At 37.8% G+C, this 133,504-nt stretch overlaps 4 protein-coding genes and 2 long non-coding RNA genes across 9 annotated transcripts; 2 read left to right on the forward strand and 4 right to left on the reverse strand.

The window, feature by feature from the left end:
• The first annotated feature begins 10,371 nt into the window (after positions 1 to 10,371).
• LOC125239760 (protein SAND) lies at positions 10,372 to 28,905 on the forward strand. 2 transcript variants are annotated; one of them, XM_048147441.1, is made up of 10 exons: positions 10,373 to 10,754; positions 12,943 to 13,097; positions 13,512 to 13,712; positions 18,033 to 18,193; positions 19,415 to 19,525; positions 20,110 to 20,257; positions 21,042 to 21,212; positions 22,866 to 22,995; positions 24,957 to 25,133; positions 27,726 to 28,903. In XM_048147441.1, the coding sequence occupies exons 1-10, from the start codon at positions 10,476 to 10,478 to the stop codon at positions 27,864 to 27,866; spliced, it is 1,674 nt and encodes a 557-aa protein (XP_048003398.1). In that variant the 5' UTR covers positions 10,373 to 10,475; the 3' UTR covers positions 27,867 to 28,903. The 2 variants fall into 2 exon arrangements, with proteins under 2 accessions (XP_048003391.1, XP_048003398.1); XM_048147434.1 differs by lacking the exon at positions 20,110 to 20,257 and having other exon boundaries at positions 10,372 to 10,754; positions 19,415 to 19,673; positions 27,726 to 28,905.
• A 7,946-nt stretch (positions 28,906 to 36,851) lies between these two features.
• Positions 36,852 to 46,257, reverse strand: LOC125240624. 2 transcript variants are annotated; one of them, XM_048148601.1, is made up of 3 exons: positions 46,145 to 46,257; positions 41,548 to 41,661; positions 36,852 to 37,984 (listed from the first exon to the last, which is right to left on the reverse strand). In XM_048148601.1, the coding sequence occupies exons 2-3, from the start codon at positions 41,659 to 41,661 to the stop codon at positions 36,965 to 36,967; spliced, it is 1,134 nt and encodes a 377-aa protein (XP_048004558.1). In that variant the 5' UTR covers positions 46,145 to 46,257; the 3' UTR covers positions 36,852 to 36,964. The 2 variants fall into 2 exon arrangements, with proteins under 2 accessions (XP_048004558.1, XP_048004564.1); XM_048148607.1 differs by lacking the exon at positions 41,548 to 41,661 and having other exon boundaries at positions 46,145 to 46,256.
• A 3,458-nt stretch (positions 46,258 to 49,715) lies between these two features.
• Positions 49,716 to 59,394, reverse strand: LOC125240668. The gene is made up of 4 exons (XR_007178650.1): positions 59,079 to 59,394; positions 58,634 to 58,818; positions 58,061 to 58,171; positions 49,716 to 50,006 (listed from the first exon to the last, which is right to left on the reverse strand). It is a non-coding gene; the product is annotated as an uncharacterized LOC125240668 (long non-coding RNA).
• A 3,028-nt stretch (positions 59,395 to 62,422) lies between these two features.
• Positions 62,423 to 64,856, forward strand: LOC125240674. The gene is made up of 3 exons (XR_007178652.1): positions 62,423 to 63,224; positions 63,334 to 63,522; positions 64,300 to 64,856. It is a non-coding gene; the product is annotated as an uncharacterized LOC125240674 (long non-coding RNA).
• Positions 64,857 to 68,504: 3,648 nt separating this feature from the next.
• LOC125242314 lies at positions 68,505 to 74,319 on the reverse strand. 2 transcript variants are annotated; one of them, XM_048151083.1, is made up of 4 exons: positions 74,019 to 74,319; positions 72,360 to 72,480; positions 69,881 to 70,912; positions 68,505 to 69,562 (listed from the first exon to the last, which is right to left on the reverse strand). In XM_048151083.1, exons 2-4 carry the CDS (start codon positions 72,474 to 72,476, stop codon positions 69,446 to 69,448), a joined length of 1,266 nt encoding a protein of 421 aa, XP_048007040.1. In that variant the 5' UTR covers positions 72,477 to 72,480; positions 74,019 to 74,319; the 3' UTR covers positions 68,505 to 69,445. The 2 variants fall into 2 exon arrangements, with proteins under 2 accessions (XP_048007040.1, XP_048007041.1); XM_048151084.1 differs by lacking the exon at positions 72,360 to 72,480.
• Positions 73,258 to 95,013, reverse strand: LOC125239431. The gene is made up of 3 exons (XM_048147007.1): positions 91,945 to 95,013; positions 76,301 to 76,599; positions 73,258 to 73,282 (listed from the first exon to the last, which is right to left on the reverse strand). Exons 1-3 carry the CDS (start codon positions 95,011 to 95,013, stop codon positions 73,258 to 73,260), a joined length of 3,393 nt encoding a protein of 1,130 aa, XP_048002964.1.
• Between the last annotated feature and the right edge of the window lie 38,491 nt (positions 95,014 to 133,504).

The following is a 133,504-nucleotide window of genomic DNA, read 5'->3' on the forward strand; positions in this document are numbered from 1 at the left end:
TTTTACTACTGACAGATCGCTTCCATATCACATTGACATCTGAAAAGCATTCGAGTGCGACTATTTGTCATATCCTATTTAAGAAATACTATACCTACTAGTAAGTATTAGGAGCCCGTGTGGTGCCGGGTTAAGAATTTCACCACCCCTTTCTTCCCGTGGGTGTCGTAGAAGCTGACTGTGGGATATGGGTTAAAATTGTGGCGTAGGCGAGAGGCTGGCAACCTGTCACTGCAATGTCACAATTTTAGTTTTCTTTCAACCTCTTTTTGCCAAGAGTGGCACTGAAACTTGAGTAGTTCATGTGCTCTGCCTACCCCTTTATGGGATACAGGCGTGATTGTATGTATGTAAGTATTAGGATAAACTCGCCTCATTCAGCGCACGCCTAATTTGGTGATACAAGCTTTGAAGCACTATTCCGAAAGACGATTTTTGGTTGTTTGACCGAATTACGCCGTTTTCACATTATCCGATCCGATATCGGATGTCGGAAGGATTTACATAGAAAAAATCCAATATGGCGCCTGTAATGTATGGGATATCGGTCCGACATCCGATATCGGATCGGATAATGTGAAAACGCACTTAGACGTGTCACCGAATGAGGCGAGTTTACCCTAGTATGTGGTAGTCATTAGTATTTAATACCTGTTCCACATCTCGTTGCATAACCAGCTTATTCCGATGTTTGCCCATCGAAACATCATAGGAGGCTCGTATGGATTTAAAAAATCAATTTTCGCTCCAGTTTCCCTGGGATTTGCGGGTCGGACTTAGTAATCAATTTCACGGTTCAAAATGTTTGCATACGCAGGCTTTTAGTAAATCCTGTCAAACTCGATATACTCAAATCAGAATGGAGTCGTCGGATTATTTACAATCATCATAATATTATACTAAGAATCGTACCTTCATTTTTTAGCGCCATCTATTAAATACTATCATAACTACACTGATCACGCCTACAATTTTTTTTAATGTGTATTGACGAGATATCATAATATTAAAATAAAGAATGTCATTTGTTGTTATAAAAAATAAAAGCACTCAAAAATATTTGGGGAAAATATGATTTTGGCCACTTCCAGGCTGCGAAACAGCGCCATCTAGTTTTAAGCCTAAAAGCCCATACATTTCAGGGGTACACTTTTTTGTATGGGCTTGGTCAGTTCCGGTATTATATGGTCCTTGCAGCTATCTACGTAGCTACGTTCACAAAAATTTTAGAAATAAACTTCCAAATAATTTAACTAGGGCATAAATTAAATATTTTTGTATTTAATTTTTATTTTTTTAGCATCCAGAAACGTCCGCCAGCGATACATATTATTATATTAAAGGAAAAATTGAAAAATTCTCACCTCCGACCTCCGACAGTACTCGAACCCGTGACCCACTGCTTTCCCGGATCAGTCGGTATGACCAACTTAGCCACGGAGGCCTGCTGGATGCGTGCGATATATTCCATGCCTTTCCTCAACTCCCAAACGCCTTAGTCCGTTTTCACATTATCTGACCCGATATCGGATGTAGGACCGATATCCCATACATTACAGGCGCCATCTTGGATTTTTTCCATTGAAATCCTTCCGACATTGGATTCGGAACGGATAATGTGAAAACGCACTTAGGGTAGCGTATAGCGTATTCGATACAAATCATGTCTGATCTCCTTTTTTCCTTTATCAGTGTGCGTAGCCGAATGCACAAACGCTTACGATAATATCTCTTTCGTAGCAATTATAGTTATCTATCTTTACCGCTCTTGCGTATTGGCGCGACAGACCCAGACTACATTTCTGCAGCGTTTCGGTGGCGTTTTGCGTCGCAGAAATGCACTTCGGCTACGCCCCCTGTGGTACCAACTTTGGCTAGCAAGCGCTGCGGCATTCCCTCGTATAATGCTCGTAGTTCAAGGAAGTCGCCAGATCTTCGATCGCCAGTTACGTCACACCACAGAATATATACGAGTACAGAAGGCTCACTCCTTTGATCTTCACAAAACGCCGCCATTCTAAATTCTTACCTACAGTAACAAACGGACCGCACGCGTGCAGACGACATTGAATTCTATTGCACCGAGCGAAGGTCGTCCACTAAATAGGCCGCGAACTCGCGGCCGCCGGCAACGGCATGTACTTGTAGCGCGGCGAAAGGATCGCGGAGTGAGTCGCCCCTGGTCACACTTACTAAAACCTTTTCCATTCAAAATAATTCTAAGACACTTAAATTCCTTTCTATTTCGTAAGAAATGTCGTTGGACAGTACGGGGCGACTCAATGTGTCTGGAAATTCGGAGCTACCCGAGTGGAAACAACTGATAACTGCGTACTTCACCGGTACAGACTCGCTGGTTGCCGTATAAAACGGACTTGGTTGGAATTATAAAGACTATCTTGAACTTGCGAGCGTAGTAGGTATATGAGTAGGAATAGGAATGTATATTGCTATTAGAAACTAATATAATACATAGATGAAACCAAAGCGCATCGTCTCCGTTGGCTAATAGGTGAGCATTTCTTTTTTTTGCCACTTTTATGAAATGTGATATTTTTGAAAAAATGTATGCTATTTCTACTCAGAATCACTAGCTTTTTCAATCCTAGTAGTTAAAAAAATTGTCCCATACGATTTTTTCACATTTTGTTACCATTTTCCGTACATGTTGTATGGGGTAACAAAAGAGGAAAGTAACAATAATGTATGGAAATTCTGGGACACTTTTTGTCTCCCAGTGAGATTGAGAGATACAATTGACCTAAAATTGCCTAAAAAAATCAAAATAAAAAAATGGCAAAAAAAAGAAATGCTCAGGCAGGCAATTATGGTCGCGCAATAAATTATAAAATAGCAGGCCGTCCCTATCGCACTATTTGTAAGTGCGATAGGGACGGTCCGATGTTTTATCATCTATCGCGTGACCATGATTTCCCTACAGGTCAGCTTGAAAGGATGAGTGAAGATCGGACAGTCAAAAGAGCCGACTTGGTCACCCAAAATATCGTACGGCGGATAGAATGGAGGTAGACCTCCGTGAGCTCGGCGTCGGCGAAAGCTGGCGCGATACCGCTCAAGACAGAACAAAGTGGCGTCATTTTTGTTTTACGTAAGCCAAGTAAGTATTAGAAAAGAAACCAACGCAGAACCCAGTCTCTCGGAAGTGATGGCAAAATGCTAGGAATGCGAGGTAGAAGAAGAGGTAGAACAATTTGCAGTGTAATTAGATAACAGAAGGCAAATATTATAAGCCATTTTGTTACATTACGTTACGTATTTGAAATGCAAATTGGAGTAGGTATAGGTACGTCATGACGCTCACTAAAATCTTTTCGCGTAAGTATAGGTATGGAGCTTAACCCCCTTTATTCATAAACGTACACTAAAGTTATCAAGCTGGTAGAGTTCGTTTGTCCCTTTCTATCATACCAATACGTTGGAAAAGGACAAATGAACTTTATCGGCTTGATGACTTTTGTGTACTTTTATGAATAAGGGGGTAAAACTATCGTGACTAATAGAGCGAGTAAATAATGTCTATCCACTAAAGATATTGAATCTGGCATAGCGCGTCTTAAACCTCAAAGCGCCTTGGGTCCGGATGCCGTTCCGGCTTATATACTCAAGGGTTGCAAAGATTGGCTAGTACAGCCGCTATCTCATATTTTTAACCTTGCTCTGCGCACTGGGGAGTATCCGAACCAGTGGAAATTAACACGGGTTCGGCCGATCCCTAAATCGGGCGATACGGCCAAGGTTGAAAATTATCGTCCAATAGCGATTCTGTCCTCGATTGCTAAATTATTCGAATCAATCGTAAACAATCTTGTACACTCTCAAATAAAGCCATATCTCTGTGACTCACAACATGGTTTTAGGCCTAGGCGGTCAGTTGAGACAAACCTTTTAACCCTGGTTGACTCTGTGTCTGAGCATTTGGATGGGGGTATACAGGTTGACGTGCTGTATTTCGATTTTAGGAAAGCCTTTGATCGCGTAGATAACGACATACTACTGAGAAAGTTATGTATCATTGGTTTTTCTCCTAAACTACTTAAGTTTTTTGCCAGTTATCTACGCGACAGGCAACAATATGTGCAGCACGAATGCTTCGTTTCTGACCCCTATCTCACTCGCTCCGGAGTGAGCCAGGGTTCAATTCTAGGCCCTCTACTGTTCGGCGTCATGATCAATGACTTGTCCTCAGTCGTTAGAAATGCCCAATGTCTCCTTTACGCTGATGACCTAAAACTTTTTTATGGCCTGCAGCAACTATCTGACTTCGAGTCTCTCCAAGACGATATTAATCTGATCTATGAATGGAGTATCACTAATAGGCTGCTATTTCACCCTGAGAAGTGCTCTGTGATGTCCTTTAGTCGAGCACGTAGCCCCTTATCTTTCACTTACCGGCTTGGAACGGAACTATTGAAACGTGTTGATACTGTAAAGGACCTGGGTGTCACTTTTGACCAAAACCTCAATTTTCATGCTCACATAAAAGCCTTAGCTACCGACTGCTATCGGAGATTGGGTTTTGTCATCCGTAACGCCAGGGAATTTGATAATCCCGTCGTGATTAAACTTATTTACACTGCTCTGGTTAGGAGCAAACTGGAGGCAGCGTCTGTAGTGTGGAAACCCCACGAGGTCACGTACATCTTGCTTCTGGAGAAAATCCAAAAGGCTTTTTTGAGATTTTTATATAAGAAAATTTATGGGCTTTATCCTTTCCTTTACCCGACAAAATTTCTGCTCGGCACTCTAGGTTTTAACTCCCTGGAAGTGAGGCGTAATTATGCTCTTGTGACCGGGGCATGCCGAATAATACGTGGAGATTCAGACTGTCCGCAGCTGGTCTCGCAACTGGTACGTCTTCTGGTACCCCCTCAGTCTAAAACGCTATTCAATTTTAGGCCGCGTACTCGTGACTTGCTAGCAGTTCCCAAATCGCGCACTGTAGCGTACAGGAACTCACCCTTAGTTCGCGTTTTGAAGTACCTTAATGCGCTTCTCAAATCAGCACCTGACTGTGACGTTTTTGCCAGTAGATGGAAGGTCTTATGTGATGAATGTCTGAGGTTTTGCGAAGCGATGGATGATCGGGTGTCTTCAGTTAGTTATTAAGTTTATTATGTTAACGTTATTACACTAAGTATTAACAATATAGTATGATGTTTTATGCATTGCACAGTGCCTTAGTGTCTCACTGTAATACTGTGTAATTTGTTTTGAAATAAAATAAAATAAATAAAAATAAAATGACTATAAGTGCGTTTTCACATTATCCGATCCGATAAGTCATAAGTCATAAGTCATTTAATCATAAAGGTCATTTACACGTTATAAAAGAGACAAAAAAAACACATTAAATTAAACATTAAAATGTGTTGTAGCAGCAAAATAAATAATGAGATCAATTATACATTATTTTTGTGTATATTTAGGAACTCTTCATAATCGTAGATATCGGCTGTCAGAAGGATTTTAAAGGCAAAAACTAAAGTTAGAGGCTTAAATGTATGGGATGTCGGTCCTACATCCGATATCGGATCGGATAATGTGAAAACACACCAAGAACGATGTTTTTTTCCTCATTTTTAGGGTTCCGTACCTCAAAAGGAAAAAACGGAACCCTTATAGGATCACTTTGTTGTCCGTCTGTCCGTCCGTCCGTTCGTCTGTCAAGACCCTTTTTCTCAGGAACGCGTGGAGGTATGAAGCTGAAATTTATATCAATTACTCAGGTCTACTGTCCCTTGAAGCTGTGAAAAAATCAAACTTCTAAGCCAACGCAATCAAAAGATACAGCCGTTTATGCCGCAAATTTTCGACACTTGCAAGGGAATCAAAACCTACAAGGTGCTTCCCGTGAACTCAGAATCTTGAAATTTGGTACGAAGCAACGTCTTATAGCATAGATAAAGGAAAAATTACGAAAACCATAAATTTTTAGTTACATCACATAATATATTTTTTTTAAATAATTTTAACCTTACTACCCATTTCCTCATAAGGTTTGTACGGAACCCTCGGTGCGCGAGTCCGACTCGCACTTGGCCGGTTTTTTTTTTATACTTTTATAGCTCAGAGCTACTAGTAATAAACTTCGTTTTCTTCTTTCCATTTCTTCAGTTATTTACATCAGACTACAGAAACGTGCGAAGACCTGGGGGGTTACCATGACGTGCTAAAGCCGTTCAGTTTAGGTTGAGAGAGAGGGACGGAGCTATGTAACTGCTATAGCTGTGACCCTTTCTCTCAACCTAAACTGAACGTCTTTAGTACGTCATGGTAACCCCCCTGAGCACGGAAACACAGAATGAAGCCACGGGTACTGGCAACCCAACTGACTGCAATGGCGGAGTCGGGTGTCGGGGTGGGGAACGACTGCATCCGGATCCACGACGGTCAAACGAGTTACCGGCGGTATTTATCGTCTAACTTAATTTGGTAAGTTCGTTTGATTTTTAATAACATCGACAAATTAATTGAAAATCCTAAAACATCCTAATTAAGCACTGTCCCAACAATTTGTTGTGACGAGCCATTTGCGAGCACTTAATCACTAAAACGTCGCGCGCAGACATCTTGCCTAAACTTGTCAGGGCTCTTCAAAAGTCACTCTGCGACATACAAGTTGATACAACTCCCTTACAAGGCGTTACTGTTGGTAACTCGCGAGGAAATCGCTGTCGAGTTTTTTTTTATGTATAAGGAAATTTTAAAAGATAAACCCGTAGAATATTTTTGTCTGACTTTAATGGTCCTAATTCGTGTGCTTTCGGGTTTTTGCTTTTCAGGTAGATCTTGGATAAGGTACAGCTGGTCAAATCTCGACTGGGGGGCAAATGTAACTGGTCCATTTTTTCCATGTCTTACAATGTTTGCATTATTAAATAGTCTCCACCGGTATATTTGGTAGGCGTGTTTAGTGGATACATGTAGAACTCAACATCATAATGGGTTACTCTATTGCCCCAGATTTGTAAGAACCTCTTTTTAACCCCCGACGCAAAAACGACGGGGTGTTATAAGTTTGACGTGTCTGTCTGTCTGTCTGTCCGTCTGTCCGTCTGTCTGTCTGTCTGTCTGTCTGTCTGTCTGTTTGTCTGTCTGTGTGTGTGTCTGTCTGTGGCATCGTAGCTCCCGAACGGATGAATTGATTTAGATTTCGTTTTTTTTTGTCTGAAAGCTGAGTTAGTCGGGAGTGTTCTTAGCCATGTTTCATGAAAATCGGTCTACTATGTCGCGGTCGGGGTTTTTTTCAAAATTTTATTGACACAATTTATATCTGTCTGACATTTAAAGTCCCAATTCTTATAGTTTATTTTTTATATACCTACGATAGGAGGCAAACGAGCAGACAGATGCGGCGACATTTCATTTCACAGTTTTCGGAGGATTATCTACTTTTCAAGCAGATTTTAGAAAAATGTTTTTCAAAATAATATTTTAGATTACAAAAGGGAGGAAAATGGCGCTTTTCCTCGAGAGATCAAAGTTACAATTCAATCGGTCCTTCATCGGGTCGGATAATGTGAAAACGGTAACAGAGTACCTATGTAGCCCAATGGCAGAAACGCTCACGAACCGAAACGCTCGTAGATATCTATCTCTATCGCTCTTGCGTATTGACGCGACAGAGCCAGACCTTTCGTGGTGTTTTGTTTCCGTTTCGCGTCGCAGAAATTCCATTCGGCTACGACACCAGGAAGGAAAAATTTCGTTTCCGAATGTGTGATGGGAAAACCACAATTTAGGTGGTACTATTTAATTCATACATTTAAAAAATTGAAAAAACCCCCGACCGCGACATAGTAGACCGATTTCCATGAAACATGGCTAAGAACACTCCCGACTAACTCAGCATTCAGAGACAAAAAAAAACTAAATCTAAATCGGTTCATCCCTTCCGTGAGCTACGATGCCACAGACAGACACACACACAGACAGACAGACAAACAGACAGACACGTTAAACTTATAACACCCCGTCGTTTTGCGTCGGGGGTTAAAAAAAGATTAAGACCAATGGTAACGCCGCAGCTATATACGTGTCTCACGAATTCACAAACTTCGCTCTCAACTCTCAAGTCGCGAACCGCGAGCCCAAACGCCAGTTTTATTACGGACTCTTTTTACGTTAACATCGGAAACTTGAGACAAAGTCAATTTAAATTCCTCATAAATGATGTGAAAAGCAATTACGTGTGTCACATGTTATCAAAATTATATCCAACTAGGGCGATAACACTTGAATCCTGAGCATAGCTGAGCAGAAAAGTGTCTCTTTGATCCCTCTTACCAGAGAAGAAAAATCTCCATTTCGACTGCTCGACGGTGAAAACTACGATTGACTATTTAATATAGATACAATTGTTTTGCTCCCTTATGACCAGAGATCAGATTTTTGTGCGTCATTTCATACTAAAAGTCATTAAAATGACGTAAGTCACTAAGAATGTCGCAAATCCGTCCGATCTCTGCTTATGACTTATATCCTACTATTAAATACTTTTTTTCCTTTAATATAAAATCTTGAAGTAGGTACTTAGATATCTCTAGCGGACATTTCCGCTTATTGAAAAATCCACACTAATTTTATAAATGGGAACGTGTGTGTGTCTGTTTGTTTGTCCGTCTTTCACGGCAAAACGGACCGACGAATTGACGTGATTTTTGAAGTGGAGATTAGTTGAAGGGATGGAGTGACAGGCTACCTTTTGTCCCTTTCTAACGCGAGCGAAGCCGCTTGCAAAAGCTAGCTATTTAATAAACGACTAAGCGACCAATGGTAACGCCACAGCTACGTGTCTCACGAATTCACAAACTTCGCTCTCAACTCTCAAGTCGCGAACCGCGAGCCCAAACGCCAGTTTTATTACGGACTCTTTTTACGTTAACATCGGAAACTTGAGGAGACAAATTTGTTATACGTGATGCGTTTGCCTTATTGTAGGAATAGGAAGCGATTTGTGGGGTATTTTTGATATGTAGTGTGTGTTCAGGACTATGTGACAGAGATTTCGCTAAACTGGTATAGTGTATTTGATATGTGCCAGTCGCTTTTCGAAACATCGTGAGGAAACCGGACTAATTCCAATAAGGTCTATTTTACCCTTCGGGTTGGAAGGTCAGATGGCAGTCGCTTTCGTAAAAACTAGTTCCTACGCCAAATCTTGGGATTAGTTGTCAAAGCGGACCCCAGGGTCCCATGAGCCGTGGCAAATGCCGGGATAACGCAAGGAGGATGATGGATGATGAGACGGTCAACCAAATCGTGGTACTAAAACATGGCGCGGAATTGAAATTTTCTACACCTACAGGAATTAAACCTCCGTTCCGTTAAAAGGATTCCGCGAACATCTAGGTTTAGAAAGGCACGCGTTTTATACAGATAATTGCTTGGTGAAGCCTGAGGTTGACTGAGTCCCACGGTAAGCTCAAGAAGGCTTGTGTTATGGGTACTTAGACAACGATATATATAATATACAAACACTTATAATATACATAGAAAACATCTATGACTCACAGGAACAAATATCTGTGCTCATCACACAAACAAATGCCCTTACCGGGATTCGAACCCGGGACCGCGGCGTAGCAGGCAGGGTCACTGTGCCGACTAGGCCAAACCGGTCGTCAAATAGAAATGTTAAGGGAATGTGGTTCGAAGTATGAAGTCGCCCGTGTGGTGACGGGTTAAGAATTTCACCACCCCCTTTCTTCCCGTGGGTGCCGTAGAAGGCGACTATGGGATATGGGTTAAATTGTGGTGTAGGCGAGAGGCTGGCAACCTGTCACTGCAATGCCACAATTTCGTTTTCTTTTAACCCCTTATTTGCCAAGAGTGGCCCTGAAGCTTTAGTAGTTTCATGTGCTCTGCCTACCCCTTTATGGGATACAGGCGTGATTGTATGTATGTATGTATGGAATAATCTTCATGATAAAGAAACGATGATTGATGTGAATTTTTCTGCGTGCTTAGACAACGGCCCAACAGCTTACAATAATTTCGTTATCGTAGCTTGACTGGCTCTTCCGTATCGACTGACAAGATAATATTTGTTGGCTACTTTAGTTATATAATTACACATTGAACCCCAAGAGGATAAACACTCGTTCACGGTTTTTTTCTATTTAATACAACTTTTTCAACTTAACCGAATTCAACACTGAAACTCGCGTCGCATCATGTTTAAATAATGTGCATACCTTTACCCGTTTATATAAATGGCATTATATTATTTTTGGCATATCCTTGGCATCAGTATAGCATTTTTTCAACATTCAAGCTAGCAACACTGGTTTTGGCAACAATATACGCATTGCAGCAGCAGTAACGAAACGCAACGCAAACGTCAATTTGACATTTCTCTGATCGTCCCCCCAACCATCAAACCAAACTAAATGAAAGATTCAGTATAAAATTCAATTAGAAACTGTTATTCTTGCTAATTAACAAATATAACAATGGCGTCGACATCTAAAGACAGTGCGCCGGCCACAAGTGATGTTCAGGCGAACATAGGCAGTGATTTGGAGCCAGGGGCTTGTCCAGAAAGCATACTAAATCCTACAGATTCTTTTGAAGAATTTGCATCAGAGATGAGCTCGAGTCTTCAAGAAAGGAATGATTCCTTGACTGTAAAGAGTAGTACTATATGTGAGATTCAGAGTGAGATTGGAGAGAGTTCGAAAGAAGCGCAAATGAAGAGTACCAAGTCTAGTGATGATTTGCAGAGTAAAGATGTAAGTGTTTTGTTTGTTTTTGTGTTAATCTTATCTCGAGTTAGTAATAGTTCAACCCGTGCCTTCAATGTTTACTGGTTATTCAAGTTTTAGTCAAAACATGAATGTTTAAATCCATTACCTCTTTCAAGCACAATCTTAAACAGTATCTACTTGAATCTCAACTGAATTATTAACACTAAGCGGCCACATTTGCATCTGTTTACATTTATAAATAATATGTTCTGTCTGTAAACACACACTTTCTATATCACATCCAAACATAGTTTCTGTATAAGTGCTCTTACATTCTGTTTAGTTGTAAGACTTAGTTATTAATTTTCTGGGTGCCCTGAAAACCAGACCAGTGCCGCGTCTATTAGACACGGTATTCGCTGAGTGGCATCCTATTTGGTGTACTAGTTATTGAGTATTGCTTGTTTTTATTATGTATCTATATGCCAAATAAATATTTTCTATTCTATTCTATTTTAATAACCTAACCACAAAATTAAAATTTTGAAAAAACCCCCGACCGCGACCTAGTGGACCGATTTTCATAAAACATGGCTAAGAACACTCCCGACTAACTCAGCTTTCAGATAAAAAAAACGAAATCAAAATCGGTTCATCCGTTCGAGCGCTACGATGCCACAGACAGACACACACACAAACAGACAGACAAACAGACAGACAGACAGACATACACACAGACAGACACGTCAAACTTATAACACCCCTTCGTTTTTGCGTCGGGGGTTAAAAATGGTAGGTGTGGTCAACACTCAATTAAGCCAAGCAAAAATATAAGAGAAGATTGGACATTCCAAGAAGCTAGAGTCAAGAGTAAGCCCATTTATAATAATATAAAAAAAAGTCTATATACAAAAACCTATTATGCTGCCCTGCTAAGCCGAGTGGCGCTATCTCAAAATCAAATGATTTTGAAAATGGAACTGTCAGTTATAGATACTTAAGTATAAGTTAGCAAAGGATTTTCGTTTGAAATAGCGCTTTTCGGCTTAAGAGGGCAGTATGTTTGTATGCATTTATCAAAAACTACAATTTTTAAAAGTATTTGGTAGGTACCTATTTATGTGCATGAAAATGTATTTTGGCTGCATTAGGCGTTACTTAGAAATGTATATGTACATTCTTTACTTTTGATTACCTTATTTATTTGTTTAATCAAAAAGTAACACAGTATTACAGTTTACACCAAGCAGCTGTGAAACTACAAAATACAAAACAACAAAAAAAATACGAAAGAAATACAAAAAATAAACAAATTAAACATTAGATTTGGGCGACGACTTATGTTACCTTACCTTATCAGCAGCCTGATAGTTACAGGGGACAAATTAAATGAAAAATAAAGAAGAAAGAAAAAATGTGGAAAGAAGGCTAAATGAAATGAAATGAAATGATAGTTACAGGTAGTGCCGAATTTTTTGTCTATTTGTTGCCAAGCATATTAGTAATCAAGTACACCATTGCAAGCACTGACTTCTGGCCGAAAGGTGTGGTTTTTCAGTGGTCCAAATCCAACACCGGGGCAAATGACCCAACGGAGCCCAAATGAATTGTTTCATTTTGTTTTTTATTATTGTTCTCTTTTTTGTCTCTCTTTGTTTTTATTAACCCCCGACGCAAAAACGAAGGGGTGTTATAAGTTTGACGTGTCTGTCTGTGAGTATGTCTGTCTGTCTGTTTGTCTGTCTGTCTGTGTGTGTCTGTCTGTGGCATCGTAGCTCTCGAACGGATGAACCGATTTTGATTTAGTTTTTTTTGTCTGAAAGCTGAGTTAATCGGAAGTGTTCTTAGCCATGTTTCATGAAAATCGGTCCACTAGGTCGCGGTCGGGGGTTTTTTCAAAATTTTAATTTTGTGGTTAGGTTAGGTTATTAGACTTATATTGACCGGGATATAGACCGTGATTACCTTTTTGATTTTTGTCGAGCTCCCGATATTTCGACGCAGTTGCATGCATCATGATCACGGAAAACTCAAAAAGGTAATCACGGTCTATATCCCGGTCAATATAAGTCTAATGAAAATAACCGTGAATCATTCAAAACTCTCTTTGTTTTTGTTATAAATCTAAGTTGCGTGACACATTGGTTATACTGTAAGGTCATGTAAATATGTTTTTAATAAGTAATAATAAATATTCCATCATGAAATAAACAACTTTGTATCACATTTCCAGGAATCCATATCATCGTCAGCTAGCAACCCGAACTTGGTGGAAGAGAACGGCGATGTGGAAAATGAGCAAGATGATTATTTGAAGTCTCCGGAGCTGGTTAATAAAGAGAAACATGTGTTTATATTGAGTTCTGCCGGCAAACCTATATACTCTAGGTGAGTTGTATTTTGATATTTAGCCTATAAACTAGTGATGTAGGGAACAAATCAAATTATTTTATTAAATATTTTTTTGATTTGTTTTTTAAGTAGTAACACTCTATTTCAGTTTTTAAACTAGTGTTCTCAAAACTGTAAGTTACAAGTTACAAGCAGAAGTCTCTTTCCAACTTGTCATATTAGACATTGACAACCACTTGTAACTTGTAGCTTCGAGAAAGGGGCCCCTTGTATTACAAGTGCGCGAACTGTCAAATCGTATGGGTTGTCATGGAAACACACTTGTAATACAAGGAGAGAAACTTTCGAGAAACGGGCCAATGTGCACTGGTCTATTATAGGAGTTTCAGTTCAAAGAAGTTGAAAGTTTCAAATACAAATTTTTTCTTTGAGTTTTCTAACCATTTTCAGATACGGAAATGAGGACAAACTAGCCGGTCTCTGCGGAGTGATCCAAGCTCTAGTCAGTGTGGTAGAAGACCACAACCAAGATATCCTGCGATCCATCAACACTAAGGACTGCAAAGCTGTGTTCCTAGTCAAGGGACCTTTGATTCTGGTTGCGGTGTCGAAGAGTAATGAGAGCGAAACACAACTAGTTTTACAGTTGACGTAAGTATATATCCCCTTATTCATAAATATACGCTAAATTTATACGATAAAGTTTGTTTGTCCCTTTCCGACGTATTGGTGTGATAGAAAAGGACAAACTTTATCGGCTTGATAACTTTCTTCTTCCTCGGTTCCTCATGGCTGAGGGTCGCGACCACATGAGGTTGCATTTTGCGCACCAAAGCTCTCCATTGATCACGGTCTTGGTGGATGGCCACTCCCCTGTCCTCCATCATCATTAATACGCTCTGTCATTTGGAATTTCTTTCAAAAAGAAATTTGGACTTTATGAACAGCTGTTATAAATAAATAAATAAATATAACACAATCACAATTTGGATTTCTTTCAACCCCTTTTTGCCAAGAGTGGTACTGAAAGTTATAGTAGTTCATGTGCTCTGCTTACCCCTTTATGGGATACAAGCATGATTATATGTATGTAAATAAATATAAATATTATAGGACATTCTTCACATCTTCACAGATCGACGGAATCCCACGGTAAGCTCAAGAAGCATTGTGGGTACTCAGACAACGATATAATATACAAGGTGCTCGCGAGGAACCCATATAACTTTAACGGCATATTCTTGGTCACATTTTAAGACTAAAATGTCATATAAACTTTTCTAGATTTCGTCTAGTTTCAGAGTTATTGCCAATTAAAAAAAAACATTTCCGTATTGTTACTCAGTAGAAAAGGTTTCTTAACGGCGTTGATGCGCAATTGTGGAGCATAGTCTCACAGTAGTCATTGATAGATGTCAAAATGTGACAAGAAAAACTTCCAAAAATTATTTGGAAAAAAAAATGAAGGAACTCATTTTAATTGCCAACTTTATGGATAAAAAAATTTTTTTTTGTGAAAATACGTCCAAAAAAGTAAAAAAAAAAAAAAAAAAAATTTTTTTTTTTGGCGAAAAATTTTAAAATTCATATAACATTTTTTCTTTCTTTTTGCCTCAGAAACGCGTGGTTCATGTTATGCGGGTTCCTCGCGAGCACCTTGTATAATATACAAATACTTATATACATAGAAAACGTACATGAGTCAGGAACAAATATCTGTGCTCATTACACAAATAATTGCCCTTACCAGGGATTCGAACCCAGGACCGCTGTTTTGGGTTTAATTGTAGTGTTTCTCACGCCACAATTGCTCAGGCAGGCAACCTGTCACTGCTATCATAGAGTATGTTGAATAGTATGGTATAGAGTTATCAGTCAAGATTTTCGAGTGCAGCGCCATCTATTATTAAGTTAAGACAACTTTTGATGTGACTTTCCATGCCTAAAGGTTCTTTATAGAACCAAAGACCTATATAACTTCGTATAGACCGATGAAGTCTAAGAAAAAAACGTACCTCAATACCATACAGAAAAAGGTAAGGTGAACTAGATGGCGATACACCTTTGGGGTACGCTCGGCTAGATAAATATAAATAAATATTGGGGACACCTTACACAGATCAACTTAGCCCCAAACTAAGCAAAGCTTGTACTATGGGTGCTAAGCGACGATATACATACTTAAATAGATAAATACATACTTATATACATAGAAAACATCCATGACTCAGGAACAAATATCTGTGCTCATCACACAAATAAATGCCCTTACCGGGATTCGAACCCAGGACCGCGGCTTAGCAGGCAGGGTCACTACCGACTGAGCCAGACCGGTCGTCCAGACCAGATGGCGCTAATATTAAAATTTGACATTTTAAAACATATCAAGCTAAGAATATGGGCCAAATTGTCAAAACTGAGGTTCAAATGTTTTAAGCCTCTGTCGAGAGATGGCAGTCTATGCACTGTGGTTACACATTTTACTTTGATAGTAACTCTTTTAATACTCGATCCTCTTTGATAGAACATAAAGCATGTGGACCTTTTAAACATGGAACGCCACATATTTATGGCGGGATTTCTAAATAGGTCATTCATCAACCAGTCAAATCAATAAATATTTCGACGCTATTTGCCATACAAGATAATAATAATATTTAGGTTGAGTTTTGACGAGCAAGATATTGCTGCAAGTTTTGAGACGAGCATATGCAAGAATGAGATACAGATACTTGCCACTCACTCTTACAGTTGCGTCTCAAAATTTGCAGCAGTAACTTGCTGGTCTAAACTCAACTTTACAATTTAAATAAATGTAATTAATCATAGAATGCCGTTCGCTAGTTTGCAGGTGGTACAGCGACATCTAGCGAAAAATGTAGACACCAAAATACATTTTACGAAAACAAGTCATTTCCCAGTTTACGGGGGTAACAGTGACATCCAGCGAACAACTTGCACTAGGGCGTATAATTGTTTTTCACGCCCTCTATCGTTAATTTTCCTAAACATATCTACATCGGATTTACTGTTTCCTTTGACTGAAAACTCCGTGACTGCTATATCACAATTTCGTATTACTTTCAACCTGAAATTGCTAATATTGGCTAAGCTTTTTTATTAGGGTTCCGTAGTCAACTAGGAACCCTTATAGTTTCGCCATGTCTGTCTGTCCGTCCGTCCGTCCGTCCGTCCGTCCGCGGAAAATCTCAGTAACCGTTAGCACTAGAAAGCTGAAATTTGGTACCAATACCAATATGTATACTAATCACGCCCACAAAGTACAAAAACAAAAGATGGAAAAAAATGTTTTATTAGGGTACCCCCCCTACATGTAAAGTGGGGGCTGATATTTTTTTCATTCCAACCCCAATGTGTGATATATTGTTGTATATGTATTTAAAAATGAATAAGAGTTTACTAAGATCGTTTTTTGATAATATTAATATATATTGAAAGTCACATACAGGTCGAACGCGATTAATTAACATTATTTTTACCTTTTTTCCCAACGTTTATGTGACTTTAAATATGTGTACAAAGCGCGAGAACTTAAAGTGTTATAATATTGATATATTCGGAAATAATCGCTCCTAAAGGAAAAAAAAAAGCGCGTCCCCCTCCCTCTAACTTTTGAACCATATGTTTAAAAAATATGAAAAAATCACAAAAGTAGAACTTTATCAAGACTTTCTAGGAAAATTGTTTTGAACTTGATAGGTTTAGTAGTTTTGAGAAAAATACGGAAAACTACGGAACCCTACACTGAGCGTGGCCCGACACGCTCTTGGCCGGTTTTTTTTATCACATGGTCAATTTGTATGGCCCACCTAGGCTCCATGGATCCCCTGAATCCACACTTGTGCAACGTCAAATGCTTGTGAGAGAGGAGTTCACACATTCTATTTTTTTTGGAGCCTTGGTCCATGGGACTATATCGGCTCCGTTAGCCCACTTCATACACTTTCTATTTAAATTGCTGTTATGTTTCATATAATATTTATTTATCCCAAAATAATCCCGGTTGTTTACTTACGGAAAATGCCCAATACAATAATTAACTATCCATACTTCCATACTAATATTATAAATGGGAAAGTGTGTGTGTCTGTTTGTTTGTCCGTTTTTCACGTCAAAAAGGAACGACGTATTGACGTGATTTTTTTAGGGGAAGATAGTTAAAGGGATGGAGAGTGACATAGGCTACTTTTTGTCCCTCTCTAACCCTCCACTTTGCTATAATTGGGGGTTGGGGGTGGGGGGTTGGGGGTGGAAGTTTGTATGGAGAATTCAGCAATTTTCGAATTTAAACGCGAGTGAAGCCGCGGGCAAAAGCTAGTGTTTCGTATTTGAATGGATTATAATACCTTCTTGCATTTTCAAACGGCTCAGTAAATATTACAATGTAAAAAGTTAATATTCGTAAAAGATGATCGTTCGAAGTTGATATTCACTAATCATTTTCACAAACTAACCAAAACCTCACCAGCGCGCCTTTATATACCCTTGATGTGATAGCTTCGAGAACCTTCTACAATATTTTTACGTATCCCAGATCAATGCTAAATATTCCGGAAAGTTCTAGTTATTTACAATTTCTTGTGCAATATTTTTACGCCGACCCAAAGAGGATCAATTATTATAGAGAGTTACTGTCAAAGTAAAATATGTAATCGCAGAGCATAGACTGCCATCTCTCGACACAAGCTTAAAACTTTTAAACCTCAGTTTTGACATTTTGGCCCATATTCTTAGCTTGATATGTGTTACAATGTCAAATATTAATATTAGGGCCATCTAATCGAGCGTCCCCCAAAGGTGTAACGCCATCTAGGCCACCGTACCTTTTTCTATATGGTTGTTCTGAGGTACGTTTTTTTCTTAGACTGTAGCTATACAGAGTTACATATGTCTTTGATAGATACTTACTTCTACTCTATTTAATGAGTGTATTATTTATTATATTTTCAGATATGCCTTCAACCAAATAGTGTCGGTTCTAACGCTCACCCAACTGAACAAAATCTTCGAGCAGCGGCGCAACTATGATCTGAGGAGGTTGCTGTCAGGCGCGGAGAGGCTTATAGACCACCTTCTTATATTCATGGAAAAGGATCCAGCGTTTTTACTAGGTATTTATTAGAATAAGCATCTAATCCAGTATCACACAAGTACGTCTAGACATAAATTAAATATAACAAGATCATACCATCCCATACATTAAAATGCGACCGCCTACGAACGCGCTTACACTCCACCACACATATATGGCGCCACAAAAAATGCCTTGTTGCCACCGATTATTTGTAGATCGGCATTATGTGTCAATTGCGAGCCGTAAATCTATGTCAAAAGTGACACTTAACGCCATCTACAAGTATAATCGAAAGCTACAAGACATTTTTTTGTGGCGCCATCTATGTGTGGTGGAGTGTAAACGCGGTCTTAGGCGGTCGCATTTTAATGTATGGGATGGTATGATCTTGTTATATTTAATTTATGGTCTAGATGAGACCAATCCATACAGTTCTGATAGGCAGGAGACGCCTAAAGTCGTCACGAAATTGCGAATATTTAGAAAAATATCAGGGAATGCTAGTTCGAGCCCTCGATACTGGACGGATACAGGTTTTGTTGATTTTAATTGTTTCTTTTGGTTACAGTTTAGTACGGTGTCTTTTTTATCCCATTATTTAGGTTTAAATCTTTATTTATCTCAAAAGAATACAGAACATATTTACTTACATGAAAATTTGTACTATTTTATCATGCAACTATAAAAATATTCGATGAGCGCACATTATATTTAAGGCCCTGATATATAGGCAGCGCTAGCTAAGCGGTTTGAACCCCGGCTCGCACCAATGAGTTTTTCGGAATTTATGTGCGAAATATCATTTGATATTTGCCAGTCGCTTTTCGGTGAAAAAAACTGTGAGGAAACCGGACTAATTCTAATAAGGTATTGAGAAGGCGTTGATCGTCGGACCAGTGGAGGGCCATCGTAAAAGAGCCGGATTACCCACGCGCTGGTTCAGCACAATAAAGAAGGTCACATGCGTTGGGCTCCAGGGATCCTTTAGGAAGGCAAAAGATCGCCCTGAGTGGTGAGCACTGCAACGTACAGCAACTTATGGTAGTCACGACCCTCAGTCATGAGGTTTCGAAGAAGAAGAATAAGGTCTAGTTTACCCTTCGGGTTGGAAGGTCAGATGGCAGTCGCTTTCGTAAAAACTATTGCTTAGCTAAAAATGCTTGCATAATTTCAGTAGGTAGCATAATTTTGCGTAACCATGGCAACAGGCAAGAAAAAGTTGATTCCCCCATTTATCATATTCCCTTATCCGTTTCAGGTGCCGTCCGCTGCCTGCCGCTTCCAGAAAAATCCAGAGAATCCATAACAAACGCTATAATATCAGCATGCCACAAAATAAGGGACCTAGTGTTCGCAATACTCATCGCAGGCAACCAGCTGATAACTTTAGTGAGAATGAAGAAATACACATTACACCCGTCGGATATACACTTGTTGTTTAATCTGGTCAGGAGTTCCGAGTCGTTTAAAACTGCGGAGAGTTGGACGCCGATCTGTTTACCCAAGTTTGATGCTACGTAAGTATTTTTATGCAGTTGAATACTTTAATATAAGGTGTGGTTCTGCGTCTTTTTAACCCCCAACTCAAATATGACGGGGTGTTATAAGTTTGACGTGTCTGTCTGTCTGTGGCATCGTAGCTTCCGAACGGATGGACCGATTTAGATATCGTTTTTTTTTTGTTTGAAAGCTGAGTTAGTCGGGAGTGTTCTTAACCATGTTTCATGAAAATCGGTCCACTATGACGAGGGTTTTTTCAAAATTTTAATTTTATGGTTAGGTTATTCATTATAGTAAACATCGCATGTCTCGACGGGTTCTCATGAAATTCTGTGAGAAAATTCGATATATCTGTTTTTGTGGTTTTTCAAAATAGTGGAAACATAATTATACTTATTAAATGTAAAGACAGGCTTAAAATAAGGTACTTAGTGTTCGCCATACTCATAGCAGGCAACCAGCTGATAACTTTAGTGAGAATGAAGAAATACACATTACACCCGTCGGATATACACCTGTTGTTTAATCTGGTCAGGAGTTCCGAGTCGTTTAAAACTGCGGAGAGTTGGACGCCGATCTGTTTACCCAAGTTTGATGCTACGTAAGTATTTTTATGCATTTGAATACTTTAATAGTTTAGATAAGCTGATAAGCTGTGGTTCTGCGTCTTTTTAATCCCCGACGCAAAAACGACGGTGTGTTATAAGTTTGACGTCTGTCTGTCTGTGTGTGTCTGTCTTTGGCACCGTAGCTTCCGAACGGATGAACCCATTTAGATTTTTTTTGTTTGAAAGCTGAGTTAGTCGTTAGTGTTCTTAGCCATGTTTCATGAAAATATTTTTTTTTTGCATATTATGCAAAAAAGTATCTATAAGACAAAACAGTTTTTTTGGCGGGTTTTTCATGTATGTTAACCCACCCGTCTGGTGACGGGTTAAGAATTTAATCACCCCCTTTCTTCCCGTGGGTGTCTTAGAAGTCGACTGGGATATGGGTTAAATTGTGGCATAGGCTGGCAACCTGTCACTGCAATGTCACAATTTGGTGTTCTTTCAACCCCTTAATTGCCAATAGTGGCACTGAAACTTGAGTAGATTTGTGTGTTCTGCCTACTCCTTATGGGATACGGGCGTGTATATATATGTGTGTAAGTAATTCGCATTTCTCAACCGATTATAATAAAAAAGTTGTACAGAACATATCGTCACTACTTTTAAAAAAACTTGTATCTTCGTCTGTCAATGAAAAGAAAATTGTAGTAAGTATGTATGGAATGCATATAGACTTACTGCGTTTTAACTTTGAGGAACAGCGTGAGATACGAGATTTTTTCAAAGTAGTGACGATATGTCTCAACTCAGTTTTTTTTTTTTTTATTATTTCAGTGGTTTCCTCCACGGTCACGTTTCCTACATCTCCGAAGACTGTCAAGCATGCCTTCTCCTTCTAACAGTACAGCGAGACGCGTTCTACCCTCTCTCTCAGGCAAAACATACTATATCGGAGAAATTACGGCAGAATAAGTGTTTGTCCGCTATCAATGACGCTTTGAACAGGTAATTTTTTTCGCTATAAGAACGGAAGGTAGCCAAGAGTATAATCGTTGGTAGCGTTTCATTCATTGTTGTTAATGAACAAAATTTTATAGGGTTTTATGTTAATTTGAATGTTTATTTTATTTTGTACTGTTTCTTTATTATTTTTTTTTATGTGTGGTTAGTGTTTTAGTTATAAAAAGGACTTGTAGTCTCATGTAAACGTTTTGGTGTTAAACTGTAAGTTTATATTGAAATTAAATAAATGAAATGAAAATGAAATGAAATAGCAAAGAGGATCGAGTATTATAGCGAGAGTTACTCTCGAAGTAAAATGTGTAATCACAGTGCATAGACTGCCATCAGACACAGGCTTAAAACTTTTAAACCTCAGTTTTGACAATTTGCTCCATATTCTTAGCTTGATATGTATTAAAATGTCAAATATTAATATTAGCGCCATCTAGCTGAGCGTACCCTAAAGGTGTAATGCCATCTAGGCCACCGTACCTTTTTCTGTATGGTACTGAGGTACGTTTTTTTCTTAGCCTTTATCTGTCTATACGGAGTTATATATGTCTTTGATTCATAGTAATCTCTATCCATGGCTCTTCCATATTGGAGCGAAAGAACCATCGTAGCTTTAGGTTGCGTATTCGCTACAGTTCAACGTTTTTACTGTAGGCTATAGGCTATAACCAATGAATTTTAAGATCTCTCAGATTTAATATCATATAAGAGAAACTGCGAAAAATCATATGCCCATGGGCGAAAAACGAGTGTTACATTTCTTTCTTACTTTAATAGTAAAGAGAGAGAAAAAAATGATTATCTTTCTGTCTCTTTCTCAAGAAACACATAAGATTTCGGCGACACAACACAATATGTTTTTTGGTTATCAATTATCCAAAACCAAAGACATATATAACTCCGTACAGACAGATAAAGTCTAATAAAAAAACCTATGTACCTCGGTACCATACGGAAAAAGGTACGGTGGCCTAGATGGCATTACAGCTTTGGGGTACGCTCAGCTAGATGGCGCTAATATTAATATTTGTCATTTTAACACATATCAAGCTAAGAATATGGGCCAAGTTGTCAAAACTGAGGTTCAAAAGTTTTAAGCCTGTGTCAAGAGATGGCAATCTATGCACTGTGATTACACATTTTACTTCGACAGTAACTCTCTATAATACTCCATCCTCTTTGTATCAAGCTAAGAATATGGGCCAAATTGTCAAAACTGAGGTTCAAATTTTTAAGCCTGTGTCAAGAGATGGCAGTCTATGCACTGTGATTACACATTTTACTTCGACAGTAACTCTATAATACTCGATCCTCTTTGTCCAAAACAGAGGATGCTACATACATAAATGCTCCATAAAGACTTTACAGTAGTTTAAGGAACGTGGTTTTGTAGTATTTTATTTTATAATGATTATTTATTTATTAAATAAAAAATAAAAATTAAAATTAAATGGGTTAAATTGTGGCGTAGGCGAGAGGCTGGCAACCTGTCACTGCAATGTCACAGTTTCGTTTTCTTTCAACCCCTTATTTGCCAAGAGTGGCACTGAAGCTTTAGTAGTTTCATGTGTTCTGCCTACCCCTTTATGGGATACAGGCGTGATTATATGTATGTATGTATGTATGTATTTATTTATGTTACAGGCACCCAGACTTACCAACCACAGATCCGTTGAAACACATAGGGATACCAGAGATCAGGCATTTCATGTACAAGTGTAAGTCTACGGCGCAGCTGTTCACTTCGGACCCTATATCTATAGACCGGTTGCAGGTATGTATATATTACAGCTGTCGGCTTCGCTCGCGTTAGAAAGAGACAAAAAGTAGCCTATGTCACTCTCCATCCCTTCAACTATCTCCACTTAAAAAATCACGTCAATTCGTCGCTCCGTTTTGCCGTGAAAGACGTACAAAGAAACAGGCACGCACAGTTTCCCATTATAATATTAGTATGGATTTAGAACACAGAGAACCTCCTATAGAGTGGCAATCTTGTATATTTTGTTCGCGATACGAGTCACCAGTGTTTGGGGTGCGAGGAGCGGGCGGGGAATGTGTTAAGCGCGCTGTGATTGGCCGTTTCAAGGACGGCGGGCAGTCGCGCCAGATGAAAAGGGACAGAAGTATGACTGTCCCTCTACTGACGCGTAAGTGGCCAATGTAAGTTGACCTATGCCGGCTCTGAATAAATTATAAATATGACTTATTTGTGGAATGTAATGCCGTCTGTTTTTAAATTTGAGCTTCTTGTTACCTTTCCACACCATTTCACACTACAGGTGGACATCTTTAAGGCATCAAAATACCCTTTTCCAATTTTTTAGTGCGAAAAACACGCGCTGCTTTCGGGTCTGTTACTTGGTCGATACTGATCGGGCACGGCGAGCGCCCGCGCTTATATCAGTGCAAATACTAGGAAGGCTGGCGACCGCGAGTCGTCTTGTAATGGATGTCTATAGGGGTTGGTCTGTGATTTAGAACGACAGATCCGTTGAAACACATAGGCATACCAGAGATTAGGCATTTCATGCCAGCATGGCATTTTAAATCTACAGCGCAGCTGTTCACCTCGGACCCTATATCTATACAGGTTGCAGGTATGTAATATAGTATGTCACTGCATAAACCCGAAGTACGATAAACCCAGGTTTTACCGGTAAATCCAAGACTTTACCGATGTCGATTGGTAAAATCCCGAAGTCAGAAATGTGTTAACTTCGGTCTTTTACCGACATTGATTTGGTAAAACCTGAAAACTTGTGCCACATATTAAAGTAATACATGTAATGTAATAATAAGTAAATACGTAACAGAAATCACACGTCCAGTTATGTAGGTGCGACGACGAGCGAAGCGAGGAGGAGAGTGTTAGGTTGACCGTGAGCAAACCAGAAACGACTTTTTAATGTAAATTATATTATGTTACTGTAAAAGCCCGAAGCGCGCTTCATATAAGGCACAAGTTTTAGCGGTACGAGCCAGGTTTCGAACCCGCGACCTGATCCAGCTTCGTACCCAGGAGGGGGACACGTGGTCAATGTGTATGGCGAACCTAGGATCCAGAGGGGGGGAGGTCATGACCCCCATGACCCCTCGCGGTTTAGCACAACTTGCGTTGTCACGCGCGAGTCAATACATCAAACGCGACTTCAAGTATGGATTCGCGGGCAAGAGCGCAAGTTGTGCTGAACCGCCTGCAGGGTTAGCACAAGATTGTCGCGAGAGTATGTCGCCGCGAGATATACTACTAGTCCTTATGTCATTAATACAGTTAGAAGAAGATAGATAGATAGATAGATAGAATACTCTTTATTGGCACACCTCAGCAAAAGATACAGTGGAGACAAAACAAATGATTATAAAAAGAGGCAGACAACAGGCGGTCTTATCGCTAAAGAGCGATCTCTACCAGACAACCTTTGGGTAGCGGAAATAAAAAAACATAATCAAAAAGAGTAGGTGCTTCGAAATAAAAAATCATAATTATTCTAATTTCCAACACACAAAACGACGAAGACAAGAAGACGTGTCATCTATCTCGCGGCGACATACTCGCGGCCATCATGTGCTAGGTAAGTGCGATAGGGACGGCCCGATGTTTTATCATTTATCGCGTGACCATGATTGCACTGCTGGTGGTGATGAAAGTCGCACGCTCTTACCGCTGGGCCAATTTTTTTTATAATTTTATACCATGATATGATAATCGTATTTGTAACCTTATTTTTACAGGACTACCGACTGCGGCACAAAGAAGGCGGTGACGTAGTAAAAGAGAGGAGATTAACCAAAATGTCAGAAATAGACTACGTGAGGAACTACAGGAAATTCTGCAGTCATATACATTGCACTTCTACACCTGCCAAGCTGATCTTTAGGTCCAATTCGCAAGATACTATACTTGCTTGGGTAAGAATTATTTACTTATTAATTTCAATTTTGACGTCCATGTGCGAGCGTTACCACAAAAAAAAATATTGGGGACACCTTACACAGATCAACTTAGCCCCAAACTAAGCAAAGCTTGTACTATGAGTGCTAAGCGACGATATACATACTTAAATAGATAAATACATACTTATATACATAGAAAACATCCATGACTCAGGAACAAATATCTGTGCTCATCACACAAATAAATGCCCTTACCGGGATTCGAACCCAGGACCGCGGCTTAGCAGGCAGGGTCACTACCGACTGATCCAGACCAGTCGTCAAAAAATCTAAATAATTTATTCAGCAAATAGGCCACAGGGGCACTTTTACACGTCATATACACCGTGTTTCACTTAACACTAAAAACCTGAAAACCGTTTGTTCAGAATCGAGAGTAGAATCGATTGAGCTATATCTTGATGGGGGTAATATTTTTTGTTTTAATTTGTATTATTAGTTATTTTTTACGTGCCCATTCTACTAATTCGTAATACAACATTGTGCATATCACATTGCTAGAGGTTGTATACCTTTTTCAGTATTTAGGGGTATTAATAATGGCTGGTTACGTGGACGATTATTTTTTCCGCTACGAATTTGACGTTGTGTGTCAGTTTACTTTTAATGTTTATCATAAGTCATAACAAATTGATCTCCAACCAAATTACAACCTTGTCATTTTGAATGTTAGGTTTAAATTTGCTTACTGCGATTACCTGTCCAATTTGAAGTTTACTGTGACAAAGCTTAAGTGCTTTACAGTGACATAGCTGTCTATTGTTAAACCTTATGTCGTTGCAGTAACGTACACAAATAAATAGTTTGAAGGTTTATGATGGTAGCTAGCAATTATTTTATTGAGTGTAGAGTTAAAAGTCGAGTAGAGCTGTACATAAAATGAAAAATTCAATTTAAAAAAATAATAATCATCAGATTAAAAGATGAACACTCTAGACACGTTTGAAAAAATAAAAATCAGTTGGGGTGTCTGAGGTTTTGAGTGATACCGGAAACACGGTGTACATGTGTACATATTCAGAAAATATTTAAAATAGTTCTTAGAACAAATTAAATTATCCTCATAGAAAATAATTTAATTTGTATTTTTAGTAGACACACTACTATTTTAACTATAAACTGAAATAAATGTCATATACAAAGAAAAAATGACCAAGGCCTCCAAGTGTCCAAAGCTGGTGGCGGGGGGCGCCTTAGCCTTCGATAATTGTGTCATATACTTGAAAATTTCGACCCTTGCCACCGTGACCGAATGGCCGAGTGGTTTGAGGCATCCGTCGCGATAACGGAGGACGCTGGTTCGGATCCAGCTTTGGACACTTGGAGGCCTTGGTCATTTTTTCTTTGTATATGACATTTATTTCAGTTTAATATTTAAAATAGAATTGAAATTACAAATGATAATACTTATTTTAAGTTCTAACTAAAGTATAACTCTAATACAATAGGGAACGTGACTAGTTAAAATAAAATATTTTATACCATGCACGAAATAAAGCATCAGATAATTATAAGAAAAGCATGGACAGAAGATATTTTTAAATCCAATTTCTATTTAATAAGTCAGGTAGAAATATATAAAGTAACTGAGTTGACCGTGACGTTATTCAATTCGATTTCATATAAATTCCTTAATAGCAAATCGTTCAAATTCGTTTTGACAGTTCTTAAAAAAAGAAGCTGATTTGACTAGGAGGCAAGTAGCCACAGAACTAAATTCTGACTTCACCAGTTCTTTACACAAGATAACCGTGAATCATTCAAAACTTTTATTTCACGACTCTTTCCGCACTCTATAAAATACCTATTTTTATCCCCCGACGCAAAACAACAACGGGATGTTGTAAGTTTGACGTGACTTTCTGATTGATGTGACATCGTAGCTTTCGAATGGATGAACCGATTTAGATTTTTTTTTTAACCTGAATTGAGTAGTCGGGAAAGTTCTTAGCCGTGTTTGATGCAAATCGGTCCACTTTGTCGGGATTTTTTCCAAATTAAAATTTTGCGTTTTGCCACATCTCGGACACTGGCGATCAAATATAAAATTGCGCGTTCCTAGCACACATTCTAAGCTCGTGTAGGTGAACGCGTAACATGATTGTGTAAGTGAGATATGACAGGTTGACTGTTCGCGTTTTGAGGTAACCGAGAGGGGGTGGGCGGCACTTTCAGCGGCGAGCGGAAGTGGCCATACTATACGCTAGTACTCTTTATTAAATTGTGGCAAAGAGGATGGAGTATTATAGATAATTACTGTCGAAGTAAAATGTGTAATCACAGTGCTTAAACAGCCATCTCTCGACACAAGCTTAAAACTTTGAACCTCAGTTTTGATAATTCCGTCCATATTCTTAGCTTGATATGTGTTAAAATGTCAAATATTAATATTAGCGCCATCTAGCCGAGCGTCCCTCAAAGTCACCGTACCTTTTTCTGTATGGTTTTGAGGTACATTTTTTTTAGACTTTATCTGTCTATACGGAGTTACATTATGTCTTTGACTGTGGTTTTGCTATCAATCACATTCATTTTCTGGCATTTCAGATAACAAACGGCTTCGAGCTATACGTAACCTTTGACCCATTAATGGACAAAGACCAAGCTATAAAGGCAGTGGACCGCCTCCTCCGCTGGATCAAGCGGGAGGAACAGAGGATCTTCATCATGAACGCGCCGACCTTTTAGCCCGCTCCCTTCAGGGTCAGGAACCCTTTCGTGAGGTACAGTGTGGAAGAGAGGAGTGATGTTATAGAGACTCTTTAAAGGTGGTCCTGGAGGAAAATGTCTTGTGTATATAAAGACTCGGATTGTTATACTGGTGTCTCTTATAAAACAGTGTTTTTTTGTTATTATCAGATGTTTCATAACATTGAAGTGGAAAGGCAAGAACCAAAAACTAGGTTTTAGGCATTGTCAAAAACCAAGAACTAGGTTTTTGGCATTGTCAAAAACCAAGAACTAGGTTTTTGGCATTGTCAGATTTCGTATGAATCTAGAAGAATTCTAGAATGTTCCATTAGTGTCTTTTATAAAATAGTGTTTTTAAATACTACAGAAACTGTTAAATCAGAGATATTTCATGGGTTACCTTAAAATTTGAGGGGGAAAATCAAAAACTATATTTATAGCAATGTTAGTCATTTGATCTTCTGAGCATATTCAATGAATTTTGGTTGTTTTAGAAAACGTCACTCCATAGCGTAAACATTACAGAAAAATTCTGTATTTTTTTTATTTTTGTGACTGTTGGGAGCTGTTAATTTCTCCATACAGTGAACATTATTTCTCGTAACGTGTTCTAAAACACCAAATCTCATGGTTTAGGCACTGGAAGCCACGAAGGCAGTAGACCGCCTCCTTCGCTGGATCAAGCGGGAGGAACAGAGGATCTTCATCATGAACGCGCCGACCTTTTAACCCGCTCCCTTCAGGGTCAGGAACCCTTTCGTGAGGTACAGTGTTGAAAAGAAGACTAATGAAGTATTGGAGACTTTATAAAATTGTGTTTTTCCTGGCCATTTCATAGCCACAGACTAGCCGAAGCGAAAACGTTGCATACGACGGAGTTCGCCGAGAAGGTCCGTTCAACCTTGATTTGAAGGGTTGTACGAGATATGAAATATAGACGCCGCCGGCAAGGAATTTCACTCCTTGATTATAAACTCGTAAATACTAAAATTCGTGTGTGTATAAGAAAGTCTAGGATTGTTCCAGTAGTGTTTCTTACAATTGTTATTTTACAGTGTTATTATTTGAGCGTTTGTGCGTTGCTGCTACGCACACTGATGATGTCAAGTTTCTAGAGTATTTACTCGAAACGGCTTAGGTCTCTATCTATCTCCATCGCTCTTGCGTAATGGCGCGACAGAGCCAGACCACATTTCTGCGGCGTTTCGGTGGCGTTTCGCGTCGCAGAAATGCCATTCGGCAACGCGGCCATATTTGAATTGCCATGAATGTCTGACAATATGAAATACTTTTAGATAAAACAGAACCCGCGCAGCGAGTTGCTAGTAAGAAAACCAGCATTCATTTCGATTTCCTAATTAAACAAAGTACTTTACCTATTGATAAAAAAGGCACTAACCTATATAACTCTATTTAATGTTTCTTAAATGTCTTCAACAGACCCTGTATAATTATTTAACTATTTATAAAATACCTATGTAGTTTTACTAAACGATGCTCGATAGCTGTACCTTATTAGATATTTATATTATAAATATTGTAAATAAAGTGTAGTTATAAAAAATATATAATTTCAATAGATTTGCTCTATTTATGCACTTTTAGGTAGCACTTTTACTATTCAAAACACCTGGTATGAAATAAGGCTCCTGAAAAGAATGTTTTTAATATAGTTATGTCTCCAAAAACCTATTTTTTTTTTGAAATATGAATATGTATATTTGTACATATTACATACATATTTATGTAGGTATCAAGATCTTATGTAATTGATAACAAAATCTCAATGGATTTAGCACTTTCTGTCACGGCCGATAGTCTAGTAAATTAGTATTATAAGTGCCAAATTGGTGTATTTTACTATACATATAACATTTTTCCTGTATATGTTTTTCTTGCATTGTCATCGGGTATTAATATTGCACAGTAGCCTTAACATGAGTTTGAACCTGACATGTTAGCTGTGTTTGCGTCTCACATTTTGTTTTGAGCAAACACATATGTAACTCCGTATAGACGGATAAGATCTAAGAAAAAAACGTACCTCAAAGCCATAGAGAAAAAGGTACGGTGGCCTAGATGGCTTTACACCTTTGGGGAACGCTCGGCTAGATGGCGCTAATATTAATATTTGACATTTTAATACATATCAACAGCTAACAATATGGGCCAAATTGTCAAAATGAGGTTCAAAAGTTTTAAGCTTGTGTCGAAAGATGGCAGTCTATGCACTGTGATTAGTTGATTACACATTTTACTTTAGTAGTATTAACTAGCAACTCTCTATAATACTCGATCCTCTTTGGTTTGGATCCTATCCTTACGATAGTATTTTGGATAGCTGGTATACCAATTAACTTATTACTTTCTATGCATGTTCAGTATCGTACCTTTAAGAGGGGGTAGAGCAGGGAGAATTTTCAGAATCTGTCAAATTACCCCATTACACACACAAACACCCTTCACTCACACTACCTCAATTTACTGTGAAAGGTCAGTGACCCTTAATTTTTTTCAAGAGTGTTATTTTGAGTTTGTAGTCAACTACTGACCTCCTTTGAGAAATTAAAACTGTAAAAAAGGTAGCATACAAGAAGACAGAGAAAAAATACGCATCATCTAGCTTTCCTTCTCTGTTCATGTCTCATGTGAATTTAATTTACCTAAATATGTAGATAACGTTCCTTATTCAATTGATTGTTTATCTAGGTGTATTTCAAATTACTTTGCACTACATTTTGCGTTACTTTTCTATACTTAGATTAAAAATCGTCAGCCTGCCTATCCCCGCAAACATTATTCAAAGACGTGTGTGAAGGGCTAAAGGCCGATACCTCCAGGCAGACAATTATTATGGTCGCGTGATAAATGATAAAACATCAGCCCTATCACACTATTTGTAAGTGCGATAGGGACGGCCCTATGTTATACCATTTATCGCGCGACCATGATTGCCCTGCCGGTCTTCGGAGGCCTGTGCTGTGCATTACGTATATGCGGGGTGTATTAAAGACTAACAGATAGGTACTTTATTCTTTTTGGTCGTTAGGTTTTTTATCAATTTATCATTTATTTTGATACAAAAATAAAGTATGTGTATAAAATAAAAACCTAATGAATAGAGTACAGCTAGCAGCAGTCATGTCAGAGACACAAAGAAAGACAGGGAATATCGACGCATATCTTATCTTATCCAATACTGCCATCGCCATCTGCATCAGACTCTTGATCTTACCCAATTTCCGAGTCCCTTCTCTTAATTTCAGTTCCTTGAGTTGAAAATGTTGAAACTCATACTTAGTATTAAATAAACCACAAATACATATAAAAATCACAATATAATTTTAAATTATGGCTTGGGCCCTGTACCAGTTGCAGTCGCTACGTCTGTAAAGCCCCTTGTAGTTTCTTTTAAATGGCTAAATACCTAGATGTCATGTCATACACATCTGTGATGTAACTGAAAATTAAAAAACATCGCTCAGAGATAAGGTTCAAATTAGCATGGCAAAAAATACAGTGCAGTCAAAATACCATCAAAATACGAAAAAGCATATGTCAATGTCAATATCACTGCCGTATGCCGTATTTCAGGCCATAAGGGCTGTTTTCTCAAATATGAAAAAATCTCAAAAGCAGAACTTTAAATAGTATTTTATGCAACAGGCGTTTAAAGGAGATCAAAAAAGACGAGTGGCGTGGGTAACAATTTGAGGCGAAGCCGAAAATTGTTATTAAGACGCCACGAGTATTTTTTGACTCAGTTAAACACCGTTGCATACAATACTTTTTTTACGACCATGCACTTAGTTTTTAATAGGTTTCTTGAATAACTTTCGTGAAATTCACACTGTTTCCTGTATTTTGACGCAAAGGTTTGCACTGTCAGCTCAGCTGCCCAAAGCCTTCCGCGCACGCGCGCCGTATCGTTATAAGGCGTTGCCATGGTTACAGAGCCAAACAATGCGTTTTCAATTTTTTCGATACTGCGCGCATGCGCGGAAAGCCGGCGGACACTGGCTTTGGGGAATAGACTTTTATGTAGGGTTTTAAAGATCTATGCACGACCCTGTAAATGACGAATAATATGTAGTTCGGGAGTAGAAAAAAGACTTTCTAGGAAAATTATTTTGAACTTGATAGGTAGAACAATTTTTAAAAGTTGTACAAAAAAAATCTGAACTAAGTTTGTAACTATATGAAAAGTATTTTTTATCTTAGATTGCATATTTTATATGCATATTATCGTAACGAATTTTCTTTCAAATAAAAAGAGAATTATTAGAATAGGTTGACGGTGTCTACCGTAAACTAGGGTTACATTGACCAATTTGGGAATTTAAACTTCTCTAGCTTCTACATTTAATGGGTATTTTTACCCATTAAATGTAGGAGTTAGAGAAGTATAAATTCCAAAATTGGTCAACGTAACGTAACTAAGGAAGAAAAAAATGGGACCATCAACTTTTTTAGTCTTTTCCTGCTAAAAATCTAAAAAGGTAACAAAATAAGTGATATCAGGATTATTGTTTTCTGTCACGATGCCTGCACGTATGAAATGTTTCTTTTTAACCCAGTGGTTGACTGGTAGAGAATGCCTTAAGGTATTATGTCCACCATTTGTACTTATTTTTTTATGTGCAATAAGGAATAAATAAATAAAATAATGTACGCAGAAAAAAACGATGTGATCAAACATAAACTGACATCCAACTTTATTTGCAATTATTTCAATATTTATCACAAGAAGCGATCAAATTATCAGCCTCAACAAGTACCGTGACAAAATCAGACAATAATTAACTATGTGTCATTATGGTCAATGTTACCCCATGCAAGTGATCAAAGACACCCCACAGAGTAAATCATTAGTAGTAAATACCTAGTTTGACTTTATGATACAAAATTCAATACAATGGTATAGCTGAACACATTTCTGGCAACCTAATATTCACTGTGAACCTTTTACTTTAATACCCACTACGTTAGTTTAGAAGTTTATTTAAACATGAAAAATAGCAACAAACTATGCTTATATTTTGACATCCGCACTGCCCACGACCATACTTACTTATTCACCGCGTCAGAGCACCATCTAACTATAAAGGTTGGTTAAGGGTTATCATAATATATGTAGATTTCATTACCGACCACTCATAACATATTAAATCCTTATTTTTTGTTAAAATAAATATAATTTGCTCGTGACAGGTCATATTTTGTTCGCAATCCGAAAGAGTCAACCCTTTTCCCTATTCACCCCCTTCCCGACCCTATTCACTCCAACGTTAGGGTGAGCGAAAATTACTAAATAAAACGACATATTTTCAAAGACAAACCGAAGTTCACACTGCCGGAAGATTTTTTGTGTAAAAAATTAGCATGGCACATATAAAAAAATTGCTATCGACGTTCAAAAGTCGGTTTTGGCCCTATTCACCATAAATTACGTTAGGTATGTATACCCGTTCCGACCCCATGAACCCAAAATCTTCAGAAAACGATGTACTATGTAGCCCAATTTTATTTGGTATTTTGGAGGTAGCTAGTAAAAATAATTTAGTTTAACAATTGTGCGAAAATAGATTCTCATTTGGCCGGTTTTTTTAACCTGGCCTGGTGGCCTAGTGGTAATAACGTTAGCTGCGTAAGCTGAAGACCCGGGTTCGATTCCCGGCTCAGCCACCGTGGGCCTTGTCGTTTTTTCTTTCGTGTATGATATCTATTTCAATATATGTATGTATGTATGTGAACACTTTATTGTACATAAGACAAGTTAGGACATAAAAATACAGTAAAGTTATGATGTACAAAGGCGAACTTATCCCTATAAGGGATCTCTTCCAACCTTTGAGCGAATTGAAAATTTATTATTTATATAAACTTGAAAAAGAACAAATCAAAAATGATTCAATAAAATAATTTTATTTCTTCCCTAGTTGTATAGTTTCATACTTATGATTTTTATTTTAAAGTAATCCGTCTATATTATAGCAACCATGGGTGATTTTTGCGGACTTAAGTAGAAACGTGGAGGTAGACAGAAGTGTGATTAACATTTCTAAGTGTTAATTTCTTGTATCTAGTCTAACTACGAAGCAATACATTGACGTATAAATTGCGTCCATATACAGAGAGGTCATTCATAAAAATACCACTTTAAGTAAGTTATATATATTTTATACAATGTGACAAGCATTGACCACACATCCCAATTCACCCCTCTTCCGACCCTAATCAGCCCCTTCGTAAACCTATTCACCCCTTTGCGACCCGATTCCCCCCATTCCTGATCCCATTCACCCCTCAGGCCGCGGATATTTATTCATCCCGTAAAAATTCCCCAACACAGTTGCATCGCTTTCTTCATGAAAACCATTATAAAAATGAAAATATGTCTTATGATTTTCTGTTATTTATACATAAACTTTAGAAGTGTATACACATTCAAAAGGATAATGAACGATTAAAATGAGTAAAAATCCAATAAATTTGAACGTCAACTTTGACAGACATGAAACTGTAAATAAAAATGTGTGGCTTGCACATTTTCACTGTAATTTTAAATATTCACACATTTTTTTTTAGTAACATATTGTGTATAATACTTTTCACTCAACAGATAACTGTTATTGGCCTAAGACTATGTAAAAATACCTATGTAAGTTGAATATTTACGGCTGTTGTCCTAAATATACAAATAATAATAATAATAAAAAAACATAATATATTATTTTCCTACTTTGATTGCGGAAAATAGAAGGAATATGTCAAGAAATATAATAACATTATATACCCCCGGAACCCTTTTCACCCCAAATTACGGTATTTATTAAATTGTCATTATGTAAAATGTCGGAAACTACGGAACCCTACACTGACGCGCTCTTGGTCGGTTTTTCTTCTAAATGCTATGTAAGAGATAATAAAAAATTACACCTCCCAATTTATAATGTTTTTTTTTGCAAAAAAAATATTTATTGCTCTCCGAGACATTTCTAAAAACCCCTGACTCAATGGGGATACGACGTTTCATAACAGAGTTCCTATGATCACCTTTCTGCTCCATCATCAGATTAGCTCCATGATACCATAATATTGCATTGTCACTTGATTTACATATGTGTGCAAAATTTCAGCTCAATTGGAAACCGGAAAGTGGGTCAAATTTAGCTTCTACGTTTTGACTCAAACTAACATAACTAACAAGGCAAGTTGAATAAGAGCTTGTACCTATAAAGGCTTCTGATACTAGATTTGCAATAAGTTTACTTGTCATAATTTAAGAACAGATGAGACAGACATATCCAATGACACAAGTCTATACCGTTTTTGTGAACTGTCAAATCACCTCATACAATTTACGGCTGTAAGGCAACCAGGTAGGGTTTATTATTGCACTTTAATTACATATTAATGATTTCTAGCCCGTAAGATATATATTTGCTTTAACAATGGATAGATATTTATGCGGGTGAGAGTGTAATTTAGGTTTTTATAAAGAATCAAATATTTTTAAGCGACCCGATCAGATATGTATGCGGATAAGGACCCTCCCACATCTACCGTCTTGCGATCGTAGCGTCGGGCCAACTGTATGGCCGCGCTGACGCGGCGTCTTTTTCCATACAGTTGGCCCGACGCTATACGCTCGCGAGACGCTAGAAAGAGAGACGATGTTTTTGCCGGTCACGGAGCATCACAAATTTTTGCCGGGAACATGTCGTCATATACTTATGGCCCCCTATAGAAAATCAGATATTTTTGCACGGCTGTTCATAGTCATTTATGCTGGTCACCAGCTGGTGTTCCATGAACATTTGGTCTAAGTAGTTGAGTGGAGAAGTGCCATTCAAAACAAGCGCTTTGTAAACAACGATGTATTTAGGTGATTTATAATTATTATTGTTTTCAACTTACGGTTACGTGTTCGCGGTATGCACAAAGTAAATCTTTAATGAAATTGAGTCATTTTTTTATATACACAATTAAATTTGAACCAGAAGCACTATACCTATACCCGCTCGCATTCCCCTTTTTTCTATTCTAAATAAGAATCGATTAATACGTATCTGAATATGTATGAATAAATTAAATTGTAATTGTTTACATACAACCTGTGAAGTTTGGTTGACAAAATTTGACGTAGGTACTGTCATATATATTTTTAAAATGACGTACTGTTAATACCAGCGTAATGAAAATGTATTCCAATGAGTAAAACAAAACATGAAACTTTTTTCAATTTAACCGAACTAGAATGAAATCATTTATACTCATTCGGTTGTGTTCGTTATTTTCTTTAATAATGTGATATATTTTTATTTATTTTTTATGCACAAGCCATGCACCTTTAAATTTTAAATGAGATTGGATCTCCACCTGACATATTTGATTTACCCTATTTATTTTGAGCACAGTTTTACACTGGTATGGTTTTTCGTGTACGTACACCATTTTCTGTCAAAATATTTGTCAAATTTAATTGTCAACGCGGAGCGACCGGCGACACGTCTGCCTCCGATGAGCCGCTCACGGCATCTAATCGAAAGGAGAATTCTGACAGCAATGGCGAATGTATGGAAATTTTACGATAGTTTAAATTTAAGGTAAAATTTCTTTGTTGCCTTTGAGAGGAAAAATATAAAAAACCTCAAAACTTCTAGTCCATTTATCTGGCTTTTAGAATCACTTAATGTTATAACTAAAGTATTGAATTTTTTTAACAAAGTTTACTAAACGGCGACATACGTTTTTCTCATTTTAGGTCAACTTTGCGTGTGTTTATTTATTATACCTTTAATAATTAGAGATTCTGAATAGTCAAAAGTTGTAGACACACTCTTTAAGATAATAACTACATTTATTTTATTTCATTTTATTGAGAAATGTGAGCAGCATTTGTTAAACGCCGAATGCACTTTTCGAGGATTTCGTACGACCCCCTCTTAACTTAGTAATATGAATTATGCATTGATTTGTTAAAGGTAATTGTTAATTCAGTTTGCAAGAATTCCACAGAAGGCGCAATCCACAAAAACTAGCTGTCGTACAAAAAGAAAAAAAAAACATTGCCAAATTAGTTTAGCCCAATTTCATAGTAATTCACTTACATTATCACAAACTACGTCCGTTATATCACGATAAGTCAGTTTAGTGCACGCCGCTTCAAAACTGAATGCCAGCCCAAAAAACGAATAATTCTTCACATCTTCCATAAACATATCAAACGTATATACGTCAGGATCGCACTCAAGTTCTTTAATTCTAATTGCAAAATTTCCATGATAATATTTCAAAAGTCCTTCATAATCTTTTAACAGAGATACATTACTATAAATAACACTACATACATCTAATACTGGACTAGCACATCTGACTTGTTGAAAATCCACCATTTTAACATCAACTGGCACATCATCAATATATTTAAACATATAGTTGCTAGCTCGGCAATCTCCATGTAATATTACTTTATTATCTTTAACTGCTTTTGTCAAATCTTTAAATCGTTTTGGTACAGCGAATTCTCTTATTTTCTTTACGTAGATACTATTTGGATATTCGCTTTCGACAGCATTTATAGCTACAGAGCAGATTTGACTCCATAATTTCTTATACCAACTCCAAAATTTTCCGTCGTAATAAGTTTCAGTGATTTCTTTACATATTTCTTTATATTTATCGGGATTTTCATCTTTTAAAGCAAAAGAGAGAGCATGGAATCTAGCTAACGTTTTTAAAATTAATTTCCCATGTTCCAAGTCTATTATTTCTTTGGTTTTGAATCCTTCTGTTCTAATATCTTGTAGACAAATCATATCATACTCTCCATCACAGTGAGTGAAACAGAGTCTCACATGATTATCGAAACTTCCAGAGAATTCTTTAGAATTCTGGAGTTGTAAAAGTTCCGGTAGAACTTTTTCATAGAAATTGATTTCGTTTTTGAAGAATTCTGCACTTCGGAAACTGAGACTTCTGGTTTTATTTCTAGGATTCCTTTTTAGCATGAGCTCTGCGTATGTCTGTGTTTGTCTGTTTTCTTCGAACCTTGCGTTAACCTTCCATTGTATTACTTCGCTGATGAATGATGTTGAGAGGTCATCGAGGTACTGCAAATTAAAAAAACAATAGTGAATTTAAAAGAAAATAGGAAGCAGGAAATGTTTTTTTTTTTGTTATCCTGTTGTGTCCCACTGCTGGGCAAAGGCCTCCCTCTCTTTATTCCATGCGTGTCGGTCTAAGGCAATGTTGGGCCAATGGAAGGAAATTCAAAGATACCTAACTCAGTAACTTTGATAGACGAAGTATATTCGGTTGTAAGGCGGTCATCATGTGATGAACCATTGGGTGCGATTGCATCCGCTTCGGTGTGCGATCTGTATAAAGCTACACCGTGCAATACGATAAGCATCTAGGGCCAACGCGAAAAATGAAAATCATAATGGAATTATTTAAAGCTTTAAATAAAAAGTAATAAATCTTTGTTGACTTGAAATATATTTGCCTTAGTATAGATTAAATATAAGAAGATCATACCACCCCATACATTAAAATGCGACCGCCTAAGAACGCGCATACACTAGACCGCACATGGGATGGTATGATCTTATATTTAATCTATGGCCTTAGGTACAGTCGCCATCAGAAATATCGGAGCGGTCAAGGTGCTCACAAATATCTGAACACACTTCTATTGTCAAGGCAATAAGGCGTGTTCAGATATTTTTGCACGCCCCGGCCGCTCAGATGTATCTGATGGTGACTGTACATAGGTACGGCCAATTTGGCAATTTGAAATACTTACAGTTGTTCTAACTTATTCGAGTGATAGAGTTGTCAAGCGACGTTGACAGTGATTTTGACTTGGATCGCGGTTGGCCTAGGTAAGTACTAATAGGGAACTTGACTATAGTTAACATTGAGGTATATGTACTACGTACTAGAGGCGACGTTGCGAAGAGAATTTTTAACACACCCCACTGCGGTCCATGGACCGCAACGTTGTCAGTCGTCTCCAGGCCCTTGCAGTGCAGTGACGTGCCGTGATTCATTTACAATCCACGTGAATAATGCGTTCTTGTGTGCTTAAAAATTGTACTAATACTCGAGGAAATCAAATAAAAGCCAAGGTGTGACATTTCATCGGTAAATTAAACAAAAAACTCGTCTATAATATTTTAAGATTGAATATTCTACAAACACGCGAGCGGGAGCGGACTGCCGCCATTTTGGTGACGCAATCATAGACTAGAAAAAGTTAACCGCGCAGATGTGCCATTTACATTGTTCCTACTAATGTGTTTCACCTCTAATATATTTGCGAAATATATATATTTCTATTTGGAAAATTATTAGGTAACTACTTACTACTTCATGAATTATGTTACTATAATATTAAAAAAGTTTATTTGTTTATAAATTGTTAATATTTTTTGAGTGAAATTGTATTTGTAGCACGCTCACTTTTTGCAGTTTTCTTTGGCCTGGTCATGAAAAAAGGGAACAATGGATACGCTTTATCCAAAAATTGTGCTGAGGAAACTTGGTTACCAACTGACCACACACATATTGTTCATTCATTGTATTTTAAAGAAGAAAATAAGTACAGCACAATTATATTATTTTTCCCCTCACTAGCTCGGAAACACGTGTTTTGTCCTTTAATACCAGCGGGTAAAAACGCATTTTATCCACTAGTGGGTAAAGTAATTTGACCTTGAATAAAGACAAAATAACCGCTTTAAAATTGACAAAAGTAGGTGAATCTAGTAATAAAGATGATTTACCACCTGTGGAACTACTGGAAGCAGTGATAAACGCATTTTTTGCGTTGTAGTTTCCTCGCTATAGTGAGGGGAAAAGTTTTGTGTTACACTCGGGTGCAAATGTATTTTACTTCTCGTGTGTTAAAAAACTCGCAAGTTCAGGATTCTATTCTCGAACCACTCGCTTCGCTCGTGGTTCAACTATAGAATCCTTTCACTTGCTCGTTTTTCAATTCCACACTCGGCGTTAAAATACAACTTTGCCCCCTTGTATAACAAATAACTATTGTATTGTTTAAGTTGTAAATAAATAAATCATTTTGACTAGAATAGCCGTATTTTAACTAAATGTAAAATTCCCATTAGGCAGAATATAATAATGTGTCACATCTGATGGTAGACCTACTCTATGCGTAAATGGCCGCTCCCCCCACCCCGCGCATTTGTCAGCATGTGCAGTGTTTTCGCTTGGCAACGTCGCCTCTAGTACGTAGTACATATACCTCAATGATAGTTAAAATAAAATATTTTATACCATGCACGAAATAAAGCATCAGATAATTATAAGAACAACATGGATAGAAGTTATTTTTAAATCCAATTTCTATTTAATAAGTCAGATAGAAATATATAAAGTAACTGAGTTGACCGTGACGTCACACAATTCGATTTCATATAAATTTCATTTCATTTCATTTCATTTATTTACTTGCTTGTGTGTACAGTAGGTGTTATTACTAAATAATGTTTCAACACAACCCTTTAAAGGGCACTGCAATTTACTTACAATTATACCTCTATATACCATTTAACATGCATTTACAAATATATAATAATATGTCACTTATCAACTACTTAATTACTTCATTTCAATATTATAATTCTTGTTTGTCCAATTTACGTCTACTAAATTTAACACGAATAAAAGGAAATTTAGACATTACATTTACAGAGTAGAAAGGAAAGATAGAGAGATGCATGATTTTAATCCTTATTCTTTAAGTATTCGTCGACCGAGTAGTAGGCTTTTTCTGCGAGATATTGCTTTAAGACTTTTAGAAATTTATTTTGATTTTGTTCGTTTTTTATATGGTCTGGCAGTTTATTATAGATCCTTATCGACGAGGGATAAGGTCCGTTTTTGTGTATTGCTAACTTTGATGTTACTTGTATAAGATTATTATTATGACGTGATTCAAAGCGGCGGGGCACGTCTCCGGTTCTGGTGTACAGTTCAGGGTGGTCTTTAATAAATTTACATGATTCTAGGATATATATGCAAGGCAATGTAAGGATACTAAGGTTTCTAAAATGCATTTGGCAACCCTCTGGACATCTGATATTTGACAGTATCCTGACGCAATCCTTCTGCAGGATAAATAGATCCGATGCATCGGTGCTATTGCCCCATAGGATCACACCGTAACTTAGCCACGCGTGTGCGAAGGCGTAATACGCCGATAATGCGGTTTGTAAATTAGTTGTTTTTTTTAAGTTGTCTGAAAGCAAAAATGAATTGGCTAAGTTTTGTTTTGATTTTTTGTACGTGGTCTTTCCAGTTTATGTGGGTGTCAATAGTTATGCCAAGGAGTGGAAAAGATGAAACACATTCTAATTTGATTCCATTGTAAATAATGTTTATGTCAAGTTCTATTTTCTGGTGAGGCCTGAATTGCATTAATTTAGTCTTAGTGAAATTAATTTCTAAATTGTGATCTTTTAACCAATCTATAATTTTTTTGATAATTACGTAAATTTTTTCGTCAAGTTTTGTAACATTAGCAAGTCGTTCAAATTTGTTTTGACAGTTCTGAAAAAGAAGCTGATTTAGTCAAGTAGCCTATATACTTCAGTAGTAGTTTCGCGCTTTCGCCACTGACACGTTGGTGGTGTTTCAGTATACTTACGAAACAATGACCGTGGCGTGTTGGCTCGCCAAACCACTTTGTAAGAGAATCGTAAAGGAACTCATCACTAAGGATTGGTGAGTAATCCGGCTCTTTGCTGGAGAATACGCCCATCTGAAAACCAAGGAAAACACTAAACTATACCGGGTGAAATAAAAAGGACCAGTCATACATAGTGACTTTTGTAATCATAATGAACAACTGTTATGGGACCAATGCTGAAATCGCGAAAAAAAATCTGGCTGTTACTTAAGTACATTACCTAGTACAAAACCGAGGAAAAGGTGGATGTACTGTGTGAGACGATATGAAGCGATATGATATGAAACGAAAGTACAGTCAGCAGCAGAAGTTCCGAAGCGGGCAAGGTGTTCACAATGATCCTAAGTGCGTAGGTACATATTCACATTGTCAGATCCGATATCGGATGTCGGACCGATATCCCATTTAGGTACATTAAACGCGCCGTTTTGGATTTTTTCCATTTCAATGGAAATCCTTCCGACATCCGATATCGGATCGGATGTAGGAAGGATGTAAAATGTAAGATTTATGCGCTTCCAGGTCTTTATTTATGTATTTGATAGATCATTATTACTAAAAAACGATATAAAACGCAAAAATTGCGGATTTAATCCAGATGGCACTATCCTACGACAGTTTTTGTCCGAGGCACCATCGAACTGCCGATATCGGCAGGACGCTTCCGACATTTTTGGCATGCCGGACCCCCCGCCAGCTGTCGGCCGATAATATTTGTATGTGTACGTATATAATGTAGGTATATGTTTGTAGTAGTGTGCGTGACAAAAATGGCGTCTATTAAACAGTTGTTAAATGATGAATTTCTGTTGAAAAAAAAAAGATTGGTATTCATCGGTCCGAATTGCGGATACTATTTTTTTCATCTTTTTGTAGATATAGTTAAATGTAAAATTATTTATTTTAGCTGCCACTCTTGAGTATTTTTATGATCGTTATTTAAATTTTACAATAAAATATTTGAAATGTAGTGCGTATAATTATTAAATATAAATAAATTTAATAGTTATTTGTTATACAAGAGTGCAAAGTTGTATTTTAACGCCGAGTGTGGAATTGATAAACGAGCAAGCGAAAGGATTCTATAGTTGAACCACGAGCGAAGCGAGTGGTTCGAGAATAGAATCCTGAGCTTGCGAGTTTTTCAATACACGAGAAGTAAAATACATTTGCACTCGTGTGTAACACAAAACTTTTCCCCTCACTATGGCGAGTAAACTACAACGCAAAAAATGCGTTTATCACTGCTTCCAGTAGTTCCACAGGTGGTAAATCATCTTTATTACTAGATTCACCTACTTTTATCAATTTTAAAGCAGTTAATTTGACTTTATTCAAGGTCAAATTACTTTACCCACTAGTGGATAAAATGCGTTTTTACCCGCTGGTATTAAACGACAAAACACGTGTTTCCGAGCTAGTGAGGGGAAAAAATATTTTTTTAAACAAAATCATACTTCATTGATTTGGAACAATGCGTTTTATCGGACCGACATCCGACACTATCGGAAGCGTTTATCGGGTGTAGGATGTCGGTCCGACACCCGATATCGGATCGGATAATGTGAAAACGGCCTAAGACTGTCTATTGCCGGCCTAACTACCTAATAGACGATAGAGGGTCGAATATAGGAAGGAACCACTTGCTTAGAACCACTAGGCATACCATCTACATCTGTAGATGGTATGCCTAGTGGTTCTAAGCAACAGTTACAACATATTAAAGCCGCCATCTTTGATTTATCTACCTTTTAATTCCTTCCTATATTCGACCCAAAAGAAGAAAGAGCGGCAAATTTAAAATGTGATAATAGCATAGAGATATTGCAATAAGTAAGGGAAGAGTTGTAACTCCATACATCAGTAAATGCGGGTTATTTGTATAGGCACAGTTAAGTGACATCTAGCGACAATCACGCGTCAAATAGCGTGAATTATCAGTACCACTACAGTACGATACTAAAGTAAAATTCATAATCCTACGGACTAAATTGACAAATGACTGACAGGTAAAATGATACCAGGAACAGCAAAATTAAAATAGGGAAGGGTATATGTCGATAACAATATATCGACAAGTTGTAAAGTACATACAACAGACAAGTTTAAATCAAGAATAAGTATATTAGTTTCAAATAAGAGGTACACATTTTGGTTTGTTCTATGTATCTTCGAGGTAGTGGATGGATGCCACGCATTTTTACCCACTAGTTTTAAAACATAAAAAGGTTTCCGAGCCTGTAGGTAAAAAATAAAATACCATGTCCGACGATAATCAACTATCTGTCACGCTATGGCAAGTATGTCATAAATATCTATATAATTTTCGAATAATATTATTGCTGCTTCGAAATAAAAAAAATATCTCTAATTAGTGGTCTACAGACCTTTTGATCTGTCAAAATCACAGAAAAAGTTGGTATATTGATTAGCCGATTAAATTGCCAATTTCATTGTCCCGTCTAGGTGCACCTTAAATCTACGATGTAATCATAATTTTAATATCGATAAGAACGACACTGGCCAAACTGTGGCAACATTCGTTCACACTTACTTGTCAATTTGGTCCGTAGGTTTATGGATTTTACTTTAGGTGGCAACTGTCGTGTCTCGTCTGCCAAAAATTTAATATTAGAACAGTTTACAACCTAATATCTGGGCGACCGAGCTTCGCTCGGTTCTGTTTTAATATATCACGTCTTTAGATAAAAAATAAAACTCTTATAAATACAAAAACAAAAAAAAGACAAAAAACAAAAACTTAATTTCTGGCCGGGATTCGAAACCCTGACCTCGTACGACTGAGCTAAGCGGAATCGATGCGCGCGCGGCGAAATTAACGACCATATTTTACGTTTACTAACGCGAAAGAAAAACTCATGAAAACTCGAAAATTCGCGTTTTCCGGGATCTAAGGCTACGCTAGATCGATTTTTCACCCCCGAAAACCCCCACATAACAAATTTCAGCGAAATCGTTAGAGCGGTTTCCGAGATCGTCGGTATAAATAAATAAATATGGGTGAATCAACTTTTTCTTGCTTTTTGCAAGAATTACCCTTACCTACTTATTATTAGGTCTACTTTTGTGATTTTTAACCTTACCATCGTGAATAAAGGTCCTTATTTCACGTATACCGATTAGGGAAAAATTTAAAAACGATTCATTTTTAATTAAAACAATATGTGACCCAGTGGAAGAGACACTTTTTTCATACAAAAGTGAGGGACAGCTATGTCCACTGGGTCACTGCTCGAAACAAAGTTATAAAATAGGAAATCCTATAATTACATGTTGTATTGCGTAGCTAGTAATATATTTGTCTTTAATATAATAAGTATACATTAATTACATATTTAAAAATATTTTAAGCGGGTTACTCACGTATTAAGTCGATATAGCGTTCGACATGTTTCGGTTCAATTTCGAGAACCTTTCTCAAGAGTAGCGACACCCCGCCTTTACATGTCGAGAGCGCGACGCATACTGCGGGCGCTTGCTCGGTGCGCGCGGCTGCTGAGGACAGGCGCAGGGGGGGTCGGCGGCGCGGGCGACGTCACCGTGGCGAGATCGGAGCTACCCACTATGTTACTTTTGTCAAAAGCAGGATTGCACACAACACTTATTACGTCACTTGTTACGTCACTTATTACGTCACTTAATACGTGAGTAACCCGCTTAAAATATTTTTAAATATGTATGAGTCTCACGGGAGTTTTATAGTTAATATACATTAATTAGACTAAATCCCAATTAAATTTTCTGACCACATGTAGTCGAAGTATGCGAAATTTTGCTGGCAAAGAAAAGTTGATTCACCCATATACAAGAATTGCTCGTTTAAAAGTATAAGATATAAGATATTACAAACAGAAGGAATTGAAAACAGAATACTGATTAATACTATTGTAATATTAGCTAAAAATTGGTGAGCATTAGACTTTTCGTTCGTCGCGACATCTATTGACAAAGTAGCAGTACTGATAATTTACGCTAGTTGACGCAGCTAAAAAAAACTTTTATAAGAATATTTAACTTTATAGAAAAGTTATCCTGCTATAAGGAAAAACCCTCTTGACTGTCTTGAGTCATTAATATGTAAACCTATTGCAACATAATTTATTATTATTTGTACAACAGTGAATGCTGATACGCAATAATGTGTCATATCCCACATGCATTTTGCAATAAGATGGCAACTCAAAAATGTGACGATTAAAGTTGACATTTTAATGCAGTATGCATGTGGGATAGCACATTAAATATTGCGTATCAGCATCCCTTTTATTTTCACTCATTTTAACTAAAACAATTACCTAAAAATAATCTTTAAATTCAATGAATAACCGAAAAGATAACATAAGAATATCGTCATTTTATAAAATTAAATAATTACATACATACAATACAATCACGCCTGTTTCCCAGAGGGGTAGGCAGAGATCACGGATTCCCCTTTACTACGATCCTGACAAATCACTTTCGCTTCACACACTTTCATAACGTTTCTCATACAGGCTCGTCGGTTTCGAGTAATATTAAATAAATTACCTACCTTTAATACCTATCTCCACTATACATTATTCTAATTCTTTTTTGATATTTGGTTTTCGTAAAAGTTTAGTAATAAAAAGTCACACACGATCTTAGCTTTTCACAACTTCAAAGTTCAAACTAAACTAAATCAAAATAATAGGTTTCACTCTGGATTCTGACAAGATCTTGTATCTCTTTCTATTAACATAAGGTTCGAAGCGTACCGATGACCGGTTTATCAAGGTTGTTAACCTATAAAATAATAACTGCCAATACATTAGGACAGGTTGTTCCACTACACAGTGTTTTTTAATTGGTTGGTTTATATTGCGAAGTCATTCATAATAATCATAATAGGCTAGTTTCCTACTAGTCAAAATCAGCTTCTTTTTAAAAACTTGCAAAACGATTTGCTAATATGGAATTACTATGAAATACTGAGCAGTGACGTCACGGTCAATTCATTTACTTTATATATTTCTCTTTGACTTATTAAATAGAAATTATACTTAAAACATAACTACTGTCCATATTTTTCTTCTAATTATGTGGGTGCTTTATTTCGAGCACTGCATATAATATTTTAAGTATAGGAAACTTAGCCTATTATTTTTGTTTACACATATTACATTTCATACAGGATGAAATCAGAAAAGGGTCGAGTCAGTCGAGAGGAGGGCCAAGAAGATCATCAATGACGACGAGCTGACCAATTCTCGACTACATAGCCTGGAGCATCGTCGGAAGGTTGCCAGTTTATCGGTATTTTACAGGATACATTTCGGAGAGTGCGCTGAGGAACTGTATAACCTTGTTCCTCCGTCCCCATTTCACCATAGGACCACTAGACAATCGGCAATGCGGCATCGCTTCATGGTCAGTATTCCAAAAATACGCACTAAGCGTTTCGCTTCAACATTTCTTTTGCGAACCGCCAAGGAGTGGAATGCCCTGCCTAAGTCTGTGTTTCCGCACGAGTACAATCCAGGTCTCTTTAAAGCAAGAGTAAATAGGTATCTCATAGGTAAGCGTGCTCCACCGTAGACCGCATCATCACTTACCATCAGGTGTGATCGTGGTCAAACGTCTACCTATCTATACTAAAAAAAAAAAAAAAAAAGGGAATAAAATGAAAATGTTATCTGATTGTCATGATTAAATTTAGGAAAAAAGGTAGAGGTATATTCGGGTAATTTTGGAAACTGGGAAAAGTGGTAAATCTGAGAATCATATCATATATAATTATATTTTTATTGTTAGCATAAAATTGGTTTTAGGTAATGAATAAAAATAAATATTGAATAATATGAAAATATAAAAATAAACTTTAAATTAAATCAGTATTGTTTATTATTTTTTCATCACCCTCACACACTAAATGTGCTATTGCAAGCAGGCGGAGCGTGAGTAATAGAAAAATCATTCTCCCAAGGGAGTTATGAAATTTCTAGTACTGTACTTAACTTTTTTACATCTATTTACATATTTTATACATTGCGAGTGTGATGAAAAACATTGTGTGTAACTCGGGGAGTATGAATATTACAAACTCGAATCTTTAAATCGCCCCGGCAAGCCGTCGCGATTTAACTTACTCAATACTCTCGTTAGTAATATTCAACTTCCTCCACTTTTTGCACAATGTACTATAATTGACAGGTTATACCAATTGAATTCAATTCAATTTTCAATACCAAAACATTATACATTACAAATGTTATGACAAAACCATATGAGTAGTAGCATAGTGCATATTCACCGGCTAGATTTTAAGTAAATTAAAAGCATACATGGTATAATGATATATTTTATTTATAAAAATTGCTAACGTTGTTTGAAGAGTTTTCTTCTTATAGCTTAACTTATTAGGTAGCCCAAGTTTTGTCAAATACATACCCCATTAATTTAACTTATATTACAGTACTGCTTAGGTATGTGTTTAAAATTAGGTATTTTAATGTACGAATGAGTAACGGAATGAATATTTGACCGTATATTACATTAACTATGTGGAGTCCGCGTTCGCTATTAGCACAGTATAACAAAGAGTACTATCGTACAGTATGGCCACTCCCGCTCCCCGCTGAAACTGCCGCGCACCCCCTCTCGGTTACCTCACAGTTACCGCCTGTCAAAAATGCGAACAGTCGACCTGTCATATCTCACTCATACAAGCATGGTACGCGTTCACCTACACGAGCTTAGAATGTGTGCTAGGAACGCGCCTCTCTCATATATTTGATCGCCAGTGTCCGAGATGTGCTATTAGGGCCATTTTATTTTCAAAGTTATCCACCCCACTTTTTTTTGGATTTGGAAATTTTTATGTGGTTTCCACTCAGAATCGCGAGCTCTTTCAATTCTAATAGGCGAAAAAAAGTGTCCCAACCCGTTAAGCAAGCAGAACTTGCGGTAACATTGCTCAATGCTACATCTGGGAGCTTGAAACTTACAATTGCAAGCTTGCAACGTTTGAGCAACGTTGGAGCCATATTGATGTTAAACGAATTCGGCCGCGCTGTAGATAAACCCTGTAAGTTTCCCAGATCGGATTTTTACAACTTTCTATAACTTTGAATAGCAATGTTGCTGATACATTGAAATATCAACTTACTAGAAAGTTACGACGAAAACTTTTAAGAAGTTCATTTTTGTACATTGCAACAATAGCACATTTGCAACTTGTACGTAACTTACACGCTATTCATTACGGCAATGTTACATTTACAATATACCAATAAGTTTGAAGTTTTATATTGTATTAACTTTTCATAGATACCTTTTAATAAGTTACAAATGTAACATTGCTTTAAATAACTCTTGTGAAGTTCCTTGCAAGTTTCATTTCTGTACATTGCAACAATAGCACATTATGCAACTTGTACGTAACTTACACGCTATTCATTACGGCAATGTTACATTTACAATACACCAATAAGTTTAAAGTTTTATATTGTATTAACTTTTCACAGATACCTTTTAATAAGTTACTAATGTAACATTGCTTTAATAACTCTTGTGAAGTTCCTTGCAAGTTACACTTGTAATGTACCTAAAAGTAGCTCTCATAATGTTTCATTTGAAACTTCTGCTATGGTTATATTTGGTATGTTGTGTCAACGAATCACTGGCAGTTTATTCGTTTAGTGAAATAATAATATTGCTGCAATTTACTAGATGCACGTTTTGTGCAAGTCACTCGTGAACCGTTCACACAATATTTCATAGGGATATTTCAGGGAACGTGATTTTTGTGGTTGGTAGGACGTCGCAAATATAACTGCACGCAAGGTGCTCTGCAATCTTCGTGAGCCTGAGCGAGCCTCGTGCGGCTGCCAGCTGCCGGTTCAAAGAGATCTCGCTTGATTCGATCGCGATTCGATTGAAACAAGCTAGATTCTCTCCAAAATCCGACAGCCAAAGGCTCGCGCGCGAGTATGCTCGACAGGTTCGGATCCGTGCGCAGCTTACAGATACTTCCCAGCATAATTTTAATGATTATGTATGATCAAAATAACTAGAAACGAAAAAGTCAAACTTAAAAACTACCTCACACAAAAATCATTGATTGTAAAACAAAAACATGGATATACAGACAACATAATTATTTTATTTGAAGTTTTTTCTTCAGACCGCAAAAACAGCACCATACTAATGAAAAATGATATGTATACTTATGTAGTGTTAGACATTTGAATTGAACATATGTTATCATAATACACACAAACACTATTTTAAAACACTGCGTGAATACTACGACGGTTAAGAGCCCGCAGGACCCGAGCTCCTTCTCATATTTGAGGAGAATACACCCGTCGCGCTGTAGAGGCGTCACTAAGGCCGTTCGCACACGCACCTACTCCTCGCCTCAGGTGACATACCTGCAAAAAATTAAATTCATTAAATCTATAATTCTGATTGTACACGTGAAACATGAGTTTGCCGCTGATGAGATGAAGGATTTATGATATTTTGTATGATTTAACTTTATTGATTATTATTACACACTATCGTTTATTACACACTATTTATGTCACACTTTCGTTTTCTATCGATCCCTTATTTGCCAAGAGTGGCACTGAAACTTGAGTAGTTTCATGTGCTCTGCCTACCCCTTCATGGGATACAGGCGTGATTGTATGTATGTATGATTATTATTATTATTTGCCTGAGCGCTTTTGGAGCTCGCATCCTGCACAGTCTCCAATACGTCTGACGATTTCTTAGAAACTGATAAGTCTTCAAGAGGATACTTTGCAATTGTGGTTTTGTACATGGAATTTTCCTGTACTTAAAATATTTTATACCATACAAAATTACAAATGAAGCATTAGATAATTATAAGAAACACATTCGCAAAAGTAATTTTTAAATCAAATTTCTATTGAATATGTCTGATAGCGTCCCAAGTAACATTTTAGTGCTATAATTTTGGTTTTCGACGCCAAAAGCTACTATAGATGTCGTATAAAGGTTTTCGGCGTGACCGCTTGTCGTATAAAAGCCTCCAGTAACACCTTTTAGCTCTATAAGCTTATACCGCTAAAAGGTGTTATTAGGAAGTGATGTAAACGTTTATATCACCATTTTATAGAGCCGCTATAGGCCTGGTCTATAACAGGATCAAATATGACTACTATAGATCTATATTATTGTATAATAGTGTTAGGAATCACTGCTATGCAATCAATTTGCGCTATTAAGGTTCCCGACAAGCCGCTATAGTTGTTGCGTTATACAGCTAAAAGGTGTTATTAGGAAGTGATGTAAACGTTTATATCACCATTTTATAGAGCCGCTATAGGCCTGGTCTATAACAGGATCAAATATGACTACTATAGAACAATATTATTATATAATGGTGTTAGAAATCACTGTTATGCAATCAATTTGCGCTATTAAGGTTCCCGACAAGCCGCTATAGTTGTTGCGTTATACAGCTAAAAGGTGTTATTAGGAAGTGATGTAAACGTTTATATCACCATTTTATAGAGCCGCTATAGGCCTGGTCTATAACAGGATCATATATGACTACTATATAACAATATTATTATATAATGGTGTTAGAAATCACTGTTATACAATCAATTTGCGCTATTAAGGTTCCCGACAAGCCGCTATAGTTGTTGCGTTATACAGCTAAAAGGTGTTATTAGGAAGTGATGTAAACGTTTATATCACCATTTTATAGAGCCGCTATAGGCCTGGTCTATAACAGGATCAAATATGACTACTATAGAACAATATTATTATATAATGGTGTTAGAAATCACTGTTATGCAATCAATTTACGCTATTAAGGTTCCCGACAAGCTGCTATAGTTGTTGTGTTATACAGCTAAAAGGTGTTATTAGGAAGTGATGTAAACGTTTATATCACCATTTTATAGAGCCGCTATAGGCCTGGTCTATAACAGGATCAAATAACCTACTAAAGAACAATATTATTGTATAATAGTGTTAAGAATCACTGTTATGCTATCAATTTGCGCTATTAAGGTTCCCAACAAGCCGCTTATAGTATTTTTAGTAGTCGTATTTTAACAGAAATTAAAACCTAACTATACCACTATTTTGGGATATAGTGGCTTTGGAAAACACTGCTACAGTATTTAACACTGTAGTAGTGATATGAATACCATTATAGAGCTATTTTGCTGTATAATGAAGTTTTCAGGATACGTTTATATAGCTTTGAAAAGCGTTAATAGTCGTTTTCTAATGCCTTTTATATCTCATCGCCGTATACGTCACAATTACTCTTTTATATCACAGAACTGTGGAATAATGGTTTCGGTATCTCTTTTAAAACACAATAGCGTTATAGCTGAGTTTACTATATGTTTTATAAAAAAAAAACTGTTTAGAAGATCTTTCTATAGTAAAACATTGAAAACAAGTATTGTTTTCTATATAAAGAACTTATAAGTTAAACTGGATCATAGTTAAAGTCTCATGAAACCCTAATTGAATCCACAATGGCGGGCTTATGGCAGTGAATGCGTATGATAAGTGACATAGTCGAACTATAAAAGCGTATGTTTTACTTCTTGGATCCATAGTAGAAACTATGGTGCCAATAATTTTATTGTATTAGATTATATTTATTTATTTTATTCAAAACAGGTATAAATCGAGGGCGCACTTAAAATACTCCATTAAACTAATATTCTTTTAACGGTAAAATTTCCATCGCATACCTTTTTGCAGTAATGATGGAATTATACGAAATCCAAATTATTTTGATTGACACTAAACTTCACAAGTTTACACGCCACTTTTCATAAAGTTCCTCGTTTAGAACAGTTTTTGTTAAATATTACACACATTAAATTATTTTAGAAATTTCATTCATTCGCATTAAAAGGGACGGCAACTGCTATTACAGAACAAAAAACCTGTATAACGGAATCTCAAATGCTACTATAGCATAAATTGATACTATAATAGCGTTACTGTGTCCTCTATGTCAACAAATTAGCACAATAGTCATCATCACATCACCATTATAGACCTTAAACGTCACGGATGATACTGCTATAGCCCTATTATATCACTCAATGGCTGCATAATTGCGCCAAATCGGCTCTACAGTACCAATATAGACTATTTATAGGACCATTTAATGTGATTTAATTTGGTGCTCTCGACCACTATAGGACCAGAAATTGTTACTTGGGGTGCATTAGGGTAATTTCGAAAGTCACAGAAAAATCACCATTATTTCCATCATCATATCAATATTCCCCTTTCGAAATTACCCGAGCATTTCTGTGCTTCGAAATTACCCCAATGCACCATGCTAAAAGAGTTGACCGTGACGTCACTAAACACAAATTCCTACTATTTCCATAATTAGCAAACTTAAAAAGAAGCTGATTTGTGTGCTACTCTGCGGAGGCGGCACCATAATGTTAATGAAATGCAACTAAATGTACGTATTATGTTTATGACTGTACCTCAGCAGTTCTCGAAAAGTTTATACAAAAATTAAGGGAAAAGTTAAATTTGTTTTTATTAATTCCTATTTTGTTACCAAGATTTTGTTGATAAATTGAGATTTTATTAAGTTTTATTTCGTCATTAGGGTTCTCTAGTATCTATATTTTCTTAATTATAAAAATTATCCTGTATATATCTTACGAAAGTCGAATTATATTACAAAATGTTGGTAACAAAATAGGATCAATTAAAATTTGCTGACGTGGCATTGTACAAAGTTGACGGGAATTGCTGACCTATACTGCCCCGCTAAGCCGAGTGGCGCTATCTCAAAACCAAATGATTTTGGAAATGGAACTGTCAGTTATAGATCCATACTAATATTATAAATGGGAAAGTGTGTGTGTCTGTTTGTTTGTCCGTCTTTCACGGCAAAACGGAGCAACGAATTCGAACGAATTGACGTGAACGAGTTGACGATTTGACGTGGTGATTGATTTTTTAAGTGGATATAGTTGAAGGGATGGAGAGTGACATAGGCTACTTTCTGTCTCTTTCTAACGCGAGCGAAGCAGCGGGCAAAAGCTAGTACTTTATAAGTTATCTGTGGATTTCCGTTTGAGATAGCGCTTTTCGGCTTTAGGAGGCCAGTATAGGGGGCAACGAAATAATGGGCTTTGAGCGTGGAAGGGACATATCTCCGTCTCACTTACCTGTACACCTCCTGACATAATAGCTCATAAGCAGGGAGCGTACTTTTCATGCCGATGACATTAATCTGACATCACGCTCCAAATTGGGTGATCCCAAATAGTTTATTGTAAATTATTAATCATTACTCGTCAATTATTTTAATCATATACAAATTACTTCAAATACAGTAGTCCATTTACATGTGGCATAAATAATACCTACTTGAAATGTGAAACGTGAATAAAATTATTTGATTTGTTTTTATAAATAAATTTAATTAAATAGTATTGTTAACAACACATTACAATAAATACGTAGAAAAGAGAATTTCTCTCTAACGTAAAGCACACCATCCTTCTTGCATTCATTACCATGCAAATAAATTCATAACTTAAAATGATATTGATGACTAATGATTAATAATTAACAATGATACAATTTGTGATCACCCTATATGGAGCGTGACGTCAAATTGATGTAATCGGCACGAAAAGTACGCTCCCTGCTCATAAGGTTCAGGTGGAATGCGGAACTACTGAAAGTACATAAAATTACTAAGTTGTAATGATTTTTTCAATACGTACATAATAAAAGGCATTTGTACGTCAATTTCCATAAGAAAAAAGTAGATAATGTAGATTCTATCTATGAGTACCGATACAATCAAAGCCCATTATTTCGTTTCCCCCTATAGGTGCAGTCATAAACATCATACGTACATATTGTACGTTATACGTAATTACGTACATCATTTTACCATAGTTAGTTGAAGTTCATTATGAAGGCATCGCCGCCGCGCCGCAGAATAGCACACGCTGAATTTACTAAAAGGAAAGTAGACTTCCCACTTAATGCTAGTTAGTTACACTGTCCAGTTTTTGGACAACTATATATATTATAAGAGTGACCCACATGTCAGTGCGCTCCCTAAGCGTATTCAAGGCTCTCAAATTTGTTGAAACATGGTCTACAATAAATTTAATCGACTTACGAGATTTGTTATTAAGAGTAAAGTCTAAAAAAAACCGGCCAACAGCGTGTCGGGCCACGCTTTCCGGCCGTAGTTTGCCGTATTTTTCTCCAAAACTACTGAACCTATCAAGTTCAAAACAAATTTTCCTAGAAAGTCTTTATAAAGTTCTACTTTAGTATTTTTTTTTATATTAGGGTTCCGTAGTCGTAGTTTCGCCATGTCTGTCTGTCCGTCCGTCCGCGGATAATCTCAGTAACCGTTAGCACTAGAAAGCTGAAATTTAGTACCAATATGTATATCAATCACGCCGACAAAGTGCAAGAATAAAAAATGGAAAAAAATGTTTTTTTAGGGTAACCCCCCTACATGTAAAGTGGGGGCTGATATTTTTTTTTTTCAAACCAACCCCAACGTGTGATATATTGTTGGATAGGTATTTAAAAATTAGTAAGGGTTTACTAAGATCGTTTTTTGATAATATTGATATTTTCGGAAATAATCGCTCCTGAAGGAAAAAAAAGTGCGTCCCCCCCCCCCCTCTAACTTTTGAACCATATGGTTAAAAAATATGAAATTTTGAACTTGATAGGTTCAGTAGTTTTTGAGAAAAATACGGAAAACTACGGAACCCTACACTGAGCGTGGCCCGACACGCTCTTGGCCGGTTTTTAGGGTTCCGTAGTCAACTAGGAACCATTATAGTTTCGCCATGTCTGTCTGTCCGTCCGTCCGTCTGTCCGCGGATAATCTCAGTAACCGTAAGCACTAGAAAGCTGAAATTTGGTACCAATATGTATATCAATCACGCCAACAAAGTGCAAAAATAAAAAATGGAAAAAAATGCTTTATTAGGGCAGCACCCCCCCCCCCCTACATGTAAAGTGGGGGCTGATATTTTTTCATTCCAACCCCAACGTGTGATATATTGTTGGATAGGTATTTAAAAATGAATAAGGGTTTACTAAAATCGTTTTTTGATAATATTAATATTTTCGGAAATAATCGCTCCTAAAGGAAAAAAAAGTGCATCCCCCCCCTCTAACTTTTGAACCATATGTTTAAAAAATATGAAAAAAATCACAAAAGTAGAAATTTATAAAGTCTTTCTAGGAAAATTGTTTTGAACTTGATAGGTTCAGAAGTTTTTGAGAAAAATACGAAAAACTACGGAACCCTACACTGAGCGTGGCCCGACACGCTCTTGGCCGGTTTTTTTTTAAACATATTATGGTTCAAAAGTTAGAGGGGGGACACACTTTTTTTCCTGTAGGAGCGATTGTTTCCGAAAATATTAATATTATCAAAAAACGATTTTAGTAAGCCCATATTGATTTTTAAATACTTATCCAACAATATATCACACGTTGGGGTTGGAATGAAGAAAAAATCAGTCCCCACTTGTGTCGCTCAACTTCAAACGTGGGTAAATCCATTTTGCTATAAGGTTAATTATCTTTCAGATCATATTACATTTTATATAAAATAAACCTTTTAGCAGAATGGATTTACCCACTTTTGAAGTTAACACTTTCGCAACCAGGCTAAATTTCGAACAATACCCCAGAAACCGACAGTACCCGATAGTCGGGCAACGACGTGCAACTCAATGCCGGACGCCGCGAACCCGATAGTCGGGCAAGCGGCGGACGCTCAGGGCTGTGCCAAGTAACTTTCGTATACGTGCATAAAATGAAAGAGTGCGTAGCACAATGTCGAAAATCAAATGTTCTAAGTACGAAATTCCGAAAGACATGACATCGAAAATCAAAATTGCTAATGTACGAAATTCCTAAATTCAACAGTGAAGTTAACTCCTCTTCGCGTAATTGTGGCTGAGAGTTGTGCTCATCAACTACTGCATCCTCGCCGAATATATTTATTAAGTCTCACTCAATGTCATCAGGACCACGAGCATTCGCCATCGTCGTAGTAGAAACAACCAAATTAATTATCAATTCCAATCAGAGGCAAAACCACAAAGTCCAGTAAGAAAGCAGAAGTCACAGTTGTCCAGAAACAAGCCGATAGTCGTCAAAATAAAAATTAACACAACACAACAACGTCCAAAGCACATCACAAACCATTACGGAATGGCTCAGATTGCAAATTTTACACCGTGACCGGTGTGAAAAACCCGAGTCGCTAACTTCAAATAGATATTTATTTATTTATTTATTTAATATTTTATTCAAAGCTACTTGTTTTGCTTCCACGCAGTTGCTATTTTATGACTTACCTATTGTCTTTTTCTGAGAACTGCCGCTTAGAAATTAGAATGTTGTTAGGTTCTTAGTTGAATTTTTTGGTTTATTTTTCTCCGAATTTTGTTTCACTAAAATAATCCTATGAGTACCTACTTTATCACTCTTAAATATTCGTAAACACAAATTAGGTTGTACGATTTACGAAAATTCTAACTCCTATTGATACATACCCGTGTATGCGATTTAACGTAACCAACTAATAAGAATTATTATTTTGTAATCGCATTAGGTAAAGTAAATAGAAATACAAAGTGAATTAATAAATATAATAATCAACTGTACCAACTTTTCGACCACATAAGTACATTATAATCAGAAGACAGTCAGTGGCAGCCCTGAGGTAGCGAAGATGCAAAGCTTGCCCGACTATCGGGTACGTTGGCGTCGCGTGAAGGTTTATAGCTCTTGCTCGACTATCGGGTATGCCGGCATCTGAGTAAAGTTTACGAGTACCCGATTGTCGGGTACGCGGTGTCCAATGTGTTAAGCGACACACTTTACATGTACCCTAACAAAACACTTTTTTCCACTTTTTATTTTACCACTTTGTCGGCGTAATTGATATACATATTGGTACCAAATTTCAGCTTTCTAGTGCTAACGGTTACTGAGATTATCCGCGGACGGACGGACGGACAGACAGACATGGCGAAACTATAAGGGTTCCTAGTTGACTACAGCACCCTAAAAATGATGTGAGGTTGAGATGATTATTTATCAATACATCCTTATTATAGGCTACTTTCCTTCTAGTCAAATCAGCTTCTTTTTAAACTCTCAAAACGAATTTGAATGATTTGCTGATATGGAAATTAAATGAAAACGTGTCGACTGACATCAAGGTCAACTCATATGATCATTATAAATTTCAATGAGACTTCTTAAATAGAAATTGGGTTTAAAAATATGGCAGATTATTTTTAAAGGCAATTTTTATTTAAGTTTTGCTTTGTCAATCTCCTTGCTCTCGTTATCACTACTGTCATTGTCCGACATTTTGTATTTACTGAATAAAAATACAGAAATAAATAAATGAAGAGAAGGGTAAAATGTGCAAGCTAACCAAATTCCATCGGGCCAAACAAGGTGAGTGAGTGCACTGTCGCGATGACACATGGATCTGCAGTTGGAGAATGGCCTGGCACGAAGTAGCGGGGCTCTGGGCCACAACCATCTGAAATGTCCGGTACGTGGGCTATATAAAACAAGTGCAAATAACAGGGAGGGAGGTGCAGAAACAGTTAATGAGAAAACCCAGGAATATTTATGAACACACACAAATAATTTGCAATTAAATGCACCCAAATATCAAATGCTACGCAAACGCTACACATCTCTTAGGTTAATTAAGCTGAGTTCGGACTATCAAAGGGTCATTTTGGATTATTTACGTGACGTTTTTATACTTGGTACACAATAAAATACAAATATAAATGTTGTAGATAAGATACAAATATTGTACTCTCGACGGCTTTTTATTGTCAAGTTGTAATATCAAGCAATCACAACTGACTACATACCTAAGGGTCACTTGCACCACCGAAAATGGAGGGTTAACCCGAGGCTAACCCACCATTTCATATGGAATTTGACAGTCGAAAAGGGAATCAAAATAGACGTATAAATGCACAACTACCTTTCTAAGCTTGAGAAAGATCCGCCGCGTCATTTGCACCCGACGACTGCGTGATGACTTGATGACGTGGCACTGGGATAGACTTCATTGGCCATTGCTCGCAGGCCGGGTCCTGTTATTGATCGCCGACTTGTCCAGGATGGCGGCAGATGATGGGGCATGGGGCAACAAAAAGAACCCTGAACCTGAACACAGTGAAAAATTATATTGAATTAGAATGTTTAAAATAAATCGCGTAATGCGCCATGTCGGTAGTCCGGTGGCGAGCCTTTTTTCTGTAATATGATATCTTGGGGATTCACGCCGATTCAGTGCGCGCCCCGAGACACGCAACGCTTAAGTGGGAACGCCAGAAACCAACCTAGTCCCACAATAAACTCAATAAGCTATCGAATAGTTAACTGCCACATAGGCTGTAAATGGGTAATTAAATAGCAAATCTCACCATTTTTCCGATCCGGTCAGCTAGCTTCAGCTAGCGGATTTATTTCAAGTTCACACAGCAGCACAGCACGCACGACACGATAGAAGATGGCGGCATTGGCGTCCGCCGTTTTTTTTTTAATTTATTTCCAGACCATGGATACAAGTCCTTCAGTCGCTCGCGGCGCGTCGCGGTCCGGGGTTGCCAACTCTAAAACCGTTCTCAGAAACAGAGGGAAAATTATATTTATAATATTCAGAGCCCGTAACTTTCATAATAATATTATTTAGTTGCGTCACCGTCAGTGGCGAAAATGCATATCGTGATTTCGCTAGGACGGGTATATACATATAAGTTGTATTTAATAAGAAACCCCCTTAGTAATTAGTCTCTGGCATATAATTTATAAGTGTAGGTATTCAAAGAAGAAAATATTAATTTACGTGAAATGATCAATGAAGGATTTAGAAATTACTGACAAATATTATTTTGTATGTTTTAATGTTTATCTTTTAATATTTATTGTGATTTATTTTCAACACGGAGTAAAAGTGTAAAAGCATCTCAAATAAAATAATTATAATGTATTAAATGATAATGCAAGTTTGAATATACTATACTTATGACGTTTTTCAGTACAAAATCGTGCTTCGAAGTTTCGACCCAGCATAATATAATTCGCTTCTCGTTTTTCTTGAAACGAGTTTTAACTTTTTTTTTCTAAAAACATAATTCTTGAAACGAGTTTTAACTTTTTTTTCTAAAAACATAATTCTTGAAAGATTTTACTTTTCACTTTTTGACATTTATCAATGAGGATAGTGAAACCTCAGTGAAACTAATCTCCATAGTGGCATCAACTCCCTTAAAAAGATCTTTTTTACTGAGTAAGGCTTCCCACAGACAGTCTTAAAAATTCATAATCTTAAAAAAAATTTGTATGCAATTGACACTGACAGATCTGTCAGTGTCTTGTCAGTGTCAGTTTGAACTGTCAGATTGCATACAAGTTTTTTTTAAGATTATGAATTTTTAAGACTGTCTGTGGGAAGCCTAACAATTAGATTTTTTTTCAATTGATAGTAACTCTGAAGCTAAGCGATGTCCAAAAAAGTATAAGTAGGTACATGACAATATAGTCTCTAAAAGTGGTCAGGAATACACTGTTAAAATCTTTTGACGACGTTAAAAATATTTAGGGTCTGTTTAACAATGTCTAACTAAAGTATAGCTAATCAATAAATAAATTAACTGCGAGATAAAACATCCCACAGTTTGCGTTTTGGTCCAAGAGCTGGCAGGATTTTTGAGCAGGTCCTTGAGGCAACCTGGAAAGGTGCTCAGATGCTTCTCCAATCATAACCCACATCAGGTCTGCAAGTCTGGCAGCTGGGGAGTGGGGCTTTATCGAGCTATGAATTAAAGATTTAATTTTTTGGGCCCAAAAAAGGTGTTTGAGGCAACCTGGAATTATTAAAAAGTGAAAGTAGAGTTCCTCAGAAGTCGTATAGTGTTCATGCCAGATAATTTGGCCGGGTTCTTCACCGCGCCAGAACCGTGCAAAGTGTAAAAAAAAATCCAAAAAAGGTTCTTGAGGCAATCTGTCATTTTTACCAGTAAAACATGAGGGTCTAAATAGCCATGAAAAAATAATGCCATGACATGAGGTGGGTGGGTGGGTGCCATGACGTACCCTGCCATTCGATCTTGAAAGTCAATTTTTTAGTTTTTCGTAAATAACTCGTAAACGGTGGCCCATAGCAAAAAAATATGTTAAACAGAAAATATCTATATAAAATTTCCTACAAGAAAGGTTATGTACGTTTTTTCGATAGGATCAATATATAAATGGACTAGTTTTTTAAAGGTGCGCGGGGCCCGAGGGCATTTGATTTTTCCAAAAAAAATTTTTCTCATTCCTATTTTTGGACCCCGTTCTTACCACGTGAAAAATTTTAGCGCGCTCGGACCGAAGATAAAAAAATAACAATTCAAAGTCGGCCATTTTGAAATTTTTTAAATGCTATTCGATGGACCTCAGATAACTAACTACATACAACATTAGTTTAAGTACTTTTAACCTTTTTCCTACCGTTACGGAGCTATGGGGATTAAAAAAAACCTCCATACAAATTTCAATCAGTCTTCAAAGGCCACCATTTTGAATTTTTCAAAATTTTGTTTTTGTATACTAATCTTTGGGCGACTGTACACGCATCTGCCAAGTTTCAGTGCGCTCGGACCATTTTGAAATTTTTCAAAAAAAAAAGTCGGCCATTTTGATTTTTTAAAAATGCTATTTAGTGGACCTGAGGTGACTGTATAACATTTGTTTTAGCACTTTTCACTTCTTTGTACCGTTACGGACCTGTGGTAATTAAAAGACAAACCTCCATACAAATTTCAATTAGCCCTCAAAGGCCGCCATTTTGAATTTTTCAAGATTTTCTTTTTGAATATAAATTTTGAGGCAACCTTCCACCCGTGTGCCAAATCTCAGCGCACTAGGACCATTTTGAAATTATTAAAAAAAAGGTCGGCCATTTTGATTTTTTTTTTAATGCAACTTTTTTCTACTCCGAGACCTGTATGACATTTGGTCGAGCACCCCCGGCTATTTTTTTTAATTTCATTCGAATCAAGGCCGCTAAGAGATTCAACGACCAAAATTTGAGCACTCTACGTAAAGTCGGCCATTTTGAAAAAAAAAAAAAAAAAAAAAGGCGGCGTCAAAAATTTCCCAGGGTCCTCACTGCCAAGAATAATGTTATACAGAATTAATCTACATAAACTTTTTTAATATTATGTAGATTAATTCTGTGTAACATTATTTTTGGCTGTGAGCCACCGTTTTTGAGTTATCAACAAAAAACGGCCCATGTAATCTATTTAAAAATACTTTCCAACTAAAAAAATTATCCTAGCGTAAAAACCTATATAACATTTCTTATAGGAAATTTTATGTAGATATTATCTGTTTAACATATTTTTTTGCTGTGGGCCACCGTTTACGAGGTATTGACGAAAAACGGAGCATGTAATCGATTAAAAAAAACTTTCTTACTAAATTATCCATTTATATATTGATCCTATCCAAAAAACGTACACAACCTTTCTTGTAGGAAATTTTATGTAGATAGTTTTTGTTCAACATATTTTTTTGTTGTGGGCCACCGTTTACGAGTTATTTACGAAAAACTAAAAAAAATGACTTTCAAGATCGAATGGAAGGGTACGGCTACGGACCCCACCTCATGTCATGGCATTATTTTTTCATGGCTATTTAGACCCTATCTTTTACTGGTAAAAATGACATTGCAACCGAACCCTAATAAAACTTATTATATTATATTATTATTTATTTTTTCCACTTTTTATTTTTGCATCTCAGCAAAAGCAAATTTCAGCGGTTTCCAGTCCAGGACGGACGGGCGGATGGACAGACAGACAGACAAATATGGCGAAACTATAAGGATTCCTAGTTGACTACGAAATACTAAAATAAGCGCCAAATTTGAAACATGGGCGAAGGTTTATTGTGCCATAGAAAATTTGAATTAGGCGCCTTTTTTAAACGACAGTATTTGCTTGGCCATAATTTTCTTTAAATAATTTTATTAATGTAAATGTTGCAAATAATTGTGAAAATAAAGTTATCGAATAATAATACTAAAGCCTGACCAGAAATATATGACTATTATTGTCAAGAGGGCGCTGTTTATTCTGATGTATGGGGTGACATTGCAGTTTAGTATGAAGAATAGTTCTCATATTATATTTCTCTCTTTATTAGGCTCTCAGGCTTTATCAATCTATGACTTTCGAGCCAATTCGTCACTACTTTTAAAAAATTTCGTATCTCACGCTGTTCCTCAAAGTTAAAACGCAGTAAGTCTATATGCATTCCATACATACTTACTACAATTTTCTTTTCATTGATAGACGAAGATATGAGTTTTTTTTTAAAGTAGTGACGAATTATTTATGTCTCCTGATTTTTAGGACACGTGTCTTCTGATTTTATTCAAATTGGACCTGGCAACACTGAAATAATGTCAGAATCTTTTCTTTGACATTATTTACAATTTATATTATTGTACATAATTGGTTTTTTCACTATTCTTAAGCTAAAAAAAACACCTGTTTGTCCTCCAAAGAATACCTTATGTACGTATGAAACATATTCTTTCTTCTAGTATGAATTGTACGCATATTGCCAAACTTCAGGTTTAATTAATATAATATTGTTAATCAAACTACCTCTTCTATTTTGCAGTGGATTCACAGAATGATTGAGGATTTGAGGGAAGCATGTTAAGACTGTGACAATATGGTCTTAAGGCAGCCGGCCTCATTGAGAACAAGAAAATATTCTGCTTCATGTAGCGGTTGTTATTTGTTAATATGACATGTCTCGGCAGTGTAGTGACCCTGTGCTTAATTAAGGCTTCAGGCTCAAATCATGGTGAGGGCATTTTTTTAGGGTTCCGTAGCCAAAATGGCAAAAACGGAACCCTTATAGTTTCGTCATGTCCGTCTGTCCGTCTGTCCGTCTGTCCGTCTGTCCGTCTGTCACAGCCGATTTACTCGGAAACTATAAGTACTACAGTGATGAAATTTGATGGGAATATGTGTTGTATGAACCGCTACAAAATTATGACACTAAATAGTAAAAAAAAGAATTGGGGGTGGGGCCCCCATACATGTAACTGAGGGATGAAAATTTTTTTTTCGATGTACATACCCGTGTGGGGTATCAATGGAAAGGTCTTTTAAAATGATATAAAGTTTTCTAAAAAACATTTTTCTTAAAGTGAACGGTTTTTGAGATATCAGCTCTCAAAGTCGTAAAAAGTATGTCCCCCCCCCCTCTATTTTTATAACTACGGGGTATAAAATTCTAAAAAAAATAGAGGTGATGCATGCTAATTAACTCTTTCAACGATTTTTGGTTTGATCAAAGTATCTCTTATAGTTTTTGAGATAGGTTGATTTAACTGTAATTTTGGCAGGTGTATAAATTGACATAATAAGTTTATTATATTTGCTGCTACGGAACCCTTTGTGCGCGAGCCCGACTCGCACTTGGCCGGTTTTTTTATATGATAAACACTGACATTTGTTTCTCAATAAATGTATTATTATACACGGTCAGAGTATAGCAAAAGGACTTAGAAAAATTTGTGAACAATTTTTTTTTTGTTTTTATGCAGTACTATTCTAAAACATTACTTTGTTATAGGTAAACCAAAATGTAAGCGGCCGGTTGAAAAAGTAGCAGAGTCGAAAATGGAAATTAATGAGCTGCAGAAGTAAATTTTAGAAGAATAATTCTCTTCTTTGTTGTATCCTTGTGGCTGAGGGACATGACGAATGAGGCCATTCTTTACCAGTGCTCTTCACGCCACTCAATCCTGGGCCCGGTGCATGCTAGCCTGCAGTGGTCTTTGTCAGAGATGTTATTGTGTCTGCCCAATGTGTGCCCATGCTGCCACTTCTTCACTTCCTTGCCGTGTCCTGTGATTATGGGAATAATATGCAAATAAAAACCAACAATGGGCTATCGAAGAACAGGAGAGGGCATGTGGGCCTTAGAGAAAGAGTTGTTAATGTGAAGACTAAATAAATTCAACAAATAAAATCTCAACTATAATACTGTCTTTGGTACACCCGCTACCATCGCGTCAAATAGTGAAAGTGCAGTTCAGTGTAAGCAAAGACAGTGTACAAGATATACCACTCACCTATGGCATTAGTGTTACTAGACCACATTAATACATAAAGACTATTTTCTAAACTTGTCCAAAAATTTTATTAAAAAGGTGTCGGAACGCCTTCTCGGGGACCAAATAGCGGGTTCCTTCTTTGCTCAGAGGTTGAGTCTGGCGGTGCAAAGGGGAAACGCCGCAAGCATTCTTGGGTCTATGCCGGAGGCAGGGGATCTGAGGGGGTTTTTTATATTTAGTTATAACCTGCTTGTGTTAGTTTTAGTCTTTAGGGTTTTAAGATTTAATTATAAGATTAAATATATTGTTCGTAGTTGTTGTTGAATAAGCAGTGTTTGTGTGTCTGACTAACGAAAATATAAATTCAGATTCTAAACGTCTAAACTTGTGTATAGCTCTGTATTGTCTTAATAAATCCTATTGGAAACGCTGTTGTTGTTCTGATTAGCCAGGCCTAAACGGTACCCTTCACCATCTTATAAGAGTACCAACTATTGGGAACCTGAACCTAAATGACAGTAAGGGTCACTTGCACCACCGAAAATCCGAGGTTAACCCACCATTTTATATGGAATTTGACAGTCCACTAACCTTGAGTTAAGCGGGTGGTACAAGTGGCCCTTAAGGGAACGCTATCACACAATGAAGCTAGGAATATATTGCGCGGACGTCTGCGATTGCACGTGCATGACCGACAATCGATAGTTTGCACAATTCAGTGTATAATCATTATCCAGATCGCGTCCGCGGTCGAGACCCATAATATGTTCCTAGCTTTACCAGTTCCACAATATAATATATCGTCACTACTTTGAAAACATCTCGTATCTCACCCTGCTTCTCAAAGTTAAAACACAGTAAGTCTATATGCATTCCATACATACTTAATACAATTTTCTTTTCATTGACAGACGAAGATACAAGTTTTTTTTTAAAGTAGTGACGATACAATATTATGTGGTATGTACGTGGCTTGGCCCGAACCCACTGATGCACACGCCGCTACGTATCAGGGAGGCAAGTATGGTCGCCCGATAAATGATAAGATAAAACATCAACATCGTTCATCGCTCGACCATACTAATGCCTGCCAGGGTGCACACGTAAGGCACCGGCCACATCAGAGCGTCGCGTGTCTCGGGGCGCGCAACGGACGTCGGCGCCACGCTACCTGAGTGTAATTCAAAAAGCGTCTCCTCAGTACATTTTGTATAGGAAGGACGTAAGGCGCGCCGCCAAGCGGCGCGGCGCGCGCCACGCCGCCGCCACGCAACCGGGGGCGCGTCTTAGTGACCGGCCACACCAGAGCGTCGCGTGTCTCGGGGCGCGCAACGGGCGTCCGCGCCACGCCGCTTCAGTGTAATTCAAAAAACGCCTCCTCAGTACATTTTGTATAGGAAAGACGTAAGACGCGCCCCAGGTGGCGTGGCGGCGGCGGGGCGCGCGCCGCGCCGCTTGGCGGCGCGCCTTACGTCCTTCCTATACAAAATGTACTGAGGAGACGCTTTTTGAATTACACTCAGGTGGCGTGGCGCGGACGCCCTTTGCGCGCCCCGAGACACGCGACGCATAAGTGGGAACGCTGCCTTACGTCCTTCCTATACAAAATGTACTGAGGAGACGTTTTTTGAATTACACTGAGGCGGCGTGGCGCGGACGCCCGTTGCGCGCCCCGAGACACGCGACGCTCTGGTGTCGCCGGTCACTAAGGCCGTTTTCACATTATCCGATCCGAATATCGGATGTCGGAAGGATTTTAATGGAAAGTAAACTGCATGCTGGGGATGAATCTATTGAGTGGTTCGTGATGGAGTCGTTGGATATCCAACATAGGTCTTTCAAAAGGTGTAGGGGTTTGAAATGAAATTCGTCCTTGATGTAACTTACCCTAAGACCGTTTTCACATTATCCGATCCGATATCGGATGTCGGAAGGATTTCAATAGAAAAAATCCAAGATGGCGCCGGTAATGTATGGGATATCGGTCCGACATCCGATATCGGATCGGATATTGTGAAAACGCACTAATACCTACCCACCGAGCAGTAAAAAAACAATCTGAAAAATCTAATAGGTATAGCTCAAAACATCTATTGTGTTTATAATTTGCCCTGATGTTATGCTATTTTGATACGGGTAATATTTATAGATTCTAAAATAGATTAATTAAAGGAAATATCAATTTGTGATAACGCAGCAAAATTATAAAAAATATATTTAAAACGGTCAATGACTGCAATATTGATGTTAAATGTTTAATAAACGTTATTATTTAAAATTGGTGCAACATTGAGAAATTAATTCTTAAAAAAAACAATTGCCGTGACATTGTATTTATAATTACCTGTAATGTTACAAAATAAATATACCGGTTATATCAAAAGGTTTTATTGAAGTAAATCTTAATTTGTGATATTGCAGCAACTACATAAAACCAATATTTCAAGTGGTCAATTGCAGTAATATTGATTTTGAACATTTGGGAAACTTTATGCTACGTATCAGGGAGGCAAGTATGGTCGCCCGATAAATGATAAGATAAAACATCAACATCGTTCATCGCTCGACCATACTAATGCCTGCCAGGGTGCACACGTAAGGCCGTTTTCACATTATCCGATCCGAATATCGGATGTCGGAAGGATTTTAATGGAAAGTAATAAACTGCATGCTGCTGGGGATGAATCTATTGAGTGGTTCGTGATGGAGTCGTTGGATATCCAACATAGGTCTTTCAAAAGGTGTAGGGGTTTGAAATGAAATTCGTCCTTGATGTAACTTACCCTAAGACCGTTTTCACATTATCCGATCCGATATCGGATGTCGGAAGGATTTCAATAGAAAAAATCCAAGATGGCGCCGGTAATGTATGGGATATCGGTCCGACATCCGATATCGAATCGGATATTGTGAAAACGCACTAATACCTACCCACCGAGCAGTAAAAAAACAATCTGAAAAATCTAATAGGTATAGCTCAAAACATCTATTGTGTTTATAATTTGCCCTGATGTTATGCTATTTTGATACGGGTAATATTTATAGATTCTAAAATAGATTAATTAAAGGAAATATCAATTTGTGATAACGCAGCAAAATTATAAAAAATATATTTAAAACGGTCAATGACTGCAATATTGATGTTAAATGTTTAATAAACGTTATTATTTAAAATTGGTGCAACATTGAGAAATTAATTCTTAAAAAAAACAATTGCCGTGACATTGTATTTATAATTACCTGTAATGTTACAAAATAAATATACCGGTTATATCAAAAGGTTTTATTGAAGTAAATCTTAATTTGTGATATTGCAGCAACTGCATAAAACCAATATTTCAAGTGGTCAGTTGCAGTAATATTGATTTTGAACATTTGGGAAACTTTAAGTTTAGACATTGAAGTAACATTGAAAACTTGATGTTTAAAAGTTAATGTTGCTGTAACGTTGCATATGTAATATAGCTAATACCTTGTTGCAGCAATGTAATAAATGAACATTTAAATAACTTGTAATCAAAACATCCTTGCAATATTATAATATTAGTTTTCATTTGTCATGTTACAATAATATAGCACTACTAATTTTCTGAAAGTTTCAAATTACCAATAAGTTGAATGTTGTTGTCATATTTCTCCGACCTTACATTCTAAACTTACAAATGTGAGGTATGTAAACTTACTGCAAGTTATTGTAAGTTTCATGCTCAGTGGGAAGGTTTTTCCCGTTCCGTTACCATTTTTTCATACCTACATTTTGTAAGGTTCGAAAAAAGTATGGAAATCTTGGGTCATTTTTTTCCCCGATCAGGATCGAAAGACCTCGTGATTCTGAGTATTAATCGCGTAAAAATACCCACATTACAAAAAAAGTGGGGTGGACAACGTTGAAAAAAAAAGGCCATTAACTAGTTATAGTAGAAGTTAGGTACGAGCAAATTTCGTCCCTATGGAAAGCGACAATGTGGTACAATTTGCTAAGTATTCACTAAGAATGTCACACGGTAAACAATAAATAATATTAAAAATATCAACTAATAACACCCGAGGTAGTTGAGCGGAATATTTCACTAGAAAATATTTTGGATCTTAGTTCTTTACTACTCAGAAACGAGTTAAAATCCTTTGAAAAAAAACGCAAACCAAGATTCAGATTCAACAATTTATTCAATGGTACTTAAACACGATTATATACATAAGTATTATATACATTCTTAATTATGTACATAATTGTGTTATACCTACGACTTAAGACTTCCTTTTTTGTTACCAGGTTTCTTACATGTCGGTAACAAAAAAGGAAAGTTTCTTACAATCAACCTAGGACATTTTGGGAAACCTCAGCATCTCAGCATCATGGACTCTATCAGCCTACCAATTTTTATCCAAATCGGAGACGTGATCCAAATGTACAAACTTAACGGGAATTGCTGATAAAACATCACTTTTTGCATTAGTAACGTCATCCTGATTGTTTTAGAGATTAATCATCTCAGCTGCGACTTTTAAGGGCCTACTTACTGCGAAAAACTAAAATCGGATTTTATTGCAATTTTTTTAACTTAAAGCTGGAGTAATGTGTCAATAATCGAAGAAAAGAAGAAGAGCGATAGAAAGACATAAAATTGATTTCGCAGTAGGTCTGGCGTTTATAAACCTAGTTTATATGTAGCCGTGGTCGACGCAGTGCTTGACGTTGTTGGCCTCACGCTGCCGTCCCTCCTTAGTCTTAAATGGGGTCATCGGCCAAATCTCGTCGATGTTGCGCTTTTTGTCACCCTGAAAGAAATAAAAAAGTGTTTGTATTTACTATCAGCTTTTGAGATAATGACAATAGCTCCTTATTCTACGTTTAAATACGTACTTTAATGCACGAAGATTATGATCAAGTGAATATCACTATCACAGTCTTTCAAATCACTGTGTATCAGAGAGAGAGAGAGAGAGAGGAACAAAATCATTGAATGATTTTTTAAACGGTCCAGAAATAATGGGATTGATAGACAATTTTACGACTTAGTTGTGGGAGGAGGGAGAAGGATTTTAGATAAATCCACAGACGAACAACGACGAAAGAAATCTAAAAAAATGATTTACCTCCATGTTCATGTCACACGCTTCTTCCGGTGGCAGTACGATATGCGGTGTAGATTCAAAACTGAACGCCAGACCGAAGAACGAGTACTTCTTCACTTCCTCCATATAAATGTCCCATGAATAAACCTTGTCAGGATCACTTCCATACGCACGTATCTGGTTCGAAAGGACCTCGTAATAATACTTCAATAGTTCGTCATAGTGTTTCTCCCGCATATCTTCTGTAGTACAACCGTATATAACAAAAGATGTATCCAAAACAGGAGAAGCGCATCTTGTGAGCTGGAAATCTATCATCATAGCGTCTACGGGCCGTCCATTCATATATTTGTATAAGAAATTGTTAGTCCAGGAATCTCCGTGGCCGATGACTCCATTTGTGCGGTCTCTTACTGCCTTCACCATCTCCTTATATCTCTCTGGAACAGCGAATTCCTTTACCTTTTCAACATATTTGGAGTTGGGATATTCTTTTTCTACAGCGTCAATAGCGATACCACATAGACGCTTCCAGAAAGTCTCGTACCAATCCCAGAGGCGATCATCATAGTAAGTTTCAAATATTAAGTTGCTTATCCTGTTAAATTCTTCAGGCTGCTGATCTCTCATTGCGAAAGATAGGGCATGGAATTTAGCCATAGTTTTGTATGTTTGCTTGCAATGTTTGTAGTCTATTCCTTCTTGCCTGACAGCGTATGGTCCGAAGTTGTAAATAGAAACATCTTCGAGACAAATGATGTCGTTTTCTCCATCAATATAAGTTAGGAAGGCTTTAGGACAGTTATCGAATGGTTCGGATAAGTTTTTTGTGGATTGGAATTTCAGCATGGCTGGTAGGACTTCAGTGTAGAACTTTATTTCGTTTTTAAAGAATTCGTCGCTTCTGAAGGTGAGACGGCGGGAGAGGCTTCGAGGGATACTCTTGAGAATGATTTTCACATTTTTGGGGTCACCGGAGTCAGTTTTGCCGAATATATTGATGCGCATCAGTTCGCTCAAGTAAGAATCGCCTTTGCCCGTTTCACCGACGTACTGAAAAATAACAGATAGATATGCGATGAGATTAAATTTATATATTTTATTGATTGGAGAGGCTAGTAGTAATGATGCCCTTATTGGGGTTCGAACTCAGGACCATCAGCTTTACTGGTAGGATAACCCAACTGCAACTCTGGTTGAGATGACAGATTGTTCGTCAGGTCGCTCGATTAGTGTTTTAATGCCTTAGTAAAGATCGTCTACAGGAAATCAAACTATATTAAGAATAAGAATGCACAAAGGATCATAATTGTTATGCTCCTGTTTCATCTTATCAATTATAATTATGAACAAGGTTATGTTATCAATTATACAATGATTACCTGTAGAGTGGCTGTCTAAGCTTAACTTATTTGCATTTGTGAAGTAGGTACTTGCTGAACGATATGCCACACCGTTATCATAATCGTAGAGAGAAATTGCAAGGTACTGACTCTGACTTTTTGATTGCCTTGCATATAATGTAAAAATAAATATCAGTTTTTTTTATGGATATTATATTCGGTTTTGCTCTAATTTCAGTCGCGATCTGCTGAAATCTTTTAGCTGCGGGGTTCGAATTCCCGTAAGGACATTAATTTGTGTGATGATCACAGATATTTGTTAAGATCGGCCACATATTTGAAAGAAACCGTCGTGGTTCACTCATTATTAATAATCAACATCTCACGGGATTCATGATAGACATTTCACTACAGAGAAGCATGGATGACAAATAATGTAGCAAATACGCATTAAAAACAGTTGATATTTTATTTATATCTAAAAAAATAGGAAAGATCCCAAAGTAGTGTTAACATTTGTTGTAGAAATAGCCTACAGCTATATTTGATGACGATGACCTTACAAACTATATTATAATGATCGTCATTATGGAGAATATCCGTTTGTGCCTGGCTGTGAATATTATAATGCGATGTGGAGACTCGGTGAATAATTACATAGAAATTTGTCACAAATATTGCCAATATGATATAAATGACATCACAAGAACTTAAAACCCGCCAAAGTTTATTTTAAAATAGCTGTTACAGGAATTCTATCTTCGTTGTATCTAGCCACCATCAACTTATGAAGTTCCTTTGCAAGAAATGCAACAATATATGGATTTTTATTTAGTCCATAATATTAGAGTCCATACTTCATAGCCTACCAATAACCGCAATACCTACAATAGCTCCAATTTTCCGGCACCCTTGTATATACATATATCTCCCATTTTATCCAGCTTGTTGCCAGGTGATATTTATCCACCTTGAACCAGAAGAGCTTTGGAGAATCATAGCTACTAAGTAATCATGACCCTAGTTACAAGGCACTCTGTATACAAACTTCCCATCAACTAAGGATGATATCCTCTTTAAATCAGTTACAGTGCCCTACTGAATTTTAGCTACTAACATAATCAAAACTAGCCCTAATTTGAAGGCATCCTGTATACCTCCCATCGAGTAAAGGTGACATTTTCCTTGAACCAGTCGGAGAGAGCTTTGCTGAGTCTCTCATCAGTGAGGACGGGGTACACTCCGCTCAGGGTACTGAAGTCTTCCAAAGACATTTTGCTGAAACGGTAAGTATTAATTATAAACTATTGATCACTCCAGTGATAATAGATTATGCTTGACAATGGGAACAAAATTTGCCTCTTCCTCTGTGGGAATCTTAATAAATAATTAATATAGGACATTCTTACACAAATTGACCGAGTCCCACAGTAGAAGGCTTGTGATTTACTTAGAGAACTAAAACAATACCTACAACTTACTTACAAATAATACTTATATAGAAAACATCCATAATCAGGAACAAATATCTGTGCCCATCACACAAATAAATGCCCTTATCGGGATTTGAACCCAGGACAGTGGCTTAGCAAGCACGCTCACAATCACAACCCAATGAATTGATAAACTATTGCTCACTCCATAAAAGAGCTTATTGTAAGCCCATTGAATAAAGTATTCTTGAATACTTGAAGATATTTCTTGAATTGAATATAAACATGTCCATTTATGTGGATATCTATGAACATGTTTTATCCATATCTCTCTACTTGACTTTAATTGAAGTTAACAACTATAATGGTTAAACCATGTCACCTGTTTTGATTAGGTATCTATCTATTCATGGGTTTTTGTATATAATGCCTATACATTCAAGTCTATGTGATGTTACGTGCATGTTGTCTTAACATACCTCACTAAGCCTAAGCATTTATGCCTTAGGTACTCACTTACTCAGCGGTAGGCACAAAACTCTGTGGGTAGGGTCTAGCTAGTATTATTTTGTTGGTTATTTTGTTGTAAGGTGGCCTTAAGATGTGAACCAGAAATATTAGGCTAAGCAAGGTTATTGGAGCAATATCTGGATTATGCAAACATTATATAATTCAAAAAGTGTTAAGTACAGTATAATTATGTTATAAAGTAATCTTAGTGATATTTGTAAAATGTTTTAGGTGTCTGTAATAAATTGTTTTGCCAAATTAATTCTTGATTAGATATTCCTTTCGATTTCTATTGGTAAATCATGTTAATTGAAACCATTTGTTTTTATATTAATTAACATTATTATTTAGATTTTATCACAGACATTTTCAGAAGTTTATTCCAGTTTGTGAAAATTAAATTTAAGTTTGAACGCAATTTTAATTTTGCAAGAAACTTAGCAAGTTTTTTTAGTACCTAAGCATAAGTTTTTTGACATTTTATTTTATCATTAGCTTTCTGAACATTTATTATGTTTATTACAGTTTTAGGCTCCCCACAGACAGTCTTAAAAATTCATAATCTTAAAAAAAAATTGTATGCAATTGACACTGACAGATCTGTCAGTGTCTTGTCAGTGTCAGTTTGAACTGTCAGATTGCATACAAGTTTTTTTTAAGATTATGAATTTTTAAGACTGTCTGTGGGGAGCCTTAGACATCAAAATGTTATTTAAGGCAAATAGTCGTTTGAAACAATTAGTCTATTAGCAGTTAAAAAATATTTATTACTTAACATAAAATATTTCCATGTAAAACTATCCCACTTTATTATTAAAAACTCAAAGATATAATAAACACTAATTAATAATTTAAAACCGCTTCAAAACTTACCGTAAACGCGCGTAAAGTTAAAAATATTCGTACTAAGCGTTATCTCACCCAAACACCGAACGGAACTAATGTCTTACAACATCGGCAATCTTTTAAATTACTCACTACCAAATTGGACACAATTATTATTTCTCGTTCACACTACAGTAAAATAAACACTAAAAAAAGAGATAGAGCTACAACAAAAACTAATCTGAATTGAAAATTGATGACAAGTAGGAAGTGTGCTGTTATTTTGGTTATGTGACCAAATACAGTGGTCTTCTTTATCAGGCTGTGTCTGAACGCAGTTTACGTTTTGGAATCGGTCGTGTTTTCGTAAACCATCAAACGCGGTTCGTTTGCCGGAATGATATTGCTGGGGATGACGTGGTAGGGTTGCTACAGTGTGAAAACTATATTTGCGTAAAAATATAAATATTTTGTTAAAGATAGGACATGAAAAACTGTGATAAAAATATTCATTAAATACGACATCGTTTAGATTTGCTTGGCGTTTAATAGCAGTAACTAGAAATGCTTAACTTTTAATAATTACGAAAATATTTATAGGTGGTTTTTTTAATACTACGCCGGTGGCAAACAAGCATACGGCCCGCCCGATGTAAAGCGGTCACCGCAACCTATAGACGCCTGCAACTCAAACATTGTCACATGCGCGTTGCCATGCCACCCTATTAGAAACTTGTACACTCCCTTTTGCTGTGTTAAGTACACAGCAAAAATGAGTGTACAAGTTCTAAGGAGGGTTCGGGTTGCCGACGACTCAAAGGACAATAGACGGAACAAGTTAGTTCCGTAAGTCCTCCCGTCATCAGCACACCGCACCCTCGTTGAGCTCTGTGGTATCGTTGGGTTAGTGGTATCGGGTCGACCCATTCTTCTTATGTCAAACTATGACGTGAACCAAATAATACGACGTAGGTAAAGGTACCTAATTACCTATACCTTAAGTTACTTCATATAAAGTTAGTACCTAAATAATAAGAGGAGGAAAAAGTATTTTAGTCAAATTGTATTATATGATTTATATCCAGTTGTCTTTATTTCTACCCATTGAAATTAATTAGATTCTATATAATTATAATTATGGGCTGCTATTGCTCCGTTGTTGTAGTCCTAAGGCACCCCAGAGGTACAAAGGGCCTTCACAAGCTCGCGCCACGCCTTTCTATCTTCAGCGACCCTCGTGGCCTCGCTCCAGCTCAGACCAGCCGCTCGTAGCTCATTTTCGACGGACCGCTTCCATGAGTGAACAGGGCGCCCGGGGCCACGGCTTGCATTCTGCGGTTTCCAGTCGAAAGCAATGCTCGCATTATTTCTTCCCCCTCTCCGAAGAGTGTGTCCAATCCATCTCCATTTTCGTGTCGCGATTTCCTCGTCAATGGGTGTTTGCTGGCATATACTCCACAGGTCTTGATTTCGGATAGTGTTTGGCCAGAAAACGCGAAGGATCGATCTCAGGGACTTGTTGACGAATACTTGGAGCTTTTTCGTTAGGCCCTTTGTCACTCTCCACGTTTCGCAGCCAAACAGTAGCACAGATTTCACTATGGATTCGAAGAGGGAAAGCTTGATTCGACGCGTGAGCACATTTGACTCCCAGACGGCCTTTAACTGAGCAAACGCAGCCTTCGCCTTTTTAGGGTTCCATAGTCAACTAGGAACCCTTATAGTTTCGCCATGTCTGTCTGTCCGTCCGTCCGTCCGTCCGTCCGTCCGTCCGCCCGTCCGTCCGTCCGCGGATAATCTCAGTAACCGTTAGCACTAGAGAGCTGAAATTTGGTACCAATATGTATATCAATCACGCCAACAAAGTGAAAAAATAAAAAATGGAAAAAAATGTTTTATTAGGGTACACCCCCTACATGTAAAGTGGGGGCTGATATTTTTTTTCATTCCAAACCCAGCGTGTGATATATTGTTGGATAGGTATTTAAAAATGAATAAGGGTTTACTAAGATCGTTTTTTGATAATATAAATATTTTCGGAAATAATCGCTCCTAAAGGAAAAAAAAGTGCGTCCCCCCCCCTCTAACTTTTGAACCATATGTTTAAAAAATATAAAAAAAATCACAAAAGTAGAACTTTATAAATACTTTCTAGGAAAATTATTTTGAACTTGATAGGTTTAGTAGTTTTTGAGAAAAATACGGAAAACTACGGAACCCTACACTCGAGCGTGGCCCGACACGCTCTTGGCCGGTTTTTTTTTATTCTGCTGTCGATGTCGTCGTCCGCTCCACCTTTCTCAGTCAACACGCTCCCTAGGTACACAAACTTGGACACCGAGTCTAGGCTCTCGCCCCCCAGTGTCAGCGGATCCGTTGAACTTGACTTCACACGCATGCTGACTGTTTTGCGTTTGTTAATTCGCAGGCCCATTCTGTCCGCCTCTTCCTGAAGACTTTCAAGTTTAGCTTCCAGATAAGCAAGATTAGGCGAAATTAACACGATGTCGTCCGCGTAGTCCAAGTCTTCCAGAGCGTTGGTGTCCCATGGTATACCTCTCGGCCAGAGGCGGCCCGCGGCTGTAATTTGTGGGTGTTCACTCAAATAATCATCGTAAGGCCCAAGGTCCTACATGTATGTAGTAACATAAGCAACACTATTAACTGTGTATTTGTAATTCCTATTACAATGGCATAAAGTCTAGTGTTCCTGTTTGTACTTATTCAATGTGATTAAATTTAAATCATATTAAATTGGCTCAGAGATGCATTTATTTTCTTTCCTTCAATTTTCCAATAAATGCCTGAACTATAAGTTAAAATTTCAATGAAAAATATTCTTTATTTAGTTTATATAGCTGCCCAGCTTCAGGGTTAATAACAGTAAAACATAAAAATGAATAGACGAAAACTGCAGTTCATTTAGTAAATGAATGCGGGATTGTGAATGTTTTTTTATTTTCATCGAAAGATGTGATAAGTCACTGATGACGCCGGTATCGGTCCATGCAGACTCACCACCTCCGCCGTCCGCGCCCGCTCCAAATAAAAGACATGGAAAGCAAAACAGTTTGTCACTTTTTTCACATCCACACAACCACGGTGTTTTTTCATACTGTTCCGTTTTAAAAACACGTGTAAAAGTTTTGGTTTTTGAAAAACATATTTGCGTAAGTTTAAGGTCGGGCCGCGGTGGTCCTTTAGCTTTTAATTCTAATCGCGTTGCAAAAGTTTTTTCACACTCTTTTATAAATGTCACATTGTATCCATCCATTCTCACACACTTGCAATAAAAACAATTTAATTATGCGGTTTCAAAATAAGGCAAAATTGTATTCCCGCGCGTGCCTTAAAACTTGTTCTAGATAAACAAGTTTTAAGGCACTGTTTACTAACAATTAACAAAATAGCGCGCGAAATACGCGGGTCGCGGATGGCCGCGACGAATTTCGCGCCTGCGCGGTGCAACCGAGACGGTAATCAAGGACAAACGCACAGACCTATATCGAGATAGAAGGAAAAAGCTTGGCGGTTGACAGGGAGACCGATCGTGTAACATTTCGCATTGATTGGTGTTCTTATTATGATTGGATTATCCTAGTTAATTATTAATGTAGTTTAGAATATTTATAATATAAGTTAGTTTAAGATTTTTGCATGGATGTATTTGTAATTTAATTTGTGTTGCATACTTTTTAATCTGTTGAATAAATAGATAAATACTTGATATCACGAATGTGAATTGACTCGACAGTTTGAATTCATGGCTTATTTTTACATCGCTCGGACTCTAAGAACAAATCAATTTATTTTCATTACATACACATTATTCTAGCATTTATTTCATGTTTATAGGTCGCTCGTTTTGAACGCACGCCAAATCGAGCTCGTCATATTAAAACCGCAATGGAAAACTAATTTTGACATCCAATCGTCGAGCAGACTGCCGTTCGCGGTACTAAATAGGATACTTTTTCTTTCTATCTTGATATAGCTCTGTGGTCAAACGTCCCTAGGAGCGGCGCTCCAGATTTACCTAATATTTCATACATAATCTTCTGTCTCACGCGCGGAGCTATGACTAAACTTCTCTTTCGCTCTTACTGAATTTCGTATTAGAGAATGTACTGAATATTTCTCCATAGGAGCGCAATTCAAAGCGCTCCGTTGAGCGCGGTGCGTATGAAATTGTATAAGAAGGGAATTGGCGGATTATAATATAGAGTATATAGATTGTTTAATGAACTTTTAAGAAATATAAGTAAGTAATTGTTTGATTGGACTTTTTTGCGATAGTTTTTATATAGTATAATACATTAATTTGAGGTACCATAATTGATGTATTACTATAGTTTAATTGTGATTATTTTTGGGAGTGCACCGCACAAGCGCTCTTTAGGGCAAGCCGCTACTGCTCTCGGCATCGATACCACATTGCGCATGACGTCATCTAGGAGGATCACAAATAAAAGCTCCGTACTCCAATTATATTCTATTCTGTTGGTTGCTTGATGTAATGATAACATTCATTATTTCCGGAAGTAAAAACTCTATTGTCATTGTCACTAAAAGACAATAACTATGAAAGTACGAAATAATGAATGAAAATTCTAATGAGAACACGACGTGTGATGGGCTCTAATTATGAACGTGAACTGACTCGTATTCTAATGCTTTACTCAGTTGTTTGTAATTTCGCTGAGATGGCAATGTGCGGTATGAGGACCATACACCAATCATTCATGTAATAATGACAGTCGAAATAAAACTAATTAATTGAAAACTATTAGAAAAATCTGCAAAACTCGCTATTTTGGATGTTACTGGCAACACTGGCTCTCAAGCGTTTTGATATTGCATGCGACACATGAACTTTGTAATAATCAAATTTTATATTCCCATTAAGAACGTATAAATATCTATGTGATTCTCTTCATCATTATTTAGTCACCTCATTCAATGTTGGTAACTGACGCGTCCGTAACATCATTATTCAGGTAACATGCAACATCAAAACGCGCCGGAAATGCGAATGTAGACTGACATCAACCAATCAGAGTTCGACAACGAAAATTGCCGCGTTTATAATTTTTCCCCTCACTAGCTCGGAAACACGTGTTTTGTCCTTTAATACCAGCGGGTAAAAACGCATTTTATCCACTAGTGGGTAAAGTAATTTGACCTTGAATAGTCAAATTAACTGCTTTAAAATTGATAAAAGTAGGTGAATCTAGTAATAAAGATGATTTACCACCTGTGGAACTACTGGAAGCAGTGATAAACGCATTTTTTGCGTTGTAGTTTCCTCGCTATAGTGAGGGGAAAAGTTTTGTGTTACACTCGGGTGCAAATGTATTTTACTTCTCGTGTGTTAACAAAACTCGCAAGTTCAGGATTCTATTCTCGAACCACTCGCTTCGCTCGTGGTTCAACTATAGAATCCTTTCACTTGCTCGTTTTTCAATTCCACACTCGGCGTTAAAATACAACTTTGCCCCCTTGTATAACAAATAACTATTTCCGTGGAAATTACTGAAGTTAGATATTTTTAATATCTTGTTTTTAAAAAGTAGATACTACTCAACTAGATCTTGAGATAATCACAATGGGTAGTATAGGTAGGTAGGTAGTATGGGTAGTTACTTAAATATTTTAGTTGTCTAGCTGTACCTAAACACGAAATGTTTAAAATTGTATTGTAGTAAATGTAGTACTTATTTATCGAAGTCAGTGTTGGTTTTAATAATCAGAAAAAATATTTTAGAGGAAATTTCGGGTACTTATCCCTAATATAGTAATGGTAAGCTGATTTTACTAGTTTCCGTCCTCTAATTTTCGTCTATTTGACGAAGTTTTGAACTGATTAGACTTTCTCACATTTAATGCAATTCTTAATGTTTAACCAACGTATCAATCTGGTTATAACTGGTATTTTGAATAATAAATTCAAATACAACTATGTTAATTATTATTTACTAAAGGCTTACAACTCGCAAACACAGTGCGGTATTTCATATAGAATTTTTTAACCCTCGACGCAAAAAGGACGACGGGGTGTTTGTCGTGTGTGTCTGTCTGTTTCTCTGTTTGTCTGTCTGTGGCAACTCCCGAACGGCTGAACCGATTTAGATTTAGTTTTTTTTTGTTTGAAAGCTGAGTTAGTCGGGAGTGTTAAATTCTTAGCAATGTTTCATGAAAATCGGTCCACTTATCGGGGGTTTTTTCTCAAATTTTAATTTTGTGGTTAGGTTATAGAATAGGGTTTGAATTCGTTCCTCCTTTTGAATTATCAATTAGGTAGGTAATGGATTCTAATGATATACCTAAAACGCATCATTGTTGCAATATTTCCATCTGCTTTTAATACCCTTTTATAATAGTTACATGATTAATTAGTGCGTGGACAAGTTGTTTAATATCAACAAACAGATGAGCGGTTTTCATCTGTGTCCACTCTGCTACGGCCTATTTTTAACCCCCGACGCAAAAACGACGGGGTGTTATAATTTTGACATGTCTGTCTGTCTATCCGTCTGTCTGTCTGTCTATTTGTCTGCCTGTCTGTGTGTGTGTCTGTCTGTGGTATCGTAGCTCCCGAACGGACAAACCGATTCAGTTTAGTTTTTTTTTCTGAAAGCTGAGGGAGTGTTCTTAGCCATGTTTCATGAAAATCGGTCTACTGTGTCGCAGTCGGGGGTTTTTTCAAAATTTTAATTTTGTGCTTAGGTTTTCAAAAATAATATGATACCTCTATAGTATGAGTATGTATGAATCGTATTGCGTCTCTTTACTTGCTCAATTACCTACGACAAAACTGGGACCTAAGTGTGCGGTCCAGATTCCAACCAAGTACCCACGTTAACCTAAAGAAAGCAAGAAATCACCTCCAATCTCCAATGTTACCTTTATAGTTATTTGTTATACAAGGGGGCAAAGTTGTATTTTAACGCCGAGTGTGGAATTGAAAAACGAGCAAGTGAAAGGATTCTATAGTCGAACCACGAGCAAAGCGAGTGGTTCGAGAATAGAATCCTGAACTTGCGAGTTTTTTAACACACGAGAAGTAAAATACATTTGCACCCGAGTGTAACACAAAACTTTTCCCCTCACTACAGCGAGGAAACTACAACGCAAAAAATGCGTTTATCACTGCTTCCAGCATTTGCACAGGTGGTAAATCATCTTTATTACTAGATTCACCTACTTTTATCAATTTTAAAGCAGTTATTTTGACTTTATTCAAGGTCAAATTACTTTATCCACTAGTGGATAAAATGCGTTTTTACCCGCTGGTATTAAAGGACAAAACGCGTGTTTCCGAGCTAGTGAAGGGAAAAATAAGATATAGAGTCCAATGTAGAAACAGATTCGTGGTAAATTAAAAGGCTCACGTGCAAAATCAAAACGCTATCAAAGGGAACGATACAGCTCCTTGGTGCATCAGTACGCTTGTTTGGATTGCCGTTTTTAGGGTTCCGTAGTCAATTAGGAACCCTTATAGTTTCGCCATGTCTGTCTGTCCGTCCGTCCGTCCGCGGATAATCTCAGTGACCAGTATCAGTGAGTAGAAAGCTGAAATTTGGTACCAATATGTATATCAATCACGCCGACAAAGTGGTAAAATAAAAAGTGGAAAAAAATGTTTTGTTAGGGGTAAGCCTTACATGTAAAGTGGGGACTGATTTTTTTTCATTCCAACCCCAACGTGTGATATATTGTTGGATAAGTATTATAAATGAATAATGGTTTATTATAAAACCGCCTTCAAAAAAAAGCGTGTTACAAAACACGGAGAAACTAAAAAGCCAAAAATAATAAACCTTCGAATTCAGATTTCTTATCGGATTGCAATAATCTAAACATCCAAATTATAAACAAATCAATTATTTTTGTAGTCGGTACCAGACCTGTTCGTCGCCTTGCTATTTCCTGTTTGCCCTACCCAACCATACGCAGGCTGGTCCCGACTCCAAAAATAATTGATTTGTTTATAATTTGGATGTTTAGATTATTGCAATCCGATAAGAAATCTGAATTCGAAGGTTTATTATTTTTGGCTTTTTAGTTTCTCCGTGTTTTGTAACACGCTTTTTTTTGAAGGCGGTTTTATTTTTTGTTAAAAAGTTTATTTATTTGTTGATTTTTAGTGGTTCCTAGTGATATTATATGTATCAGTCCGAATATATGTACAGTAGTGAAAGAATTGTCCTTTAACTCCTAACCATTGAGGAGTTGACCTTCCATCATCAGCTCAGCCACATAAAATTATTACCATCAGGCGCAAATACTGGTGCACCTTTGAAAAATACACAAAAAATATTACATGTGCCTATAACATTTGAAGAGTTCCCTCGATTTCTCCAAGATCCCATCATCAGACCACGACTTGGTGCCAATGGGACCATCTCGGGGTTATACCCGTTCAATCAAAGAATTGAGAACCTCCTCCTTTTTTGAAGTCGGTTAAAAACCATTTCTTGATAATATTAATATTTTCGGAAATAATCGCTCCTAAAGGAAAAGTATCCCCCCCCCCCACTAACTTTTGAAACACATGTTTAAAAAATATGAAAAAAAAACACAAAAATAGAACTTTCCAGTATTTTTTTTGAACTTGATAGGTTCAGTAGTATTTAACTGAGCGTGGCCCGACACGCTCTTGGTCGGTTTTAAACTTTTTAACCCCCAAGGCCCCGACGCAAATACGACGGTCTGTCTGTCTGTTTGTGTGTGTGTGTGTGTCTGTGGCATCGTAGCTCCCAAACTGTTTGAAAGCTGATTAGCCGGGAGTGTTCTTAGCCCCGTGTTTCATATAAATCGGTCCACTATGTCACGGTCGGGGGTTCTTTCAAAATTTTAATTTTGTGGTTAGGTTATAGATATTACAAGTTTGTATTTAAATAGTAAATATTGAGTTTGGTTACACGCAGTCCTCAGTTGCTTACACATACCTACCTCTGCCTCTGTAGTTTTCTTTGTAATTGAAGCAAGTTTTCTCGCGACGTTTTCTTCGCTGCAAATATGTACCTATTACCTAATGGGGCCTGTGTCAAATGATCATCATCATTCTCTTTGCGTTATCCCGGCATTTACACGGCTCATGGGAGCCTGGGGTCCACTTTGACTACTAATTACAAGATTTGCCGTAGGCACTAGTTTTACGAAAGCGGCTGCCATCTGACCTTCCAACCCGAAGGGTAAACTAGACCTTATTGGAATTAGTCCGGCTTCATCATGATATTTTCCTTCACCGAAAAGTGACTGGCAAATATTAAATGACATTTCGCACATAAGTTCCGAAAAACTCATTGATACAAGCCGGGGTTCGAACCCGCGACCTCCGAAACGAAAGTCGCACGCACCGCTACCAGCGCTTCACTTTTCTTTGGCCTAGTGTCAAATGATATGTATACATACATACTTAGGTAATATATAATTATAACAATGATGAACTCATGGTTCCAGTTCCAATAACAAATTGCCACTTTATAAATCTAATTTTAATCTACCTCTATTTTTGAACTTTCGCTGCTTTGCTTCAACATCATATCATTAGGTAATAGGCATGCAATACAAATTGGAAGTGAACTTTCAGAGTTATGGAGCTGAAACTTTAAAACGCGCGTCCGTCATTTCTTCCGTTGCAGCTTGCACGCGGTTTGCCATATTTTTTTCACGTATTTTCACGTAATACTTAGGTTTACGCCCCGTTTAAGGACTAGCGATCCTATCACAGACATTTTGTCACCAAACGTTCGCATTAAAAAATTCATACCCACCCAGCCGCACGCAGCCAATATAACATGCATAATTTAAGATGCCCCAAATTCCAAGTTCAGTCAAAGTCGAAACGGTCATTTACAATTTAGTAGCATTATAGACGTATTCTCGGCGGGTAATACCGTTCGTGAGTGAACTGATGAAATATAAATGAACGAATGGAAATGGGAAATGTCAACGTTCGTTGCAGGTACTTCAGTGATGTGTGAAGTATGAGTATTCGGGAATTTAATCCTTTGAACTCGGAGGAAAAATAAACTGGAGGCGCCTTCATGTTGCATTTGCTTACAAAAAATTCTGCCGAATTTCGCGCACATTTTGACAAAAAAAACAACACATGCTCAATAGGATGCACTCAAACATGTGGCATATCATCCTCGTCAATATTATTATAATTACAATAACTCTATTATAATTACAATTACGTTGATTCTTACATAATCTTAAAATCAAGCCTCCTAAATAAAAACTCTATCGTACGTCCCGTTCGAAAAAGTATTTATTATCTGCAAACGAGTTATAAATCGATTCTACGTGATTGGATAAATGTCATTAATCTGACATGTGACACAAATATTTTTATCTAAAATATATAAGAACAACAAAATATTACTAAAATTGCGTACATAATTATGGGACTTTATACTCTATTTTTATAAGCTTGAGGTGACTGAGTGTTTATTACAAAGAATATAATACTCACTAGGAGAAGAACGATAACTCCATACAGAAATATGTCCCCTTCAAAAAGTTCGTTTATACTAGTGGCGCGCTAAATGTATAGCAGACAACCGGTTTAGCCTAGCGGTTCTTGGTAGTAGGTAATCCAATTTATTGTTCCAATTTATCCTGGGTTCGAACCCCGGCGAGGGTGTTTCTTTTTGTATTTTTTGTTTTTGTTCCTATAGCTTGGCCCAGTATGTTTTAAAATTTGGAAGTTCTTTACATAAAAAAATAGTAATAAATAAACTGTAACACATTTTTGGGCCTATTAAAATAGAAAGAGCTTAGGTAAGGAAATTTAATTTCTTAAAAAATAGCCATTTATTAAGCATTAATAATTATGAGCTATTATTTCCTATCAGTGATAATAAATATCTCTTGATTTAAATAAAATGCAATTTTACATAAAATTGATTTATTTATTGTTAATACATAACATTTAAAATCCATGTAGGCATGAATTTATGGAAACCTGCACTGAAAAATACACCATGCTACCTGATAAAAGAAACAGGCGTTTAGAGCACATTACATTTTTTTCAAGTAATAAATACTTACAAATAACGTAAACCATCTTAGGTATGTCCAAAAATTACAGGGAAAAATCATTTCCCTACTTGCTCTTGGCCACTTATGATACATTATAAATTACTACGTATATAATTATTATACTTAATTAAGTTTTACTCATTCGCATTGCTTTGGTTTCGTAAGTAAGAATAACTTTATACAGTAAAACGACTCATCAAGATTGCGGCGCATTATAATGCCAAAAAAATCAGTAGATAGGCAATAAGAAGAACAAGTGGGTAATGCACACCTTTTTTTAAATAATTATATAAATCTATCTATTACTTATGCATTTTTGACAAAGACATTTTTGATTCAACAAAGAGAGTTTTACTGGAATTCAAAAGTTTTTGCGTCGGAAACTTAATTTATTACTTGGCTTTTGACTGTAAGTACCTAAATATTTATGGCTTGTGTAAGAAAAATACTTTAATACAGTACATAATAAATAAAAGTAAGAATATCATATCTTCATCATGCTCAATAGAAAACAAAAACAAATAGGTGATTAAGCGAAACTTATGAGAAAGCATATCTTTTGTCGTCATTTCAGGGTTAAATCCACAATAATGGTATTTTATGCAACTGGCGTTTAAGCACAGAATATATAATAGTACAAGTACAGAAGGCTCAACTCCTTTGATGTTCACAAAACGCCGCCATTCTAAATTCTTACCTACATTAACAAACGGACCGCACGCGTGCAGACGACATTGAATTCTATTGCGCCACGCGAAGGTCGGCGCCACTGAATGGGCCGCGAACTCGCGGCCGCCGGCATGTACTTGTAGCGCGGCGAAATGATCGCGGAGTGAGCCGCCCCTGGTTTAAGTGAGGTCAAAAAAGACGTCAGTAATAATTTGAGGCGAAGCCAAAAATTGTTAAGAGGGCTTTCGTGTTAAAAATAGTGAAATCGCAACCGAGCGCTCGATCATACCGTGTGTGGTATCAAATTAAAGGGCTTTGCGAGTAGTTTATAAATATATATCACATTATAGGACTTTTTCTACTTGGTCTAACAAAATATGAGAAAATGTCCAAAAGTGGTAATAATTGGACCGGTCAAGGCTCGTTTTCAAAAAATTGGCAAAAATCAATAATAGCAATTTATAATCACTAAGGCACAACAGCAATTTAAGTAAACGTTGCAGATTAATTTAGTACAAAACTTACTTCGATGTGATGTAGATTTTCAAAGAAATTGTCACTTAATTTTAGGTATTTTCTGAAAAAAATTGAATTCGCCTTAGGCTAGTTTACTCTTTTTCAAAAACTTAAAATAAAAATCTAGTCTGATATGATTGTGGTACAGGATATACGAATTATAAATTTACCCGTTTTAATATTCAAAATTGTCCAAATTTTACAAATAAGATCGACTGATTCAGCTCTATACGTGCGTTTTTCTAAACGTGCATTAGAGAAAAATTCATAATTAATTTAGTGAGTTAGTTTTCAAAAATCCAGTCTTATAAAAATCAAGATAATAAGATGCTCTAACTGGAACTTGAATTAAATAAATCTATTGGATAACGGAAAGTGTAGTATTTCACCGACTAAAACTCTCAATTTTACATTCTTTTGACGTTTTTTTGAAAGCAGCCTTAATAAGGACGCCAGGAGTATTTTTGACTCAGTTAAACACTGTTGCATACAATACTTTTTCTGCGACCATGCACTTACTTTTTAATAGTTTTCTAGAATAACTTTCGTTAAATTCGCACTGTTTCATGTATTTTGACGCGTCGGCCTCCCCTCTGTTCCTGCCTCACCCTGTCGCTCGCACTCCCCCGCGCCGCCGGCATCCCCCGGCGCCCCGCGCACCCACGCTATATCCATTAAAGGCTTGCTAACAATGCTTTATAGATCAGTCAATGAATGCTCAAAAGGGGGGGTCTAGGTGGAATGGCCAAAAGCAGAAAATTTCACTACGGGATGTTGTTAGGGATAGTCAGGAGACATACATACTAAAAGTCCTCGGACTTTGGACGTGAGCTCGAAGAGGGGAATGAAAAAGGTCCCATTTTTTGGTTTTTTGCTCATATTTCAAAAACCGGCCAAGAGCGTGTCGGGCCACGCTCAGTGTAGGGTTCCGTAGTTTTTCGTATTTTTCTCAAAAACTACTGAACCTATCAAGTTAAAAACAATTTTCCTAGAAAGTATTTATAAAGTTCTAATTTTATGATTTTTTTTCATAATTTTTAAACATATGGTTCAAAAGTTAGAGGGGGGGGGGACGCACTTTTTTTTCCTTTAGGAGCGATTATTTCCGAAAATATTAATATTATCAAAAAACGGTCTTAGTAAACCCTTATTCATTTTTAAATACCTATCCAACAATATATCACACGTTGGGGTTGGAATGAAACAAAATATCAGCCCCCACTTTACATGTAGGGGGGGTACCCTAATAAAACATTTTTTTTCCATTTTTTATTTTTGCACTTTGTTGGCGTGATTGATATACGTATTGGTACCAAATTTCAGCTTTCTAGTGCTTACGGTTACTGAGATTATCCGCGGACGGACGGACGGACGGACGGACGGACGGACAGACAGACATGGCGAAACTATAAGGGTTCCTAGTTGACTACGGAACCCTAAAAACTATGCGTCATAAGAAATTTTGATTTACTACACTTTGAAAGCTTATAAAATTCTCTATAACTTTGATCTAGAAACTTTTTTCTATTCTTAACCATTGTCTAGGTATGAGCTCCTAAAAACTGTTAATTTTTTTTTAAATCGTCACCCCCACTTTTTGTTTCACTTGAAAAATATCTATCTTAGACAAAAGTTTTCTTAAAAAATCTTGTAGATCAGCAGGGACCGGCCCGCTATCCCTTATACGGGGTTTTGTATGGGTATTTCGTTAGGCTTAACTTACCCTACCCTTTTGACGCGATACCCTTTCATTTTGCTTTTAAAGCCCTAACGAAAGCGCTTACCTAAAATAGCCCAATACCCTTTCAAAACCCTTATCATCGGCTCAGCCTAACGCCATAAGGGTAAGCCTTATATTGGGTTTTATTTGCTTTCCCTTATAGCATATCGTGCGAGTTTAAATCCTGTACCTCGCTCATAAAGCACACATTACTCCGAACGAAATAACATACGATCGTTACCTACGGCGGCACTGTGTGTGATATTTGCGCGTTTCTGTTTCATGGAAACGGCTGTAGATAAAATAAGGTTCAATTTTCAATACCAAATACTTATAGTTATGATAGGCTCCTTCTTTGCTCAGGTGTAACACAGGCAAACGCTGCTTTTTAGGGTTCCGTAGTCAACTAGGAACCCTTATAGTTTCGCCATGTCTGTCTGTCCGTCCGTCCGTCCGTCCGCGGATAATCACAGTAACCGTTAGCACTAGAAAGCTGAAATTTGGTCCCAATATGTATATCAATCACGCCAACAGTGTAAAAATAAAAAATGGAAAAAAAAAATTATTAGGGTAAAATGGGGGCTGATAATATTTTTCATTCCAACCCCAACGTGTGACATATTGTTGGATAGGTATTTAAGAATGAATAAAGGGTTTACTAAGATTGCTTTTTGATAATATTAATATTTTCGGAAATAATCGCTCCTAAAGGAAAAAAAGTGCGCCCCCCTCTAACTTTTGAACCACAAGTTTAAAAAATATGAAAAAAATCACAAAAGTAGAACTTTGTAAAGACTTTCTAGGAAAATTGTTTTGAACTTGATAGGTTCAGTAGTTTTTGAGAAACATATGGAAAACTTCGGAACCCTACACTGAGCATGGCCCGACACGCTCTTGGCCGGTTTTTTTTATCGGACTTGTCTTGATGAGTACCCGAAGTCTAGCTGATGCTGAACCCTGGCTGCACCTAGGGGAACTCGGGTTTAGTGTAATACAGGCAAACGCTGTTTTCGTCATCGGACTTGTCTTGATGAGTACTCGAGTGAGCAGTACCCGAAGTCCAGCTGATGCTGAACCCTGGCTGTACCTAGGGGAACTCGGGTTTAGTGTAACACAGGCAAACGCTGGTTTCGACATCGGACTTGTCTTGATGAGTACTCTAGTGAGCAGTACCCGAAGACCAGCTGATGCTGAACCCTGGATGCACCTAGGGGAACTCGAGTTTAGTGTAACACAGGCAAACCTGGCTGCACCTAGGGGAACTCGGGTTTAGTGAAACACAGGCAAACGCTGTTTTCGTCATCGGACTTGTCTTGATGAGTACTCGAGTGAGCAGTACCCGAAGTCCAGCTGATGCTGAACCCTGGCTGCACCTAGGGGAACTCGGGTTTAGTGAAACACAGGCAAACGCTGTTTTCGTCATCGGACTTGTCTTGATGAGTACTCGAGTGAGCAGTACCCGAAGTCCAGCTGATGCTGAACCCTGGCTGCATCTAGGGGAACTCGGGTTTGGTGTAACATAGGCAAACTCTGTTTGCGTCATCGGACTTGTCTTGACGAGGACTTGGGTGCGCAATAGCCAAGACAGCGTTGTAGCTGAGCCCTGGCGGTATCTAGGGCAACTCTGGTTTCGGTGCATTATAATATAGAAATATTTCATGCAATGTCAAGTTAGGCATAAAACATAATATTAACTGAACAAAAATCCTACCAGAAGTGAATATTAACATCAAGTAGTTAGAACAAATTTATTAATTTGCCATACATAAAACACTTTATTTATGTCTAAAAAAATACGTATGTATATCCATTTGAATATCAAAATTAAGTACAGTCGATTTCACTAATAGTAACACAGGGAATAAAGAGAATACTGGAGTTCCAAGCGTCCATAGACTGCGGTAACTATTTACTATCAGACGGGCTGTATGTACCAAGAACCTCCCCGCCACCCGATTGGCGTGAGTTTGGGTTCTTTGGACAAAAGGGCGCTGGTTCTGTCCGGAAATCGGCACCTTAGGAAGATTTTCACCGTTTCGGGGTGCAAAACAAAAATGAAGAGAACTTAAAAGAAAAATATATATAAATAAGCCCTACACTCACCCGCGCTTCGTGTTGTAGGTCGCCGCGTAATATGGTACGGCTTTTCCGCTCGCCGTATATTAAACACAAATTTTCTTTAATTTTATCCGCAGTCCACCACCGCCGTGGACGTCAATTTTCTTTCTTCCACTGACATTATTTTTTTCTCTTGTCATAAAATTTTTAAACTTAGTTCCAAATATAAGTAGCGTCTTTTGCGCATGCCCCATTCCCCATACGAAATAAATATATATGATAAAATGATGTGCGAGTGAGACATGACATGTAAACAATTTAGAAACGTTCCGAAACTGGTATTAAAACTAAACATTCCCCCGCCCGAGAAAGGCTAAAGCCTTTATCAACAACAAACAAATAAAACACTAAATTAAAACAATTTGGTAACGCTAACTCCGCTTAGTCGTCCAAAGGAAGCCTACAAATTTTAACAACAGGCCGCGTGAGGCTACCTGTAGAAGTTTTAAGACGTACTACCCTAACAACACCGTCTTTGCCGGGTAGCAGATCTTCTATCCTACCTAACTTCCATTTTAGAGGAGGTAAATTCTCCTCCTTTATCAGGACAAGATCACCCAGCTGAGGCGGATCAGTTGGAGATGTCCATTTTCTACGCATTTGAAGAGAATGGAGGTATTGTTCACTCCATTTTCTCCACAACCGTTGAGACATAGCTTGTATTAAGTTAAACCGATTCAACCGTGAGTTCGGAATGTCCTCGAAATTGTACTCCGGAACCGAAAGCAAAGGTCTTCCAATAAGTAAATGAGCAGGCGTCAAAACCTCCAATTCATTAGGATCTTGGGTCAATGGGCATAGAGGACGACAATTAAGGACTGCCTCCACCCTGGTAAATACCGTTACCAATTCATCAAACGTCAAAACCTGTTCACCTATGACGCGCCGCAATAGTGTCTTAGCCGACTTTACGGTCGCCTCAAAAAGACCACCGAAATGTGGCGCCGCTGGCGAATTAAACCGCCACGTTATAGACTGTTTGGCCGCGCCATCGCTAAGCCCTTGTTGTGCTTCCTCAGAAGCCAAATATTTCCGCACATCATCCAAGTATCTGTTGGCACCTGTATAATTGGTTCCGCAATCTGAACGTATCACACTCGGCATGCCGCGTCGAGATGTGAACCGTGTCAAAGCCGCAAGAAACCCTTCTGTCGAAAGGTCAGTGACACACTCCAAATGAACCCCTTTGGATGCAGAGCAGATAAATACGCAAAGATACGCCTTTAGGATTTTTGCGTTCCGCAAACGAGACTGCTTAATGCTGAATGGACCAGCAAAGTCAGTTTGCACTGTGTGAAACACACCAGTCGCATTAACTCGATCCCATGGCAGCGCTGACATAATCGGCGCTGTTGGTCTGGCTTTGGTTTTAAAACATTTCATACACTTGAAAATTCGTGTACGAATCACTTGTCCCGCAGAAAGAATCCAAAATTGTCGCTGTAATACCGACATCAAAACCGTTGCCCCCGCGTGGCAATATGTCACATGAAAATGATCCACGATCAAAACCGTTAGAGCATGTGATTTTGGTAAAATCACCGGATGCTTTCGTGGAAAAGACAAACTTGAATGCTCCAAACGACCTCCAACGCGCAATAAACCGTCATCCGCAATAAACGGCAAAAGCCGACGTAGCCGCTTGGAACATTGTTTATTCTGGTCTAAGCAGTGGATATCATCCGCAAACTCCTCCTGCTGAACCAATTTGATTAACCGCTGCAAAGCGAACCGTCGCTCTGGGACTGATAATACCCCCCTAAGTTTCTCGGACAAAGGCCTGGCATTGTTGACAAACCGGAAACAATATGCTACGACCGTCAATAGCATATTTAAACAACTAAACCGCGTAAAAATATTATCTTTGTCAACAATCCCGACCAGGGCCTGAACATTTACCTTCACTTTCCGCAATCCAGGTAATGGATCTTCCGCTTTGTCCATTATATTCCTGGGCCAGGTCTCCGCATCACCTGACAACCAAGGAGGTCCCCACCATAAAGGATGCTCCAATAGCACTGACGCGCGACAACCGCGACTCGCGACATCAGCAGGGTTCATTTCTGAAGGTAAGTGTCTCCAGGCTATGTTTAAACCGCAATTTAGAATCTGAGAAACTCGATTGCCCTCAAAAGTCTGCAACAAGTGTGGCGATGTCTTCAACCACGAGAGAACGATAGTGCTGTCACACCATCCGAAGATTCCGTCTATCGTCAGGTCATCACTGATTGCAGCAACAACGTATTTCAAAAGTCTGACTAGCAACGCCGCACCGCTTAATTCAAGTTTCGGGATAGTTAGTTTCGATTTAACCGGCGAGACTCTTGATTTTGCCATCATTATACTAACTTTGACCCTTCCGTCATGTCCTACAGTCCTCAGATAAACCGCTGCACCATACCCCAGTTCTGATGCATCTGAGAAACCATGCAGAGAACACGATTTAACGTCTAATAAGACAAAGCGTTCCAACCGCAGATTTGAAATAAGAGGCATATCTTTTAAAATGCCTTGCCATTCCGCAACTACGTCATCAGGAGCTTTCGCATCCCATGACAAATTTTTCAGCCAGAGTTGCTGCATGAGGACCTTACCCTGAAAGATTACTGGGCAGATCCACCCCAATGGATCAAATGCTCTAGCTAAAGTGGACAATATTGACCGCTTAGTACATCCACTAGTGTCATCCAGCTTCGTACGATATGAAAAACAGTCACTGCTAGAATCCCATTGAACGCCTAGGATTTTATAGAAACTAGGCCCATCCGCATTGTCAAATATTTTGCGAGGTTTTTCTAAATGCTCCTCTGCTATGTCCTGTAAGACTTTCTTACTGCTTGACGTCCATTTACTAAGCTCAAAACCGCCAGAGCGTAGTAAATCCGTCAGTTCCTGCTTCAACTTGCTTGCGTCTTCTATGGAATCGGCTCCGCCTAAAATGTCATCCATATACACCGAAGACCGCAGAAGTTGTGCCGCAGCAGGAAACTGCATCTCTTCGTCATCTGCCAACTGCCTTAGCGTCCGAATCGCAAGGTATGGGCTTGACTTCATTCCGTATGTTACGGTATTTAGCCGATACACACGCAAAGGTAAGTCTGGGGACTCCCGCCAGAAAATGAGCTGGAAACGCCGATCCTCCTCAGCAATCAAAATCTGTCTAAACATCATCCTGATGTCCGTTGTAAACACGTAACGATGTAGCCTAAACCTACATATAATTTCCGCGATATCCCGCTGTAGTTTTGGACCCGCATGCAAACAATCATTTAGCGCAACACCATTAGTAGATGCGCAACTAGCGTCAAAAACTACGCGAATCTTATCAGAATCCTTTTTAAAAATTCCATGATGAGGTATAATGTAACTACCACTGGCGTAGTCGTTTGGTTCCCCTTCACACAGTGACATGTGTCCTGTTTCGGCGTACTCCCGCATAAACTCCGTGTATTTCTCCCTGAAGACCTCGTTGCCTTTTGCAAGGAGCCGCCTCTCCATGGCTAAAAACCGCTTCATAGCTATGGGTACAGTGTTACCGAGCTCAGGAGCATCCAATATAAAGGGCAACCGTGCTGAGTATCTACCCTCTTCAGTCCGTGAATGGGTATCTCTAAAAATGGTCTCGCATTCGAGATCTTTAGGGTTTTCCGCTTTAAACGGGATGTCTTCAACCTCCCAAAACCGTTCTAAGATCCGATCTGTGCTTGTGCTACAGAAAAAGACCTGAGACGCACAAGGAACTCGAGGGGAAACTCCAATATTGACAGGACCTGACAAAACGTGTCCGAACACCGTTTTTGTCACCCGTGGAATGTTATCATGGATTTTGATGCGTCCGCTGAGTACAATGTCACAAAGTAAATCCTCACCTAATAAAATATCAATCTCTCGACTCACAAAGAACTGTTCATCCGCAAGATCCAGTCCCCGATAATTATCCGCCAACTGAGCCGGCAACGAATATCCAGGCAGGTTATAACTGATTTTATTTAAGACATTAGCCGTGGTCACCAGCACTGGCTGATCCGTCAGCCTAGGTGTCATGGTCAGATTAACTGCTCCCCTACAACCGGTTATAGGAGTACAGCCCAGTCCTGTGATTGGGTCGTCAGGCTTAAACCGCTCTAAGCCTAACCTCTGCACACAAGACTCCGATATGAATGTGCTCTCGCTCCCTCCGTCCAGTAAGGCCCGCGCCTCCTGGTAGCGTCCGCTGCTATCCAGAACTCTAATTATTGCCGTCGCAAGTAACACCTTTGGTTTCATTGCCTGTGATGCCATCAATCCAGAGACTCCAGGAACCGCACCTTCTGGATTGCCGCTGGTTAAGGGCGCACTGACAACAGGAACACTTGAAGAGGACGAGGCAGCATTGTGAGACTTCCCATTTGTAGCCACGTTTGACGTCAAACGTTGTTCACGATCTGAACCACTTGCCGGAATATCAAAATGCAATAAATAATGGTGTTTAGCCGAATTACACTTGTAACAATTCTTGTTATAAGTGCATTTATCAATGTTGTGACCGTTCAAACACTTGAAGCACAATCTAAGTGAAACGACCTGACGCTTCCTAGCTGCAGGCTTCATCTCCAGGAATTTCTCACACTTCGCAATAAAGTGTCCGCTTTTTCCGCATAACCGACACGTCGACGCCGAACCTGCACCTTGAAATGCCGCATGAGCCTTTACCGCCTGGCTCTGTCCACCACCAATACGTCTTCCCGCCGACGCACTGGCCTGTGGTTCCGCACTGGATTCCAAAATCCGTATTTCAGTTTCCAAAAACTTTATGAGGTCCGCGAAAGTGGGTAATTCTTTGTCGGCGTGCTTGTCTTCAAAGTGTTTCTTCAAGTTACCGTCTAACTTTTGGAAATTGATGTAGAAGAGCAAATAACACCACGAATCCACCGGAAATTCCATTTTTTCCAGCGCTTTTGTGTTTTCGATCAAGGTGTTCAAAAACATCTTTAAACCAGTTACCCCCTTAGAAGTTACATGAGGTGCACTCAATAAGTTGTGCAACAAACGATCCGCTAACAACCTTTTGTTGTTATACCGCGCATTCAATAAATCAATCGCGACCGAAAAATTATCTCCTGTGACTGATAGATGCTGAGTCAAAGTCTTTGGTTCGCCTAAAAGCGACCCCGCTAAATAATACATCTTCTCAGTATCCGATAAGGTGGCATCATTGCCCACCAACGACTGGAATAATTCCATAAAAGGAACAAACTCTTCCACCTGTCCCGCAAAGGTAGGAAGTTTCACTTTAGGGAGAACTGCCCTATTCCGCGCGCTCTTAGGATTGTCATTATTGTTACCGCTGCTACAGCTATTATCCGCATTAGCTGAAGCGTTTAAATTTGTCAACCCTAAATGCCGTTGTTTAATAAAATAGTATTTTTTGTTATACGCGTCATACTCCTGAAGATGACTTTCCAAATCAAAGCTCTCTATATCCGCAGCAGAGAGCTGAAGTTCATAAAACATTTCCGTAAATGTCTCATAAACCTTTTCTAAGTCTTGAAACCGCACTATGAAATCACTTTCTTGTTCTGGAGACAATTCAGGATTCCGAGCCAACGCATCCAATACGTCAATACTACGACACGCTGTATGATGTTTTATTTGCAACAACTGTATCCGCCTAGCTGCCGCCATCTTTCCGTTGGTAGTATTTGAATACGTAACCCAAATCAATATAATCAATAGAATCCCAAACCCTAACACAAACCACAACATGAAAACTACACGTAACAATTACACATTATTTTTAATTAAAAGTTCCGCACTAGTAAATCACCGCAATAAATCTTGAAATTTTAAGTTAAATATAACCCGCAAGCCGCAAATAATACATTAAGATTTTACCGCTAACCTTAATATATTATAAAATGTTTATTTTTAAACTTTTAAGAAAATGTTTAAGACCCCTGAAATTTTATTTTGTACCGAAATAGCATCAAATACCGATAAATAATGCTCTATACCACTTTTGTAAGAAATATAAATGTTTAGAAAAACACAAAAAGCCACACTTGAGCTGAGGATCGAACCTCCGACCTCCAGCTTCTAAAACCACTCTTATAACCGCAAGGCTAATCAAGCACTAAGTAACCCGGACGAAATAATCCTATAGTATCCTATATGGAGTATATGGTAACCTAGCAACCAAACTGTTTTAATTTGAAATGTCAAACGATAAAATAAATTTAACAGAAATTGAATTTCTAATGAATTTATGTAATAAATTTCAATGTTGAAACATTAGTTTCCAAAAAATACCCTAGTAGGTAGCCGCAAATGTAAATCCAAAAGACGAAATTGTAAATGTGAGATATGAACGAAGATGTAATAAATAAAATCCCCAGTCAAAACATAAAATATATTAAAAAATGAGAACTCAAAAACAAATGTCCCCCAAAATTGTATGAAATGAGTATTATATTTCGACCGCTCGAAATATAATTGATGAAATGAAACGGGTGAAATATTCAAGGCGCCGAAAAAATTGAGCTCGAATTTCCGCAAATCCGGCTCGAAGGACCAAATGTACCAGAGAACCTCCCCGCCACCCGATTGGCGTGAGTTTGGGTTCTTTGGACAAAAGGGCGCTGGTTCTGTCCGGAAATCGGCACCTTAGGAAGATTTTCACCGTTTCGGGGTGCAAAACAAAAATGAAGAGAACTTAAAAGAAAAATATATATAAATAAGCCCTACACTCACCCGCGCTTCGTGTTGTAGGTCGCCGCGTAATATGGTACGGCTTTTCCGCTCGCCGTATATTAAACACAAATTTTCTTTAATTTTATCCGCAGTCCACCACCGCCGTGGACGTCAATTTTCTTTCTTCCACTGACATTATTTTTTCTCTTGTCATAAAATTTTTAAACTTAGTTCCAAATATAAGTAGCGTCTTTTGCGCATGCCCCATTCCCCATACGAAATAAATATATATGATAAAATGATGTGCGAGTGAGACATGACATGTAAACAATTTAGAAACGTTCCGAAACTGGTATTAAAACTAAACACGATCTTCATAGAATTCACAACAATCAACAGAAATAGTTTGACAGATTCTATGGTACTACTCAACTCAACCAAGTACCAGTCATAAAGACGAGTCTAAGATATTTCACACGAAACATACTATGAACAAAAAACAGCGTTTATTTATATTGCACCGAACCTGAGTTCCCCTAGGTACCACCAGGTCACAGCTACAGCAGTGGCTTGGGTACTGCGCACGCAAGTCCTCATAAAGGCAGAGCCTATAACGGAAACCGGGTTTGTCTATGTTGCACCAAACCTAAGTTCCCCTAGGTACAGCCAGAGTTCAATATCAGCTTTACCAGTACTCATCAAGACAAGTCCGCTGACAAAAACAGCGTTTACCTATGTTGCACGAAACCCGAGTTCCCCTAGGAATAGCCAGGGTTCAGCATCAGCTCTACCCTGGTTACTGCTCACTCAAGTACTCATCAAAACAAGTCCGATGACGAAAACAGCGCTTGCCTATGTTACACCAAACCCGCGTTCCCCTGGGAAAAGCCAGGGTTCAGCATCAGCTCTACCTTGGTTACTGCTCACTCAAGTACTCATCAAGACAAATCCGATGACGAAAATAGCGTTTGCCTATGTTGCACGAAACCCGAGTTCCCCTAGGAATAGCCAGGGTTCAGCAACTGGCTGGCAACCTGTCACTTCAATGTCACAGTTTCGTCTTCTGTCAACCCCTTATAAAAAAAAAAAAAAAATATGGGGCGTAGCGGAAATTTATGGACGAGTGTTTCTTGTCATCCGTCTGTAGCGGAGAACCTCGTTCGTGATATCTGTAAATCTCTCAACAGTGGCTCCAAGTAACTGTCGTACACGCAGTGGCCACGCCCTGGTAAACCACGTTGGCACGTGGGCTAAACCTGGTTGAGGGGGACCAGTGATAACATCACGGTCTTCGAGCGGACACCTCCCGTTGTGTGCAGAAGTCTGGTTTGGTTGGAATGGCGAGCCACAGCTGATAAGCAAAAGGTTTCGGCGGACCCTGCAAGCCAGCAAAGCATTGCCGAATGCTTAGGGCGGCGTTAGAGGTCAAAGTTAACGTTGGTCAGAGGCTGCACCCGAACCCTTTTCTGGTCGTAACGGTCTTCCGTTCCACCGGGTACAGAAGGGCAAGGGAGAGTGAGTGCTCCTGTGTCTGCGCGCACACTTGAGCACTATAATATATCCTGCGCAATTGACTGGTACTGGTTAACGGACTCCGAGTTGTGTTAAAGTCCTGTGGCGATGGGCAGAGGCAGAGAGGTTCATTTGTGGTGCCAACTGGGCTTTGGTTGATGCTTGCACACAGGCGGCTCAGAGAGAGTGGTCGCTTTTGCGTTGCACTGGGTTAACAGCGCAGACTCGGCAGCACTCTGGGCGACGAAGCAGCCCTATTTAGGGAGGCACTGCTTCCCCCGCTCAGCCGGGGAAGGGGCTAGAAAAGGTGTCCTAAACAAATGTTTAACCCACCCTTTGATAGAGGCAGCAGCCGCGGTGCTTCTGCACTCATTAAATCGCGGTCGAAAGAAAGCAAATAAAAAACAGAATATCCCCAGAACTCGGAATATGACTTTTGGTGCATGGAATGTACGAACGCTCCTTGACCGCGTGGGCAATATTTGCCCTGAGAGAAAGACTGCCATTGTTGCTCGTGAGCTCGGACGCTATGGTGTAGATATTGCTGCACTCAGTGAAACACACCTGGCTGATGAGGGTGAGCTGGTTGAGCACGGTGGTGGCTACACTTTCTTTTGGAAGGGTACTCCAGCTTCTGAACCGCGCCGTTCAGGCGTCGGGTTCGCGATTAAGAACTCCATCGCTAATAAGCTGGAAGAATGCCCTGTACATACCTCAGACCGTGTTACTTCCTTGCGCCTTGGCCTGGACAACAACAACTATCTCACGATAATTAGTGCGTATGCGCCAACTATGGATCGAGAGGACGATGTGAAGGACAAGTTTTACGAAGAAATCGCCAGCCTCCTCTCTAGAATTCTTCCTAGAGAGCAGATACTTATGTTAGGCGACTTTAACGCAAGAGTAGGGCGTGACTTCGAAGCTTGGCCAAATGTCTTGGGAAGACACGGTGTTGGTAACATGAATAGCAATGGTCAGTTACTGCTATCTCTGTGTGCTCAATTCCATCTAGCTATTACCAACACCATGTTTAGGCTTCCGGCCAGATACAAGACCACTTGGATGCATCCGAGGTCTAAACACTGGCATCTCATTGATTACGCTATTGTTAGACAACAAAACGTATCACAAGTGCGTATAACGCGTGTGATGCGAGGCGCTCACTGCTGGAGTGATCATAGACTCGTAGTGACGAAAATTCGCGTGCGCCTCCGGCTTCCTCGTAGGAAAGAAGGAATCAAGTCTAACCGCTTGGATGTAAATAAACTAGAACGCTTACCAATTCGAGAGTCCTTCATCGAAGCGGTCAATAGCAAGATCCGTGAATCGCATGTTTTGACTGATGACCCCGTAACTCATTGGCAAACGCTGTCGGCAAACCTCATTGAAATCGCTTCAGAAACAATTGGTTTCAAGAGTAACAGACGCGAGGATTGGTTCGACGACAATGACAACGTTTTGACCGATGCAGTTAAAAACCACCGAAATTTACTACGCCTAGGACGAGATGCGGAAACTATTAAACGCAGTAGTGCGGAGCTGCGTAAAATAGTTCGAGATGTAAAAGACAAATGGTGGCAGACCAAGACCGCACGCATTCAATGGCTCTCAGATACCAACCAGCTATCTGAATTTTACGAAGAAGTGCGTAGGCTTGTTGGACCGGTGGCTCGTAGCAGTGTTCCGCTGAAAACTGAAGACGGTTCGCAGTTGCTGACCAGCAAGCAGGACGTACTGAATCGGTGGGGAGAGCACTTCAAGACCCTGCTTAATGTCGACCGTGCTGCAGATATGCAGTACATAGATTCATTAGCGGCGCTTCCTATCGTTTCTGAGCTTGATGAGCCATTGACTCTGAAAGAGGTAGCTACTGCAGTACAGCAGCAGAAAAATAGAAAGGCTGTGGGCATCGACAACTTACCTGGAGAACTGCTCAAGTATGGGGGCAGGAGTTGCATGAGACTATCTGGATGTTTTTCAAGCAGATGTGGGAGCAGGAACGAGTTCCTAGTGAATTTCGGATATCTCGCATCAGCTCTTTATACAAAAATAAAGGCGACCGTTCAGACTGCAACTCCTACAGGGGTATCTCTCTCCTAACTTCGCCAGGTAAAGTCTTTGCTCGCATATTGCTGAATCGCCTTTTACCTTTGTCAGAAGACATATTGCCAGAGTCACAGTTCGGCTTCCGACCTGATCGAGGCACCTGCGAAGCCATCTTCTCTATCCGTCAGCTTCAAGAGAAGAGTAGAGAACAAGGTCAGCCTCTTTTTCTTTGCTTTGTTGACCTTGAGAAAGCTTTTGACAGTGTGCCTCGTGAAGCTTTGTGGGCAGTGCTAGCGAAACAGGGGTGCACAGCTAAGTTTGTCAGGCTCATCAGACTTCTACACGATGACATGCAATGCTGTGTCAATGTAAGAGGCGAAAATTCTGGATACTTTGGCGTCACCTGTGGCGTCAAGCAGGGATGCGTTTTGGCACCAACCCTTTTCGCCCTTTATTTCGCTGTGGTCGTCAGAGATGCCTTACAAACGTTGGCGGATGGCATCCGTATTCGTTTTCGCACTGATGGCAGTGTGTTTAACCTGGCACGGCTAAAGGCTTGCACGAAAGTATCTCACGTCACTATTACGGAAATAATGTATGCAGATGACCTTTGCTTTGTGGCGGATTCCCCGGATAGTCTACAAACGCTTATGAGAAGTCTCAACGAGTCATGTCAGCGCTTCGGCCTTAAGATAAGTGTCAAGAAAACCGAAATTATGGGGTTGGAGACACTAGCGCCCGTTGACGTAAGGCTCGGAGATGACTTTCTTAAGCAAGTAGACAGATTCAGGTATCTGGGGAGCACAATAACATCCAAGTGCCACCTTGACGACGAAATTAACAGCAGAATCGGAGCGGCTGCCGCTGCTTTCGGAAAATTGCGCGTCAAGGTGTTCCGTTCACACGACATTAAGCTCCAGACAAAGGTTTCTGTGTACATGGCAATAGTTCTGCCCATTCTCCTGTATGCCTCTGAAACTTGGTGTCTGTACCGGAGGCACATTCGCACATTAGATAGGTTTCATCTTAAATGCCTGCGTGACATTATGAACATCACTTGGGAAGATCGTGTCAGGAACACTGCAGTTCTACGCCGTGCTAATATCAGCGGCATTGAAGCCTATCTGATGCGGCGACAGTTGCGATGGTGTGGTCATGTCTCCCGTATGTCTAATGACAGAGTGGCTAAGCGCATCTTCTACTCAGAGTTGCAAAGTGGCAAGCGGAAACAAGGCGGCCAACTTCTGCGCTACAAAGATGTGCTGAAGCGTCACATGCGGAGATGTGACATTGAACCGTTGCACTGGGAGACTTCGGCGCAAGATCGGCCGAAGTGGAGGCATACAGTGAGAGACAAAGTGCAAGCCTTCGAAGAGCAGAGGCGAGTGGATCTCGATGCGAAACGCGACGAGTTAAAGGCCCGACCAACAGCGGTCATAAATTACAATTACGTTGGAGGGGTGCTGACTTGCAGTGAGTGTGGTCGCACATTCAAGGCAAAAATAGGCTACGCCAGTCACCTGAGAGCTCACGACCGTCGCTCTCACTAACCGGTAAAAACCCAGTCGCCGAGGCCGAAACCGGCAGGGACAGGATGATGATGATGATGAACCCCTTATTTGCCAAGAGTGGCACTGAAACGAGTAGTTTCAGGTGCTCTGCCTACCCCTTCATGGGATACAGGCGTGATTGTATGTATGTATGTATGTATGTACTGTTAGTACCAAGTATAAACAACAGAATAATGATTTTATTCTGACGGCATCTTTACCTACCGATTAGCTAAAACATTTTTGGCGTAAGGGGCTCTATTTTCTAAAGCAACTATTCATATTTAGTTAATATGTTAACATAGACAAACTTATTTGGAAACTATTATTTTAAGATTCGTCTTAATAGGATAGGTAAGCAGATTCCAAGATATGAATTGGGTCTCTTGAAAAGTTACGTACTACGACATTTGAAATTTCCAGTGTTGATAAGGTATAATAACAGTATCATAATAGAATTTGAGTTTATTAATATTAATAGAAATTGAGTTATATAGATACGTAGGTACACATGTGCCCCAGAAACGGCTTCTATACTATTACTACTATATGAAAGTACCTTAGATTGCTCAGCATGCATTTGCAGCAGTAACGTCCTATTCATACATCTTTACGTTCTGAGCACATGACGCGTCGTCAAAAAAACTTTTTATATTATTTGATATCACTTCGTCATCGTCCTCGCTTCTTGTTCTATATCATTACTACTATATGAAGGTACCTCAGTCTAAGGCGTCTAAGCATCATCAATGATGTTCTATTCATAGACGTTTACGTTCTGAGCACGTGGCGCGTCGACAAAAAACTTTTTGTATTATTTGATAGCTCTGCGTTATCGTTCTCGCTTCTTGTTCTATATCATTACTCCTATCTGAAGGTACCTCAGTCTGCCCATCATCATTAATAAGTATTTATTTATAGATGTTTACGTTTGGAGCACATGCCGCGTCGTGAAAAAACTTTTCATATTGTTTTATATCACTTCGTCATCCTCCTCGCTTCTTGTTCTATATCATTACTACTATCTGAAGGTACTTCACAGTTTGCCCATCATCATTAATTTTCTATCCATAGACGTTTTTACGTTCTGAGCACATGACGCGCCGTCAAAAAACTTTTTCATATTATTTGATATCACTGCGTCATCGTCCTCGCTTCTTGTTCTATATCATTACAACTGTCTGAAGGTACTCTGCCTGCCTCTTTATTCTTTAAAAAATTGAGTCTGTTATCGATTTTAAACTCGGCTATAAACTTCTACCGGCCGTTCTTCTGAAACAAATTATAACTATTACATATTATGATCAAAGTTATAGACGTTATAGTATCTATACAAATAATATATAGTACCTATACAAATACAAGTAATAATAACATATTAAACAGAGGTAACAACAGGCGATCTTATCGCTTACGGCCCAGCCACGACATTAGTCTAAGCGCGGCAGCGGCGAGCGGCAGCCATACGTGCGAATGAAAAGTCCCATCGCTGTGTCTCGCTTCAATGTATGGCCGCCGCTCGCCGCTGTCGCGCTTAGACCAATGTCGTGGCTGAGCCGTTAAGAGCGATCTCTTCCAGACAACCTTCATTATATATGGACTTGAATGTATTATGAGCCGGCTCGATAAAAGGATAGAAGTATTGGGTTGGCACAAAAGTAATGACACACTCTACAAAACTCTATACATTTCCTTTCTTAAGTTAATTGTTTTCGATAATATTCTAGTATGTTGTAGAACATTCTAGGTACTTCTAATGTGAGGGTATATAAAGCCGCCCTCGTGATTGGTTTAGTTAGATTGAAATAAAATGGACGAGCGACAAGTTCGAACACTTTACTTATACGAGTACTTGTTAGGCCACAGTGCGCGGGCTGCGGCTGACAATATCAACACTGCATTGGGCGCTGGAAGTACAAGCCATGCCACGGTGTCCAGATGGTTTGACCGTTTTAAATCAGGAGACAGGAGCCTTGAAAGTCAGTCACGCTCAGGACGACCACCTGCATTCAATGATGACGATTTAAGCCGCGAACTACAGTCGAATCCTGATGCTACTACTCGTGAATTAGCGGAAGCACTTAACTGCAGTTACCACGCTGTGGAATACCATCTGCATGAGCTTGGGTATCGAAAGGTTTTGGCTCGATGGGTACCGCCCATCCTTACCGACGCCAGTCGTGCAGTCCGTGTCGCCATCTGTCAATCACTTTTGCTACGACCCCGACGTAAAGAGTTTTTGACTGATATGGTTACGGAAGATGAATCATGGATTTATTATGACAACGATACTACACGTCGTGCTTTTTGGCTGCCTCGAGAAGAAACGCCACCAAGTCAACCGAAGCTGAGTCAAAAGAACCACTTAAAAGTTTTGCTTTGTTGTTTCTGGGACTCGCAAAGCATGCTGTTTCATGAACTATTACACAATGAAACTGTAAACGCTAACAAATATTCAACACAGCTCACCGAACTATCTTCTGCTATCAAGAAAAAACGACGAAGACGAGCCACTGTAATTTTACTACATGATAACGCTCAACCTCATGTCGCATCTACCGTTCGCCAACAGCTGCAGAACTTGGGCTGGGAGACGATACCCCACCCACCTTATTCTCCATCAGACATCGCACCATCAGACTTTCATTTGTTTAGAGCCCTGAAACGACATTTGCGGGGTAAACAATTCAATGATTTCCATGATGTAACAACTTTTTCGAGGCACAGCCATCAGAGTTCTGGGCGAAAGGCATCCAAACTTTGCCGGATCGTTGGCAAGAAGTCATAGATGCTAATGGTGATTACATCATCGACTAAGCTTTTTGTATTGTAATAATAATAAAAAATATTCACCAGCAGCTTGCTCTTCAATACGGTCTTGTGGACCGCGAAGTACCGTACTACAAGTACATACCTGCGCCAGTTCTCGAAAATGGTCGTGCCACGCTCTATTGGGATTGATCTATTATCACTGACAGGACTATTGTAGCCAATAAGCCTGACATTGTCATAATAGATCGATCGCAACGCCGGACCGTGCTCGTCGACATCACCATCCCCCATGATGAGAATCTCGTGAAAGCCGAGAAGGACAAGTCGAGTAAGTACCTAGACTTGGCTTACGAGATGACCGCCATGTGGGATGTTGATTCGGCGATCATTGTCCCGATAGTCGTTTCAGCGAACGGTCTCATAGCGAAGAGTCTCGACCAACATCTCGAGAGACTCTCGCTAGGTGGTTGGATCAAGGGTCAGATGCAGAAGGCGGTGATCTTGGACACGGCGCGGATAGTCCGACGGTTCCTCTCTCTGCAGCCCTAACCACCGGCAGCTTGGGCCCTGCCCCGCTGCTGGCGGCACCCTAGGTTAGGTTTTTTATAATGTGTTTATATGTTTTATATTGTTTTGTAAGTGTTTTATTTTATTTTACTTTTATACTCATATTGTTAAAAACCTAATCTAAGAAAAGAGATAAATAAAAAATATAAAACGTAAACCAAGTGTCTCATTACTTTTGTGCCAACCCAATAGCTCCGTATACTTAGAGTCTAAAAAATCAAAAAGCTATTCGTGTAGGATCTTGTAATAATTGCTTTGTAAATAATTTTTAAGAAAAAAAAACCGCCGCCTTTGGGTTTCTGGTGAAAGCTACTTGCGAATGTTGGATTATGTAGAAATGTGTAGGTATTTTTTAAAACTGCTTTTAATGCTTTAATTATTTGATGGCAACACAAATGAATATACGTATAACGTTAAGGTTTGAGGAGTTGACTTGAAAACTCAATACTTAACAAACATAATTAAATAAATGTCACTGTTCTGAACTTAAATACTGCTTCTCTTACAAAAATAACAAAGTCATTATGAGTGTGCCGTTCATATTTGAGGAGTTCGGTTACAGAAGACCGCAGCCAAATAGCACTAGACCCTACTCATAGTGTTGTGTTCCTGCCGGTGAGTAAGGCTGCCAGAGCTCAACGAGGGTGCGGTGTGCTGATGACGGGAGGACTTACGGAACTAACTTGTTCCGTCTATTGTCCTTTGAGTCGTCGGCAACCCGAACCCTCCTTGGAACTTGTACACTCCTTTTTGCTGTGTACTTAACGCAGAAAAAGGGAATGTACAAGTTTCTAATGGGGTGGAAACGCGCATGTGACACTGTTTGAGTTGCAGGCGTCCATAGGTTATGGTGACCGCTTTACATCAGGCGGGCCGTATGCTTGTTTGCCACCGACGTAGTATAAAAAAAAAACCATCATCAGCAGTTCCACTGCAGCAAATATCACTGTTCTGGACGTACGTGCATGCTGTTCTTATAAGAATACCAAAGTCACTATGACAGTGCCGTTCAGATTTGAAGAGTTCGGTTCTGACCATCATCAGCAGTTCCGGTGCACCAAAAATCACTGTTCTGGACGTAAGTGCATGCTGTTCTTATAAGAATACCAAAGTCACTATAAGTGTGCCGTTCAGATTTGAGGAGTTTGGTTCTGACCATCATCAGCAGTTCCACTGCACCAAATATCACTCTTCTGGACGTAAGTGCATGCTGTTCTTATAAAAATACCAAAGTCACTATAAGCGTGCCGTTCAGATTTGAGGAGTTCCGTTCTGACCATCATCAGCAGTTCCACTGCACCAAATGTCACTGTTCCGTACGTAAATGCATGCTGTTCCTTTAAAAACACAAAAATCGTCATATGTATGCGTTTCAGATTTGAGGAGTTCCCTCGATTTTTCCAGGATCCCATCATCAGAACTGGGTTCTGAGAAAAATGGGACCAATCTGTATGCATATACATTCAATCAAAAAAAAAATTTCAACATCGGTCCAGTAACGACGGAGATATCGAGGAACAAACATTAAAAAAATATAAAAAATACAGACGAATAGAGAACCACCTTCTTTTGAGAGATTTGAGGCGGCGGTTAAAAAATAAGGTATTTGTGTGGCACATTATCTTGAGCTTGACAGGTAGGGAACTTCCTACTTATATCGATAAATAAAATTAGCGACGATCATTTGATGAACTATAGTGATCGCTTCTATTACAATACAACATTTTCTACTAAATTGTGGTGTACAATTAAAACATACCTACTTATTAGACCATTATCTACGTTCAGCACCAGCAACTAGCAGTGCTTCTGATACATCCTGTAGACTGGCTGGGTCTGAAGAGCTACCGGAAATTCCACCTGTGTAGGATTAAAATACTTCATTAAAGGTTTACAAAGTAGGCTTCGGAATATCAGCCAGACAATTATGGCAAATGAGAAAACATCAGGCCGTCCCTATTTGATAGGGACGGCCCGATGTTTTATCATTTATTGCGCGATCATGATTTAATTGCCCTGCAGGTTAATTGGGAAAATTCAAATATTAGGTACGTGGTACTTATAGATGTGTCTTTAGATACCTACTTACATCCTACTAGCATTTGCCTGCGGCTTCGCTCGCGTTAGAAAGAGACAAACAGTAGCCTATGTCACTCTCCATCCCTTCAACTATCTCCACTTAAAAAATCACGTCAATTCATGGACAAACTAACAGACACACACTTTCCCATTATATGATATATAAATATGATCCTATGTATATCCTATGTATGATCTTAGAGCCTGGGATCGAGGGGTTAGGGCAGTTCGCTCTACGTAACATCATGGCCAGTCCAAATGGGGTGTCATGCTCCCTATCAGACACACCTTAGCTTTAATACGACTAGGCTTACATACTCGTACTTACTAAGTACTTCAAGAAAAATCATAATACTCCCTAGCAGTTTTACCACTATTTCTCTATCGCTGCCGCACCTAAATTCACATGATATAATTATATAAAATTAAAATTGAAATAAATTACATATTATGGAAGGCAAAAAATTACCAAGGCCCCCAGTGGTCAGTGGCTTACAGTTCCGAGGCTGGAATGGAACCAGCGATGCAACGTACTCTGCAATCGCGGCCGATGCCTGTATCCTCTCGGCCATTCGGGTCACAGCTGCATAGGTCATTAAAATTCTATAAAATTCTAATGAGCTGGGTTACAAAATTTACATTTAAATAAACGCTCGAGAAAATTAAATTCACAAATCTTGTGTCAATTGCCCAAGACATTTATTTCAGGCGCTACGATATTTTCCGTAGAAACTTTCAGTTAATATGTTACCATAGATTAAAATGTTACTCATTACAATTATTAAGAGCATACTTATCACTTCTAGCGCCTATAGGCGTAAATTCTACGTATTACGCTATTAGGCGTCAGGTCATTTAGGCATATCATCTATGGTTATTACCACCTTATGCTAATAGTGGTTCTTTGCACAGGCATAATTTCGTCGCCATAATATTCACCAGCAACATGTTAGCTCATCTATACAACCTTGTGGACGCCAAGTGCCGTACTTCTACTAAATGACTTACTTACTACTTACCACGACCTTTTCTCTAGAATGGTCTTGGCAGGCTCTATTGGGATTGGGATTAATGCAACATTATTTAGTGTTAACAGAGTTTAGGCTTATAATTATCATTCAACATTAGGCTTATAATTATCATTCATCCCATTTGTAAACTCTTTAGCAGATGAATTTTAAAAACACTGTTCTTATATTTTACTAAACTTTTGAAGTTCCTAGCTTAAAAACCTTAATGCCCATGTCCATACAAATTTTCCACTTCTATCCAACTTTTGACTCCCAACGTGGTGGAATTTTGAACCCACATTTCATGTTCTTGTCTGAACTACCTTTTGACGATGTTGCAAGTTTCGTTTGAAATATATCATTCATTCCCATTTTAAAAGTTTTCAAATTTCTAGATTCGAATAAAGCTAGTTGCTCATACAAGCTTTCACTCCATTCCAGGTAAGATTTTCTAGAATGCTGAATTTGATAATCCTTCTTACTCTAATATTTTCATGAAGTTTCACTTAATATAAAACTTGATCCGAATAGAAACTTTCAACCCCTTATGGCCCTTATTAATCAATGCAACCTTAGTCTCTGTAGTTTCGGCTGTGTATTTTCCCATCGGGAGACTTGTCTGGCTCGTTTGCCTCCTATCTAATAAAAAGTTGGATTTGTGACAGACAGGCAGATAAATTGACAGACAGACAGATTGACGGAGGCGCACCATACCTTTACTTTACAGAACCCGAATTGGTATTTTTTTCGTCGTCACTTCAATTATTTCGGTCATGATCAAATAATGTGAAATTTTATTTTGGCGTCCAGTCACATAAAGTAAAACTCGATCCGCAATTCAGCAATATTCCACATACATACTTTCAATCGCTTATTAATCGCCTTATTATGGATCTAAACGCACGGTAGTGCGCAGGCCAAGTTCCAGCAAGAGGCCGCGAGCATGCCGTGCACTATTTACACGAACCGTTTCGACCCACTTTGACCCCCTGTAGCTCAGTGCCTAATAGTGCAGTGATAAAAGTGGACCTACGTACAGTATACAAGTACCTACAGTGATAAAAGTGGACCTACGTAATCATATACTAGTACTAATTGATTTTTCTAAACTCGCTTCTTATTCTTACCTCTCGCACGTTTCATAAATCACATAAATGTTAATGCAACCTAGCCCTTGTAGTTTCGGCTTTGCATTGATAATTAAGTCAGTCAGGAGAACTCTTGCATTTATATATTTAACTATTAGCTTTTGCCCGCGGCTTCACTCGCGTCAAATTCGAAAATTGCGGAATGGTCCTTACAAACTTCTACCGACCACTTTAGGGAAGTGTGGGGTTAGAAAAAAAAAAAAATAGCCTGTCATCTCCATCATTCATCATCCATTCATCTATCTCCACTTAAAAAATCAGGTAAATTCGTGGCTCTGTTTTGCCGTGAAAGACGGACATACAAACAGACACACACACACACACACACACACACACACACACACACACACTTTCCCAATTATAATATTAAGTACTGGACCACCCTGTATATATATGTATTATGAATGTATGTATACTCGTAAAGACGATCTAGTACACTTACAATGCGACTGAGTTAGCCTTATTCATACTATCATAGACTTCAAATCGATAGCTTCAGTATTTCTCTATATCTCATGGTTCTGGGCGGTGATATTTTGCCATCAGGCGACTTGTCTGCTCGTTTGCTTCCTATCTCATAAAAAAGTGTGATTAATTTATTAATTTAATTTATCTCATCATACAGTCAAATAGACTGACAGACCTTTTTAATATACGTACCTAATCCTACAAACAGTAGTTCTTCGTCGTCACCTCAATTTTTTCGGTCATTTTAATCATGATCTTATAATTAAATAACGTACAATCGGCGAGCCAACTTAATTTTTGCGTCCAGCCACCTAGGCTATTTACCAATAATGTGAATAGTAGATTGTACAACAAGGGCATAAAGTGACCCATTTTTACCGGAGGCAATTTTTTGGTCTCAGCGAAGGTATTTCCATAGCAACACCACCTTCAAATCTTCAGGAAAAGAGCATACTCCCATATTAAAGGCCGGCAACGCTTCTGCAACCCGTCAGGTGTTTCGAGGGTTTAAGGGTAGCGGTAATCGCTTACCATTAGGCGATCCGTCTCATTTCCCTTCGTTTATTTATCTACTTTACCTTAAAATATTTTTTCCCTCTCCCAGTTTAGGGAAGCGGTGAAATTTTACGGAAAAGTCCTCTGAGGCTGTGGCTCCGAATTTCGTACATTTCCTATGAGCATTGTTATAATTCATGACCATCAGAAGCAGCAACCTAGGTACTGCAAATATATAAGTTGGAAAGTGACATTGACAATAAACATCAATTCATAATATTCCAAAGACTAAACTGGAATAGATAATAATAATTATGTATAGAAACAAGTTCTATGAATAATAGTTTTTGTAAATGGAAGTGTGATAATAATCAAAATATTAAATAATATAATTTGATTTGTTTCCGAAATTTTATCTTAGACAAAACCGAAACCATTAGAAGCAATGTTGCTACAGGAAAATATGATTGTGTTAATTACTAGCAACATAAAATCCAGCACTAGCACACATAGAAACATTTGGATCCGTTACTAAGAGACATACGTTTCTAAGGAAGTCAATAGGCCTTGATCCTGTGCACGTCATCGTCATAGTTAAACTGGTTAAACTGATTCCACCAAGGATATTGGACTGTCAAACACGCGTCAGTCTGTTAATTATTTGGCATTTTTGGACTTATTTATTTCTGTTTACGTTTGAATATAGCCATATATAGCAGGTAAACTAATAAGCAGGGTCCGTAACTTTCATGCCGATGAGATCAATTTGACGTCACGCTGCATTATATAGGATGATTCAAATAATTTTATTGTAATAACTAATCATTATTCATTAATCAATTTAATCATGTACAAATAACTTCAAAGGTGAGCTACGTGAAATAATTAATACCTACTTGATACGTGAAACGAAAAGGAAACAATTTTGTTTTGTTTTTATAATTTATTGAAATATGGTAACAAAACTATTTAATAAAAGGTATATTATATAAAAATAAACAAATAATTTAATTTACTATTCACGTATCAAGTAGGTATTAATTATTTTACGTATGAATAGATTACTATTGAAGTCATGATTAAAATGATTGATGAATAATGATTAATTATTAAATAAAACTCTTGAATCAATGCATGAAAGTTACGGGCTCTGCTAATAAGGGTCACTTGCACCACCGAAAATGGAGGATTAACCCGAAGTTAACCCACCATTTTATTTGGAATTTGACAGTTGACAGCCCTCTGACCTTGAGTTAAGCGGGCGGTGCAAGTGCAAGTTTATAAGTATATATATTGTCTAAATAACAATTATTCTTCCATGTCCATGTCAGGTCCCCAATCCTTCCCAAAATCAAAATTCTCAGTTCACCGAACATTCTTTACGTGCGTTGTATGTTGAGAAACGTCGTCATTGGCAAAATACACCTCGGAAAAAAGACCGAGGAGTGAAAACCAACTAAAAAAAAAAAGTATATATATTATTACCTACTAACGGGCTGGTGGCCCCTTACAGCAGTAAGAAGTACCAAGCATACGTTGGCTCATTGGATGAACGAAATCCGTAAAATACTTGGTTGTTTAACCGACAAATGGAACTACCCGAACAAGTATAAATTTTTGTTTGCGTTCTTTTAAATAACTAAAAGTATAGAGTATGACACGAAATATTCTAGGGAACACAAAAATATACTATATTCCACCGCTTACGTAAGCGACTTATGCAATACTTACAAATGTAAATGGTTTTTGTAAGCAGCTTACGGTAAGTTTTAACTATTTTCGTAAGCTGGAAAGTTTCAAGTGTAAATGGGTACGAGTTGGCTTACGGAAACGACTCACAGCTTATCGAAATAAATTGATAAGTTTTGGACTGACAAATAATAGTAACTAAGTAAATTTTCTTTCAAATAAGTAATTTTTCAAATTTGGTTGCAACAATAAATGTAAACTTCCAGTAAGTTGAAAATCACAAAACTTCCGTAGGTAAGCAAAAGGTTTTTCATAAATGTAAATGGATCCATAAAAATTTACGTAAGCAACTTACAGGTGTAAAGGCCGTCTAAGCCATTTTCCAGTGGCAAAAAACTTACATAAGAGAAGTCTCTGAAAAGCAGATAAGGTAAGGATGTATTGAAAATTAGCGATTGTGAACCTTATCTTCCTATCAAAAGGTGTATAGAACGATAAGATCCGTAATTTCGTTTTCAGTTAATTAGGTACCTATTTACGAATAGTCGATTAATTAGAGTGATTAATTTAGGCTTTCTGGAAGCCTAAGTGCGTTTTCACATTATCCGCTGCGATATCAGATATAGGACCGATGTCCCATACATTACAGGCGTCATCTTGGATTTTTTTCCATTGAAATCCTTCCGACATCCGATATCGGATCGGATAATGTGTAAACGGACTAATGCTTCTCTGTGTTTGTGATTATTTTTTAAGGTTACTGAATTAAATCTACCTTATTATACAGGGTAACTAGCCAACGTTATAATCGCTTACGACTCATGAGCGCATCGTACACTGAGAGAAATTTGGATTGTGAATTTAACAAGTTCACCTTGTTGCGGGTTAATCTGTTTGAAACAAAAGTATTTAGTAAACGGAATAAATCACAATATTGATGACACAAGTCGAATTTGTTCGAACAACAAGGTCAAACTTGTTAAAAGATATTTAATTGAATCAGCCAAATATATGTTTAAAACAATGTGTCATGTTGCTTTGCTTTTATAAAATCGACTTGTTGATTCAAATAATTATATTATTGATTCAAATGACGAGAAACTTGTAGCAAACATCCTTTGCCTGAAGTATTGTACGGATTGTATTAGTTTTTAAAACTAAATCCATTACTCCCTTGCGAATAAAATAGTACATTATTCTTCAGTACACGTTGACGCAATGAGACCTTTAAACAGCAAATGCGATGAAAAGTTTTTCTCTCTTTGCCTCCTATGCATAAAAGTTTTAAATTCAATCATAATTTTGATTCATTCTGAACACGACTTTGACCGCAACCCCAAAGAAATTTAATTAATAAGGAATCCCTTTACAGGAATATTTTGAGGAAAAAAATCAAGTTCGTTTCGGAAGGACTTTAAATTGACTTTTGACCTCTTAAATAAAAAAATGTAAAACAAAAGTTACTGACTTAACTTTTTTGTTTTTTGTTGACTGAGATTTTTTCCTGTAAAATGTAAATTGAAGTACATCATTATCGGGAGATAACAATCAGTTTAAAAAAACCTCTTTGGAGTATTTTCCACACTAACTATAGTTGCATGTTGTTTAATTGGATTCTGATAAAAATAAACGCTGCTAAAATTTTAATTACAGTTAATATTAATATATATATATATATAAGTAATATTAAGCTAAGTAATATTAATATATAAATTATGTTTTATTCCAAATGCAATAATATTATGCCAGCCTGTATAAGTAGATAAAATTTATATGATACGAAGTTATCACAAAGTTCTTTACGATAAGTAAGAAGGTAATCGGCAATTCCCGAAAAGTTTGTACATTTGGATCACGTCTCCGATTTTGACAAAAATTTGTAGGCTGATAGAGTCTATGATGCTGAGCAAGATCTACTAGGTTTCCCAAAATGTCCCAAGCAGTTTGTATGAAACTTTCCTTTTTTGTTACTGAAAATTTACAGAAATCTGGTAACAAAAAAGGAAGGTTTCATACAAACTACCTGGGACATTTTGGGAAACCTAGTGGATCTTGCTCAGCATCATGGACTCTATCAGCCTACCAATTTTTATCAAAATCGGAGACGTGATCCAAATGTACGAACTTTTCGGGAATTACTTTAATACTTTAATCATTATTGATGTAAATAATTACTTACTATTTTTTTTTCGTTTTTTTTTACACCTTACAAGCTAAACTATCAAATAAAATCTCCCAAATCCATCCCCGCGTAAGAGTGCCCATAATGCTGCCACATTTCCCCGCTGGATGGCAATGCCAATCTTCTGCCCCAGGAATGAACCAGCCCTAGGATCCCTGGTGGTGTCAAGGAGCCTTTGAGCCTTTTCTTTAAATCCTTGAACAAAGTTCGCGCATCCTGATACCAAGGCCCACTTACGTTACAAACATGCAAAATAAACTATTAATTTTTGTAATTATGATTTACGGAGTATACTTTGCCAAGACTATAAACCGTATAAAAGAGAAAAACATAAATTTTGCTAAGAAAAGTTTCCAAACGGGTAATATTTTCAAGACAATAAACTCAATTTTGCTCAAAGTTTTCAAATGGGTGTTTTTCAAACTGTTATACGATGTTCCTCGGACATTGACTTTCGAGTTAGACGTCGGGAGAAGACAGACTTGGGACTTTGTTTATTCAAAATTTGTTATTTTAAATACTGTAAAGCAAGGATAATTTATATAGTATTTACAGTCTTTATACTAAAAATCGTACCTCGATTTTTTAGCGCCACCTATTAAATACTATCATAAGTACACTGATGATTTTACTACTTTTTTTTTTCAAAATATGTATTGACGTTGATATTATGATATTACAATAAAGAAGCATGTTATTCAAAAATTACTCAAAAAAATGGCTCGTTGAGCGGCCGTTTTATAATGTCGAGGAATACTTAACTCGAAATATGAATGTATAATATGAAATTTTATTATTAAAATAAATAAATGTATACCTATATAAATTTACGAATTGTTCTGTGATTGTAATTATAATATGTAAGCTTGACCTGTAATTGATATTATTAATAAATATGAGTATGAGTATGAATATTTGTTTTTATAAAAAATAATAACACGCAAAAATATTTGGGGGAAATATGATTTTGGCCAGTTCCAGGCTACGAAACAGCGCCATCTAGGCCCATACATTTCAGGGGGCTTTATCTGTCCCGTATTATATCGTGTTTGCTGTAAAGTATCCTTTTAAGATAAGACAGTGAATTATTTCACCATAGTGACATTGATACTTTACACTGACAATTCTGGATTTTTTTAAATGATATAGGCAGCAAACGAGCAGACGGGTCACCTGATGGGAGGCAGCTGTCGTTGCCCATGTACATAAGCAACATCAGGGGAGCCACTTACGCATAGCCGACCTTTGAGAACCCTAACTACCTGCTTCTTGAAGAACCCCATGTCAAAACGCAAGGGAAACACCTCAGAAGGTCAATCCAGAACTTGCAGGTTCTGGGATAAAACGAGAGAGAGACCCGTTTGTTCTTGGTTTGCCACGTGTCGAGAAAGTGAGGATGAACTTTGTTTCTTTGACAGGAGGTGCTGTGATAAAAGCGCGACAGTGGCACTGAGTCAAAAAGTTCTTCAGAACATTCCCCGTTGTACAGACGGTAGAACAACCACAAATAGATGTAAATTCACTGTTCCCTCTTTCGAGTTACCTACTCTGTACTCATAGTAGTCCATGTTAAAATCCTGCAGGAATTTGCTACATTATGACAATGTCACGAATCTACGGCCTCCGAAAAGCTTTGTACGCTTAACTAGAAATAGGCAAAAGTTATTTCATAAACTGCAGATACAATTGTATAAATTTTCCCGGAAATAAGGATTTCTCTCGGTTGAACTACTCTTTTGTCATATTCGTTGTAGTAGAGAGTTAAATATAATGTTAATATCTATTATTACCTATGAGCACAAGTAGCAAACATGAAAGTAGGTGTAATCTAGCATGGGTATTTAAGTGGTACTTAACTTATATACTTACCTTCCTATTAGGTAATGAGAAAAGCTAGCAAAATTGTGAAAACTCTAGTAGGTAAGTCGGTATTGTGGGTACCAAGTATTAAAAATAAAATGATTTTTTAAAATTAAATAGAATCTGCCCAGTCATGCCCAGTTTCCGATTTAAACCTCATTTTGAAACCAATGCATTTTTTCCGATTTTGAATTTGAAACTATCTTTTCTTGCTACAAGAATTCAATAGAAGTACACTGGGACTTGAGAGGACGAGGTTATTAAATATAGCTTTTAAGTAGGAATTAGTTTTAGTAATTGATATAACTATCTTAAATACGTTGTAAGCAATCCGTATTTTTTTTTCATTTGTAATAATGTTAGGGAGACCTAGTGCATGTTATTGGCTTCATTTTTGTATCCTAGTCTTAAGCCTATATTTTTTTGTTAAAGCAGTTGGTCTTCTAATAAAATAAAATAAAAATAATAAATGAATAAAATATTTATACCTATATTTTATATTTTTTAAATGTTTACTTGGTTATAATTGCAGTAGAATACCTATTAATCCATTTAGCGTTATATATTACAAATTAACTCGAAAATAACAGTCCGTTTTCGGTTTTTGCCCATTCTTTTTTTGCAGTTCCATTGCCCCTCCATTTGTAGCTTTGCCCGGCGAGGCGGAAGCGAAATATTGCCTCGGCGGGCAACAAGGCAGAAACCGCATTCAGACGAGAAAAAAATGTGACAATTGCGTTACCATTGGTACTGTAAACGTGGCATTGCATGAAATATCGAAATTGTATGAAAACTGACAGCATGTCGGCACAGTATAATAAAGAGTACTATTGTACAGTATGGCCACTCCCGCTCCCCGCTGAAAGTGCCGCCCACCCCTCTCGGTTACCTCACAGTTACCGCCTGCAAAAACGCGAACAGTCGACCTGTCATATCTCATTCATACAAGCATGGTACGCGTTCACCTACACAAGCTTAGAATGTGTGCTAGGAACGCGCCTCTTTCATATATTTGATCGCCGTCATTTGCCATGTTACGTATATTTGTTAAAATATCGTTCACCTACATGAATATCAGTATCAGGTTTTATAGAAATTCTTCAAATTAATATGTTATTCTGTGGTTTCTACGAATCACCGGAATGTGGAAATATTAGTTTTCACAGAAATTAAACGTAGCGAATTCATATCAAAATAGTTGGAACCAGTTCTTCAAAGCTCGTGTAAATAAAGCATTAAAATAAATAAAATTCAACTTATACATTTTAGAGATAGGCATGAAGTAACAGAATTTCGAACTTATAAATGTAATTTATACGACTTATACGCACAATAATTTTTAAGAAAATAAAAACCGCCGCCTTTGGGGTTCTGGTGATAGCTACTTGCGATTGTTGGATTATGTAGAAATGTGTAGGTATTTTTTAAAACTGCTTTTAATACTTTAATTATTTGATGGCAACACAAATGAATATACGTATACCGTTAGGTTTGAGGAGTTTCCTCAATAATTCCTCATGAATACGATTATAAGAAATCGAAGCTTGACAAAAATTTTACTTGAAAACTCAATATTCTTAACAAACATAACTAAATAATTGGCACTGTTCTGAACTTAAATGCATGCTATTCTTATAAAAATACCAAAGTCTCTATAAGTGTGCCGTTCAGATTTAAGGAGTTCCTATCTGATCTTCATCAGCAGTTCCACTGCACCAAATGTCACTGTTCTGGACGTAAGTGCATGCTGTTCTTATAAAAATACCAAAGTCACTATAAGTGTGTGTGCCGTTTAGATATGAGGAGTTCGGTTCTGACCATCATCAGCAGTTCCACTGCACCAAATGTCACTGTTCTGGACGTAAGTGCATGCTGTTCGTATAAAAATACCAAAGTCACTATAAGCGTGCCGTTCAGATTTGAGGAGTTCCGTTCTGACCATCATCAGCAGTTCCACTGCACCAAATGTCACTGTTTCGTACGTAAATGCATGCTGTTCCTAAGAAAACACAAAAATCACCATATGTGTGCCTTTCAGATTTGAGGAGTTTCCTCGATTTCTCCAGGATCCCATCATCATCAGAACTGGGTTCTGAGAAAAATGGGACCAATCTGTATGCATATACATTCAATAAAAAAAAAAATTCTAAATCGGTTCAGTAACGACGGAGGACGGAGACTGATATCGTGGAACAAACATAAAAAAAAAATATACAGACGAATTGAAAACCACCTTTCTTGAGAGATTTGAGGCGGCGGTTAAAAAACGGTTGTCGCAAATCAAGACTCAATATTAAATAGGTAGTAATCGGCAAAACAAAAGAATTGTTTCCAAAAGTCGTATAAAGAAAAAACATAGGCCAAATTCCCAGGATTTACAGTTTGTTAGAATTTGACATAGATATATATTGATATAGAGATGACTGTGGAGAGAAATGGCCGAACGAAACTTGGTAGGCAACAAAGCTATCTTACTTAGGATATTTAGGAAGTAGACAGAAAAGGAGACTATGACGAATGACCAATACAAACAATAATAGCGTTTTATCTGTTACTCCCACTGAACGTTTCGTAAGAGCATTTTCTTCGGTCACCCTTAGACCGTTTTCACATTATCCGATCCGATATCGGATGTCGGAAGGATTTCAATAGAAAAAATCCAAGATGGCGCCGGTAATGTATGGGATATCGGTCCGACATCCGATATCGGATCGGATAATGTGAAAACGCACTTAAATGGCCCATTGCAGAGCTGTGGACTTGTGACTTGTGCCGGACCTTGGTACGTAACTGAACGGCAGAAACGCTCACGAAAGGAAAAGCTCGTAGATCTCTATCGCTCTTGCGTATTAGCGCGAGAGAGCCAGACTATCTTTCGCAGCGTTTAGTTTTCGTTTCGCGTCGCAGAAATGCTATTTGGCTACTGCACCTGAGTGACCCCGCAGTATTTCGATTTTCGGATTCGGGCGTAAGCGAACGGCTGATCTACAGATATAATTATGTAGGTTGGAAGGAGATCGGATATGCCCGCCGATTTATATTGAATACGCCCGTCGCAAGTGCTTGAGGATACACACACTTGTACATATGAATGCTCCTATTGGGCTTTCGCGCAATACACGCGCATAATTTCCATTATGCATTACATGCGAACGACCAACGAGTCGGGTCATCGCGCACACACACAACGACAACTATGCTCAATGAGCTGACAACATTCTGCGATGCAACTTGACTACTCTAGTACATATTGCGATGCTCTGAGGGCAGATCTACTAGCCTTACTAGGTCTATGTAGCTTGGCGATATTTCTGTGTGGCTGTCAGCGGTTTTATTTGTTTCCGGAACAAAAAGGTTAGTTGGCATCGTTTTGGAACGGCACCCTGGGTTACGTTTTTGTGATACGGCTGTGATATGGTGTACTTTATATATTGTTTTCTGTCCACCGGCCGGAAAGAGTCAAATTGCAGGCCGCTGCGCTAAACGATGTTACGGCTTCCCGTTTCCATGAAAATAAACCTGTGGTGCACCAATCCATAGGTCTTCAAGTAAACGTGTGGTGCATCAATCGACATGAAGACCTTCAAAAATAAGATTGCTGTACTTATTTGGCTTTGGGTTCTTTTTTTATTATTTATAAATGGGCTTACCTACTCTTAGCCACAGACTAGCCGAGCCGAAGGCAAAGACGTGGCCTACGATGGAGTGAGCTCGCCCAGAAGATGCCTGTTCACTCTTGATTTGAAGGTTGCCGGGTTATATGAACTCCTTCAGTCATTTATTATAAATTTCTTTAGGAAATAATCGCTCCCAAAGCCTAAAAAATTATCTCACCTTTCGAGAAACGTTTCTTTATATCGTAATTGCATTATCTAAGTGGTCCATGCAGCGGTCTTCGAATAATTGTAACGGGTTAAGGGACGAAGGAAAATCACTTAAATCGGCAATTCTACCTAAATGTAGGTATTTAGGTTAGTCTAAATGCTCAAGACCGGAACTCCTAAGCACTTGACGAGCTAATGAAATCACACTCCATTTAGTTCTAGATTTAGAGTAGATTGGGAATTTCGACCAGTCTGTTTTAGTATATTGAGTAGAACCTAGATTCCGTACTGATCTGCTACTTTTCATAAATAAGTTACAGGTAACTTCCTCCTGATTTAGTCATATTCATATTCATATTTCTTTATTGTATCCATGGTGTTATAAGATGTTACAAAGTAGGTGTGCTCATGGACCCTATTAGGGCGTGGCAACATATTTATATGCTATAACTACATTTACATTAAACACTAACACTACACATTTTACTAGGTAAAAACAAAACTTAAGTTTAACGCTTCATATAAATAAATAAATAAGTTATTTAATTGTCCATGAACTCTTGGAGAGTATATGGGCATTCAGTAACAAGATAAGTTTTGAGTTTATTTACAAAGTTAACATATTTGTGTTCATTTTTTATATACTGGGGGATCTGGTTGTATATTCGGATGGACATGGAATAGGGGCCTCTATTGAACATATGAAGGTTAGCTAGAACTGCTTGAATAAGTTTAGTCCTAGGGGACTAGAAGTTTTTTAAGATTATACCTGTGCTGTAATGATTGGTTATCAAATATTATTAAAGTGCCAGGTCAGACGTACTTGAAACTGATGAACATGAATGCGGAACGTTATGATAGTGGTTTGCCAGGACCGTAGCAAATGGAAATCCGTGATCTCTTCCTACAGCTCTGAGAAACAAGGCGTGAGTGTATACTGTATTATTTAAGTTGGTGATTATTATCCTACCGACTGCGCCTTGTACCTAATGATTGTCAAGAAAACATTATTTTCTCAAACATGCAATGAAATATTGTCTTTACGTTCCTTAAAATGGGCTGGGAAGTATCGCTTTTTGGGCGCAACAACTCGAGAGGACTGTAAAGGGATTTCATATTATTTTTTAGGCCTAGGCCTGCAAAGTAACTTTTTTTTATAAAATATTGTCCTTTAGAGCATTTTTTTTATTTCATTGTATGTTTGAGAAAAGCACTATACATGCCTCGGCGTGAAAACGGATTCCCGGCCTCGTATCCCTATTTTACCCACTTGGCCGGAGATCCTCATTTTGCCGGCCTCTGATGTAATGTACTATTATGTAAGTCAACTACATATTTATGTGCCTTAAAACGTTGTATGATACACGCGCAAACAGCGTTTCCGCCTTTTCCGTACCGTTATACTATGGTTATTTTAAGCCTGTCACGAAAAGGTCAGAATATACCAGGATAGTATAAGCTGCCCGCTCACGGGATAGCCGAAATAGCTCGGAGCTCAGTAATGAACGCTGCAGCGAAACTGCACTGCCATATTCTGTACTGAATTGAAGTGATAGAGATTTCGATAGCAATCACTTATTTAGGATAATGAAACGATAGAGGTCTGTGTCAAGATGGCCGTCTCAAGTGCAGTGAACTGCAAAATGCATGGAGAAATTGTAAATGAAATTGATTTATAAATTGTCCGTGCACTTTTATAGCTCATGTAAAGTAGACTAAAATGACTCGAAATACCGATTAAACAGTCTGATGGTTTTGTTTAACATGTCTGACCGAGGTATCACAAACCATTCCGACTTGTTAGGTACATGACATCGTGACGTTACAGTAGTTGCGCTTTCAAAATGGCCTATATAATTTAGAGTAATTATACGGGAATACGACAGGTCAGTGTCCATTTTACGATTATCTCTAAGGTTGTGCTACTCATGGGCATTTTCAGAATTTTGGACCCCTCAATTAGTGTAAGTTGTTAACAAAAATTAACTCACTGTCAGTTTTGTGACGATAATTAAGCATGAAATTTCAATAAATATATTGTTTTTGTGTTAGTCACATAAACATTCAGTGATAATCTATATTCAGAATGTGAAAAAAGTAAATTTTTAGACATATTTTATGCTTAATTGTCGTCACAAAACTGACAGCTAGTTAATTTTTTTAACGATTTACGCTAATTGGGGTACCCAAATTCTGAAGATGCCCTTATATCTTAATATTTCCATTGACCTGGAAACGAAAGAGAAGCGAGTATCAAACGTTAGCAAACCATAGGCAAATTTTCAGACTTTGCCCTGTCCCCTGAGCCCCAATGATCGCTTCCCATCAGGCATCTCGTCTCGTATCTCATCGTTAACAGAACTTTTTGAACGCCGTAATAAAAGCTGGTGGTCCCTCCCGATAACTTTTATGATTTGTTTGCAATTGCAACCATAACAAGTTTGACCCTTAATGGTAGGGCAGCAGGGGGCATATATTTACCACCATCGTTTAGACTTTATTTGACAATTTGTCAGAATTCAAATTTGACTAATTTTCGAAATTCTTCTGCCATAACTATTAAGGGTTATCTTCTACTGAAATTACTCAAGACTCACTATGGACATCCATGTGGAGGTCATATTATATAATTTAAATGGCATAGGACTGATTGATTTTAATCATAGCGAGTGATAAAGTTCAATCACCAATGGCCATCACACGTAATACATCCAAATAGGCATCTCTTCCCAAGTTTGACGTCAAATTGGCAGCGTCACTGTGGGAACGTCAAGTGTCTTTCCATCTAAACAGACTTGACGAGCTTAATTAAAGAGCGAGAGGCACATAGTGAACTCCTCAAGCCAGAGCGAGATGCAAGCTATCGGTAGATTTCAATTCCCTATTCAGTAATTCGCGTCTGTTTTCGAGAGGGCTCCAGTTTGATGGATGGATTATAGTTTTAAAAAGGTCGTATATGCCTTATTATACAGGGTGTAAACCTAATACGGGCGAACCTCTTAACGGTGGTGAGTATAGGACATAAAAAATGGAATTAGATAACTTTTACTTAAAATTGAAATATTTTTTTTATCCATACAAAATAATTCGGCCCGCAACGTAATGCAAATACAATCGCGTTAAACGCTCGTTGACAGTTGTCATGATTGTCATCGCAACCACGTTTACAGTACATTGCTGCTGGGAAATTTTTAAAAAATTGATTATGGGGTGAAAATTAAGAGTAACTCAAAAAAACCTCTTAATTAATGATAACAATATCGAATTATATGCCTGGTTTCATTTATCGCCCTTATTAGGTTTACGCGCTGTATAGTGGGGTATAAGACGTTGCTAAAGTTTCGGGTGGCTAAATTTGGTAATGTCGGATATAAAGTGCCTTAGTTCGTTTTAAAATTATCCGATCCGATATCGGAAGGATTTCAATGGAAAAAACCGGCCAAGTGCGAGTCGGGCTCGCGCACAAAGGGTTCCGTAGCAGCAAATATTTAACCAAAATTACAGTTAAATCAACCTATCTCAAAAACTATAAGAGATACTTTGATCAAACCAAAAATCGTTGAAAGAGTTAATTAGCATGCATCACCTCTATTTTTTTTAGAATTTTATACCCCGTAGTTATAAAAATAGAGGGGGGGGGACATACTTTTTACGACTTTGAGAGCTGATATCTCAAAAACCGTTCACTTTAAGAAAAATGTTTTTTAGAAAACTTTATATCATTTTAAAAGACCTTTCCATTGATACCCCACACGGGTATGTACATCGAAAAAAAAATTTTCATCCCTCAGTTACATGTATGGGGGGCCCCCCCCCAATTCTTTTTTTTACTATTTAGTGTCATAATTTTGTAGCGGTTCATACAACACATATTCCCATCAAATTTCATCACTGTAGTACTTATAGTTTCCGAGTAAATCGGCTGTGACAGACGGACAGACGGACAGACGGACAGACGGACAGACGGACAGACGGACATGACGAAACTATAAGGGTTCCGTTTTTGCCATTTTGGCTACGGAACCCTAAAAATCCAAGATGCGCCTGTAATGTATGGGATATCGGTCCTACATCCGATATCGGATAGGATAATCTGAAAACGCACTTCAGCAGTTCTCGAAAAGTTTGTACAAAAATTAAGGGAAAAGTTAAATTTGTTTTTATTAATTCCTATTTTGTTACCAAGATTTTGTTGATGAATTGAGATTTTATTAAGTTTTATTTCGTCATTAAGGTTCTCTAGTATATATATTTTCTTAATTATAACAATTATCCTGTACATATCTTACGAAAGTCGAATTATATTACTAAATGTTGGTAACAAAAAATAAAACCGCCTTCAAAAATAAGCGCGTTACAAAACACGGAGAAACTAAAAAGCCAAAAATAATAAACCTTTCAATTCAGATTTCTTATCGTATTGCAATAAGCTAAACATCCAAATTATAAACAAATCAATTATTTTTGGAGTCGGTACCAGACCTGTTCGTCGCCTTGCTATTGCCTGTTTGCCCTACCCAACCATACACAGGCTGGTACCGACTCCAAAAAGAATTGATTTGTTTATAATTTGGATGTTTAGCTTATTGCAATACGATAAGAAATCTGAATTGAAAGGTTTATTATTTTTGGCTTTTTAGTTTCTCCGTGTTTTGTAACGCGCTTATTTTTGAAGGCGGTTTTATTTTTTTGTTAAAAAGTTTATTTATTTGTTGATTTTTAGTGGTTCCTAGTGATATTATATGTATCAGTCCGAATACATGTACAGTAGTGAAAGAATTATCCTTTAACTCCTAACCATTGAGGAGTTGACCTTCCATCATCAGCTCAGCCACATAAAATTATTACCATCAGACGTAAATACTGGTGTACCTTTGAAAAATAGACTAAAAACATTACATGTGCCTATAACATTTGAAGAGTTCCCTCGATTTCTCCAGGATCCCATCATCAGACCCTGACTTGGTGCCAATGGGACCATCTCGGGGTTATACCGGTTTGTAAGGAGGTTGGTTGATGGAAACAACTTGTCTCTTTGAAGTATGATTTAATACTGGAATATGAGCCTTAACCTACGGAATATATAGAGAGTTACATGAATAATAATATACATAAGCATCTATACACTACATCTCCCACGGAGGTTTTGAGAAAAAAAAATTGTACAAGTATTTTTTTTTTCGAACTTATCAGTAATTAATTCAACAATCATGTATATATTTTTAATCTATAACTAAGTACTAAGTGCATAGGAATGCATATGTTTAGTTAGAGTTGTATGTTTACAATAATGCAGACATCATAGCTCTGATTACTGATATCTAATTACTAATACATTTACGAGTATGTTCTGTATGAACCACAGTAAACAAATTAACAGACAGTAAGTAAGTACATATTATAATATATTAACAATGTATCATGGGTTTCATGGTTTAAAAAGTTTTGTCCTGTTTTTGTGAATTACATCAATTTTACCATTTTTCATTATTTTTACATTGGGTGAGATATCTTTTAATACAACATATGGTCCTGAATATAAGCTTTGGAGTTTATTACCAGTTTCATTTTTTATTAAAATTTGATCGTTAGGTTTATAAATGATTGGGTTTATATAGGAGTCGTACCTGAGTTTACGTTGTAATTTACTTGATAGTAAATTGTCACGTGCCTCCTGCTGTGTAACTTGTAATCGATACTTTAATTCTTTCGGATAATCGTCGTAGTTATACAGTGGGTCTATGGATGTAACTAAGTTAGATGGTAAATTACACTGTTTACCGTAGACCAATTCGAAAGGGGTGAACTTTGTTTCAGAATGTACTGATGTGTTGTAAGCGAAACTCCAAAATGGAAGCCATTCGCTCCAAGCTTCGGGGTGATTATCGGTCTGTATGCGTAAAAACGCACCTAAGTGTTTGTGGGAATTTTCTAAAGATCCAATTGATTGGTGATGATAAGCTGTAGAGTTAATTTGATTAATTTTTAATATTTTACATACCTCTTTCATCGTTGCGGAAATAAATTCGGTGCCTCTGTCGGTTGCTATGGTGTTCGGTATGCCATGTTGAAGAATGAAATTGTTTACAAAACATTTGGCAACTGCTGTGGAAGTTTTAGAGACAAGGGGATACGCACAAACATATTTAGATAATTCGCATTGTATCGTAAGAATATATGAATTATTATAACTATCCTTATCTAGAGGGCCCACTATGTCTAGAAATATTTTTTCAAACGCGGTATGCGCTGTTGTAGTCACTACCATAGGTTCTTTTATGTGAACCGTATATTTTTGGCGCTGGCATTTTTCACACTTACTTATGAATTGCTTTATATCGCTTTCAAGTCCAGGCCAGTAATAGTACTTTTTGATGTTATTATACATTCTCCTAGCACCCGCGTGGCCACTCGTGGGTAAAAGGTGAAAATCATTGAGTTTGACTCTTTTATCGTCCTTGTCGTTTATTCGTTTCACTTTATTCAATATAGTTAGTCGTGGTCCGGACCAGTTTACCATATTTTTTATTTCACTTACTAACTTTTTGACAAATATGTCATTGTTTTCATTTTTAATAAAATAAACCTCATCTACATTAATTTCCTTACAAAAGTCACAAAGTTCTCTCACAAAAGCGGCTCGCGTCAGTTGTGATGGAGATACTTGTTTTATATAAATAGTCTTGTTTTCTTTACTGTAACTTAATGTTTTACTCTCGCGATTTATTAGTTTCTCTCTTTTTAACTTGTCTATACTTTTTATATCTAAAAATCTCAGTTCAACGGAATCTTTCGGTTTGTTATGTGTTGCTACAACTCTTGGTTGATCAGACCTGTCGTCAGTAGAAACCATATCAACCGGAGATACCGCATCCATCCTCCTTCTCTGAGCTCTAGTTATCACGTTGATTACCTGTTCATTCATCTCTTTCAACTCTTCTGACGTAATACGTATCCTGGACAACGCGTCTGCAGCCACATTGTCCTTCCCTTTCACATATTCAACCACGTAATCGTACTCCTCCATTGCTAGTCTGAACTTCAATAACCTACTAGAGGGATCCTTCATATTAAATAAGTACACAAGAGGTTTATGATCCGTACAAATTTTAAATTTACGACCATACAAATACGGTCTAAAATGCTTAACTGCCCAAACCACAGCGAGTAATTCCTTCTCCACTGTAGGGTATTGTATTTCCGCTTTATTTAAACTTCTACTGGCGTAAGCTACCGGTAATCCATTTGAATTTGATAAAATTGCACCTATTGAAAATTTGGAAGCATCTGTTTGTACGTGAAATTCATTTTTCTCCGAAAAATCAGGATACTGTAAAACTGGAGGTGACGTCATGCAATCTTTAAGACTATCGAATGCTTTTTGACAATTATTATCCCATTGAAACTTAACGTTTTTGCGACATAACAAGTTTAAGTAATAAGCTTTTTCAGCAAAATTTGGGATGAATTTTCGGTAATAATTTGCGAAAGCCACGAATCGTTTCACCTCGTCTGTGCTTTTTGGAACTGGATAATTTTTCATAATTTCTATTTTAGATGGATCTGGCAACACTCCGTCACCTGATACGACATGTCCTAAATATAGTAAATCTTTACGCAAAAAGTCGCATTTTTCCGGATTTAATTTTAAATTTACGCTTCTAAGTCTTTCAAATACATCCTGTAAATTTTTGTTGTGTTCATTTAAATTACGGCCAAAAATTATGAGATCATCTAAGTAAACAAAGCATTTTTGATAAGTTAATCCAGCCATGGCCATCGTCATCATCCGAGAGAATGAATTTGGACTGGTTTTACAACCTTGGGGCATTCTGGTCATTTGCCACCTACCTCCACCGAAAGCTGTATATTTTCTACTGTCTGGTTCTAATTCAACGTTGTAATATCCCTGATTTAAGTCCAAATGAGTGAAATAAATACTACCGGATAACGAATCTAATATCTCTGTGATGTTGGGAAGGGGAAATTTATCATCTGTTATACAATTATTAAGTTTACGGTAATCTACTACTAATCGCCATTTTTTGTTTCCATTGTTATCCGATTTTTTAGGAACTAATAATATTGGGCTTGACCACTCGCTTCTGCACGGCTCTATAATACCCTGTTCTAACATGTTATCTAATTGTTTTTGTATTTCTCCTTGTTGCGAGTGCGGTAGCCTATATGGTTTGATATACACAGGTTGTATATCCTTTTTCAAAGTAATTTTATGCTTGTATATATTGGTCGTAGTTAACTTGTCCCCTGGTAAATAAAAAATATCACAGTATTTGGCACACAATTTTTCAATAGAAATTTGTTCCTCTTTATTTAAGTGACTAATTTTCAAATGAGAAAACATATTTTTAACCCGTTCTGCATTTTTGTGCGTTTCGCCAAACATACACACATCGTAGTCACTTGCCCTGTGAATAGTTGGATTTAAATGGTTAATAGTCAAATCATTATCAGTGGTATTAAGCAAACGAATAGGTATCTTGCCATTGTTAGGTTTCACTAACGCACTAGCCATAAACAATCCGGGTTGAATCTCGTTCGCACACACCACACATTCCTCTGCCATATTCGTCCGTATATAACGTATAGTTTCCGACCTAGCCGGTACCGTCAAACGGTTGTCATCCTCTATAAATAGCGGTAGTATTATTTTATAATCTAAGCGGTTCCTTAAAGTCAAAGTGTAATTATAGTAGTCTATAGTAGACGTGTACTTTCTAAAAAAGTCATGTCCTAAGATACCGCCAGCCGTACATGGCAAGGAATTAAAAACATAACACTTTTGATTAAGGCTATGCTCTCCATAATTAAGGTTTAAGTAAACATATCCGATAGGTTGGACTTTGCCACCTAGTCCGCTGACTACTACATTATCGTTATGGATTGGAATATTCTGGTTACGTATGTACTTATATTTTATAGCGCATATAGTAGAGCCCGTGTCTATTAAAAATTGCGTAGAGATATCGTTATTATTACCTATAGATAATTCTACATAACTATGTTTCTTGTTACTATTTATTAAAATGTATTCTTTAGTCACGAAAAAATGTATTTTCGCTATTACTCCTGTTATTGTCCGTCATGACATGTACTTGCTGTTGGTTAGGTATCCCATTGTTTCTAATATTTTTGTTATAATAAAATTGGGACCTACCTCTGTTCTGGTGGTAGGGCCTCGTTGGTCCTCTAGTAGCCGCAGGGTGGAAGCCTCGTCCCGTGCCTCGCTGGCGACTACTGGTCCCGTACCGGCCCGATGGTTGGCCGCGGGTCGATGCAGAGTGTGACCTACCACGGTGTCCTCTAGCGTGTGAGGATAATGGGCCTCTGAAATATCTTGCATTATAATTATGGTGATGGGCAATGGTCAACAGTCCTTCACCTGACGTACTCGCACTTGGTGTGGAGCGATCGTAATCAATAGCAGCTTGAACCGCATCTTTTAGTGTAGTAAAATTTCTGGCAGCGATGATAGTACTAAGCCTGCGATTGCGCAGCCCATCCGCAAAGCTCTGAATAGCCTGGCGTTCATTTAAGGGTCGTAGCACCTTATAGTTATCGACATTGTCGCCTGCCTGACACAAAGTAAGATCGACAAACATTTCCGCTAATTGTTTACCATAATCATCAATAGAAAGTTCATTTTGTTTCAAATTCAAAAGTTGTTTTTGCAAACTTGGAACAGATATTTTCGGTAAAAGTTCATTTTTCATGTCCGAGAGTAACGTTTCAACACTACTATACTGTGGTAGCAACTTAAGTTTAGCTGAAGGCGATAGTCTACTTTTCAAGACGAAGGTTACCAATTTTGTTTTCGACTCACTATCCAAAAGCGATTGATAATATTCAATACCGTCAATTAAATTTTGTATCTCATTAATATCATCTTTCATAACTGGTAATAGACTCAAAGCCGTTTTTAAGTTAAACTTCTCCATTTCGATTGAATTATTGGACCCGTTATTTTCGTTACACAATTCTATAATCTCCGCATACAATTTGTCAAATTGACTACACAATTCTTTTATAGTTATAAGATCTTCTTGCGTTATGCTATCTTTTATTTCTTCTAAGCTATCCAAAAAACTAGTATAATCAGAAAGTACAGTTTGTGCCTCAATTAATTTATTTTTAACAACTGGTCCTTCCCTTCTCTTAGGACCGATTTTAATCAAATATTTTCTTATAGCAGTTAATTGTTCAATTAAAGCTAATAACTCTTCTGCCATACTAAAACATTATTAAAATTAGAATATCATTCGCCTTAACAATACCTAAACAACACTAATTATAAATCAATTAAGTCTCATGTTACTCACAGTCCGGTGCGGTATGTACATACGAGTACATTCGGTACAGACGATCATATCGCGCACAACACAACACTTTTCACTGCACTATATTCTGGCTGTATTGTTTTATGAAAATAATGTTTGTTTCTAAATGTTCAAATCTGAATTAAACTTCGTTTTCTGATTTGGGCGCTCGGCGAAAAATTGACCTTCTCAATGCGTGTCCACGTATCTCCTCGCGGATCCACCGTTTGTGGCATTTCCGGTACATGTAGTATGCAGCACCCAAGCAAATGATACCAAAAATGCATACCACCACGACGAGCAGACAATTTGTGGTATTTATACTCTTGACCACCTCAGCGTTGTTGCTGGAGCCCCCGGCAGCATTCTGGGCTATAACGACCTCTTCTTTTGTTTGCGAAGATCCCATCTCGCCGTTATGTGTAAAATGATGTAGTACGTCCTTGCAACTATGATAATATTCTATTTGACGTTAACACTTTCGCGCGCGATAGTCATGGCGGCGCGCAACGGACTGCGTCGGCAGGATCGCCATGTAAGGAGGTTGGTTGATGGAAACAACTTGTCTCTTTGAAGTATGATTTAATACTGGAATATGAGCCTTAACCTACGGAATATATAGAGAGTTACATGAATAATAATATACATAAGCATCTATACACTACAGGTTCGATCAAAAAAAAATTTTTGAAAATCGGTCCACGATTCTCGGAGATATCGAGTAACATACATACAAAAAAAAAAAAAAAAAAACATTCAGTCGAATTGAGAACCTCCTCCTTTTTTGAAGTCGGTTAAAAATAGGATCAATTAAAATTTGCTGACATGGCATTGTACAAAGTTGACGGGAATTGCTGACTTAGAGTTTATAGTCGGCAATGACTCGGCGAATTTAGGGGTAAGTCGGTATGGTATCAGGTGTTGGAGTTAAATGGGAATTTGGTACATGTTTGGAGTGTTAGGTAGTGAGCATAAATAGTAGGTAATAGATAGAATAACGCGTCTATTAATATATAAGTTTCTATTTAATAATTTTTAAGAAAAAAAAAACCGTCGCCTTTCGGGTTCTGGTGAAAGCTACTTGCGAATGTTGGATTATGTAGAAATGTGTAGGTATTTTTTAAAACTGCTTTTAATTATTATATACATATAGGTAATATTAAGACGCTACGATACCCCTCATTTCTCCATACAAACGCTCTCGCCTGTTTCCTCTCTGGTTTTTGAAGCTAGATCAATGGTTTTTTCAACACAGACTTTTATTATCAATATCTGTGTCGGACCGTTTTGCTTTTTTTGATATTTTTGTTTTAAAAGGAATTAGAGCCTCTCAAAGTTGGCCAAATCGGCTTAATTGAATTTGCCAGAAAGAAAGGCGTGGTATTCAAAACTGAGATCAATTATCCAAAAAAAACGAAACGGTCCGACACAGATAATTTCCTTGTCATTCTGATTTCCAAATTTCGTAACGATTGGTTAAGTTTTGGAGGAGGAAACAGTCGAGAGCGGAACCTCGATTTTTGCAGTTTTTACGCGGGATTTCGCGCCTGAGCTGCAGTTGTCCCTATCGCACCAAATTTAGGGGCGGGGCTAAGTTTTTATATACGTACACTGAAATAAAGTGATGGGAAATACTCGACATCTAATGTCGATAATCTAGTGATGTGAAAAGTTATCGATATACTACGTCGAAATATCGACATACCGTGTTTGACGAACTTTTTAGTTAGAAATACGTACTATTATATGTTCATATTTAAAATTGGTGGTCCAAAAAAAGACCAGTCTGCTCCGAGACCACGGGGACAATGGCGTCCTTGAAACGTCGGAGGTTAGTGTTTAAAACATAGTAAATACGCGATTAAGTCCCGTTTGCAATTTTAAATATTATTATGTGTAAAAATCGTGAAAGATTGAATCTGTATTATATATTCTGTGGAAATACTAAGTCCATATTTTTATAAGTATAGGTACGTAACAATTGCATACAGGTATAAGTTTATTTTATACATGCATAACTTTTCTCGTCATTGGTTTACTAGTAACAATTATAAAGTTATGCTGTATTTTACGATAGATTCCACGAATATTAGGCAACTATTTGATATTCGGTCTTTTCAGCCATTTTGCCGAAAATTTGGTATTCGGTCATCATTGTTTATTTATTACTATTCTGCCGAACACCAATTAGGTAAGTAGTTATATTAGTCATATTATATGTACTTATTTACACACAATAAAAACAGGCATAATATTAATAATTTAAGTCATGTTTTAAAAAATAAAAAAAACGATGGGCCTTATTTAGTAATACATAGTTTGTTCCAGTGGTACCAATACCTGCCCTTAATAAGGCCCAGTGCTTATATTTCTTCTAAGTTTCATCAATCATGCCGTTTTGTATATTTTCTTCGCAGACATAGAATCACAAAATGCCCTAAATAGTTACTTCTCTAAATAAGGCCCATCGCTCGCTTCTTAAGTTTTATAACTTTGTGTAAACATTGTGTTCATGAATTCAATCATCAATTTTTGTGATAAGTATTTATACTACGGTCTGTCGTCTAAAACACATTTATTCAGGACTATGCATTTAGGATATGGTACTCTAAATTAGAGGGGCTCAAGTCTTAACAAGCAGTGCGTCAAGGTCAATGTGGTCAAGATATGCAGACTTTATTTCATATTAAGTTTAAAGGGACAAAATTAGGTACTTAATTAAAGTAGTGTGGGGTAGCCTGCTGTCCTACGGGGCAATATATATTATAATGTATTGTGTTTATGTGTATTGTGTATCATAAGTACTGGGCGTTTGCGGGGTCGCCTTCCACTCTGAGGCCACCACTCAAATACTGGCGCTGATGATAGCTCATCTTTGAAGATTATATCCGATCCATCTCTATTTCCGCAACGCTACTTCTTGGGTATCGAAGGTTGTGAACATGTGGACACATGGGCGGCATGGGCCTTATTTCATACATGCATCAAATAAGACCCATAGTTTTTCTGTTTAATAATACTTACTTTTTACTTTTTTACTTACTGCACGAAATTTTGAACCATTTACACTTATCAAGTTATAAAATGTACATAACATTTCGAAACTTAATAGCCGGGCCTTGTTTGCACAAGCAACATTACATAATTATGCCCTTAGTAGGTAGATGAAATGAGTATTACCAACATTTTAATTCTGCGGTAACAAAAATGCTTTGCCGAAAAGTATAAATAAGATCTAAATAATAAAAGTA

This window comes from Leguminivora glycinivorella, chromosome 2 (assembly GCF_023078275.1).
Source record: "Leguminivora glycinivorella isolate SPB_JAAS2020 chromosome 2, LegGlyc_1.1, whole genome shotgun sequence".
NCBI lineage: Eukaryota > Metazoa > Arthropoda > Insecta > Lepidoptera > Tortricidae > Leguminivora > Leguminivora glycinivorella.

Bases quoted from the DNA above. Each gene is read 5' to 3' on its own strand.
- LOC125239760 (XM_048147434.1), top strand. From the start codon at position 10,476: ATGGCGTCGACATCTAAAGACAGTGCGCCGGCCACAAGTGATGTTCAG. The intron at 19,674-21,041 runs GTAAGTATTTTT...TTATTATTTCAG, and splicing joins TTACCCAAGTTTGATGCTAC to TGGTTTCCTCCACGGTCACG. The intron at 21,213-22,865 runs GTAATTTTTTTC...TTTATGTTACAG, and splicing joins ATCAATGACGCTTTGAACAG to GCACCCAGACTTACCAACCA.
- LOC125240624 (XM_048148601.1), bottom strand. From the start codon at position 41,661: ATGGGCGTATTCTCCAGCAAAGAGCCGGATTACTCACCAATCCTTAGT. The intron at 37,985-41,547 runs GTAAGTATACTG...TTTAATTTGCAG, and splicing joins CACGCCACGGTCATTGTTTC to TACCTCGATGACCTCTCAAC.
- LOC125242314 (XM_048151083.1), bottom strand. From the start codon at position 72,476: ATGTCTTTGGAAGACTTCAGTACCCTGAGCGGAGTGTACCCCGTCCTC. The intron at 70,913-72,359 runs GTATACAGGATG...GTTATTTTTCAG, and splicing joins TCACCTTTACTCGATGGGAG to TACGTCGGTGAAACGGGCAA. The intron at 69,563-69,880 runs GTAAATCATTTT...TATTTCTTTCAG, and splicing joins CGTGTGACATGAACATGGAG to GGTGACAAAAAGCGCAACAT.
- LOC125239431 (XM_048147007.1), bottom strand. From the start codon at position 95,013: ATGTTTTTGAACACCTTGATCGAAAACACAAAAGCGCTGGAAAAAATG. The intron at 76,600-91,944 runs GTAAATGTTCAG...ACATACATGTAG, and splicing joins CTGGATTGCGGAAAGTGAAG to GACCTTGGGCCTTACGATGA. The intron at 73,283-76,300 runs GTTTGTGTACCT...TGCATAATCCAG, and splicing joins AGCCTAGACTCGGTGTCCAA to ATATTGCTCCAATAACCTTG.